Source organism: Triticum urartu, chromosome 7A (assembly GCF_056163025.1).
Source record: "Triticum urartu cultivar PI428250 chromosome 7A, HENAU_Tu73, whole genome shotgun sequence".
Classification (NCBI taxonomy): Eukaryota; Viridiplantae; Streptophyta; class Magnoliopsida; order Poales; family Poaceae; genus Triticum; species Triticum urartu.
In genome coordinates this window covers 659,238,872-659,383,050 of record NC_141879.1, presented here as the reverse complement: position 1 = coordinate 659,383,050, position 144,179 = coordinate 659,238,872, and the positions used below count along the sequence as shown (strand labels likewise).

The window sequence follows — 144,179 nt, the reverse complement described above, 5'->3', positions numbered from 1 at the left end:
TGCAGTGGTCATATTTATGGTAAGACGTGTGGAGTAAAAATTAAAAGTTGATCCCATTTTTGGTCTGCTCAAATTTTATCCGTCTAGAGAAACTTGGTATCATATACTAAGATGAGAAATTGTATTCTTCAACTCTTGACATTTAACAGTGAACTGAGATGTTCTAGCATGGACTACAAACTAATATCAGCTATGTTTGGATGTTTTGAAAGGAAATCTACTTCTTGCAGTTGCAGGACCATGAGATGTCGGCGTTGCACCGTGGACACACCAAGGTCCCAGCCAAGTCAGTGATGCTGCCCCGACTACCGATTTCTTCATCTTGAGGAAGCTGCGGCAGTCTGACTCATTTCTGCATATTGCCGGCCTATTCGACTTGCTTCTGTGCAACTACCACTACTCCCGTTGGATAGGTGAACCATGCAACTCTATCCTTCATGTTCTTCCCTTGTTATCCAATTGCTCTTGATAATTTAATGATTAAATCAAATTTCATTGCAAAGCATACTGGATAGGGCTTTTCTTCTTTCCAATGCAGTGTTGGTTTGCGTTAAGATGGAAATCCAAATCCATACATTTCTAATTGTTGTTGTTATAATTACACAAGTATTTTCTCATTATTGTTCATTAACTAATGTTCATACAGAACACCATCTCAGGAACTAGACCTGATATAATAGTTACTTTTGACATTAGATGCAACAACATTGATATTGCTAAATTGATCATGTTTTTAGTAGGATAATAAACTTGTCTACCATTTCATTATGAATTACAGGCTCTCAAAATAGATCTATCTGCTCCCTGAATTATTCTTGGTGTAGTTTCTAAATCATACATCCTGACATGCATTTTGCATTGGCAATCATTATTCAGCGGAATGCCTTTTTATTGAATATAGACAACTGAATGGATTAATGTTATGCTTAGTATCTTTTGGCATATCTCTCACACTCAATTTCAGATGCTATCTTGGGTGCGACTGAGTAGTCTCGACTATACTTCAACCCGACATCAACGAAGCAAATAACTTGATCATAAGGTAAATTCATGATTACCAATGCCTAGCTATTTTTTGATCTTGACTAACACAAAGGCCAAAGGATGCAATGTGTAGGTTCAGAGAGCTCTCGCACTTTCTCCAACCAAATAAGTCTTTTATGCTAGATTTTCTTTCAATATAACAATAAAGTCTGGGAGCATCCCTGTCCATGCATGGAACAATACTGGAGAGATAGAGTGCTACTGTCTTGCATTTCTCAATATCCCTAACTTTATTGCCAATATTATGATCATCATTATATTTTGTTTGTACACCAATATATTTTGTTTGTTTTATTGATCTATTTTCTTCCTAGGATGAATGCGGGTTGTTTTCACATGATGATACGAGCGTTGCACGTGCACGCTTACTAGTGAATAATCGTGTGTCTTTTCCCCTGCCGTCTAGCTGGTACCTCGGACTTTGCAACATTGTCACGACAATCATGGTTGCATCACTTTAGATTTGTACAAAATCATCATTCTTAAATTAAAATTTACTAAAGTGACTCAAAAAATAAACGGAATGATTTATGTTTACCAAATTATTTCTCAAAAAGGATAGTACTTGTAAGATCGCCAAACCAATATAAAAAGATTAAAATTTTCCAACAGCTGGACCAATCGAGGGAGAACCAACACTAACCACACAGGAGAAGATTGCAACACTGGCAGAAAGGGAGTTGCCGAACCCTTCCTATAGGCCGATGGGAACGGTGAAAGCGGTGAAGGTTACCGAATACGACGGCGACATGGTCCCTCGAACCTCACCAGCTTCTTCGCGTCCCGCAAGTTCGCTTTGTACCAATACGCTCATGGACACAGTGATATATGGCTTAGATCATCAAGCAGTGATGCCAAATGACGCACTTTGTGCTTCTTTTAGGTGTATCATGCATCAGTTAAGCCCAATAGAAGCGACAACTGAGCAATGATCTACAACTGACATCCGATGCGTATGATTTCCACCAACAAAGAAGATTCCACACCGTTCAAACTAAGGGCGCATATACATAATTACATATACATCTCATTTGTTATTGGGATCTTGTGAGGTTGTACTTATCAAACATGTCCACTTTGGAAACCTGTGTTATGGAAGTGAAGTAGAACAAATGAGATAGAAGTTGTCGTGTCGTGGTCCAATTTCTGTTAGAACTGTCTCCAAACCAAATTGAGGAGAGAAAATAAGAGCAATCACAGGAAGCAGAGGCACATGTTTATTGGACAATATTACCCTCTTCAAAGATTTTATGGGAGGCTGTGCCCATTTTTTGTCCTTTCTATGTTTTCTGATCATATAAGACCGCTGAGGACATGCCTTCGCATATTGGAAGCCTATTTTTTTTTCTATTTCTATGTCCGTTAAATCATGTGAATCAATGAGAACCAATGATCATACCAATGCAAACAACCACAATTGACGAGGCTATGCGCAACATTTTTATTACACACCAAAAGAGGACAAATACATTATGCATATGCCATTCAGCTGACATCGTTCTTTGCTTTATTCAATTATTCCCATTATGAGTGTTCTTACACTGAAGGCCTAGGTGCTTGCCGGGGGGTGGAGGTCGTACCTTCATGACCGGAACAAGGTAACCTGCAAAATTTGCATTCTTCGCATCATGATGATGAACATAAGCAATTATAATAAAGTGTGCACATATATCAACACATGCGGAAAAAAAGATGTGTGTGTGTGTGTGTGTGTGTGTGTGTGTGTGTGTGTACAAATATAACAATATACCAACCTGCACAATGAGTGTGTGGGTGCAACCCTTTGCCACATATATATGCCATACATGCGAACTTGGGTAGACTGATCCTAGTCAGATCGTGAGCGGTGAACCGATCACAGATGCAGTGGATGTCCGTCACACCTCTTATTGTACCACAACATAGGGTCCACGGTTGCGGAACCTGGTTACCAAGATTCTTTTCGATGATACCCGTGCAGTATTCTATCACGTTATTTTTATCGATGGTGCAGTGATCTACTCCATGGATTGGTTGTGCATTGCGCGGACAAGAATAGATAGCCAAAAAGACTAGGAGGCATAACACTCTAGCTACTTTACGGTTGGTCATGTTCTATGTTGTGTAGTACTGTCGGTATGTTTTAATGCATGACTTCTGCACCACTCAGCCTCTTATATAGCGGTTTTAGTGCAAGTTTTAGAATTGGACTATTTTTAATTAGTTGAGAGATATATGACTTGGATATGTTCTAACTTAATGTAGGCACATCTAAATCTTGTATCAAATGGTTGGCAATGGATACGTGGATGCAACCTAATAATTGTTGGCGATGGAGTAGTTGATTTCAAACTCTTAATAGATATGTGTACCCAACTTGGGTGTGTGGATATTTAATGTGGGCACATGTGTGGTTTTTGTAGTATCAAATTGGTAAAGGATACTTCTAATTAAATGTAGTTAGGTGCATCCAGTTCTTGTATCAAATTGATGATAAAGGATACGCGGATAAGCCTATCTCTATCTATCTGTATATATTTTGGTATCTATACGAAAATGCGCTTTGGTGGCCGAGCACCGTGCAGGCCGGTATCACACCCATCTGTGCTCGTCGTGATCAGTGCCCAGCTGGTAGGTAGCTACTGTATTTGTACTAGAGTCGATTAAAAGCGCTCGTATTTGCTAGAAATTGAACAGTGGCAGCCCATGTATAATAGCAGGCACACCAGTGCGTGCACGGACGCCTGCGCGCACCCCGCCAGAGACTGATGTGAATGACATGGGCTTTGACTTCGCAAACATGTGCCATGGCAGAGAGACGTTTTGAGTTGATAGTTGGGTATCTAGCCAGTGCCGTCGTCTCACCAGGAGAGTCATTGGAGTCGATATATAGTTGGTCACCCAGCCGTTGCCGTCGTCTCACTGGCTATTTACAGGAGAGCTCGTTTTCCATCCCAGCCACACCCAACTCAAACAGACTCACCATGGCTTCTTCTTTTTCCTCAGTTCGATCCAGGGCCAGGGGACAACACCTGCCGCTCATCATGTGCTCATCTCCATAGCACGAGCCTGGTCTGAAAAACCAACAATTTTTTGGTCAATGCACTTCATGTAATAAAACAACCATGAAAAGGATGCAATAAAAGGTATTCACAAGTAGATGTCAGCGGTCCCTTTTACCTTTAAGGATTGTCTGCGGCTGAGGAGCTCCTATCATCTGGAAAAACTCGGTAAATATCCACTTGAAAGTGTCAATTTTCGCATCGCTCATCAGCAACCCCCCAAAAATAATGCTTTGGAAGTGATTGTTGACGCCAACAAAAAGGCCAAACGGCATATCATACAAATTAGTTTTGTACATGGTATTAAATGTGACAGCATCACCGAAGCACATAAACTGCTCAATGCTTCACCCTGTTGTCCACATCAGAGTTTTTACTCGGCCATCGTCATCAACCTATACACTACATTTGAACTCAGGATCTTCAGCCCGCGTTGCGTTGAATACCTCTATGGTTTTTGTGGCATCATTTTCTGACTGTTCTCTATTAAGTTTTTCACAAAGATTTTTCAAAGATCTTTTCGTGAATGGTACCTCCTTCACAGATCCAAAAAAATTTCCAACAGCACTGTAAACCTTGCTTAGGCTTATGTTGTTTTCTCTTAGCTGCTTCACCAAGACCCTCGTGTATCTATCGATGTGCCGGTGCGACTTCCAATGCAAAATTTCCATACAATTAACTGAAAGCTCATGGTTGTGCTTTGATTTGTGTTCGCATATGTACCATCCTTTGTCATCAGACCTAAAAATCCGCATCAATGTAGTGCAGCCACACCTCGTTGAATGACCGTTGGATTTCAGTGGATTCCCCTGTAAAATTTTCACCGAAAGAAAGCATGAAATAATAATCTGGCATATTTGTCACAAATTAACTGGAAAGAAACAATGCTAGATTATCGGATCATACTCACTGCACAAGCACACACAAATTCCTGCACACACTTTATCGGTGGACGTTGAGGCGGCTTTTGGCATACCTGATGCCAAAGCCATTAATTCTCCCACGAGTGTAGATTGCAAAACTCGTATGCTTTTTCGACTGAATCAAAACTGGCCCCGATTGCTGGATTAACAACAATACCAGCCTTCTTGCCTGCATAAGCCGGCATCGAAGCCTCAAGCGCATGCATTCTGCATGGGTCGGCATCCCTCCCCTCTGATGATTTGCCAACCCTAATACTGCAGTGTGAAAAAACAACAGATCACTGCACAGCCCCCTATACGGCACAGATTAAACATTAGCTTAACAATCCCAAAAATATAATGCGATCTTCAAGGCTAGTGCACCAAGACAGAAAACTATAGAATCAGTCGTATTGGGAAAAAACTCATCTGGCACAGTGCCACTGTCAAATACTGCAATTTAACATTAACTTAACAATCCCAAAAATATAATGCAATCTTCAAGGCTAGTGCAGCAAGACTGAAAACTATAGAATCAGTGGTATTGGAAAAAACTCATCTGGCACACTGCCGACATCAAATACTGCAACTTTTTTCCAAAAAATGTGCAAGATGTATTGTATACTGGTGCAGACATATACGGACAGATCAAACTCTTAAAACTCACCTGAATCATTCTCAGTACTAAAAGTGCAACCTAGCAGGGGGCATCCACTAACTGAACATTGGTCTCAGTACTAAAAGTGCGACCTAGCAGGGGCATCCACTAGCTGAACATTATAGACTAATAGAATCAATGGCAAGACGAGAATAATAATTTTTGTGCATGATTGTTTGATTGTTACTGCCGAATCCAGCAGGAGCCCTTGGAGTTGTTGACGACGACACCCTCCGCATCTCCATCCTCTTTCATCGTTGCATTGGTCATATTCTCAGGAGCCATGTCGTTTGAGTCGCCGACGACCCGCTAGTACCATTGTACGAATCGACATTCTTGTCCTCCTCTCGGTCCTGCAGTTCGCCGCCACTGCCGGCTATGGGATCTGCTGAGCGCGCACGAGCTTCATGGATGGAAGCAACAACGGACTCGACAATATAGCTGCTTCGCCGCCCAAAATATCCCGTACATCCACCCTAGGGACCCAATCTGCAAGTCAACAACGGCAACTATCGGATCCACCAAGAAACGGATTCCAGCAAAATCCCAGGCCATGCAAAGTTCTGGATGCAAAAAAGCAAGAGCAAGAGAAACAAATTGGCACAATCGCTAGTTTTATACCCTGATTCGGCTTCCTCGAAGAAGAACCAGAACTCGAGCCCATCCATGGCGATTCGCTGCTCGCCCAACCACCACGAGAAGGGGATGAATGGCTCTATGTGACAGAGAAAACTGACCACCGCTACCGGCAGCGCAAATGGGCCCATCGATCCAGATAATTAATGTCGCACCAACCAACCCAACCCAACCCGCCGAAGGGCGATTTTTTCAAACCTGCCCAGAGAGGCCCCAGCCCACGTACAACGGTAGCACCCCAGCCCATCTCGCCATCGTATTTATTATTAAGAGCTGGCGTATATACGCGATAAAAGAGGTAAGCACACATCGCGGCGCTATGTTCTACGTCTCCAGATGCCGGCCTGCAGGGTGCTCGGCCACCAAAACGCCTCTCTCGGTATCTATATCTATATCTATATCTATATCTATATCTATCTATATTTATACTAATACAAACTTTCTAGATATTTTCATATTAATCGATGAAAACAGGAAAAATAGAAACCGTTGATTTTGTGGGCCAGAATTATTAAGGTTCAGATATATTAGTAAATCCCTTGGACGTTTCAATTGAAAAGAAAACTGGGATATAAATCCCAAAAAAGGAATAGATCTGATCCAATCTAACCAACCGTTCAGATTCGACAAGATAGATGAGAAGTCATCCAATACTCAAAATCAGGACCGTGTTTCTCTGTTACTAACCTAGCCACCAGGGCCGGCCCTGGGCCAGGGCAGCAGGGGCGACGGCCTGGGCCCAGCCAAACTAGGGGCCCCGACCTAGCACATATGTAGTACGGCAGATCCTATTTGACGCCCGCAGGCGTCAAAAGGATGTGGCTTCGCTGAAGCCTGGACACCCGACACCCCACTTGGGCCGGCCCACTGTCACGATGCTTTTTCTTCTTTTTCATGTTTCTTTCATTTTTTTCTGTTTCTATTTGTTTTCTTTTCTGTCTTTTTTTTCTTACTGTTTTTTCGTGTATTATACACAGTTCATTGCATGTTTATATGCACAAATGTTCATCGTATATTTAAGAAAATGTTCATTGTGTATTTTAAAATTGTTCAACATATATTCACAAAAATGTACAATGTGTATTTAAATATTGTTCAACGTATACCACAGAAACATTCAATGTGTATTTAAATATTTATTCAGTGTATATCAAAAATTTTTAGTGTGTATTTAAAAACTGTTCAGCGTATATCACAAAATGTGCAATGTATATTTAAAAATTGTTTATCATTTGAAATGTCAAATATTTTGTTCATGTTTTCAATAAATGTTGACGCTTTTAAAAGTTTGATCATATTTCTAAAAAAATCATGATTTGCAAACGTTGTTAAGAAAATAAGGAAAAACGTTCATTTTTTCCCAAGAAATGTTGAAAACTTTTGAAAAAAGAAACGATCTGCCGTTGTGCATATTAGTTTTACTGATCAGGCGATGCAAATTGTTCTTAAAGACAGGCGACGCTAATCTAACACTAGAGTACGTCAGTTCTATTTGTTTTGAAGAGCTATCCACTAGCAGGAGATCGCGAGTTCGAGCTCTTATTGCGCAACATTTTTTTGGCGAGTTTTTCATGCGCCTGGATTTTGCTAGCTCTAACTAGGCCGGCCCGTTTGCGGTTCTCTTCAGCGAAAGCTCAACGGCTTGACGCTCGCGGGCGTCATACAGGGGTCCCGTGTAGTACAGCCAGCCATAAACTACTGCAAGCCCAATATTGATAAGAATAAAAACGACCACAGAGGCCCATATAAGAGGCACGCGTGGCTGCATTTGCTGCGGATTTCCGTCACTGATTGTACATGCACGTCAGCATGTATTTGCGCGGCGTCGTGAAGGTTTTTTGATCGCCTCTTCAATTTCTTCGATCCAATCTAGCAACTCATACACACACGCATGATCAAGGCCCCAGCTTGATTCATTTGACTTCGTTTTTGCCGTAGGACGCAGCAGATCAGTGCGGAGTGAATCTGCCATATCGCCGTAGTGGTTGCCCTCAATCTCAATGTTTTAACCTCAGTCTCAACCTGGTGAATTGCAATTAATTTTTATTATTGTAAAAACAACACTTACAGTCTTGCAGGAGATCTTGCAGTCTGGATTTGGATATATAGCTGGAGATTGTTGCTACTATAATTTACTCCAATCATGGTCGCTCTTTTTTTTGTGTGTGCAAACATGTTGCCTCAAAAACACTTGTCTAGTTCTGAAAAAGAGAGTAAACGAGCAGATCAATTAACTGTCATTAATCTTGACACTACAGTATTATTGATGATTTTTGCATCAAAAAATGCACATAATCGTTGCTCATAATTACTGAAGGCATATCTCTTTTGTTGTGCTCTGTAACTTCTGTGATATATTTGATCTAAAACATAGAGGATAACATTTTTGTCCAATATTATTTACTTTATTAGGGGATCAAAGTTACTAGGAAATTTTATTGTTGTTTATGATGGCTTTACAATCAAAGAGAAAAAGACTAGCACCATTGGGCTCATTAATGGAGTTCGCCCTAGAGCCTCCGAAACTTCAGGGCCGGCCCTGCTAGCCACGACCTGTTTTGTATATCGAAATTGCTAAGGGTATGTACAATGGTGCTATCTTAGAAGTGCCACATAGAATAAATGATGAGGTGGAGGAGAGAGAACTCATAAGAAAAGGCTTATCTTCTCTTATTTAAGATAAGACAAGAGATGATCTCTTAGCACAATTTGTCTCACCATGTTTTAAGGAATTACTAGTTATTGAAGATAAGGCTAAGATATAACTTATTCTAGACATACCATTTTGTCATCTCTAAATTACATGCAAAACTTAAGATAAAATTGTCTTATCAACCATTGTACATACCCTAAGTAACATCTAGATGTTTTTACCCGTAAAAAAAACATCTAAATGTTTTTAAGCATGTCAAATCTACTCTCTCCATCCTATAATATAAAAACATTTTTGACATTAGTATAGTGTCAACAACGCTCTTATATTATGCGACAGAGGGATTATTCCACTTCAAATCTCGTGCAGATTTAGATTCGCACCGCGTGTGTCCCTTGTCGCTAGTCGCGCACGTCGCTGTCGCATCGCCCACTCATGCGTTGCTTTTTTTCTTTTTCTTTTTCTTTTGAGGGGTGTTTTTTTACTTTTGTTGGTCCAGCCTCTTGTGCATGGGCCGGCTGTTTTTTCTTGTCTTTTCTAGGCAATGTTGTAAGAATTCGAAGAGGATATCCTTTTTTAGGCCCATATTACTAATCGGTTCTGTTCATGTTTTTTTTGTCCGGCAACTCGACTTGCAACTCAGGCCATATACTTTTTTTTTACTTGTCCCCCACTAGGAAAACCCTAGCAGTAGCGTGGATTTTTGGTCTAGCAGTAGCGCGGGTAGGCGCGCTACTAGTACTGCGCTACAGCTAAACTTTAGCAATAGCGTGGTTCCTGCACGTGCTACTGCTAACTCAAATAGCCACTAGTAGGGAAAAGCCTAGCAGTAACGCTGGTTTTTGGGCTAGCAGTAGCGCGGGAGACCACACTACTGCTACGGCGCTACAGCTAAACGGCATCAATAGCGTTGGTTTTCCCGCGCTACTGCTAGGTATAGCAGTAGCGATGTTTGAAAAACGCGCTACTGGTAGTTACTAGCAGTGCCGTTCTACCCGCACTACTACTATTATTAAGTATTTTAATTTTTTATTTTATGTTGTAATAATACATCAATATACAAGTTTTCATACTGTAGCAATTTAGAGATTGTTATTACATCATAATGAGTTATTATATCATTGGGTGAAAGAACGGCGGATTAGATTCAAGCGGATGGAATCCAAACCAATGATATAATAACTCATCATCATCATCATCATCATCATTATCATAATAACATTAACAACTTATCATCGTAATACATCATTGTCATATAACTCCTCCTCCTCATTATTTTCGTCCATGAGACATTATATAACAACTTGGTCACTAGTCATAATAACAACTCCTCCTCCTCACCATCATAGTACTCATAATTACAACTCCTCCTCCTCATCACCATGATCAACTCTAACACATTGTAGCACATAATAACAACTTCTCATCATCATCATCATAGTCATAATCAACACTAACTAATTGTTCTTAATACCTAGGACCTACTCCTCTCTCCTAGGTAAAATATCATAAAACAGATAAACCGGTCCATCTCCATAATGGAGAATGGAGATAAACCTATCTCCAACCTGTGGTTTGCGCACATTCATGTTGTCTCCAATTATTTGCATGTGCGCATTCATCACTTTGCTTCATTCTTTGATTTTGAGCCTTCCATCATTTAAAGAAATCGAGTATGAAGTGTGGTAAGCCTTCGAAGGAGTTGGTCGTAAGCTAACCATATGCATATCACCTTTGGTAAACAGCATGTCAGGCACAACCTCCTTTGGGAGCCTATGTTGAAAAACGTAATAGTAACATATATAGTTAGCAATGTAGTTTACTTAAGAAGAATGTATGCAATAAAGTTACCATCATTACAAAATCTTATCAAGTTTTTGGCAATGAAGTTACCATCAAGCAATTTATGGCCTAGTGGCGCGTATCCAGTAAAATTTGGGAGGATAGAGTTATTGGTTTATTGGGAAACGTTGCATGAAAAACAAAAAAAATTCTACACATACGCAATGATCTATCCATGGAGATGCATAACAAAGAGAGGGGGAGAGTGTGTCTACGTACCCTCGTACACCGTAAGCGGAAGTGTTAAACAACACAGTTGATGTAGTCGAACTTCTTCGCGCTCCAACCCATCAGGTACCGAACACACGACATCTCCGCGTTCTGCACATGTTCAACTCGGTGACGTCATCTGTCTTCTTGATCCAACAAGATGGCGAGGTAGTAGATGAGTTCTGACAACACGACGGTGTGGTAACGGTGATGGTGAAGTGATCTTCGCAGAGCTTCACCTAAGCACTACGAAAATATGACTGAGGGAGTAAATGGTGGACGGGGGCGCCGCACACGGCTAAGACAATGTTGTATCTTGTGTGGCGCCCCTTCCCCACATATATATAGGTGGGAGAGAGGGAGGAGCAGCCATAGGAGGCGCCCAAGTAGGAGGAATTCTACTTGGGGTCCCTCCCAAGCCACCCCCTTTCCTTATTTTGGAGTGCGGGGAAAGGCAAGGGAGGGTGCATGCCCCCCTTTCCTTTCTCTCATGAGAGGGAAAGGCAGGAGGGGCTAGCCCTCCCCCTTTTCCTTCCCTAGAGCTGGCCAAACAAGGGAGGGGGCGCACCAGCCCCCCGTGGGTTCGTCTGTCCCCTCTTTTGGCACATAATGCCCATATCTTGCCCGGGGGGGGGGGGGGGGTGGGTGCCCGGAACCCCTTCCGGTGACCCGATTCCTTCGCGGTACGTCCCGAAGCACTTCTGGAATCCAAATACCATCGTCCTATATATCAATCTTTACCTCTTGACCATTTCGGGACTCCTCGTCATGTCCGTGATCTCATCCGAGACTCCGAACAACATTCGATCACCAAATCATATAACTCATACAACACTATATCGTCAACGAACGTTAAGCGTGCGGACCCTATGGGTTCGAGAACTATTTAGACATGACCGAGACACCTCTCCGCCAATAACCAATAGCGGAACCTGGATGCCCATATTGGCTCCTACATATTCTACGAAGATCTTTATCGGTCAAACCTTAGACAACATACGTAATTCCCTTTGTCCATCGTATGTTACTTTCTCGAGATTCGATTGTCGGTATCTTCATACCTAGTTCAATCTCGTTACCGGCAAGTCTCTTTACTCGTTCCGTAATACATCATCCTGCAACTAACTCATTAGTCACTTTGCTTGCAAGGCTTCTTATGATGTGTATGAAGGAAATATGCCCTAGAGGCAATAATAAAGTTGTTATTTTACATTTCCTTATATCATGATAAATGTTTATTATTCATACTAGAATTGTATTAACCAGAAACTTGATACATGTGTGGATACATAGATAAAACACCGTGTCCCTAGTAAGCCTCTACTAGACTAGCTCGTTAACCAAAGATGGTTAAGTTTCCTGACCATAGACATGTGTTGTCATTTAATGAACGGGATCACATCATTAGGAGAATGATGTGATTGACAAGACCCATCCGTTAGCTTAGCATATTGGTCGTTCAGTTTTATTGCTATTGCTTTCTTCATGTCATATACATATTCCTTTGACTATGAGATTATGCAACTCCAGGATACCGGAGGAATACCTTGTGTGCTATCAAACGTCACAACGTAATTGGGTGATTATAAAGATGCTCTACAGGTATCTCCAAAGCTGTTTGTTGGGTTGGCATAGATCGAGATTAGGATTTGTCACTCTGAGTATCGGAGAGGTATCTCTGGGCCCTCTCGGTAATACACATCATAAGAAGCCTTGCAAGCAATGTGACTAATGAGTTAGTTGAGGGATGATGTATTATGGAACGAGTAAAGAGACTTGCTGGTAACGAGATTAAACTAGGTATGAAGATACCGACGATCGAATCTCGGGCAAGTAACATACCGATGACAAAGGGAATAACATATGTTGTCATTACGGTACGACCGATAAAGATCTTCATAGAATATGTGGGAACCAATATGAGCATCCAGGTTCCACTGTTGGTTATTGACCGAAGAGGTGTCTCGGTCATGTATATATTGTTGGGGAACATAGTAATTTCAAAAAATTTCCTACGCACACGCAAGATCATGGTGATGCATAGCAACGAGAGGGGAGAGTGTTGTCTACGTACCCTCGTAGACCGATAGCGGAAGCGTTATGATAACGCGGTTGATGTAGTCGTACGTCTTCACGGCCCGATCGATCAAGCACCGAAACTACGGCACCTCCGAGTTCTAGCACACGTTCAACTCGATGACGATCCACGGACTCCGATCTAGCAAAGTATCGGGGAAGAGTTCCTTCAGCATGACGGTGTGGTGACGATCTGATGTTCTACTGTCACAGGGCTTCGCCTAAGCACCGCTACAATATTATCGAGGATTATGGTGGAGGGGGGCACCGCACACGGCTAAGAGAACGATCATGAAGATCAACTTGTGTGTCTAGGGGTGCCCCTGCCCCCGTATATAAGAGCAAGGGGGGTGCGACCGGCTCTAGGAGGAGGCACGCCGGAGGAGTCCTACTCCTACCGGGAGTAGGACTCCCCCCTTTCCCTAGTTGGATTAGGACTTGGGGGGAAGGAGGAGAGGGAAGAAAGGAAAGGGGGGGGGCGCCCCCTCCTTGTCCAATTCAGACTGGGGGGGGGGGGGAGGGGCGCGCGGCAGCCCCTAGGCCTCCTCTTCCTCCACTAGGCCCATTAAGGCCCATTAGGTTACCGGGGGGTTCCGGTAACCTCCCGGTACTCCGGTAAAATGCCGATTTCACCCGGAACACTTCCGATGTCCAAACATAGGCTTCCAATATATCAATCTTTATGTCTCGAACATTTCGAGACTCCTTGTCATGTCCGTGATCACATCTGGGACTCCAAACAAACTTCGGTACATCAAAATATATAAACTCATAATGAAACTGTCATCGTAACGTTAAGCGTGCGGACCCTACAGGTTCGAGAACAATGTAGACATGACCGAGACATGTCTCCGGTCAATAACCAATAGCGGAACCTGGATGCTCACATTGGCTCCCACATATTCTACGAAGATCTTTTATCGGTTAGACCGCATAACAACATACTTTGTTCCCTTTGTCATCGGTATGTTACTTGCCCGAGATTCGATCGTCGGTATCTTAATACCTAGTTCAATCTCGTTACCGGCAAGTCTCTTTACTCGTTCCGTAATACATCATCTCGCAACTAACTCATTAGTTGCAATGCTTGCAAGGCTTAAGTGATGTGCATTACCGAGAGGGCCCAGAGATACCTCTCCGACAATCGGAGTGACAAATCCTAATCTCGAAATATGCCAACCCAACATGTACCTTTGGAGACACCTGTAGAGCTCCTTTATAATCACCCAGTTACGTTGTGACGTTTGGTAGCACACAAAGTGTTCCTCCGGCAAACGGGAGTTGCATAATCTCATAGTCATAGGAACATGTATAAGTCATGAAGAAAGCAATAGCAACATATTAAACGATCAGGTGCTAAGCTAATGGAATGGGTCATGTCAATCACATCATTCTCCTAATGATGTGATCCCGTTAATCAAATGATAACACATGTCTATGGTTAGGAAACATAACCATCTTTGATTAACGAGCTAGTAAAGTAGAGGCACACTAGTGACGTTTTAGTTTGTCTATGTATTCACACAAGTATTATGTTTCCGGATAATACAATTCTAGCATGAATAATAAACATTTATCATGATATAACGAAATAAAATAATAACTTTATTATTGCCTCTAGGGCATATTTCCTTCATATATAGTTCTCGAACCCGTAGGGTCCGCACGCTTAATGTTCGATGACGATTTTGTATTATATGAGTTATGTGATTTGGTGACCGAATGTTGTCCGGAGGTCCCAGACGAGATCACAGACATGACGAGGAGTCTCGAAATGGTTGAGAGATAAATATTGATATATATAGGACGATGGTATTTGAACACCGGAAGTCTTCCGGGGGTACCGGGTGCATATCGGGTCACTAGAAAGGGGTTCCGGGCACCCCCGGCAAAGATATGGGCCTAATGGGCCAAGAGGGGAAACGCAGAACCAGCATGGGTTGCTGCGCCCCCCATATAGGCCGAACCTGGAGGGGAAAGAAAGAGGGGAAGAGAGAAAGGAAGGGGAGGGATTCGGCGTCCCCCTTCCTTCCCTCCCCCTCCTCCTTCTCCCCTCCAGAAATTATGGTAGGGGGGGGGATAGGACTAGGGCCCCGAGTAGGATTCCTCCTACTTGGGCGCCCCCTTGGCTGCTCCCTCTCCCTCCCACCTATATATATGAGGGGGAGGCGCCTAGAACACACAACAACATTTGTTAGCCATGTGCGGCGCCTCCCTCCACAGATTACACCTCCGGTCATATCTTCATAGTGCTTAGGCGAAGCCCTGCGCGGATCACTTCACCGTGCTGACGGAACTCCCCCTCGACTCATTGCTGGATCAAGTGTTCGAGGGACGTCATCGAGCTGAACGTGTGCAGAACTCAGAGGTGCCATACGTTCGGTGCTTGATCGGTCGGAACGAGAAGAAGTTCGACTACATCAACCACGTTGTCAAACGCTTCCGTTTTCGGTCTACAAGGGTACATAGACACACTCTTCCCCTCTCGTTGCTATGCATCTCCTAGATAGATCTTGCGTGAGCGTAGGAATTTTTTTGAAATTGCATGCTACGTTTCCCAACAGTGTATTACCAAGAGGGCCCAGAGACACCTCTCCGATACTCGGAGTGACAAATCCTAATCTCGATCTATGCCAACTCAACAAACACCTTCGGGGATACCTGTAGAGCATCTTTATGGTCACCAGTTACATTGTGACGTTTGATAGCACACAAGGTATTCCTTCGGTATCCGGGAGTTGCATAATCTCATAGTCGAAGGAATATGTATTTGAAATGAAGAAAGCAATAGCAATAAACTGAACGATCAATATGCTAAGCTAACTGATGGGTCTTCTCCATCACATCATTCTCCTAATGATGTGATCCCGTTATCAAATGACAACTCATGTCTATGGTTAGGGAACCTTAACCATCTTTGATCAACGAGCTAGTTAGTAGAGGCTCACTAGGGACACGGTATTTGTTTATGTATCCACACATGTATTTAAGTTTCCGGTCAATACAATTCTAGCATGAATAATAAACCTTTATCATGATTAAGGATAATAATAACCATTTTATTATTTCCTCTAGGGCATATTTCCATCAGTCTCCCACTTGCACTAGAGTCAATAATCTAGTTCACATCGCTAGGTGATTAATACCCATAGTTCATATCGCCATGTGACCAACACCCAAAGAGTTTACTAGAGTCAATAATCTAGTTCACATCGCCATGTGATTAACACCATAAGAGTACTAAGGTGTGATCATATTTTGCTTGTGAGAGAGGTTTAGTCAATGGGTCTGTCACATTAAGATCCATATGTATTTTTGAAATTTATATGTCTAGAATGCCCTGCATGGAGCTACTCTAGCTAATTTCTCCCACTTTCAATATGTATCCAGATCGAGACTCGGAGTCATCCGGATTGGTGTTAAAGCTTGCATCGATGTAACTCTTTACGATGAACTCTTTATCACCTCCATAACCGAGAAACATTTCCTTAATCCTCTTTAGGTACCTAAGGATAATTTTGACCGCTGTCCAGTGGTCCACTCTTGGATCACTATTGTAACCCCTTTCCAAACTCATGGCAAGGTACACAACAGGTTTGGTACACAACATGACATATGATACGTCTCCAACGTATCTATAATTTATGAAGTATTCATGCTATTATATTATCTGTTTCGGATGTTTATGGGCTTTATTATACACTTTTATATTATTTTTGGGACTAACCTATTAACCGGAGGCGCAACCCAAATTGCTGTTTTCTTGCCTATTTCAGTGTTTCAAAGAAAAGGAATATCAAAGGAGTCCAAACGGAATGAAACCTTCGGGAGAGTTATTTTTGGAACGGAAGCAATCCAGGAGACTTGGAGTAGACGCCAGGGAAGCTTCGAGGAAGCCATGAGATAGGGAGGTGCGCCCTACCCCTTGGGCGCGCCCCCACCCTCGTGGGCCCCTCATGGCTCCCCTGACCGACTTCTTTCGCCTACATATATCAATATATCCTAAAAACATCAGGGAGCAGAATAGATCAGGAGTTCCGCCGCCGCAAGCCTCTGTAGCCACCATAAACCAATCAGGACCCTGTTTTTCGGTACCCTGCCGGAGGGGGAATCCCTCACCGGTGGCCATCTTCATCATCCCAGCGCTCTCCATGACGAGGAGGGAGTAGTTCTCCCTCGGGGCTGAGGGTATGTACCAGTAGCTATGTGTTTGGTCTCTCTCTCTCTCGTGTTCTTGAGTTGGAACGATCTTGATGTATCGTGAGCTTTGCTATTATAGTTGGATCTTATGATGTTTCTCCCCCTCTACTCTCTTGTGATGAATTGAGTTTTCCCTTTGAAGTTATCTTATTGGACTGAGTCTTTAAGGATTTTAGAACACTTGATGTATGTCTTGCATGTGCTTGTCTGTGGTGACAATGGGATATCACATGATCCACTTGATGTATGTTTTGGTGATCAACTTGCGAGTTCCGTGACCTCGTGAACTTATGCATAGGGATTGGCACACGTTTTCGTCTTGACTCTCCGGTAGAAACTTTGGGGCACTCTTTGAAGTTCTTTGTGTTGGTTGAATAGATGAATCTGAGATTGTGTGATGCATATCGTATAATCATACCCACGGATAATTGAGGTGACATTGGAGTATCTAAGTGACATTAGGGTTTTGGTTGATTTGTGTCTTAAGGTGTTATTCTACTATGAACTCTTGAATAGATCGATCCGAAAGAATAACTTTGAGGTGGTTTCGTACCCTACAATAATCTCTTCGTTTGTTCTCCGCTATTTGTGACTTTGGAGTGACTCTTTATTGCATGTTGAGGGATAGTTATATGATCCAATTATGTTATTATTGTTGAGAGAACTTGCACTAGTGAAAGTATGAACCCTAGGCCTTGTTTCCTAGCATTGCAATACCGTTTACGCTCACTTTTATTACTTGTTACCTTGCTGTTTTTATAATTTCAGATTACAAAAATCTATATCTACCATCCATATTGCACTTGTATCACCATCTCTTCGCCGAACTAGTGCACCTATACAATTTACCGTTGTATTGGGTGTGTTGGGGACACAAGAGACTCTTTGTTATTTGGTTGCAGGGTTGTTTGAGAGAGACCATATTCAACCTACGCCTCCCATGGATTGATAAACCTTAGGTCGTCCACTTGAGGGAAATTTGCTACTGTCCTACAAACCTTTGCACTTGGAGGCCCAACAACGTCTACAAGAAGAAGGTTGCGTAGTAGACATCAAGCTCTTTTCTGGCATCGTTGCCGGGGAGGTGAGTGCTTGAAGGTATATCTTTAGATTTTGCAATCGAATCTTTTTGTTTCTTGTTTTATCACTAGTTTATTTTATAAAAGAGAAAAAAACTGGAATTGAGTTTGCCTCATACGCTTTATCTTTTTAATATCTTTCGTGAGAATGATGGAAAGGAAAATTGTGCTCAAGTGCTAGAAGAAGAAGTCTCTAAAATGTTGGGCACTAAATCTTTGTATGATGAGCATGATTGCAATGTTGTTAGTATGAATTCCTTGGATATCTATGATGCTAATGATATGCAAAGCCACAAGCTTGGGGATGCTGTGTTTGACGAAGATGATATTTTTTGTCCCCCAAGTTTTGATGAGAAAATTTATTGCGATGATAGCATGCCTCCTATTTATGATGATTATATTGATTAAAGTGGGTTTGGAAGAGTGTCTACTTTAGGAAGTGATGGTCCCACTATTTTGGAGGATGTTGAATCTTATTGCGATTATTATAAAAGTGGATTTGGAGAGGTCATGACTTTATTTAGTAATGATTCCACTATTTCGGAAGAGGTTCCAATTGATTATGAGAACAAAGTTGCTACCTATGATGATTATTGTGATGACTTGTATGCTATTGAGAATAATGATATCCATGAAACTTGTCATCATGATTTGAACTTTCAATTGGATTATGCCTCACATGATAGTTATTTCGTTGAGTTTGCTCCCACTACTATTCATGAGAAGAAATTTTCTTATGTGAGAGTAATAAAAATTCTATGCTTGTGGATCATGGAAAGAATGCTTTATGTGATGATTATGTTGTTGAATTCATTCATGATGCTACTGAAAATTATTATGAGAGAGGAACATATGCTTTTACATATTGCAATAATATCAAGTTTCCTCTCTATGTGTTGAAAATCTTGAAGTTATCCTTGTTTTAACTTCCTATGCAAGTTGATTCTTGTTCCCACAAGTTGTTTGCTCAAAAAATCCCTATGCATAGGAAGTGGGTTAGACTTAAATGTGCTAGTCATATTCTTCATGATGCTCTCTTTATATTTTAATTCTTATCTTTTATGTGAGCATCATTGAAATCATCATGCCTAGCTAGGGGCGTTAAACGATAGCGCTTGATTGGGAGGCAACCCAATTTTATTTTTGTTCTTTGCTTTTTGCTCCTTTTTAGTAACAAATAATTCATCTAGCCTCTGTTTAGATGTGGTTTATTCTTTTAATTAGTGTTTGTGCCAAGTAGAACCTTTGGGAAGACTTGGGGAAAGTCTTTGTGATCTTGCTGTAAAAAACAGAAACTTTAGCGCTCACGAGATTTGCTTCCATTTTTTTAATGGAGAGTGATATTTAGTTAATTCTTTTTGCAGATGATTAATAGATAAATTCCTCACGTCCAGCAATTTATTTAGAATTTTTGGGGTTCCAGAAGTATTCGAAACCTACAGATTACTACAGACTGTTCTGTTTTTGACAGATTCTGTTTTTCGTGTGTTGTTTGCTTATTTTGATGAATCTATGGCTAGTAATAGAGTTTATGAACCATATAAAAGTTGAATTACAGTAGGTTTAACACCTATATAAACAAAGAATGAGTTCATTACAGTACCTTGAAGTGGTGTTTTGTTTTCTTTTACTAACGGAGCTCACGAGTTTTCTGTTAAGTTTTGTGTTGTGAAGTTTTCAAGTTTTGGGTAAAGATTCGATGGACTATGGAATAAGGAGTGGCAAGAGCCTAAGCTTGGGGATGCCCAAGGCACCCCAAGGTAATATTCAAGGACAACCAATAGTCTAAGCTCGGGGATGCCCCGGAAGGCATCCCCTCTTTCGTCTTCGTTCATCGGTAACTTTACTTGGAGCTATATTTTTATTCACCACATGATATGTGTTTTGCTTAGAGAGTCAATTTATTTTGTTAGGATTTGCTTGCTGTTATTTAGAACAATGTTTTGCATATTTTATTTCAATAAAAGTGGCATTGATGGCGTTTACTATGCCTATTTTGCAAGTCTACATGTTGCTGTTTGAAAACAGAAAGTTTACCACTGTTGCAAAAATTCCCTAGAAAAGTCAGAATGTGATAAAATGTTGAAACCTTTTGCATAATAAGATTTGATAAAATTACTACAGTAGGAATTTTCTTTCATAATTTTTGGAGCTAGGGAAGTATGGATCTTGCTGCATTCTTTACAGATTGTCCTATTTAGGCAGATTGCTGTTATGTTTGCATTGTTTGTATATGTTTGCTTATTTAATGATTCTATTTGAGGATATGACTATTAAATATGCAGAGGCATTTAGTATGCAATGTTGAATAATAATTTTAGTGATTTGCTACAGTAGAGTATGATAAGGTTTTTGCATTGGTTTATACTAACTTATCTCACGAGTCCTTGTTGAGTTTTGTGTGGATGAAGCTTTTGAGATTTAGGGAGACCATGATATGAGAGGAATTAAGGAGAAACAAAAGCTCAAGCTTGGGGATGCCCAAGGAATCCCAAGATAATATTTCAAGAAGTCTCAAGCGTCTAAGCTTGGGGATGCCCCGGTTGGCATCCCACCTTTTTTCTTCAACAACTATCAGTTAGTATCGGTTGATCCTAAGTTTTTGCTTCTTCACATGATGTTTGCTATTCTTAGTGTTGACACCAGATTTTGGCACGGCGAAGAACTTAATTAAGATGGCCTCAAATGGAGAAGTGCTCAAAGTGAGAAAGTTCCGTATCGTCAAAAGGAAAAACTTTGAAATTTGGGCCATAGTCATCCGGTCTCATCTCTAAGGCCGAAGTTGTGTTTGAAGTACTCAGATTTTGTATTCAGAACACTATTCGGATGATTACACCCCCAAGACTGCCCCATATTGAAAAATGATCTACATGAATTGTCTTCGTCTCGTCGAAACGATCGATTTTTATATAAAGATCGTCTCAATCCGAGGTCATATGCAAAAGTTAGAGCCCACACAGCGCGACCCTCCAGTGAGCAAAAATATGACGCCCGGAACCAGACACATATGTGGGTATGTCTGATGTGCTGCGTGAATAATTAGCTGTCTTGCACTAGCGATTTGACCCTCGAGATGACCTCTGATGAAAAAACGTTCAACATGAAAGTTGTTCGTCTCGTCGAAACGGTCAAGATTGCTTTTGGGCTCGTTTCCATCTGAGGTCGTTGGTCACCACAAAAAGGACCCTCAAAGTACAGCCAGTTTAAACCGAACAGTTTTGGAAAGTTCAGATAAAACCAGCCTGAATTTGACTAGGGTTTTGGACGTGAATTGATGTAATTTTCTTGTAAGGAAAGCCTAGATAAATCCTTTGCTTGTACGGGAAGTCCAGCCGCCTCTTATATATGTTGGGGGTGACGGCCGATTGAAACAACACACAATCGCAAAACACATCTACTTTTTACCCTAGTTTTACATCCCTCCCTTGTTCTTTCTCTCTCGTTCTTCGTGTTGAAGGGCAGGGATCCTCGAGGCTCTAGGGGCGCGCGAACCGACCTAGGGCAGCCCATAGCTGCTGCACGTTCAGACGGGGTCCCTCCCGGACGCGTGGGGTTTCTGGTCCTGAAAAGCACCCGCCAGATTGCTTGCATACCGCGCTTCCGGACGGGTCTCCTTCGACGTGAGCTGCGGTGCATCACCCTCGGCGTCGGAGGTACACGGTGACGTGTTCGTGTGCGAACACACTTTTTGGCGACTCCGCTGGGGACGAAGCGTTGAACGGTCTCCGGCCCGTTCTTGCTACGAAGAGATCGTCATCTAGGGTTTGACATCTACAAAGGTAATATGAATACCCACTTCACTTATGTAGATGCAAATAATGCATATGTTGTTGCTAGATCGTCTAATGAGCATAATGTATCGGCTAGCCCTAGTTTTATCAATAATGTATCTAATTATGTGCAACAGCCGATTCAGAATAATCTTCATGCTTCAACTTCATATAATTTCAGCAACATGCAACATATGTATCCCAACTCCCATGCATCGGCAACCCCACAAATCTATATGCCGATGAACAACATGATGAGTTCGGTTAATCAAGTTGAGATACCCCATGTAGGAACTTCCAATAGGATGCAACAAAGTGTTTCAACTTTTTATTCATCGGCAAATAACTTGCAGTTTGTTAATCCAAACATGCCGGTGGATAGGGGAATTGGCCATGCTACTACTAGTTATTCGGCCAATTACCCTCAAACATCATATGCTACACCTCATGCTACTAATTTTCTAGCACCATACGCAACTGTTGATGTCCATAATTCGGCTCCCCACCTTCATGGTCATGGCCAAATAAGTGAAACTTCTACAGGAGCACAAATGCCTTCACCTACTACCGTGGCATATCATGTCCCCCCAACACAACTACAGAATTTCGGTGACATATCGTTACTGAAAGAGTCTAAAAGTGTCGGGGGGAAATTCTATCCAGATTGGGTCATTAAGAAAAATCTTACGTCTTTTTGGGATGAATGCAATGTTGTTCTACATGAATTAATAAAAGAGGGAAAGCCTATTAATTCTACTTCAATCCAAGCTAGATTATGCCAAAAAGAGAAAGAATTGGGTGTGGATAGAATTATCAAAAAAGATGGTGATTCGGATAATAAAGTTAATTCGGCTATTGAAAAGACCGAATCAAATATTACGTATGCCGAATCTATTCTAGAAAAACAGGATGACAAGGTGTTGGGGAGCTATTCGAAAGAGGAACAACCTATCGTTCAAGTAACACAACCATCATGCTCTCCCAACGTGTTTGAAAAGGTATGTCTAGCAAGTGATTTACCTATCTTCTGATTTGGTCGCAGCTTTATTGTTGATGCTTATATAAGAGAAATTCTCATAAGTAATTTTGAAAGATCAATGATGAAGGGAAATTTACTTGTTAGCAATAAAACTATTATAGAACATATCGGTCAGTCTATTGTGCCATTTATAAAGACCGATAGTGACCTATTATTGCAGCCAAAGTTTTCCCCATTGCTTTATCAAAATTTCATATCTAGTTGGGTAGCTTTGCTTGTTTCTTACTTGGCTTGCACTTGGTCTCAATTGAGACATGTGTATTCTAACTATTTTCGTTTCATAAATTTAAAGGCAAGGTCAAATTCTTTTGAAAAATCCGATGCTAATATAATATCTTATCCAAATACATCGGAGATAGGGTGTAAAACAAAATGCATAGCCGAATGGGGAGATTCTAAATCTGAACCATTCATTTTCTCAACTCCAAAGCCGTTTGCACACCAAGATCCGCTAGAAAATAAGAAGTATACCTTCAATTCAAGCATGTGTGATCAAATATTTGATTTGCTGCTGAAAAATAATTACATTAAAGTTCTTGATCACCATGTGAAGCCATCAATCCAAGGACGAATGTATTGCAAGTTGCATGATTCATCCAAGCATAATTTTGAGGATTGCAACGTGTTTCATCAAATAGTTAAATCGGCCATTGATAAAGGACGATTAAAATTTGTTGAAACACCAAGGGATGACCAGTCTATTCTGACTGGTCCTAATGGAAAAAAGGTTTTTGAATCGGCTACTTCAAGACGATTCCTTTAAAGATGAGAAGGTAAAAACTACAGGTGATGGGATCAAGCTTTCAAGTAAAAAAGTTGTTCAAGAGCACAATGAAAATATTCTTGAAGGCATGAGTTCTATCGAAGATACAATGAAGACGCCAAGGACTGGGGGGCAACAAGAAAATCCAAAGATAGATGCAAGTCAAGACAAAGGATATAAAGGCCGCAATAAGCACAAGTGCAAGAAATCCAGGTCACTTTTGCACAATTATTAGATAAATATCAAAAGAAGAGTGAAGAGAAAAGTGCTTATCAGCCAACTAATGGAAAAGCATCAAGATCACCCCCTAGGTGCAAACCCAAGGATTGGTATTGGAAAAATGAGAATTCTAATGCGGTATATTCATATCCATATTTTGTGCTGCCAATGCCAATGCCATGGATACCTTCCTATGATCATGTAAATCCATATCCATCGTGGGACAAGTATGACAGAAGGGCGCATTCTTCATCTTATTTTAGACCATCTCACAAACATTATGCAGCTCCAAAAAGATCAACACTTGAACAATCACATGTCGAAGACCGTTTCAATCATAAGGAATCGGTCCGGAGCTCAAGGAACAAGAAAGAGGTGGTCAAACAAATTTATCGTGTTAAAAAAGATGGCCGTAAGAGTGCTACTTCAGATTTGATCTCAAATGAGAAGGAGCCAATTAAAGTATTGACATTGGCTACTAATGGCGATGAGGCAAGTCAATCCAGTACCAAATTTGAAGAGAAGAAGTTGAGAGTGCACATGGTAAAACAAGAATTGCCATTGCTTCAAACAAAATCACAGCCAGGGTGCCCACTCGGCTTATCATATTGGCAAAATAAGAAATTACAAAAACTTAGTGCACAAGAACTTGAAGAAAGGAATATGGCATGGGTTCCCAAAGGAAGTATTCAAAATAAGAATTATGTGCAATCTTCCTTTACAAGGAGTGCGACAAATGTGAAGAAGGAAAAGAGTGAAAACTATGAAGGACCAAGCCGAAGGTTTCAACATCTTCGGTCCACACATTATCCATTTTCTTCAACAATGTCGTTGATGCCTATACCATGGAATTTCTCATCAGGTATGATTGGTTACCCTCAATGGGCTTATTTTAAACCATGGATGCAATATAATTTCTTACATCATGAAAGGGTATTACCAAATCATCATATGTTTGATTAGCTTTACTTTTGTTGCTAATCCAAATGGCCGATATATACTTATCGTCCTAAGCACATAAAATGGCCGATGGGGTGTTGACATCGTCCTTAGGAAAAGCATCGTGCAAGTTATTTTTCGGCACACAAGTTTGCCGAAAAACAGGGGGGCATGTGTTGATACCAGATTTTGGCACGACGAAGAACTTAATTAAGATGGCCTCAAATGGAGAAGTGCTCAAAGTGAGAAAGTTCTGTATCGTCAAAAGGCAAAAAATTGATATTTGGGCCATAGTTATCCGGTCTCATCTCTAAGGCCGAATTTGTGTTCGAAGTACTCAGATTTTGTATTCAGAACACTATTCGGCTGATTACGCCCCCAAGACTGCCCCATATTGAAAACTGATATACATGAATTGTCTTCGTCTCGTCGAAACGATCGATTTTGATATAAAGATCGTCTCAATCTGAGGTCATATGCAAAAGTTAGAGCGCACACAGCGCAACCCTCCAGTGAGCAAACATATGACGCCCGGAACCAGACACATATGTGGGTATGTCTGATGTGCTGCGTGAATAATTAGCTGTCTTGCACGAGCGATTTGACCCTCGAGATGACCTCTGATGAAAAAAACGTTCAACATGAAAGTTGTTCGTCTCGTCGAAACGGTCAAGATTGCTTTTGGGCTCGTTTCCATCTGAGGTCATTGGTCACCACAAAAAGGATCCTCAAAGCACAACCAGTTTAAATCGAACAGTTTTGGAAAGTTCGGATAAAACCAGTCTGAATTTGACTAGGGTTTTGGATGTGAATTGATGTAATTTTCTTTTAAGGAAAGCCTAGATAAATCCTTTGCTTGTACGGGAAGTCCAGCCGCCTCTTATATATGTGGGGGTGATGGCCGATTGAAATAACATGCAATCGCAAAACACATATACTTTTTACCCTAGTTTTACGTCCCTCCCTTGTTCTTTCTCTCTCGTTCTTCGTGTTGAAGGACAGCGATCCTCGAGGCTCTAGGGGCGGGCGAACTGACCTAGGGCAGCCCATAGCCGCCGCACGTCCAGACGGGGTCCCTCCCGGGCGCGTGGGGTTTCCGGTCCTGAAAAGCACCCGTCGGATTGCTTGTGTACCGCGCTTCCGGACGGGTCTCCTTCGACGTGAGCTGCGGTGCATCACCCTCGGCGTTGGAGGTACACGGTGACGTGTTCGTGTGCGAACACTTAGATGCCATTTTATTTGTTTTGCTTGCTGTTTGAATAAAATATCAAGATCTGAAATTATTAAATGGGAGAGTCTTCACATAGCTAAATAATTATTTAACTACTCATTGATCTTCACTTATATCTTTCGGAGTAGTTTGTTATTCATTCACGTGCTTCACATATATCCTATGGGTAAATGGTTGAATGAATTGAATATAATAAATCTGAAATTATATATGTTTCATATGCTTATCCCATGGGGAGTAATGACTTAACATATAAGAAGTAGAGGTGGTAAATTTATTGAAGGTTAGCAAACATTGTATTGGTCACTTGAACAATTCATGAAAAAATATTGAGGGAAGAGAGATTTCACATATAAATATACTATCTTGGTCATCTTTTATGATTGTGAGCACTCATTAAAATATGACATGCTAAAAGGTTGATGTTGGACAAGGAAGACAATGTAATGGGTTATGTTTTCTTATATCCAAAATAAAGTATATTGTCATGGATCATTCAACATGCTGAGCTTGCCTTTCCCCCTCATGCTAGCCAAATTCTTTGCACCAAGTAGAGATACTACTTGTGCTTCCAAACATCCCTTAAACCAGTATTGCCATGAGAGTCCACCATACCTACCTATGGATTGAGTAAGATCCTTCAAGTAAGTTGTCATCGGTGCATGCAATAAAAATTGCTCTCTAAATATGTATGATCTATTAGTGTGGAGAAAATAAGCTTTATATGATCTTGTGATGTGGAAGCAATAAAAGCGATGGACTGCATAATAAAGGTCCCTATCACAAGTGGCAATATAAAGTGACATTCTTTCGCATTAAGATTTTGTGCATCCAACTATAAAAGCGCATGACAACCTCTGGTTCCCTCTGCGAAGGGCCCATCTTTTATTATTGTCTTATACCTTATGCAAGAGTCATGGTGATCTTCACCTTTCCTTTTTACATTTTATCCTTTGGCAAGCACATTGTGTTGGAAAGATCCTGATATATATATATATATATCCAATTGGATGTAAGGCATCATGAACTATTATTGTTGACATTACCCTTGAGGTAAAAGGTTGGGAGGCGAATCTATAAGCCCCTATCTTTCTCTGTGTCTGATTAAAACTTTGAACCCATAACTATCACGTGAGTGTGAGCAATTGTGAAAGACTAAATGATAGCTGAGTATGTGAAGTTTGCTGAATCAAAGCTCTGATATAGACCCTTCCTGAAAATAAGATGAATTGTAATTGTTTGATGACTAATAACACGGTTTATTAGTCTTCAAGAAAGTTTATGATCTATACTTTAACATGTGAATAGTTTGTTACTTGATCATGAAAAGTCTTATGAGTTGAGCTACTGTTATGATATATAATGATGCTAGAAAAGGTGATTGAAATTATCATTGATCAAACTTGTGCACCTGCTAGCATTCACACTTCATAAATTATTTCTTTTATCATTTACCTACTCGAGGACGAGCAGGAATTAAGCTTGGGGATGCTGATACGTCTCCAACGTATCTATAATTTATGAAGTATTCATGCTATTATATTATCTGTTTTGGATGTTTATGGGCTTTATTATACACTTTTATATTATTTTTGGGACTAACCTATTAACCGGAGGCCCAGCCCAAATTGCTGTTTTCTTGCCTATTTCAGTGTTTCGAAAAAAAGGAATATCAAACGGAGTCCAAACGGAATGAATCCTTCAGGAGAGTTACTTTTGGAATGGAAGCAATCCAGGAGACTTGGAGTAGACGTCAGGGAAGCTTCAAGGAAGCCACAAGGCTGGGAGGCGCGCCCTACCCCCTGGGCGCTCCCCCACCCTCGTGGCTCCCCTGACCGACTTCTTTCACCTGTATATATCAATATACCCTAAAAACATCAGGGAGCAGAATAGATCGGGACTTCCGCCGCCGCAGGCCTCTATAGCCACCAAAAACCAATCGGGACCCTGTTTCGGCACCCTACCGAAGGGGGAATCCCTCACCGGTGGCCATCTTCATCATCCCGACGCTCTCCATGACGAGGAGGGAGTAGTTCTCCCTCGGGGCTGAGGGTATGTACCAATAGCTATGTGTTTGATCTCTCTCTCTCTCTCTCTCTCTTTCTCTCTATCTATCTCTCTCGTGTTCTTGAGTTGGCACGATCTTGATGTATCGCGAGCTTTGCTATTATAGTTGGATCTTATGATGTTTCTCCCTGCTACCTCTTGAGCACTGTGTTGGATTTCCCTGAAGAGGAGAGGATGATGCAGCAAAGTAGCGTAAGTATTTCCCTCAGTTTTTGAGAACCAAGGTATCAATCCAGTAGGAGGCTACGCGCGAGTCCCTCGTACCTACACAAAACAATAGCTCAACGCAACCAACACGCTTAGGGGTTGTCAATCCCTTCACGGTCACTTACGAAAGTGAGATCTGATAGAGATGATAAATAATATTTTTGGTATTTTTGGTATATATATGCAAAGTAAAAAGTAAAAGGCAAAGTAAAAAGCAAAGCAATAATAAAGTGATGGAGATTAATATGATGAGAAAGTGACCCGGGGGCCATAGGTTTCACTAGTGGCTTCTCTCAAGAGCATAAGTATTCTACGGTGGGTGAACAAATTACTGTTGAGCAATTGACAGAATTGAGCATAGTTATGAGAATATCTAGGTATTATCATGTATATAGGCATCACGTCCGAGACAAGTAGACCGACTCCTGCCTGCATCTACTACTATTACTCCACTCATCGACCGCTATCCAGCATGCATCTAGAGTATTAAGTTAAAAACAGAGTAACGCCTTAAGCAAGATGACATGCTGTAGAGGGATAGTTTCATGCAATATGATAAAAACCCCATCTTGTTATCGTCGATGGAAACAATACAATACGTGCCTTGCTGCCCCTTCTGTCATTGGGAAAGGACACCGCAAGATCGAACCCAAAGCTAAGCACTTCTCCCATGGCAAGAACAACCAATCTAGTAGGCCAAACCAAACTGATAATTCGAAGAGACTTGCAAAGATAACCAATCATACATAAAAGAATTCAGAGAAGATTCAAATATTATTCATAGATAGACTTGATCATAAACCCACAATTCATCGGTCTCAACAAACACACCGCAAAAAGAAGATTACATCGAATAGATCTCCACGAGAGAGGGGGAGAACATTGTATTGAGATCCAAAAAGAGAGAAGAAGCCATCTAGCTACTAACTATGGACCCGTAGGTCTGAAGTAAACTACTCACAGTTCATCGGAGGGGCTTGGATGATGATGTAGAAGCCCTCCATGATCGATGCCCCCTCTGGCGGAGCTCCGGAACAGGCCCCAAGATGGGATCTCGTGGATACAGAAAGTTGCAGCGGTGGAATTAGGTTTTTGGCTCCGTATCTGATCGTTTGGGGGTACGTGGGTATATATAGGAGGAAGAAGTACGTCGGTGGAGCAACAGGGGGCCCACGAGGGTGGAGGGCGCGCCTGGGGTGGGGGGGAGGCGCGCCCCTACCTCGTGGCCTCCTATTAATTGGCTTGACGTAGGGTCCAAGTCTCCTGAGTTGTATTCGGTGAGAAAATCACGTTCCCGAAGGTTTCATTCCGTTTGGACTCCGTTTGATATTCCTTTTCTTCGAAACCCTAAAACATGCAAAAAACAACAATTCTGGGCTGGGCCTCCGGTTAATAGGTTAGTCCCAAAAATAATATAAAAGTGGATAATAAAGCCCAATAATGTCCAAAACAGTAGATAATATAACATGGAGCAATAAATTATAGATACGTTGGAGACGTATCAAGCATCCCCAAGCTTAATTCCTGCTCGTCCTCGAGTAGGTAAATGAGAAAAATAGAATTTTTGATGCGGAGTGCTACTTGGCATAATTTCAAAGTAATTCTTCTTAATTGTGGTATGAATATTCAGATTCAAAAGATTCAAGACAAAAGTTCATGTTGACATAAAAATAATAATACTTCAAGCATACTAACAAAGAAATTATGTCTTCTCAAAATAACATGGCCAAAGAAAGCTATCCCTTCAAAATCATATAGTCTGGCTATGCTCTATCTTCACCACACAAGGTATTTAAATCATGCACAACCCCGATGAAAATCCAAGCAATTGTTTCATACTGTTGACATTTTCAAAACTTTTTCGATCTTCACGCAATACATGAGCGTGAGCCATGGATATAGCACTATATGTGGAATAGAATGGTGGTTGTGGAGAAGACAAAAAGAGGGGAAGATAGTCTCACATCAACTAGGTGTATCAACGAGCTATGGAGATGCCCATCAATAGATATCAATGTGACTGAGTAGGGATTGCCATGCAACTGATGCACTAGAGCTATAAGTATATGAAAGCTCAACAAAAGAAACTAAGTGGGTGTGCATCCAACTCACTTGCTCACGAAGACCTAGGGAATTTTGAGGAAGCCCATCATTGGAATAGACAAGCCAAGTTCTATAATGAAAAATTCCCACTAGTATATGAAAGTGACAGAATGAGATACTCTCTACAATGAAGATCATGGTGCTACTTTGAAGCACAAGTGTGGTAAAAGGATAGTAACATTGTCCCTTCTCTCTTTTTCTCTCATTTTTTTGGGCCTTCTCTTTTTTATGGCCTCTTTTTCCTTTTTTTTAATTTTTCGTCCGGAGTCTCATCCCGACTTGTGGGGGAATCATAGTCTCCATCATCCTTTCCTCACTTGGGACAATGCTCTAAAAATGATGATCATCACACTTTTTATTTTTCTTACAACTCAACAATTACAACTCAATACTTAGAACAAAATATGACTCTATATGAATGCCTCCGGCGGTGTACCGGGATATGCAATGAATCAAGAGTGACATGTACGAAAGAATTATGAACGGTGGCTTTGCCACAAATACGATGTCAACTACATGATCATGCTAGCAATATGACAATGATGGAGCGTGTCATAATGAACGGAACGGTGGAAAGTTGCATGGCAATATATCTCGGAATGGATATGGAAATGCCATGATAGGTAGGTATGGTGGCTGTTTTGAGGAAGGTATTTGGTGGGTGTATGATACCGGCGAAAAGTGCGCGGTATTAGAGAGGCTAGAAATGGTGGAATGAAGGAAAGTGCATATAATCCATGGACTCAACATTAGTCATAAAGAACTCATATACTTATTGCAAAAATCTAGAAGTTATCAAAGCAAAGTATTACGCGCATGCTCCTAGGGGGATAGATTGGTAGGAAAAGACCATCGCTTGTCCCCGACCGCCACTCATAAGGAAGATAATCAATAAATAAATCATCCTCCGACTTCATCACATAACGGTTCACCATACGTGCATGCTACGGGAATCACAAACTTTAACACAAGCATTTCTAAAATTCACAACTACTCAACTAGCATGACTCTAATATCACCATCCTCATATCTCAAAACAATTATCAAGCATCATTTTTTTTCTTAGTATTCAACGCACTCAAAAGAGAGTTTTACAAATCTTGAATACCAAGCATATTATTATTAAGCAAATTTCCATGCTATTAATACTCTCAAAATAATCTAAGTGAAGCATGAGAGATCAATAGTTTCTATAAAAACAAATCCACCACCGTGCTCTAAAAGATATAAGTGAAGCACTAGAGCAAACTTATATAACTCAAAAGATTTAAGCGAAGCACATAGAGTATTCTATCAAATTCCAAATTATGTATGGCTCTCTCAAAAGGTGTGTACAGAAAGGATGATTGTGGTAGACTAACAAGCAAAGACTCAAATCATAAAAGACGCTCCAAGCAAAACACATATTATGTGGTGAATAAAAATATAGCTCCAAGTAAAGTTACCGATAGAAGTAGACGAAAGAGGGGATGCCTTCGGGGGCATCCCCAAGCTTTGGCTTTTAGGTGTCGTTAGATTATCTTGGGGGTTCCATGGGAATCCCCAAGCTTAGTCTCTTGCCACTCCTTGTTCCATAATCCATCAAATCTTTACCCAAAACTTGAAAACTTCACAACACAAAACTTAAAGTAGAAAATCTCGTGAGCTCCGTTAGCGAAAGAAAACAAAAGACCACTTCAAGGTACTGTAATGAACTCATTATTTATTTATATGGGTGTTATACCTACTGTATTCCAACTTCTCTATGGTTCATAAACTATTTTACTAGCCATAGATTCATCAAAATAAGCAAACAACACACAAAAAACAGAATCTGTCAAAAACACAACAGTCTGTAGTAATCTGTAGCTAGCGCAAGATCTGGAACCCCAAAAATTCTAAAATAAATTGACGGACGTGTGGAATTTATCTATTAATCATCTCCAAAAATAGTTAACTAAATATCACTCTCCAAATAAAAATGACAGCGGTTCTCGTGAGCGCTAAAGTTTCTGTTTTTACAGCAAGTTCAACAAGACTTTCCCCAAGTCTTCCCAACGGTTCTACTTGGCACAAACACTAATTAAACAAAAAAACACAACCAAAGCAGAGGATAAATAATTTATTTATTACTAAACAGGAGCAAAAAGCAAGTAATAAAAATAAAATTGGGTTGCCTCCCAACAAGCGCTATCGTTTAATGCCCCTAGCTAGGCATAACAAGCAAGAATAGATCTAGGTATTGCCATCTTTGGTAGGCAATCCATAAGTGGCTCTCATGATAGATTCATATGGTAATTTTATTTTCTTTCTAGGGAAGTGTTCCATGCGCGTTTTTAATGGAAATTGGAATCTAATATTCCCATCCTTCATATCAATAATTTCACCAACCATTCTAAGGAAAGGTCTATCGAGAATAATAGGGCAAGAAGGATTACAATCTATATCAAGAACGATAAAATCTACGGGCACATAATTCCTATTTGCAACAATAAGAACATCATTAATTCTTCCCATAGGTTTCTTAATAGTGGAATCCGCAAGATGCAAGTTTATAGAGCAATCATCAAAATTACGGAAATCTAGCAAATCACACAAAGTTTTGGGAATAGTAGAGACACTAGCACCCAAATCACACAAAGCATAAAACTCATAATCTTTAATTTTAATTTTAGTAGTAGGTTCCCACTCATCATAAAGTTCTCTAGGGATAGAAACTTCCAATTCAAGTTTTTCTTCATAAGATTGCATCAAGGCATCAACGATATGTTTAGTAAACGCTTTATTTTGACTATAAGCGTGAGGAGAATTTAGCACGGATTGCAACAAGGAAATACAATCAATCAAAGATCAATTTTCATAGTTAAATTCCTTGAAATCCATAATAGTGGGTTTAGCAACATCTAGGGTTTTAATTTCTTCAATCCCTCTTTTATCAAATTTAGCATCAAGATCAAAAGATTCAGAATTATTGGAACGCCTTCCAGGTAGAGGTGGATCATATTCAGTCCCATCATTATCAAGATTCATATTGCAAAACAAAGATTTAATAGGGGACACATCAATAACTTTTAGATCTTCATCATTATTTTCATAGGAATCCAGTTTAGCGGCCATCTTATTGACTAAGGTAGCTTGCATATCCGGAATTCCAGCAGTTAATTTTTAAAGGCGAACAATGTGGGATCTTATACCATCAAATTCTTTAGACATATCATCGAGCTCTTTATTCATATAACTCATAAAACCTTTTTGTTCCTTAATTTCATTTCTAAAGAAATTATTATGCTCAAATTGCAAAACCATAAACTTCCTGACGTTGTTTTCGATCCCTCTAACCTTTTAAGGTGAAGATCACTGAATCTAGGAAGAGCCATTTGGACAAACAAGCAAACTAACACACAAGCAAACAAAAAGCAAACGGGTAAAAAGATGCAAATAGAGAGGGAGAGGGAGGATAGAGAGAGAGAGGGCGAATAAAACGACAAGGGTGAAGTGGGGGAGAGGAAAACGAGAGGCAAATGGCAAATAATGTAATGCGGGAGATAGGGATTGTGATGGGTACTTGGTATGTTGACTTTTGCGCAGACTCCATGGAAACAGTGCCATAAATTCTTCTTGCTACCTCTTGAGCACTGCGTTGGATTTCCCCGAAGAGGAGAGGATGATGCAGCAAAGAAGCATAAGTATTTCCCTCAGTTTTTGAGAACCAAGGTATCAATCCAGTAGGAGGCTACGCGCGAGTCCCTCGTACCTACACAAAACAATAGCTCAACGCAACCAACGCGCTTAGGGGTTGTCAATCCCTTCACGGTCACTTACGAAAGTGAGATCTGATACAAATGATACATAATATTTTTGGTATTTTTGGTATAGAGATGCAAAGTAAAAAGTAAAAGGCAGAGTAAAAAAGCAAAGCAATAATAAAGTGATGGAGATTAATATGATGAGAAAGAGACCCCGGGGCCATAGGTTTCACTAGTGGCTTCTCTCAAGAGCATAAGTATTCTACGGTGGGTGAACAAATTACTGTTGAGCAATTGACAGAATTGAGCATAGTTATGAGAATATCTAGGTATCATCATGTATATAGGCATCACATCCGAGACAAGTAGACCGACTCCTGCCTGCATCTACTACTATTACTCCACTCATCGACCGCTATCCAGCATGCATCTAGAGTATTAAGTTAAAAATAGAGTAACGCCTTAAGCAAGATGATATGATGTAGAGGGATAGTTTCATGCAATATGATAAAAACCCCATCTTGTTATCGTCGATGGAAACAATACAATACGTGCCTTGCTGCCCCTTTTGTCATTGGGAAAGGACACCGCAAGATCGAACCCAAAGCTAAGCACTTTTCCCATGGCAAGAACAACCAATCTAGTAGGCCAAACCAAACTGATAATTCGAAGAGACTTGCAAAGATAACCAATCATACATAAAAGAATTCAGAGAAGATTCAAATATTATTCATAGATAGACTTGATCACAAACCCACAATTCATCGGTCTCAACAAACACACTGCAAAAACAAGATTACATCGAATAGATCTCCACGAGAGAGGGGGAGAACATTGTATTGAGATCCAAAAAGAGAGAAGAAGCCATCTAGCTACTAACTATGGACCCGTAGGTCTGAAGTAAACTACTCACACTTCATCGGAGGGGCTTGGATGATGATGTAGAAGCCCTCCGTGATCGATGCCCCCTCCGGCGGAGCTCCGGAACAGGCCCCAAGATGGGATCTCGTGGACACAGAAAGTTGCGGTGGTGGAATTAGGTTTTTGGCTCCGTATCTGATTGTTTGGGGGTACGTGGGTATATATAGGAGGAAGAAGTACGTCGGTGGAGCAACAGGGGGCCCACGAGGGTGGAGGGCGCGCCTAGGGGGGGGGGGCAGGCGCGCCCCCTACCTCGTGGCCTCCTGTTAATTGGCCTGATGTAGGGTCCAAGTCTCCTGAGTTGTATTCGGTGAGAAAATCACGTTCCCGAAGGTTTCATTCCATTTGGACACCGTTTGATATTCCTTTTCTTCGAAACCCTAAAACAGGCAAAAAACAGCAATTCTGGGCCAGGCCTCCGGTTAATAGGTTAGTCGCAAACATAATATAAAAGTGGATAATAAAGCCCAATAATGTCCAAAACAGTAGATAATATAGCATGGAGCAATCAAAAATTATAGATACGTTGGAGACGTATCACTCCCCCTCTACTCTCTTGTGATGAATTCAGTTTTCCCTTTGAAGTTATTTTATCGGATTGAGTCTTTAAGGATTTGAGAACACTTGATGTATGTCTTGCATGTGCTTATCTATGGTGACAATGGGATATCATGTGATCCACTCGATGTACATTTTGGTGATCAACTTGCGAGTTCCGTGACCTCGTGAACTTATGCATAGGGGTTGGCACACGTTTTCGTCTTGACTCTCCGGTCGAAACTTTGGGGCACTCTTTGAAGTTCTTTGTGTTGGTTGAATAGATGAATCTGAGATTGTGTGATGCATATTGCATAATCATACCCACGGATACTTGAGGTGACATTGGAGTATCTAGGTGACATTAGGGTTTTGGTTGATTTGTGTCTTAAGGTGTTATTCTACTACGAACTCTTGAATAGATCGATTCGAAAGAATAACTTTGAGGTGGTTTCGTACCCTACAATAATCTCTTCGTTTGTTCCCCGCTATTAGTGACTTTGGAGTGACTCTTTGTTGCATGTTTAGGGATAGTTATATGATCCAATTATGTTATTATTGTTGAGAGAAGTTGCACTAGTGAAAGTATGAACCCTAGGCCTTGTTTCCTAGCATTGCAATACCGTTTACACTCACTTTTATTACTTGTTACCTTGCTGTTTTTGTAATTTCAGATTACAAAAACCTATATCTTAGTGCACCTATACAATTTACCATTGTATTGGGTGTGTTGGGGACACAAGAGACTCTTTGTTATTTGGTTGCAGGGCTGTTTGAGAGAGACCATCTTCAACCTACGCCTCCCACAGATTGATAAACCTTAGGTCATCCACTTGAGTGAAATTTGCTACTGTCCTACAAACCTCTGCACTTGGAGGCCCAACAACGTCTACAAGAAGAAGGTTGTGTAGTAGACGTCAACATACTTTATAGAACCTATGGTTGAGGCATAGGGAATGACTTCCATTCTCTCTTTATTTTCTGCCGTGGTCGGGCTTTGAGTCTTACTCAACTTCACACCTTGCAACACAGGCAAGAAACCTTTCTTTGACTGATCCATTTTGAACTTCTTAAAAATCTTGTCAAGGTATGTGCTTTGTGAAAGTCCTATTAAGCGTCTCAATTCATCCCTATATATCTTGATGCCCAATATATAAGTAGCTTCACCAAGGTCTTTCATTGAAAAATTCTTATTCAAGTATCCTTTTATGCTATCCAGACATTCTATATCATTTCCAATCGATAATATGTCATCCACATATAATATCAGAAATGCTACAGAGCTCCCACTCACTTTCTTGTAAATACAGGCTTCATCATAAGTCTGTATAAAAACCATATGCTTTGATCACCTCATCAAAGCGTATATTCCAACTCCGAGATGCTTGCACCAGTCCATAGATCGGCTGGAGCTTGCATATTTTGTTAGCATCTTTAGGATCGACAAAACCTTCTAGTTGCGTCATATACAACTCTTTTTTAAGAAATCCATTAAGGAATGCAGTTTTGACGTCCATTTGCTAGAGTTCATAATCATAAAATGCAACAATTGCTATCATGATTTAGACGGGCTTAAGCATAGCTACGGGTGAGAAAGTCTCATCATAGTCAACCCCTTGAACTTGTCGAAAACCTTTCGCGACAAGTCGAGCTTTGTAGATGGTGACATTACCATCAGCGTCTGTCTTCTTATTGAAGATCCATTTATTCTCAATGGCTTGCCGATCATCGGGCAAGTCCACCAAAGTCCACACTTAGTTCTCATACATGGATCCTATCTCAGATTTCATGGCCTCAAGCCATCTATTGGAATCTGGGCTCATCATAGCTTCTTCATAGTTTGTAGGTTCGCCATGGTCTAGTAACATGACTTCCAGGACAGGATTACCGTACCACTCTAGTGTGGAATGTGATATGTTCGACCTACGACGTCCAGTAGTAACTTGATCTAAAGTTTCATGATCATCATCATTAGCTTCCTCTCTAGTTGGTGTAGGCATCATGGGAATGGATTTCTCCAATGTGCTACTTTCCAATTAGAGAGAAGGTACAATTACCTTATCAAGTTCTACTTTCCTCCCACTCACCTTTTTCAAGAGAAACTTATTCTCTAGAAATGTTCCATTCTTGGCAACAAAGATCTTGCCTTCGGATCTGTGGTAGAAGGTGTACCCAATTGTTTCCTTAGGGTATCCTATGAAGACGCACTTTTCCGATTTGGGTTCGAGCTTATCAGGCTGAAGCCTTTTTACATAAGTGTCGCAACCCAAACTTTAAAAAACGACAGCTTAGGTTTCTTGCCAAACCATACTTCATATGGTGTCATCTCAACGGATTCCGATGGTGCCCTATTTAACGTGAGTGCGGTTGTCTCTAATGCATAACCCCAAAACGATAGTGGTAAATCGGTAAGAGACATCATAGAATGCACCATATCCAATAAAGTATGGTTGCAATGTTTGGATACACCATTTTGATGTGGTGTTCTAGGTGGCGTGAGTTGTGAAACAATTCCACATTGTTTAAAAACGAAGGCCAAACTCGTAACTCAAATATTCGCCTCCATGATCAGATTGTAGAAACTTTATTTTCTTGTTACGATGATTCTCCACTTCACTCTGAAATTCTTTGAACTTTTCAAATGTTTCAGAATTGTGTTTGATCAAGTAGATATACCCATATATACCCGCTCAAATCATCTGTGAAGGTCAGAAAATAAAAACACCCGCCGCGTGCTTCAACACTCATCAGGCCGCGTACATCTGTATGTATTATTTCCAATAAGCCATTAGCTCGCTCCATTGTTCCGGAGAACGGAGTTTTAGTCATCTTTCACATGAGGCATGGTCCGCAAATATCAAATGATTCGTAACCAACTGATTTCAAAAGTCCATCTGCATGGAGTTTCTTCATGCGCTTTACACCAATATGACCTAAACAGCAGTGCTACAAATATGTTGCACTATCATTATCATCTTTGCATCCTTTGGCTTAAATATTATGAATATGTGTATCACTACGATCAATATTCAATAAACCATTCACTTTGGGTGTATGACCATGGAAGGTTTTATTCATGTAAATAGAACAACAATTATTCTTTGACTTAAATGAATAACCGTATTGCAATAAACATGATCCAATCATATTCATGGTCAACGCAAACACCAAATAACATTTATTTAGGTTCAACACTAATCCCAAAGGTAGAGGGAGTGTGCGATGGTGATCGTATAAACCTTGGAATCACTTCCAATACATATCGTCACTTCGTCCTTAACTAGTCTCTGTTCATTCTGCAACTCCTGTTTCAAGTTACTAATCTTAGCAACTGAACCGGTATCAAATACCCAGGGGCTACTATGAACACTAGTAAAGTACACATCAATAACATGTATATCAAATATACCTTTGTTCACTTTGCCACCCTTCTTATCTGCCAAGTATTTGGGGCAGTTTCCGCTTCCAGTGACCATTTCCTTTGTAGTAGAAGCACTCAGTTTCAGGCTTAGGTCCAGCTTTGGATTTCTTCACAGGAGTGGCAACTTGCTTGTCATTCTTCTTGAATTTCCCTTTATTTCCCTTGCCCTTTTTCTTGAAACTAGTGGTCTTGTTAACTATCAAGACTTGATGCTCTTTCTTGATTTCTACCTTCGCCGATTTCAGCATCGCGAAGAGCTCAGGAATCGTTTTCTTCATCCCTTGCATATTATAGTTCATCGTGAAGTTCTAGTAACTTGGTGATAGTGACTAGAGAACTCTGTCAATCACTATCTTTTCTGGAAGATTAACTCCCAGTTTATTCAAGCGATTGTAGTACCTAGACATTCTGAGCACATGCTCACCGGCTGAGCTATTCTCCTCCATCTTGTAGGCAAAGTACTTGTCAGAGATCTCATACCTCTCGACACGGGCATGAGTCTGAAATACCAATTTCAGCTCTTGGAACATCTCATATGCTCGATGGCGTTCAAAATGTTTTGAAGTCCCGGTTCTAAGCCGTAAAGCATGGCAGACTAATCTATTAAGTAGTTATCATACCGAGCTTGTCAAACGTTCAAAATGTTTGCATCTGCTCCTGCAATAGGTCTATCACCTAGCGGTGCATTAAGGACATAATTCTTCCGTGCAGCAATGAGGATGATCCTCAAATCATGGACCTAGTCCGCATTATTGCTACCATCATATTTCTACTTAGTTTTCTCTAGGAGCATATAAAAAATAAGGGAGCTAAATTGCGAGCTATTGATCTATAACATAGATATGCAAATACTAGGAGGACTAAGTTCATGATAAATTAAGTTCAATTAATCAAATTACTTAAGAACTACCACTTAGATAGACATCCCTCAAGTCTTCTAAATGATATGTGATCCAAATCAACTAACCCATGTCCGATCATCACGTGAGATGGAGTAGTCATCAATGGTGAACATCTCTATGTTGATCATATCTACTATATGATTCACATTCAACGTTTTGGTCTCCAGTGTTCCGAGGCCATGTCTGTACACGCTAGGCTCGTCAAGTTTAACCCAAGTATTACACATGTGCAAAACTGTCTTGCACCCGTTGTATGTGAACATAGAGTCTATCACACCCGATCATCACGTCGTGTCTCGAAACGACGTACTGTAGCAACAGTGCATACTCAGGGAGAACACTTTTATCTTGAAATTAAGTGAAGGGATCATCTTATAATGCTACCGCCATTCTAAGAAAAATAAGATGTATAAAGGATAAACATCACATGCAATCAAAATATGTGACATGATATGGTCATCATCATCTTGTGCTTTTGATCTCCATCTCCAAAGCATTATCATGATCTCCATCGTCACCAGCTCAACACCTTGATCTCCGTCGTTGCGTGGTGGTTGTCTCGCCAACTATTGTTTCTACAACTATCGCTAATGCATTGTGATAAAGTAAAGCAATTACGTGGCCTTTGCACTTCATACAATAAAGAGACAACCATAAGGCTCTTGCCGGTTGCCAATAGCTTACAAAACATGATCATCTCATACAATAACATTTATCACATCACGTCTTGACCATATCACATCACAACATACCTACAAAAACAAGTTAGACATCCTCTACTTTGTTGTTGCAAGTTTTACGTGGCTGCTACAGACTTCTAGCAAGAACCGTTCTTACCTACGCATCAAACCACTACGGTGTTATGTCAAGTTTTCTGTTTTAACCTTCTTCATGGACCGGCCGCAGTCAAATACGATTCAACTAAAGTAGGAGAAATAGACACCCGCCAACCACCTTTATGCAAAACTAGTTGCATGTCTGTCGGTGGAACCGGTCTCACTACAAAAAAAGACACATCCGTGACATTTTGGGCCGGACGATTTTTTCTGTCATGCTTATGACACTTCTATGAAGATAATTGTGACAAAACTCGGTATCATCATAGATGTGGTGGGCTCCTACTTCTATGACAAAAAAATCATGACATAAAATGGGCTTTTCATCCTGGGAGGGCCGGAGATGCAGCTGCATGGCATTCTTTGGGCCGTCCATGACGGAAAAAACCATGGTAGAAGCGAGGGCGAGGAAAATATTGAGGAGTTCCCAGTTACGGTGGGTGGTCGGGGGCCAAGTGATGCGCGTTTCTCTTGTACACGTACGCGCGTGGGTGTGAGGCATTAGGCTCTAACTGGACCCAAGCAAGGCGTTCGCCTACTGGACCCGAGCGATTGCACTACAGGCTACGCATTACTGAACCCGAGCGATCGATTGATTGCTGTTAACTGAACCCGATCGAGCGATTCCTTTGCTACGGCTGCTAACTAAAGCCGATCGATGCTGCCTCTGGATGAACAGTGAGAGTTGTTGGAGGGGGGGGGTTGGATGAACATGACCCCATGATAGTAGAGGCCGTTGCTCCTGGATGAACAGGACCCCGACCGAGCCGGTTGGGGGTGGCTGAACAGGACCCCATGGAGGGCGGGATGAACAGGACCCTGTGGAGGGCTGGATGAACAGTAGCCGGTGGAGGGCTGGATGAATAGTAGCTCGTGGAGGGGTGGTTGAACAGGACCCTGTGGAGAGGGCTGGTTGAACAGTAGCCGGTGGAGGAGTGGTGGAGGCTGGATGAACAGGAGCCCGCGGATGAATAGTCACAGGTGGAGGCTGGAGGAGGTCCACAGTGGATGGACAGTAGCCCGTGGAGGCTGGAGGAGGTCGACGCTGGAGATGAACAGTATCCCGTGGAGTCCCGTTTTGTGGTACGCCACACCCCTCCCGATGAACAGGACCCCCGTTTCGATCGTAGCACTCCAACACATGTCCGTTTCCTCCGTTTTGCGGTATGCACACCCCTCCTGATCAATAGGACCTGTTTCGACTGTAGGAGGTCCAAGAGAAATCCGTTTCCTCCGTCTTGCGATATGCCAGACCCCTCCCGAAGAATTTCGACCGTGGCCGGTCGAACACAAGGCCGTTTCCTCCGTTCTGCGGTACGCCAGGCCTCGTTTCGATCGGCTGTCCATACATGCCAGTTGGCTCCCGATGAACACGACGTATTCCGTTGCCTCCCGATGAACATGGCGCTGTTTCTCCGTTCTGACCCAGCCGGTTCGTTGCCCGATGAACAGGACGCCTTTGCTGCCATCCGTTGCCTCTCCATGTACACAAGCCCCGGCCGTCTGTATATATATGCGCGAGTAAGCGCTCGAGACCCCGCCCGTATGTACGTACGTGGCCGTATTTTTTGCCCTGTGGCTGTACATACGTGTACATGACTTAGACGGGACTGCGTGAGCTGCTATGTCAGGTGCTCTACAACGACACGTGTCGCTACTTACTCGGCCACGGTTCATACTTGCAGAGAGACCGATCGACCAGTATGTACGTACACGTTCGCGACCAGAATGACAACGCTACAAACGCTTCAACCAGGTGGGCCCCGACTGTCAGGAACTTCCTTGCGTGCGAAGATGTAGCTGGTGGGTCCCATGAGACAGGGGGAAACATTTTTTTCATGAAATAGAAATAGTAGGTTGGAAAAAGCGGTAGGCGTAAGTGAGGTGGTTGTCCTTCGCCTAGTGCCTAGGCAGTGCTTAAATGCCCTAGGTGTAGCCTAGGCGATTATATATGTTTTACTATCAGGGTGTATATGTGGTTATTATATGTGTATTCTATTAATTTAGGGCATATAAGTACATTAACGATCAGCTACTACGATTGGAATATGGCCCTTTTGGCATATCAGTGCAATATGTCATGATTTCTTACTTGGGTAGACAATTTCTTACTTGCGCTGCCTAGACTTCTACTTATGCCCTAGGTGAGGCGTTGGGCCATTGCCTAGCACCTCCTAGGCACTGCCTTTTCCAAAATACGGTGCCCCTTCCGGTGGGTCCCTGCTGTCAGGTGGAGGAATCATTATTTTGCGTGTAATAAGGAGGCATTTCCTTGCGTGCGGCCATGGACCCAGCTGTCAGCCTCTCCACTTACAGTCCACTTCCGATGGATGTCGTTCATTGACCATGTTGACCATGCCGCGCCGAGAGCACCATGGTGGTGGACGACGGCGAGGCCTAGGAAGGGAACGACAAGGAGCCAGGGAAGACTCGGCAGTTGTTTCCCACGCGGAGGGGAGTACGAGGGTTTCCTGGTTCGTTTGCCGTCGCCGGAAGATAACATCAGGTGCTGGTGAGTAGAGGGATGGCTAGGCTAGCAATGGGAGTACGGTTGGGAGATGAGGCCTGCGCGGCAGCACAGCCAACCACGGGAGGAGGGAGCAGGCAGTCCCGCAGGCGCTTGTTTGAGCGGCTGGAGCAGGAAGAGCAGTGATTGAAGAAGCACGACGGCCGTTGGATGGATATCCAACAGTCACTGCTTGTGCATCAACCTTTTTTTAGGAAAGCCTCAAATCTGTGGAAAACAGCATACAACCCATCTGCCATTATTTCTAATAATTTACAGCCCATTTGCTAATTCTTAAGGTTTTTTGAGCCCATATTCTTTTTGTTAGCATTACAACCCATATTGTGGCCACGGTTAAAAAATTATACGAAATTTTGCATATTTTGGTGCGGTCTGAACTGTTTTTAATCCTGAAATTTTGAGTCACATTCAAACTGATTTAAAAAATAAATGTATATCAATATAAAATCCAACAAATTGTCCAAGCATAAAAACCAATGAAATTTAAAATCTCGAAATGAAAAAAAGAAATTTGAAACTAATTGCCGGTTTGATGTGTTTAAAAAATATATAGCCCATTTCTCATTACTGATAGGCCATTTTCTGGGCCAGCCGAATGAAGCTTTTCTCATCTTGAAAGATTTGCAGCAAAATAGACCTGACAAAGCAACTTACTTGACAAAGCACAAAAATACTGGGCTAGCCATTTTCAGAAAGAAAAAAACTACAGGGCTGGTCTATGGTAAACATAAAAGAAAAGGTTGTCTAGACAGGCCAGAGTGCCCCACACAGCCCAGTTGTGTAGCGACCAGACCTCAAACAGTCTGATCTTTGTGCTCCGGTGTCATCCCTGGATCAGTAATGCTGACACCACACAGTACTCGGAGGATTTATAGCAGAGTAGCAATCACACACTTATTACATCGAGTGTCTCAAAAGAGAACTTATTACAATAAATATGGCTTAAGGCCATCTAATAACTATAACAGCGGAAGACTTGGAAGATAAGTGAGTCCATCAACTCCAACGGCATCACCGAGTATAGAACCACGACCTAAAAACTCCTTAATCGTCGTCTCAAAAGTCTGCAACATTAATGTTGCAGCCCGAAAACGGGTCAGCACATGGAATATGCTGGCAAGGTAACACATAGAGAGTAATGGAATGAAACAACTATACTATATGCATATTTGGCTGGTGGAAAGCTCTATGGTTACAGTTTTTGTGTAAAGCCAATTTTTCCCTACTTCAAAGGAATAAAATTTATTTAACTATCATGGTAGTTGTTAAACATTGAGAATGGTTGACCGCATTCTCAATCCCAATTAAGCATCATCATTAAACATAACCCAACAAAATTAATTTAGAGTAACATGTTGAGATTCACATGATAATCCAAGTACTAGATACTCAAGATGTCCATAACTGGGGACACGACTAACCATGATTAGTTTGTTACACTCTGCAGAGGTTTGCACAGTTTTCCCCACAAGACTCGATCTCCTCCGTTGGATTTCTCGCACTACATGGTGTTTGAGAAACGGATGACCGAGACATAGTCTTTCAGAAGCCCTAGCACCTTACGATCGGGTAGACCGTACCTCCTACATCCCCTACATCTGCTAGTCTACCACTGTAAGAGTTCGCACAACTTAGTCAACTATGCTAGAGCCCATAATAGCTTGTGGCTGCACACGGAAGTTTCTAGTATGAATAGTCTTATGATCCCTTTGAGCCTGGGTGGCGGTCCAAAAGAAAACAGGCAAGTCCTGGAATACCCAGGTGCCTCAATCCACCCAGATGTGTGTTTAAGTTGCCACCTTAGATAAACCATTAATTATCAATCTCACATCTGTCAATGGATTTCACTCACCCAATCCACGTCTACTAGCATAGCATGGCATGATAAGCAAACGTAGAAGTAACTCCCAAAGGTTTGATAATAAACAGGTAATAGGTACTACCTCATCTACTTCCCATCCCACAATTTAATTAGATCCTAATCATGCAATGTGTGAGGATTGATCTAATGCAATAAAACTGGGTAGTAGAAAAGGTATGATCAAAGTGTTACTTGCCTTGCTGATGATCCGGGAAACCTAATGATTCGAAGTAACAGGCGGCGCACTCCGGATATTCTATCGCAAACAAACCAACGAGCATACAATAAGTACTCATCTAATGCACATGTAAAACTCAAATAAGAGATCTAACCAGAAGGTTCAACTTAAGAACTCTGGTTGGCAAAAGAATCAAATCGAACGAAGCAACGAAAGTCAAACGGCGAAAGAAAACAACTTCATTCTAGCAATCTGGACCTAGGGCAATTTTTATAGTAGCAAAATCTTGTTTAAGTTGGTTAAACGGATAGAGGGTTTCGAGACGAATCCCTAGGCGCTTGAATTGCCTGATTCCGATAAACGAGCGAAAAGTTAAACTAAAGCAAAAATCGGATCAGGAATCGCGATCAGAAAAATCGCGGATTTAATCCGAGAAAAGAAAACTGAAGAACTGATTAACGAACGAACGTTCGTTATCTGAAACTAAACGATGAACGCGTTCGTTAAAACAAACGAACAGGTGAACATTCACTAATTAAGTAAACCAGAGAAATAAACCGATCTAGGGTTTAAAAAAAACCGAGGCGGTTTCTTAAAAAAACCGAACGGCGAATGGCGGCGGCTATATCTCCGGCGAGGTACTCCGGCGGGCGGGGCGGGGCTCCGGGGCGGCGACAGCGATAGCGGCACAGCAGCGGCGGCGGCGGCGTGTGGCAGCAGCAGGCGGCGGGGGCGGCTGCGGCTGGCGGGCGGCGGGGGACTGAGATCCAGTGACTTCACTTGGTGAAGTCACGTTGCAACTTTAGGCTCTTCATCTCCATCCAAAACAGATCCAATGGTCCATATCACACAAAGGCAAAAGCCCTCAGCACTTAGAAGTTTTGGATAGTGCAGGCTGAAGAAAAGAGTTCGCGGGAATCTGCTCCGCTCTCCCGCGCCGCGCCGGCGTCTCGGACAGGGAGACGGCGCTGCTCCGCCGCATCAGAGAGGAAGGGGAATCGTACCACACCGCAACATCTGGGAGAGAGAGCAAGGGACTTGCGCCGGCCGCCGCATCGGAGAGGAGCCGCGCGGCCGCGCCGGCCGCCGCATTGAAGAGGAAAAGGAGCCGCGCGGCCGCACCGTCACTGGAGGAGAGGGAGAGGCGGGCTGCCGCCGGAGGAGTGGGAAGGCCACGCGTGCCGCCGTCGCCATCGGACCTCTGCCATCCCGCATCTAGTCGAGGTAATGTGTCCCCGATTCATACAGATACAGTAAGAGTTAGGTATGTACAGAGCAGTTCTTGTACAGCTTCAGTTTGAATTGCTTGGGTGCAGAATGGTAGTCAGTTTGGTTACTCATGATGCATGTACAATACAAATTGCTTGGAATAGTTTGCACGTACACTCTGATGAAATTTTGTCCTCTGATTTTAGACTTTCATTTGGAATTTCTGAAATTGAGTGCTCTCTCTTGTGCTATTTGACAAAATTCAGTGTTGTGCTTCACAATTGACTATTGTGAGATGGCAGAAATTGGCAAGGGAATACCTCAAGTTGGTATGAGATTCAGAAATGTGGATGAGGCTTGGGCATTTTGGGTTGCATATGGGGGTCACACAGGCTTTGATGTGAGAAGGAGATATGCAAACAAAAGAGTATAGGCCATTTGGTGTTTTTCTTGGGCTCAATCAGTTCAGAGAAACTACTATTTTCGGTGCTGCCTTGCTGTTTGATGAAACAAATGACTCATTTATATGGCTATTTGAGACTTTTCTAGCTGCACATAATGGAAGACAACCTAGAACTATTTATACGGATCAAGATGCGGCAATGGGAAAAGCTATAGAGAAAGTATTCACGGAATCATATCACGGGTTGTGCACCTTTCACATTATGATGAATGCTGTCAAACATTTATCTCCAGTCAAGGGTGAAGAGAAAGATGTAGGAGAGGTCGAAGAGGAAGATGAAGGGGAGGTGGAAGAGGAATCTCATATTCTCTCTGATTTTAGTGCTTGTATGTTTGGCTATGAGGAAAAGGCAGCATTTCAAGAAGCATTTGACAACATGCGACATAAAGTGCATAAGCAAACTTGGTTAGATAGTATCTACAAGGTGAAAGAAAAATGGGCTGAATGTTATATGAGAAATGTCTTCAGTTTGGGAGTGAGAAGTACACAACTAAGTGAGAGTTTCAACAATGCGTTGAAGAACCATTTGAAATCTGATTTCCATATTGTCCGATTCTTGATGCATTTTGAGAGAACGGTTGAAGTAAAAAGAAGAAAGGAATTGGAATCTGAATATGAGGCAAGAAAAAAGTTGCCAAGAATAAAAATGTGCACTCCGATGTTGGTGCAAGCAAGCAAAGTGTACACTCCCACTATTTTTGAAGCTTTCCAAAGTGAATATGAAAGATCCATGGCTGCTTCCACTAGAGTGTTGGATGAAAATAACAAATTCGTTGTTGCTATTGGGAGGTTGCATGGTGATTTGACTTATGAGGAGGAGGAGGAGCGCATAGTAATTGGTGATCCTTTGAACCAAACAGCTTCATGTAGTTGTCAAATGTTCAAAAGGGCGGGAATATTGTGTGGACATAGTTTGAAAGTTCTTGATTTGATGAATATAAAGACATTGCCAACACATTATGTCCTAAAGAGATGGACTAGAGAAGTACGCAATGGAAGTATACAAGATAGGCAAGGAAGGAAAGTGGTAGAAAATCCAAAATTGGAAGCTCAACTTTGGTACAAAGATACGTCTCATAAATTTCATGATATGGCATATAAAATAGCCAACTCTCCTGAATGTCGTTTGTTGCTAGAAAATGCACTTGATTCTCTTTGGCCACAACTAGAGGATAAACTCAATGCATCAGCTACTAGTGCTACGAATGGATGTTCCATTGACCAAGAAAATGTTGATCCAAATGTGCAGCAAGCCAATGACTTTCTTAGTTCTGCAAAACTAAAGAAAAAGGAGGTTTCATCTAAAAATTTAAGGAGAAAGCAAACTTGGTTTGATAAGTTACGCAAGGGGCGAAAGCAACCTAAATCAGCGGCAACAACAAAAAAAGAAGCAAAGGTCAGCTGCAGTATGTATGTACTATCTGTTCTTATTCATTCCTAAACTAACAAAATGATTTTTCATTTACATTGGCAGCAACAACAACAAAAGAAAAAAGACAGTGTGCAGCCTCAAGTGCAAGTGGAGAATGATGGCACAAACAATGGAGGGAGTCCCATGGGAGAAAGTGAGAAGCGTCAAGAATATGATGCAATCGACAGCTTTACCAAGCTTTTGACAACTTCACGAGTTGACGATGATATCTTCATGATGATTTGATCTAGTATGTTCAAAGTTGCTAGGTTGTATTTTGGACAGGGTTAACTACAGTATTTTGGGGATTAACCAGTCTTTTTTGGCCTAAGTGTACAAGTGAAATGGCCTGCTTTTGGGGATTAACCAGTCTTTTTTGGCCTAAGTGTACCAGTCTTTTTTGGCATTTCTTGCTGTAGCATTTGGATGTTCTATGATGCAGCCTTTCTATGTCAAATGCCACTCTATATCTGTTTCATGAGTATTGTCAGTCAAAAATATGTATGTGCATGTATGATCTTTTTAGTTCAGGTAAGTGGAAGGTATAGCCAAATGATAACCTTGCTTCATGTATGTTGAAACGGCTATAGACCTATAGTTTATATATTCAGAAATGAAGATTAGATAGTTGGCATGTAATCTGTTTTAACTGAATCCTACGATGAGTCTTCTGTCGCTGCTAGGCTGCAAAACTGACCAAGTGCTGAGGGCTTTTGCCTTTGTGTGATATGGACCATTGGATCTGTTTTGGATGGAGATGAAGAGCCTAAAGTTGCTACGTAACTTCACCAAGTGAAGTCACTGGATCTCAGTCCGGCAGCGGGGCGGGGTGAGGTGAGGGCGGCGGGGTGGCTTGATATTTAAGAGAAGGGGGGGTGGCTGCCTTGGGGAGGGGGTCGGGCGGCGGTGAGGCGGCTCCGGCTCAGACTCCTCCCGAGTTCGGCGGCTGCTCGAGCGGGAGGCGGCGGCGGCTCGGAAGAAAAAGAAAAAGAAATACTAAACGGACTCCAAAAATTCCGAAATAAATTTTCACGGGCTTCTAGAATCAAGCCTCACAAGGTGAACATTTATTTGGGACCTAAATGCAATTTTGAAAAACGCACTTTTTTCCTAATTCAAATAAAACATCGAAAAAACTCCGAAATAAAATCTTATTTGATTTTATTATTAAATCCTCAATATTTCTTTATTTTGGGAAAGTCATTTTATTCCCTCTCTCATATTTTTGTAATAGAAATATTTGATGATAAAATAAATAAAACCAAATGATCCTATTCTCAAAATTTGAGAGAACTCAAATATGAAAATACCGAAATCCCCAACTCTCTCCATGGGTCATTGAGTTACGTAGAATTTCTAGGATCAACCAAAATGCAAAAGAAATATGGTATGCATTGATGATCTAATGTATAACATTCCAAATTGAAAATTTGGGATGTTACAAACCTACCCCCCTTAAGATGAATCTCGCCCTCGAGATTCGGGTTGGCTAGAAAATAGGTGAGGGTGGTCTTTGAGCAAATCTTCCTCTCGCTCCCAGGTGGCTTCATCCTCTGAGTGGTGGCTCCACTAGACTTTGCAAAACTTGATAACCTTGCTGCGAGTAACTCGGTTGGCAAACTCGAGGATCTTAACAGGCTTCTCCTCGTAGGTCAAATCGTTATCCAACTGAATAGTTTCCAAAGGCACTGTATCTCTCAACGGGATGTCAGCCATCTCCGCGTGAAATTTCTTCAGCTGAGAAACGTGGAACACGTCATGTACTCCTGACAATCCTTCGGGCAATTCCAACTTGTAGGCTACTTCCCCCATACGTTCCAATACTCGATATGGTCCTACAAATCGTGGTGCTAACTTTCCTTTGACTCCAAAACGTTTTGTTCCCCGAAGTGGAGATACTCGAAGATAGGCTCTATCTCCGACTTCGTAAACTGTCTCCTTGCGTTTAGAATCCGCATAACTCTTCTGTCTGGACTGGGCTACCTTGAGCCTATCGCGAATCAACTTCACCTTCTGTTCAGACTCTTTAATCAAGTCAGGACCAAACAACTGGCGGTCTCCAACTTCGTCCCATGACAGTGGTGTCCTGCACCTCCTTCCGTACAAAGCTTCGAAAGGGGCCATCTTTAAACTGGTTTGATAACTGTTGTTGTAAGAGAACTCTGCATATGGCAAATTATCGTCCCAACTAGATCCGTAATCTAGCGCACAAGCTCTCAGCATATCCTCCAAAATCTGATTGACTCTCTCGGTCTGTCCATCTGTCTGTGGATGAAAAGCTGTACTGAATTCTAGCCTGGTTCCCAAAGTTTCGTGCAACTGCTTCTAGAACTTTGAGGTAAACTGGGTTCCTCTATCTGATACGATACTCCTCGGAACTCCATACAGACATACTATTCTGGTCATGTATATCTTTGCCAACTTAGCACTGGTGTAAGTGGTCTTTACTGGGATGAAATGAGGTACTTTCGTCAATCGATCAACTACAACCCAAATTGAGTCATAGCCTGAACGAGTCCTGGGCAAACCCGTGATAAAATCCATGCCTAGCTTATCCCACTTCCATTCGGGTATCAGCAATGGTTGTAACAATCCTGCTGGCTTCTGATGCTCTGCCTTTACTCTCTGGCATACATCACAAACTGCTACATACTCCGCTATATCCTTCTTCATTCTGGTCCACCAGAAAATATCCTTTAAATCCAAATACATCTTGGTATTTCCTGGGTGAATCGAATACGGTGAATCATGTGCCTCTTGCAAAATCAACTTCCTGATCTTCGGGTCATTGGGCACGTAAACACGGTCTTCAAACCATAGGGTGTCGTGCTCATCCTCACGAAATCCTTTAGCTTTTCCTTTGCGCAGTTTCTCTTTTATAGCGGCAATATCTTTGTCAGCTTTCTGAGCTTCTCTGATTCTATCCATCAAAGTTGACTGAATCTCCAATGCTGCTACATAGCTTCTCGGAACTATTTCCAAACATAGTTCACGAAGATTTTCTGCTAACTCCTTGGGTAGTTCTCCCGTCATTAATGTATTGACATGGCTCTTGCGGCTTAATGCGTCAGCTACTACATTAGCCTTTCCGGGATGATAATGCAATCTCATATCATAATCCTTGATAAGCTCCAACCATCTCCTTTGTCTGAGATTCAACTCCTTCTGGGTGAAAATGTACTTCAAACTCTTATGATCCGTGTACACCTCACAATGGTTTCCAATGAGGAAATGCCTCCATGTTTTCAAAGCATGCACTACGGCTGCTAACTCCAAATCATGCGTAGCATAATTCAGCTCATGAGGCTTCAGTTGTCTTGAGGCATATGAAACAACTCTCCCTTCCTGCATAAGCACTGCTCCAAGTCCTCGACGTGAAGCGTCGCAGTACACCTCATAATCTTTGGTTTGGTCTGGCAAAATCAACACTGGTGAGGTAACCAAGCGTTTCTTCTACTCCTGAAAACTAGCCTCACACTCCTCTGTCCATATGAACTTGGTATCTTTCTTTAACAACTCAGTCATAGGCTTCGCAATCTTTGAGAAATTCTCAATAAATCTCTGGTAGTATCCTGCGAGTCCAAGAAAACTCTGGATCTCTCCAACTGTTGTTGGGGCTTCCCACTTGGTCACGGTTTCAACTTTAGCGGGATCTACTGCTATACCTTCTCTAGATATAACATGTCCGAGGAATCCTACTTCCTTCAACCAAAACTCACATTTGCTGAACTTGGCATATAATTGGTGTTCTTTGAGCTTTCCAAGTACCAAACGCAAATGCTCCTTATGCTCCTCTTCATTCTTCGAATAAACCAGGATATCATCAATGAACACTACGACGAACTTATCCAAAAACTCCATAAACACTTTGTTCATCATGTTCATAAAATAGGCAGGTGCGTTAGTCAGACCAAATGACATAATGGTATACTCATACAACCCATACCTGGTGGTAAAAGCTGTCTTCGGAATATCCTGTTCTCAAATCTTCAACTGGTGGTATCCTGATCGCAGATCGATCTTGGAAAATACCTTCGCTCCTTGCAATCAATCAAACAGATTGTTGATCATTGGTAGTGGTTACTTGTTCTTGATCGTTACTTCGTTCAATCCTCGATAATCAACAACCATCCTTAACGATCCATCCTTCTTCTCCACTAGAAGTACTGGCGATCTCCAAGGTGAAGAACTTGGGCGAATATATCCCTTATCCAGTAACCCCTTAATCTGCTTCTTAATTTCCACCAAATCCTTTGCTGGCATCCTATATGGTCTCTTTGATATTGGCCCAGTGCCTGGCAATAGCTCAATCAAAAACTCAATATCTCTATCCGGGGGCATGCCTGGCAACTCTTCTGGAAATACATCAGGGAAATCCCTTACCACTGGTACTTCCTCCTGCACAACTCCTGTTAGGCAATTTACTTGAGTCCTTTTTGGCACATGCCGGGATACATACTTGATCCTTCTCCCTTCTGGTGTGGTAAGAAAAATTGACTTACTAGCACACTCAATATTCCCTTCATACTTTGATAACCAATCCATGCCTAATATCACATCCAATCCTTGAGATTCCAATACTATTAGGTCTGAGGGAAAAACATAGTTACCAATCCTTAATGGTAACCGATCACACCATAGACTAGCCACATACTCTGCTCCAGGCGAGGTTACTAACATGGGTGACCTAAGGGCTTGGGTTGGTGGGTTATACTTATCCACAAATCCCCTTGAGATGTATGAATGCAATGCTCCAGTATCAAAAAGAACGAGTAGTAAATGACTTAACCAAAAACTTACCTATTACTGCACCGGGCTGAGCTTCAACCTCCTCCACGCTAACGTGGTTCACCTGTCCCCTGTTGAAAGGGTTCGGCTTCTTCCCAGAACTTCCATTGCCATTTTGGACTTCAGGACATTCATTGGCATAATGTCCGGTCTTCGAACACTTATAGCAAGTGATTTGGCTCAAGTCCTTCTTGGCTGGGGTTGAGGGGTTGGTGCGGTTCTGGCCGTTGCTTCCTCCATTGCCATTACCATTCTTGGTGCCATTGTGATTGTGCGAGCTACCTCCTCCATGGGTATGCTGAAACTGTCCTCCTGGTCTAGGGGTAAAACGTGGCTTTTGCTGAGCTCCTGAATTGTACTTTCGTTGTCCATACTTCCTCTTGCGATTCTCAATTTGCTGCTGCTTCCCTTCAATCATAAGAGCACGATCTACCAACTCCTGGTAGTTATTGAAGGTGGCTACCATCAACTGCATGCTCAACTCATCATTCAGTCCTTCTAGAAACTTCTCCTGCTTAGCTGCATCCGTAGCGACGTCATCTGGGGCATAACATGCTAACTTACTAAATTCCTCCACATACTGGCCAACTGTCCGTCCTCCTTGGCGCAAGTTACGAAACTCACGCTTCTTCATGGTCATAGCTCCTGCTGAAACATGGGCAGTATGGAAAGCCTACTAAAACTGGTCCCATGTGACAGTGTCGACTGGGAAAGTGGCTGTGAAATTCCCCCACCATGATGCTGCGGGTCCTTCTAACTGATGTGCGGCAAACTTCACCTTCTCCGCATCTGTGCATCCTGCTGTGGTCAACTCCCTAGCTGTCTTGCGGAGCCAATCATCTGCTACTATCGGCTCGGTGCTACTGGAAAACACCAGCGGATTTAGCCTAAGAATACGGGCTAAGTGGTCAACAGGTGGTGGTGGTGGTGGGTTTTTGTTGTTGTTCCCCTGATTCTGATTCTGGACTAGCAACTGCATCAATGTGTTCTGCTGCTGGATCAACTGGGTGAGCTCCGGTGGAAAGGCAAATCCGGGGTCACGTCTCGGAGGCATCTGAGGGTTTAGAAAAGATGAGATGTAAGAATAGAGGGGGTCTAAAGAGAAAACACTACCCATATGCACATGAGGCAAACGCAAACAATTCACTTCATTCAATCAAACAAGGGCATACAATCGATCTAATTATCGCAAAAGTGCTCGGGCTACTATATTTACATGGTGGATTACTACTACTGATGAGGTGGTCTACTAGAAATATTCTTCGGTCGTTGACTCCATAATATCTGCTCCAGCTTCATCAACATAGTCATCATTGCTACTATCTGGTTCCGAGTCGGTGTCGTCGATGATGGTGTAGTCTTCCAGGCTAATCTCCTTGGGTTCTTCGTCTTCATCTACTGGTGTCGGGCCTCCCATAAATATTCCAATCTTATTGATCAGGTCGTCATTCTTCTCCACCAATACTTCAATTTCTTCTTCATAATCTTCACGTGTAGCCTTGAGTTCTTCCTCCAGTTCCTTGATTCTAGTCTTAGCCTTCTTCAGATCTATCATGTTGGCACTCATCTGGTTCTCCTGTCGTCGAATGTGCTGGTTTAATTCCTGGATAAAAGCTGCGATTGATCTATCCTTCCTGGTGCTGATCATCTCCCAGTGTTCATCTCGGCGCCCACAAATCTGGTAGATAGTATCTTTGAGATCCTTGCGGTAGACTTCTCCAATGCGTCCCATGGCTATGTGAGCTGCCATGCTCTTTCCTAGACTCCAAGTTGGTGCATCAAAAGAAAACTCTATGGGTTCAGTGACTCGCATGAATGTCCTTCCTGGAACTTGAACTTGAATCATCCAGTGCTCTTCTTCAGGTAAAGTGGCGTTGTAGGTTCCCGTGAAGCTTGGTACTCCTATATTCAGGTATCTAGTGACTTCCTTCAAGTGGCGTCCAAAGGGTGTATCTTCATCCGGTTATGTGAACTTGTTCCTTGCATCCGTCATCCTAAAGAGTAGAAAATATGAGGAGTCAGAGAAGAAGAGAGTGAGTAGTGATCTAGGTCTTTTAACTTAGTGGTCGTGTCCTACAGTCAGCGTGTGCTCTGATACCATCTCTGTAGCGACCAGACCTCAAACAATATGATCTCTGTGCTCCGGTGTCATCCCTGGATCAGTAATGCTGACACCACACAGTACTCAGAGGATTTATAGCAGAGTAGCAATCACACACTTATTACATCGAGTGTCTCAAAAGAGAACTTATTACAATAAATATGGCTTAAGGCCATCTAATAACGATAACAGCGGAAGGCTTGGAAGTTAAGTGAGTCCATCAACTCCAACGGCATCACCGAGTATAGAACCACGACCTAAAAACTCCTTAATCGTCGCCTGAAAAGTCTGCAACATTAACGTTGCAGCCCGAAAATGGGTCAGCACATGGAATATGCTGACAAGGTAACACATAGAGAGTAATGGAATGAAATAGCTATACTATATGCATATTTGGCTGGTGGAAAGCTCTGTGGTTACAGTTTTTGCGTAAAGCTAATTTTTCCCTACTTCAAAGGAATAAAATTTATTTAACTATCATGGTAGTTGTTAAACATTGAGAATGGTTGACCGCATTCTCATTCCCAATTAAGCATCATCATTAAAAATAACCCAACAAAATTAATTTAGAGTAACATGTTGAGATTCACATGATAATCCAAGTACTAGATACTCAAGATGTCCATAACCGGGGACACGGCTAACCATGATTAGTTTGTTACACTCTGCAGAGGTTTGCGCACTTTTCCCCACAAGACTAGATCTCCTCCGTTGGATTTCTCGCACTACATGGTGTTTGAGAAACGGATGACCGAGACATAGTCTTTCAGAAGCGCTAGCACCTTACGATCGGGTAGACCGTACCACCTACATCCCCTACATCTGCTAGTCTACCACTGTAAGAGTTCGCACAACTTAGTCAACTATGCTAGAGCCCATAATATCTTGTGGCTGCACACGGAAGTTTCTAGTATGAATAGTCTTATGATCCCTTTGAGCCTGGGTGGCGGTCCAAAAGAAAACAGGCAAGTCCTGGAATACCCAGGTGCCTCAATCCACCCAGATGTGTGTTTAAGTTGCCACCTTAGATAAACCATTAATTATCAATCTCACATCTGTCAATGGATTTCACTCACCCAATCCACGTCTACTAGCATAGCATGGCATGATAAGCAAACGTAGAAGTAACTCCCAAAGGTTTGATAATAAACAGGTAATAGGTACTACCTCATATACTTCCCATCCCACAATTTAATTAGATCCTAATCATGCAATGTGTGAGGATTGATCTAATGCAATAAAACTGGGTAGTAGAAAAGGTATGATCAAAGTGTTACTTGCCTTGCTGATGATCCGGGAAACCTAACGATTCGAAGTAACAGGCGGCGCAGTCTGGATATTCTATCGCAAACAAACAAACGAGCATACAATAAGTACTCATCTAATGCACAGGTAAAACTCAAATAAGAGATCTAACCAGAAGGTTCAACTTAAGAACTCCGGTTGGCAAAAGAATCAAATCGAACGAAGCAAAGAAAGTCAAACGGCGAAAGTAAACAACTTCGTTCTAGCAATCTGGACCTAGGGTAATTTTTATAGTAGCAAAATCGTGTTTAAGTTGGTTAAATGGATAGAGGGTTTCGAGACGAATCCCTAGGCGCTTGAATCGCCTGATTCCGATAAACAAGCGAAAAGTTAAACTAAAACGAACATCGGATCAGGAATCGCGATCAGAAAAATCGCGGATTTAATCCAAGAAAAGAAAAACGAAGAACAGATTAACGAACAAACGTTCGTTATCTGAAACTAAACGATGAACGCGTTCGTTAAAACGAACGAACCGGTGAACGTTCACTAATTAAGTAAACCAGTGAAATAAACCGATCTAGGGTTTCGAAAAAAAAACCGAGGTGGTTTCTTAAAAAAAGCCAAACGGCGAACGGCGGCGGCTATACCTCCGGCGAGGTACTCCGGCGGGCGGGGCGGGGCTCCGGGGTGGTGGCGGCTATGCGGGGCGGCGGCAGCGGCAGCAGCACAACAGCGGCAGTGGCGGCGGTGTGCGGCGGCAGCAGCAGGCGGCGGGGGCGGCTGCGGCTGGCGGGCGGCGGGGCGGGGTGAGGTGAGGGCGGCGGGGTGGCTTGGTATTTAAGAGAATGGGGGTGGCTGCCTTGGGGAGGGGGTCGGGCGGCGGCGAGGCGGCTCCGGCTCGGACTCCTCCCGAGTCCGGCGGCTGCTCGAGCGGGATGCGGCGGCGGCTGGGCCGGCCTGGCTTGGCTGGGCCCTTGGCCCAGTCGGGCGCGGTTTTTTTATTCCGCTCGGAAGAAAAAGAAAAAGAAATACTAAACGGACTCCAAAAATTCCGAAATAAATTTTCATGGGCTTCTAAAATCAAGCCTCACAAGGTGAACATTTATTTGGGACCTAAATGCAATTTTGAAAAACGCACTTTTTTCCTAATTCAAATAAAACACCGAAATAAAATCTTTTTTGATTTTATTATTAAATCCTCAATATTTCTTTATTTTGGGAAAGTCATTTTATTCCCTCTCTCATATTTTTGTAATAGAAATATTTGATGATAAAATAAATAAAACCAAATGATCCTATTCTCAAAATTTGAGAGAACTCAAATATGAAAATACCGAAATCCCCAACTCTCTCCATGGGTCATTGAGTTACGTAGAATTTCTAGGATCAACCAAAATGCAAAAGAAATATGGTATGCACTGATGATCTAATGTATAACATTCCAAATTGAAAATTTGGGATGTTACAAGTTGACACCTTGCTTCCGTCTCAAAAACAAATTAGATAAATGCCACTCTAATTATGGCGATTCATAAAAATGCCACTACAATTTCCAAACTTTGAAAAATGCCACTTCAATTTTTGCAAACTTTGAAAAATGCCACTGCAATTTTTGCGAACTTTGAAAAACACCACTCCATACTTTGAAAAATGCACTGGAAATGGCATGAAATGGCATTTTTCAAAGTTTGGAAATTGCAGTGGCATTTCTCGGAATCACCAGATTTGGAGTGGCATTTATCAAATTAACCCGAAAAAAAATAACTGGGCACTTCCTTGCGTGCGAATTAAGGAGGCACTTCTTTGCGTGTGAAGATATAGTTGGTGAGTCCAACCTGTCAGCGGGGGGAACATTTTTTCACGAAATACAGAGGCCCTTCCGGTGGGTCCTAGCTGTTAGGTGGAGGAACCATTATTTTACGCATAATAAGGAGGCATTTCCTTGCGTGCGACCGTGGACCCAGCTGTTAGGTGGAGGAACCATTATTTTACGCATAATAAGGAGGCATTTCCTTGCGTGCGACCGTGGACCCAGCTGTCAGCCTCTCCACGTACAGTCCACTTCCGATGGATGTCGTCCGTTGACCGCGTTGACCACACCGCGCCGAGAGCACCAGGGCGGTGGACGACGGCGAGGCCTAGGAAGGGAACGACACAGAACTAGGGAAGACTCGGCAGTTGATTCCCACGTGGATGGGAGTACAAGGGTTTACAGGTTCGTTTGCCGTCGCCGGAGAATAACAACAGGTGTGGGTGAGTAGAGGGATGGCTAGGCCAGCGATGGGACTACGGTGGGGCGGTGAGGCCTGCGCGGCAGCATATCCGGCCGTGGGAGGAGGGAGCAGGCAGTCTCGCCGGCGCTTGTTTGAGCGGCTGGAGCAGGAAGAGCAGAGATTGAAGAAGCACGACGGCCGTTGGATGGACATCCAATAGTCACTGCTCTCGTGTGTTGACTAAGTTGACATGATGTTGTGTGTGCGTCAACCTTTTTTAGGAAAGCATACGCGTCAACCTGTAGTAGGCGCACAAGTCAGCCTCAAATCTGTGGAAAAGAGCATACATCCCATCTGCCATTATTTCTAATAATTTACAACTCATTTTCTAATTCTTAAGAATTTTTTTGGAGCCCATCTTCTTTTTGTTAGCACTACACCCCATATTGTGGCCATGGTTAAAAATTATACGAAATTTTGCATATTTCGGTGCGGTCAACTGTTTTTAATCCCGAAATATCGAGTCACATTCAAACTATTTTGAAAAATAATTTATATAAATATAAAATCCAAATAATTGCCCACGCGTAAAAATCAATGGAATTTTAAAATCTTGTAATGAAAAAAAATTGAAACTAATTCCCGGTTTGATGTGTTTTAAAAATGTGCAACCCATTTCTGGGCAAACCAAATGAAACTCTCCTCGTCTTGAAAGATTTGTAGCCCAGCAGGGCTGGTAAAGCAAGTAGGCCTCGTTTGGGTATTTCTTTAAAAATATAGAACTGGGCTAGCCATTTTCAACAAGAAAAAACACAACTAGGCTCATGATGTGGTAAACATAAATAAAACCCTGGCTAGACGGGCCACAGCTCCCGCACAGCCTCGTTGTGACCCTGATCGCTAATACTAGTATAAATAACAATGGCTTGTTCCTAAAAAAGTAAATAACAACTGCACGACCTGCTGGGTCCCTGGTGTCAGCCGCTCATTGTGTAATTCTCTCCTTTATTGACTATGTTAACAATGACGTGAGCCCCAGATGTCCAACCATTAGGAGGAACCATTTTTTGGGCTTGTAATAATGAGGCACTTGCTTACGTACTGCCATGATGCTGGTGGGTCCCTACTGTCATCCTCTCCATGTACAATCATCTCCTTGTTCCTCTCGGTTGTTGACGACATTGACAACACAAGAGGGCGGCACACCACGCACGGCGAGTGAACCAAGGTGGAGGACGACGGTGAGGCCTCGGACGGAACGAACAGGAGCCGTGGAAGATGCACCGGTCCAGTCGCAGGCGGAGGGGAGTACAAGGGTTGACTGGTTCGGGTGCGGATGCGTGTTGGGGCTGACATTGTCGGAGAATAACAAGACGTGTGGGGGAAAAGAGGGAGGGACTGGCCAACATTGGAGGGTACGGTAGGGCGGCGGAGGCGCAGCCAACCATGGGAGGCAGGAGCAGGCGGAGCCGACGGGTGGTTTGGTTTGGGCGACTTGAGGAAGAAGACAAGAGATAGAAGATACACGGCAGATGTTGGATGTCAATCCAATGGCTGGTAGGCAGACTCGTTTGTTGACTAGCTAGTAAGTCGATACCACCTTTGGATAGGCTATTTCCTTGTGGGTCCCAAATGTCAAAATCCAAATCTGTCGCGGTCATGCAGCCTTTCCTATGAAAATTTAAAGCCCATTTGGTGTGATAGTTCGAAATAAGTTTGTGGGTGCTGGTGGGGGCTAATCACTTGGCTTCTGTAATGCACAGTGAGCTCAAGCAGCTGGTGGGAGTGATGTTATTTCCCTTTGTTAGGATTTTGTAACACCCACGATGCGGCTATATCTCCCACGTATCGGAGCACGACTTAGAGGCATAACCGCATAGTAGGCATGTCGCAAGAGGGGTAATCTTTACACATCCCATGTACTGAATAAGAAGGGATAAAGAGTTGGCTCACAATCGCCACTTCACACAATACATAAATATAGCATTACATCATCCAGAATACAATCAAGGTCCGACTACGGAACCGAAATAAAGAAAGACCACCCCTAATGCAATAGATCCCCGATCGCCCCGACTGGGCTCCACTACTGATTAACTGGAAAATGAAACAACGCAACGAACATGATCGTCATCGAGCTCCCACTTGAGCTCAGTTGCGTCACCTGCATGGTCATCATCAGCACCTGCAACTGGTTTTGGAAGTAATCTATGAGTCACGGGGACTCAGCAATCTCACACCCTCGCGATCAAGACTATTTAAGCTTATGGGTAGGAAAAGGTAGTGAGGTGGAGCTGCAGCAAGCACTAAGCATATATGGTGGCTAACTTACGCAAAATAGAGCGAGAAGAGAAGCAAAGCACAGTCGTGAACTAGAAGTGATCCTGAAACTACTTACGTTCAAGCATAACACAAGAACCATGTTCACTTCCCGGACTCCGCCGAGAAGAGACCATCACAGCTACACACGCGGTTGATGCATTTTCATTAAGTTAAGTGACAAGTTCTCTACAACCGGATATTAACAAATTCCCGTCTGCCCATAATCGCGGGCACGACTTTCGAAAGTTCAAAACCCTGCAGGGGTGTCCCAACTTAGCCCATCACAAGCTCTCACGGTCAACGAAGGATATTCCTTCTCCCAGGAAGACCCGATCAGACTCGGAATCCCGGTTACAAGACATTTGGACAATGGTAAAACAAGACCAGCAAAGCCGCCCGATGCGCCGACAATCCCGATAGGAGCTGCACATATATCGTTCTCAGGGCAACACCGGATAGGTCAAGCTACGAGTAAAACCAACCCTGAAGTTTCCCCGAGGTGGCCCTGCATGCTGCCCGTTTCGAACCAACACTTAGAGAAGCACTGGCCCGTGGGGGGGGGGGGTTAAAATAAAGATGACCCTTGAGTCTGCAGAACCCAAGGGAAGGTGATAGGTTGTTAGGGCAATGTAAAACCAAGGTTGGGCCTTGCTGGAGGAGTTTTATTCAAAGCGAACTGTCAAGGGGTTCCCATTATAACCCAACCGCGTAAGGAATGCAAAATCAAGGAACATAACACCGGTATGACGGAAACTAGGGCGGCAAGAGTGGAACAGAACACCAGGCATAAGGCCGAGCCTTCCACCCTTTACCAAGTATATAGATGCATTAAATAAATAAGAGAGATATTGTGATATCCCGACAATAATCATGTTCCAACATGGAACAAACTCCAATCTTCACCTGCAACTAGCAATGCTATAAGAGGGGCTGAGCAAAGCGGTAACATAGCCAAACAACGGTTTGCTACGAAAGGTGGGTTAGAGGATGAACATGGCAATATGGGAGGCATGATATAGCAGGTGGTAGGTATCAGAGCATAGCAAAAGAGCGATCAACTAGCAAGCAAATATAGAAGTGATTTTGAGGGTATGGTCATCTTGCCTGCAAAGTTCTTCGAGAAGATGAAAGCTTGATCCTCGTAAGCATACTCAACGGGTACCTCGAACACGAACTCGTCTCCCGGCTCTACCCAAGGCAAGAACACAAGCAACGGAAACAACAATCAACCTCGGTGCAATGTGCAAGCAACATGATGCAAAACATGGCATGATATGCGGGATGTGATATGCAATGCATATGCATGCTTCACAAGGGAAATATTGAACCAGGTCTCAACTTGGCAAACCAAGTGCGCCGCTGGAAAGATGAGATGATTTCGGTCGAAATCGATATAAAGATCACCGGAATCGGATGCACGGTTTGCAAATGGCAAGCAAAACAATAATGGCACAATCCTGCGATTAACAGCATGATGCCATCTAAATGCAACAAGAAACTAAGCTACTGCACTCCAACATAGAAACAAAGCACATGGCAGTGATCTAGTCAAGATGCTTGACAAAAGATGAACACTGAGCGACGGCTAAATCACACAAGAGCAGGTTCAAACAAGCATGGAAAAAGTGCAAAAGATATTAACATCACATACTTAGTGAAAATACTAACATGTCAGGAATTAACATGAGGAAGCAATGTTTAGAGCAAGATAACAACATGCTACAGGATCAGATCATAGCAATACAAGGCATGGCATGAATCTACTCAAAGCATATAACAAAAGTCCCTTACTGACCATAAGGCAAAAAGGATCAGAAGATATGATGGCACCCATGTAAACATAGCAAGTTTCGTTAACAGATTCAGACTTAGTAGAAAACTGGACATGGCAGAAACAGAATTATGAAGGCATGTTTGCGAGCTCGATTCACTCAACACAAGGCATTGCATGACAAGCTAAGCATAATACCAGCAAGAAGACATGATCAAGAAGCTAAACATGGCAATAACAATCTCATAGCATGCATGGATCAACTACAACAACCTTGGCAAAATTGATTAACACGTAAACAATCTGCCAGGAACATTTTATAGCAAAAGTAGAGCAAGATTGAGTCATGCTAGGGCACTCCATAAATGCAAACAAGGACATGGATGGATAGAGCACAACCATATGCCCAAATCATCCTTACTGAACATAATCAAAAGAGGCATGGATCACTCTGTAGCAACATGAATACATGGCATTAAAATAACAGCAGGGAAATGACTTGGTGAAATTCTAAGTCCCTGAAATCAGCAACATTACGAGAGCTACTTTGCATGCTTGTGCTAGTCACCACATTGATCACAAAAATACATGGCATACACCCCTGTAAAGATGGCATGGCATATCCGAAAACACATGTAGAGCTCATAGCCATATGCAGCACACAATAATCATGGCAAAAAATGACAAATGCTCATAAACTGATAAGAAACAGGAACTAACATTTTATAGCACTCTTGCATCAACTATTAGGGCATCAATATGGACTCAAACAGGAATGGTGCAATGGAACAAAATGAAGAGGACATCTAGATGAAATTTTTTATATCTCATGCACGCAAAATAGAGCAACGGTGATGAAGTTATGATGCAATGAACAGGGGCTCAGAATGTTAGAAAACAGGGACTTAGGATATTTCGGGGTCAACCTTCTAGATCTGGATCTTGCATGGATTTCGAGGATGGCCGGGGTAACTCACCGGGGATGAGGAGGACGACGGCCGGCGGGGCTCAGGGACGGCCGGAGATGCTCGGGGTGGCCGGATCCGGTCCGTCCCGACAGGATCTGGCCGGCGAAGACGAGGGGGCACGGTGGAGGAGGTCCCCGGCGCCGGGCGGAGGCGAGTTCTGACGCGGCGGACGCGGCGCCGCAGGAGGCGAAGCTGCGCGGCACGGCGAGCGGGGTCCGCGGGCGGTGGCGGGAGGCGACCGGTGGGAGGCAGAGCCGAAGTGGCGCCTGCGGGAGGCGCGGTGGAGCGCTCGGGCTCGCGAGGCTCGGCGGGCCGTGGCCGCGGGGAGGAGAGAGGGAGGCCGGTGGGGTGCCACGTGGCGGCGCGGGAGAGGCTGCGGGCGATGGGGATGATGACGTGGCGCGATGCGATTGGCCAGGGCGATGTGGCTGGAGGCGGTGGACGCGTCCGGCGGCGGAGTGGACATGCCCGGTGGCGCGAGGAGGAGGGAGACTAGTGTTTCATCCACGAATTTTCGGGGAGGCACACATATTTATAGGTAGAGGAAGCTAGGAGAGTCCAAATGAGGTGCGGTTTTCGGCCACACGATCATGATCGAACGGCCGAGGGGATGGAGGGGGTTTGGATGGGTTTTGGGCCACTTTGGAGGGGTGTTGGGCTGCAACACACACGAGGCCTTTACGGTTCCTCGGTTAACCATTGGAGTATCAATCGGACTCCAAATGGCACAAAACTTGACAGCCGGTCTACCGGTGGTATACCAAGGCCGCTTGGCAAATCTCGGTCCATTCCGAGAAATTTTAACACCCGCTCACGGAAAGAGGCAAAAGGGGGCGCCGGAGGACATAGGAGTGTCGGAATGCAAAACGGACAACGGGGAAAATGCTCAGATGCATGAGACGAACACGTATGCAAATGCGATGCACATGATGACATGATATGAAATGCATGAAACGCAAACAAATGACAAGACAACAACAGGGAATAACTGGAAGACACCTGGCGCAACGGTCTCGGGGCGTTACAACACTCCACCACGACGAGAGGATCTTGTCCCGAGATCTAGGATGGCACCGGAGGGAAAACGGAAGAGGAAGATAACAGGTAAAACTAAGTTGCTTCTTTGACAAAGGAGTGAAACCAAAGAACCTTAGAAGGTTGAACAAATTGAAAAAAAGAATGCAACAGAGATGAACAAAGTTGATAACTGTCCGTTAGAAAAGAGGAACAAGGGAGAACCAATTCGGGCAGCACTCCGGTTGAAAAGCGATGCAAGACTTGATAAGGTGAAAAGAACTTGAGCAGAGGACACAACACTCCGGTTAAATGTATAAGCACGAAAAAGAACACTATCCTCACAACTAGAGATGATGAGAGAAGAGAGAAACATCACAAAGCCTCTGTAAGAAGAAAGAATATAGATCATTGAAATGAAAGGATGGAGAAGAAAAAATGTCAACTTATGCCACAAATGAGCTTGAAGATCACCCTTCCAAGAAAGCTTAAATGTAGTTGTTGGAAAACCAACAACGAGAAGGATAAGCTTGATATGGACTTATAGAAGACATCTTAAAGTTATGAGGTGACAACTTGCCACTACTGGAAACAATGGATTTGAATTGATATGAACAAGGAGACGAGAAACTATTTCACCAGGAGGATAGAAGAAGAACTTGGGTCATTTATGAGCACCATAAATAGCAACAATCCTTAGGGAAGGCTTTAGGTGAAATATAACCCAAGATAACTACAATGACGAGATTGATGGATTTAAAAATATATCATACTTGACAACTTGTGAATCATGAAACACGAAGGGAAATTATCAAGAATGATATAACACCATACCAAAAGATAAGGTAGAAACAATTGCACTCCGGATTGCAAGATGAAAAAAAACTTACGCTCCTCTGAAAAGAATCTCGATGAACACTTCGACAAGAAATTAAATCCTTAAAGAACCATCATGTAGAGCCTCCACGAAGAACTCCGGTAACAAAAGGATGATCAAACGGAAGGAAAGAGAGGTTGAAAACACAAGGTGAAGCCTTGCAATGATTGGATGAAGCTTTGCGACGAGATAAAGTGGAAACTTGGAACTCTGGAAGGAAAGATAAAGCATCTCGAACTGAGAATGTGATATGATGAACCACTCCGGAAAGCAGGAAATTAGATCACTTGGATGAAACAATAATAAGAATTACATTATGCGTATCCTTCACCAATTAAATTGATGACAAACAACGGATTTGGCATACTACTTATTATCGTAGAAAGGATTAAGATAGATATAGCGCCAATTTGATAAGGTCTTCAACCATCCACTGGTAGGATTGAAAAAAACGAATGAATTGATATTATAACGAAGGAAGAGAGATCTTGAACGAACCACCGTAAGAATTGAAAATGGAAGTAGCAAAGGCACAATTCATCAGGAAGAATTGGAAAACGAATCAAGATACTTGCTAGCATTTAGATACATGAGAACAAAGAGATCCTGAACTGATTAGAGGATATTTGAACGATGCACCGGTAAGATTTGGAGAGTGAGAGCTGAAATCTGGAATGAATAATCCCGAAATGATGGCCTTCGGCGAATCAAACTGAAAAGGCTCCTGATTTGCTCTGGAAGGGTGAAAAGAATATCTCACAATCGAAAATAATTATGAGAGGATGGCATCAAGCTAGAATCACGAATCTTCAAGAGAATGGACAAGATTGAGAGAGAAAAAAAAATCTCCTTCGGTCTTCAAATCCGAGAATGACGACGAGAAACACCACCATGAATTGTTGAGATACTCCGGGATGAAAATTAGAAAGGTCGAACCAACAATGAAAAGAGTTATAAGATCTTGGAGAAACCAACTGACTGATGATAATTCATTCTTACGTCAAACTTTGAAAGATATGAGAATAACTCCGGTAAAATTAGAAGAGTCAGGTAAGATCGTAGAAAGAGACCTGTGGGTTAGGGCCCACTCAAAGAAACACCGTTGAACGATTGCTTGAAAAGAGAGCTTGCACCGGTTGAATTAAATGGCTTGAATGATATTACAACCTCGAAATAGGTTGAGCGGATCTTGAATGAAAAGACGAGCCTTCTGAGATATCTTCAGCACTCCGGAACAAATGAACAATGAGAGATGAACGATTAAAAGGTGCGCCGGTATGAGAAAACATTTAAAACGAGGAAATGATATGATCAACAAAACTTGAATTGGATCCACCAGAGAAAAAAGAACGAATAATGATGAACTTGTAGAGCATCTTCATGAGAATCACCGGATAAGAATATTGACGGAAAAGAATGGAGAGACTTCACATCAATAAGATGGATACTTGATTAAGAAATCCGAGTCCTCGAAGAAAAAGGGTGGGTGGGAGGGAAAAACAAAGGCAACTTGAGGACAGATGAAACGAACAACGTCGGGAAAACCGAGAGGTGATCTTGCGGATGTTGAAAATGATCGGATCCACTTGAAGAGAAGCACGTCGGTTGAAAAGGATTGACACGGCAACCTCGATGATCAAGAAGGATTAGTATTCACATAGAAGTATGAGAACACCGCTTAGGAAAGGTATGGATTCCACATTTGACTTCGAAGCAACTCGAATACCACAACTCAAAACAAAAACAGAGGATTGGCTTGCAGAAAAAGCCAGAACAAACATATGATAGAGATTTCGTCCGAAGTTTTCTTGGTGGGGCCCACACGGGATCGATCGTACAACACCATCATGTACAAGGCAGTGCACATGACATACGAAGTGTCCCCGAGTCACCATAGCCAAGGACTCTTTAAGACACAACAAGACCACTGTAAAACCAACCGTGGATAGGCGGAACACTAGACATCGAAGCCCAATTTCATATCATACATCTGTCGGAAAGATATCCTTGGAGCTACTTGAATTCCCACTTATAAACTCCCAAAACTTTCTGGTTATGCAATCAGGTGTTGGGGATACAGGGGAAGCATAATATCTCACCCAAACAAACAATACCTACATCCAGTTGTATCCATCCTTCAACACATAACCAAGAAACCTTCGGAAATCGTTTACCTCAACCTTCAAAAAGCATCTGTTATAAGAGTTATGGCAATACTCCCGAACTCCCACCCCAGTACTGGGTGGCGTTGAGGTTATCTCACCAACAACTGCATAAAAGAGATTTTTGATGTCTGCGAAACTCAGGTATTCCAGAACTGTAATGATAAAATTGTGACAACAACACCTCGGAGCTCAACTCCCCGGGACACTGCCACAACCCCTAAATGTCAGGAGGCACCAAGAAGAATGTTCTCGTCACAAAACCATCGGAACGATTCCAAGATACCCACGTGATCCTAATTTTTTAGTGAAATTTGAGAAGAGAAGAGTCAAAACACTACGTCAGGAGGCCTCACCAGAGCGACGAAGGGACTGAGGAGTAAAAATAATCCTACTCTCCGATATATATAATCCTATAAGACTCAAAACTTTTTTTAGACTCAATAACGCCAACGATTCAATCAAGCAGGGGGCTACTAAGTCGGGGAAGGCTCTGATACCAACTTGTAACACCCACGATGCGGCTATATCTCGCACATGCCGGAGCACGACTTAGAGGCATAACCGCATAGTAGGCATGTCGCAAGAGGGGTAATCTTTACACATCCCATGTACTGAATAAGAAGGGATAAAGAGTTGGCTTACAATCGCCACTTCACACAATACATAAATATAGCATTACATCATCCAGAATACAATCAAGGTCCGACTACGAAACCAAAATAAAGAAAGACCACCCCTAATGCAATAGATCCCCGATCGCCCCGACTGGGCTCCACTACTGATCAATTGGAAAACGAAACAACGCAACAAACACGATCTTCATCGAGCTCCCACTTGAGCTCGGTTGCGTCACATGCACGGTCATCATCGGCACCTGCAACTAGTTTTGGAAGTAATCTGTGAGTCACGGGGACTCAGCAATCTCACACCCTCGCGATCAAGACTATTTAAGCTTATGGGTAGGAAAAGGTAGTGAGGTGGAGCTGCAGCAAGCACTAAGCATATATGGTGGCTAACTTACGCAAAAGAGAGCGATAAGAGAAGGAAAGCACGGTCGTGAACTAGAAGTGATCAAGAAGTGATCCTGAAACTACTTACGTTCAAGAATAACACAAGAACGGTGTTCACTTCCCGGACTCCGCCGAGAAGAGACCATCACGGCTACACACGCGGTTGATGCATTTTAATTAAGTTAAGTGACAAGTTCTCTACAACCGGATATTAACAAATTCCCATCTGCCCATAACCGGAGGCACAGCTTTCGAAAGCTCAAAACCCTGCATGGGTGTCCCAACTTATCCCATCACAAGCTCTCACGATCAATGAAGGATATTCCTTCTACCAGGAAGACCCGATCAGACTCGGAATCCCGGTTACAAGACATTTCGACAATGGTAAAACAAGACCAGCAAAGCCGCCCGATGCGCCGACAATCCTGATAGGCGCTGCACATATCTCGTTCTCAAGGCAACACCGGACAGGTCAAGGTACGAGTAAAACCAACCCTCAAGTTTCCCTGAGGTGGCCCCGCAGGCTGCCCGTTTCGGACCAACACTTAGAGTGCACTGGCCCCGGGGGGGGGGGGGGGTAAAATAAAGATAACCCTTGAGTCTGCAGAACCCAAGGGAAGGTGATAGGTTGTTAGGGCAAATGTAAAACCAAGGTTGGGCCTTGCTGGAGGAGTTTTATTCAAAGCGAACTGTCAAGGGGTTCTCATTATAACCCAACCGCGTAAGGAACGCAAAATCAAGGAACATAACACCGGTACAACAAAAACTTGGGCGGCAAGAGTGGAACAAAACACCAGGCATAAGGCCGAGCCTTCCACCCTTTACCAAGTATATAGATGCATTAAATAAATAAGAGCGATATTGTGATATCCCGACAATAATCATGTTCCAACATGGAACAAACTCCAATCTTCACCTGCAACTAGCAACGCTATAAGAGGGGCTGAGCAAAGCGGTAACATAGCCAAACAACGGTTTGCTAGGAAAGGTGGGCTAGAGGCTGAACATGGCAATATGGGAGGCATGATATAGCAGGTGGTAGGTATCGCAGCATAGCAAAAGAGGGAGCAACTAGCAAGCAAAGATAGAAGTGATTTCGAGGGTATGGTCATCTTGCCTGCAAAGTTCTCCGAGAAGACGAAAGCTTGATCCTCGTAAGCGTACTCAATGGGTACCTCGAACACGAACTCGTCTCCCGGCTCTACCCAGGCAAGAACACAAGCAAAGTAAACAACAATCAACCACGGTGCAATGGGCAAGCAACATGATGCAAAACATGGCATGATATGCGGGATGTGATATGTAATGCATATGCATGCTTCGCAAGGGAAAGTTTCAACCAGGCCCCAGCTTGGCAAACCAAGTGCGCCGCTGGAAAGATGAGATGATTTTAGTAAAAATTTATATAAAGATCACCGGAATCAGATGCACGGTTTGCAAATTGCAAGCAAAACAATAATGGCACAATCCTGCGATTAACAACATGATGCCATCTAGAATGCAACAAGAAACTAAGCTACTGCACTCCAACATAACAACAAAGCACATGGCAGTGATCTACTCAAGATGCTTGACAAAAGATGAACACTGAACTACGGCTAAATCACACAAGAGCAGGTTCAAACAAGCATGGCAAAAGTGCAAAAGATATTAGCATCACAGACTTAGTGAAAATACTAACATGTCAGGAATTAACATCAGGAAGCAATGTTTAGAGCAAGATAACAACATGCTACAGGATCAGATCATAGCAATACAAGGCATGGCATGAATCTACTCAAAGCATATAACAAAAGTCCCTTACTGACCATAAGCCAAAAAGGATCAGAAGATATGATGGCACCCATGTAAACATAGCAAGTTTCGTTAACAGATTCAGACTTAGCAGAAAACTGGACATGGCAGAAACAGAATTATGAAGGCATGTTTGCGAGCTCGATTCACTCAACACAAGGCATTGCATGATAAGCTAACCATACTACCAGCAAGAAGACATGATCAAGAAGCTAAACATGGCAATAACAATCTCATAGCATGCATGGATCAACTACAACAACCTTGGCAAAATTGATTAACACGTAAACAATCTGCCAGGAACATTTTATAGCAAAAGTAGAGCAAGATTGAGTCATGCTAGGTGTCGGAGTAATGGGCCACGGGTAGGCCAACCAGAGCCCCACGACCTTTCAAGACATCGGGGCAGGCTGCGCCCCTCAAGACCATAGGGCGAAGAGCCGCCTCCTGGGGAGTCTACGGCAAGGCGGCCGACTGCCCGCTCACGGCCGAGTCCCGGGGACGACTTCCAGAGAAGCCGGCTTTGGGGAGTCGGCCGGCGACTCCAACAAACCGTGACCTCATCGAGGGGGATGGGGCAGGGGCGTGGCTACAATGAAGCCCACTCCCCGCCCCTTACCAAGGGCAGGCATGGCTACAGTGCGCCGTACCTGGGAAGATCTCCCCGCGGCATGGCACTGTTGCCCAGCCGGCCCTGACATCAGCACCACTGTACCTGGTCCTGCGCCCACGACGGCTTGTCTTTATGGCCTGGAGGCAGCAGGGCCCACCAGCCAGCGAGACCTCGGGAGACGGCGGGGGCACCGCTAGTCGGACCCAACGGGAGTCGGCCGAGCCCTCCCCCGGGCCCACGCGCCATTAATCAATAAGAGACGGGGAGTGGCCACAGTGATCGCCCGCCAGGCGGCGGGGCTGTTGCCACGACCCCATGACCAAGCTTGCTTCATCAGGAGCACGGCTACAGTAATCAGCAGCCGGCAAGACCCGCCCGTGGCGGACGCGGCCTCTCGGCTCTGTACCAGACCAGTCGGTGGGGCCCACCAGTCGGCGGGCCCCACCAGTCGGTGGAGAAGTCGGAGGTCGGAGACACTGACGGCTGAGCCCGCGCCCAGTCACATTACCATTGTACCCCTGGGGGGTAGGCCTATATAAAGCCCCCCAGGGCACCCACGCAAAGGGTTGGATCCCAGTAGTTTGATACCTCACCAGATAGAGGGAGAGAGCTAGCCATGCCCTCTCCTACCACCATACACAGCTCAAGGAGCAACCGTGTAAACACTTGACCATAGTGATCCTGCGGAGACTCCGTAGAGCAGCAGTAGGGGTATTATCTCCCCGAAAAGCCCCGAAGCTGGGTAAGATTCGCCGGCATGCATGTCTTCGCCTCATCCCGTTTCCAAGCACCGGCGACGTTCTACTCCTGCCCACCATGATAATCCATCCGTTGGCATATGTCGCACCAAACCCCCGACATTTGGCGCCCACCGTGGGGCATGGTGCACCGCCGTCCGGAGATCTGTTCTGGAAGGGAACCCTTTTCCTCCCTGGCGAGCGCAGCCAGCCAGGCACGCCAGACGAAGTTTGCGTCGACGCGCTGCGCGGCGTGGAGATCACCTGCGCAGCCAGCTCCTTGGCCGAACTTGTCGGCGAGGTCCACCTCTCCGATGAACCTGCGTCCGTCGCAGGCGTAGGCGGCCCCGAAAACCTCCTCGCGGGCCTCCTCGATCAACTCCACGTTTCCGGCGAGCCTGCCGTAGACATGGAGTCCGTAGGCTCCACCGACCCGATGCTGGTGGACTCCGACACCGCGTCGGTCGACGCTTTCCCCTCCAACGTGGTGGTCTACGACGAACCTCTCCCCCACGCGGAGAGCGATGGGAGCACCGTCACTGAGGTGCTGGTCATCAGTCATGACGAGTTCCCTGGTGGAAGGGCGCCCGACTCACTCGGCGCGGCGCTGCAAGACCTAGCTGCGCCCATTCCGGAAGATGCTGACGCGGAGACGTTAGAAGCGCGCCGCCTTCAGCTTGTTGAAGGCGCGAGGAAGCTAGCCAGCATGAGACGCTTGTCAGAAGCTTACCAGCGGGAGATGGATCGCGCTGTTGGCGGCTCGCCAGCTCCGGCAGGGCCCAGCCGCCTTGGCGCGTTTCAGCAGCGCGGCGTAGCCATCGCCAGCCTGTTTGGGGCTAGCCGCCCCGTGTATGCCACGCCAGCGGAGAACATCCGAGCCGCCCAGGCAGCGGCGGATGAGCTGGACAATTTCGAGGGCGAAGAGCGCCGCCTCATGATGGAGCGAGTCCAGCGGCTCCTCGACGCGGCCGCCGCGCAGAACGAGGCCGGATGCCGCACGGAGGCGCCGCAGCGGCCAAACGACCACCCGCACCGAGATCAAGGCGCGACGTCTCGGACGCCGACTGCCGGTGCCTGAGGAAGAAAGGACAAGGAGCCGGCTGTCAGCCACAGTCGGACTCGGATTACCATAGAGCGCGACCGAGACGGCCGCCCGAGAGCAGTGGAACGACGGGACGATTGTCCGCCTCCCCCTCCCCGCAAGGAGAGGCGAGTCTCCCCGCCGCCTGTTGACCATCCGACTCTCGGTGACCGCCTTGGCCACCGAGAGGGAGTTGGGGAGAATGACGCCCGCCACCGGATCGACCGACTTCATCGGTCCCTGGCGCTGGAAGAAGAAGACGAGCTGGGTCCGCCTTGTTTCGGGCCCCGCATTCAGGACGAGTCCTTTCCCAGAGGGTTCACGCTCCCAAGAGACACGCCCAAGTATACCGGCTTCGTGAAGCCAGAAGATTGGCTAGTCGACTACTCCACGGCTGTCAGCATAGCAAACGGCAACAAGCATGTCGCCGTAAAGTACGTTTCGCTCATGCTCCAGGGCACGGCCCGGACATGGCTAAACAGCCTAAAGCCCCGTAGCATCAACAGCTGGGTCGACTTCACCGAAGAATTCGTTTGCAACTTCACCAGCACGTACAAGCGTCCTCCCAAGCCTCGCCAGCTCTCCCTATGCGTGCAAGGTCCTGATGAGTCGACTCGCGACTACCTCACGCATTGGGCTGAGCTCCCGAACTCCTGCGAGGGCGTGCACGAGGTGCAGGCCATCGAGTACTTCATAGCCGGATGCCGAGAAGGCACCCTCCTCAAGCACAAGCTCCTCTGCGACGAGCCAGAAACCCTCGATGAGCTGCTGATCATAGCGGACAAGTACGCTACGGCCAACTCCTCCATGAAGACGGAAATTCAAATCAGCATGACTGGCAAGGTGGCTCCTCAGGCTCCAAGAACTTCGGCAGCAGACGCCGGCCGGCGACAATAGCAGGGCGACCACAAGCGCAAGGCCCCGCAACCGGCTTCCAACAGCCGGCAGGTCGCGACCGTCGAAGCCCAGCAGCCTCCGCCCAAGCGACAGAAAGGCGGCAAGCCGAACGGGTAGCCGACCTTCTCCTACGAGCAGACCTTGGATGGACCTTGCAAGTTCCACAGTGGCGCGAAGCCATTGAATCACACCACCCGGAAGTGCCACTGGCTCACTAGGATCGCCAAGGGAGACGGCCTCCTGCCACCCCCGCCTGCTGGGCAGCCGCCTCCGCCCCAGCAACCGGCAGTCAGGCCAGTCGGCGCAGTACAAGATGAGTACCCTGAAGAGCACGGAGCCTGCGTGGTGTTCACTAGTGTGGCTGACGATCGATGTAGCAGGCGGCTGCAGCGACAAGAGGTGAACGCGGTGGCCTCAAAGACGCCAGAGTTCATGCACTGGTCAGAAAGGCCCATCAGCTGGAGCAGGGCTGACCACCCAGAAGTGATGCCGAGTCCAGGCTCCTATGCCTTGGTCCCGGACGCCACCTTTGCCACGGACAAATGGGCCACGCGTTTTTCGCAAGTTCTGATAGATGGGGGCAGCAGCATCAACATCCTGTACAAGGACACCATGGAGAAGTTAGGAATCAAGCAGAGATAGCTTCAGAACAGCCGGACTGTGTTCCACGGCATTGTTCCTGGGCTTTCCTGTTCACCAATCGGCAAGATCCTGATTGACGTCTTCTTTGGGGACAAAGATCACTTCCGAAGAGAGTCTGTTTGGTTCGAGGTGGTGGACCTTGAGAGCCCATACCATGCGCTACTTGGCTGGCCCGCCTTGGCCAAGTTCATGGCGGTCCCCCACTACGCCTACCTCCAGATGAAGATGCCCAGTTCCAGGGGAATTCTGACTGTGGCCGGCGACTACCGGAAGTCGTCCGCTTGCGCGGCCAAAAGCAGTCGGCTGGCCGAGTCCCTGGTGATTGCAGCCGAGAAGCGACTCCTTGAGCAAGCTGTGGCAATGGCCGGCAAGCAGCCGGAGATATTGCCCGACCCAAAGGAGTCGGAAGCCGAAGGTTCGTTCAAGCCAGCCAAAGAGACAAAGAAGATACCCTTGGATCCGGAACACCCAGAGAGGTACGCCGTCATAGGTGCAAGTCTCGACAGCAAATAGGAAGGCGAGCTTGTCGATTTCCTCCGTGAGAATCGGGACATCTTCGCATGGTCTCCCAAAGACATGCCAGGTGTGCTGAAGGAATTCGTCGAGCACAAGTTACACGTCCGATCTGATGCAAAGCCGGTTAGGCAGCCCCTGTGCCGCTTATCAGAAGAGAAGAGAAGAGTTGTCGGAGAAGAGATATCCCGACTCCTAGCCGCCGGCTTCATTATGGAAGTTTTCTTCCTGGAGTGGCTGGCAAATCCGGTCCTGGTGCTAAAGAAGCACAGGCAATGGCGAATGTGTATTGACTACACGAGCCTCAACAAGGCCTGCCCCAAGGACCCGTTTGCTCTGCCAAGAATTGATCAGGTGATAGACTCCACAGCCGGATGCGAGTTGTTGAGTTTCTTGGATGCGTACTCAGAATATCACCAGATCAAGATGAACCCGGCTGACAGATTGAAGACCGCCTTCATCACGCCGTTTGGAGCATCCTGCTACCTCACCATGATGTTCGGCTTGAGGAATGCCGGCGCCACCTTTCAGCGTTGCATGCAGAAGTGCCTCCTCAAGCAGCTCGGTAGGAACGCCCACTTTTACGTGGACGACGTGGTGGTGAAGACGGAAAAGCGAGGAACATTGCTGGAAGACCTCAAGGAGACCTTTGAGAACCTGCGCCGGTTCCAGATCAAGCTCAACCCCGAGAAGTGTGTCTTCGGAGTACCAGCCGGCCAGCTGCTAGGTTTCCTGGTCTCTGAACGCGGCATAGAATGCAACCCAATAAAAATGAAGGCCATCTAGAGAATGGAGGTACCTACCCGACTGCTGGATGTGCAGAGGTTCACCGGCTGCTTGGCGTCCATCAGCCGATTCATCAGTCGGCTAGGCGAGAAAGCTCTCCCCTTATACCAACTCATGAAGAAGACCACTTTTTTCGAGTGGAACCATAAGGCGAACGAAGCTTTTCACCAGTTGAAGAAGATGCTGACTACTCCACCCGTCCCGGCGGATCCAACTCCCAAGGAACCTATGCTTCTGTACATCGCTGCCACCATCCGAGTAGTCAGCACAGTCATTGTAGTAGAGCGCAAGGAGGAAGGCAAGGCGCTACCTGTCCAGAGGCCAGTATATTACCTGAGCGAGGTACTGTCGACCTCCAAGCAGAACTACCCCCACTACCAGAAGATGTGCTATGGCGTGCACTTTGCTACCAAGAAATTGAAGCCTTACTTTCAAGAACACCCAATCACGGTGGTCTGCACGGCTCCACTTGCCGAGATCATCGGCAGTCGTGATGCCTCTGGTCGAGTGGCCAAGTGGGCCATAGAGCTGGCTCCTTACACCATCTACTACCAGCCCCGCACCGCTATCAAATCACAAGCACTGGCCGACTTCCTCGTCGACTGGGCCGAGACCCAGTACCTGCCTCCAGCACCTGACTCCACCCACTGGTGGATGCACTTTGACGGCTCCAAGATGCGCACCAGCTTGGGAGCCGGCGTCGTCCTCACCTCTCCCAAAGGCGACAAGCTCAAATATGCATTGCAAATCCATTTTGCCGCCTCCAACAGCGTGGCCGAGTACGAGGCGCCCATTCACGGGCTCTGGCTTGCCAAAGAACTTGGCATCCACCGGATCTTGTGTTATGGCGACTCGGACTTAGTGGTCCAGCAGTCGTCTGGCGACTGGGACGCAAAAGACGCAAACATGGCGAGCTACCGTTTCCTCGTGCAGCAACTCAGCGGGTATTTCGAAGGGTGCGAGTTCCTCCATGTGCCAAGAAACAACAACGACCAAGCAGACGCCTTGGCATGAATCGGCTCTACCCGCCAAGAAATACCATCTGGCGTCGCCCTTCAACGCCTCCTCAAGCCGTCTATCAAGCCTTCACCAGAATCAGACTCCATCTTTGTGCCGGCTCCTCCCGAAGACGGCGGACCCGACTCCAGAGTTCCGGCAGTCGGACCAGGGACTTTGGCAGGCGACTCCAAAGCTGCCACAGTCGAGCCCGGCCCGGGGACTGCGGTGACGGACTTGAAGATTCCAGAACTCGGCCCAAGGACCGAGCCAGTCGGCCTGGGGACTTCATCAGCCCAACAAGCGGTTGTTGACTCCAGCCCGCAGCCTCCCAGCCCAGCTGCCCTCGTCCAAGTCGCAGTTCTGATAGTCGACGAAATAGCAGCACCCTCATGGGCCCAGCCCATCCTCAAATTTCTGGTAAACAAAGAGCTAACAACTGATGAGACCTCAGCTCAGCAAGTACAACACCGGGCAGCAGCCTATACCATAATCAACAGAGAGATGGTCAGGCGCAGCATCACTGGTGTCTACCAGCGTTGCGTAGAGCCAGATCAAGGCCAGGCGATCCTCAAAGACATCCATCAAGGCGAATGTGGCCACCATGCGGCTTCAAGAGCACTCGTCACCAAAGCCTTTCGGCACGGTTTCTTTTGGCCGACTGCCTTGGAAGAGGCCAAGGAGTTGGTCCAAAAATGCAAAGGGTGCCAGAAGTTTAGCTCCAAGCCGCACCAGCCGGCTTCCGTGCTCAAGACCATCCCCATTGCTTGGCCTTTTGCTGTTTGGGGCCTAGACATGGTGGGATCATGCAAAACAGCACGAGGTGGTCTGACTCACCTAGTTGTCGTAGTGGACAAGTTCACCAAGTGGGTGGAAGTAAAGCCAATTAAGGAACTGAACGGTCGGACTGCCGTGACCTTCATCACCGATATCACAATTCAGTACGGCATACCACACAGCATCATCACCGACAACGGCACAAATTTTGCCAAAGGCGCCTTGGCCTGTTTCTACGCAACACAGGGCATCTGACTGGACCTAGCAACCGTCGCCCACCCGCAGTCAAACGGCCAAGTGGAGCGAGCAAACGGCCTCATCCTGTCCGGCATCAAGCCTCGGTTGATCGAGCCTCTGGAGCGCTCGACTGGCTGCTGGCTCGATGAGCTGCCAGCCGTCCTCTGGAGTCTGCGCACGACTCCAAACAAGTCAACCGGCTTCACGCCCTTCTTCCTCGTCTACGGTGCCGAAGCCGTCATCCCAACGGACATAGAGTTCGACTCCCCACGAGTCACCGTGTACACCGAGGAGGAAGCAGAAGAAGCACGACAAGACGACGTCGATCTGCTGGAAGAGGGCCGGCTGTTGGCACTCAGCCGGTCCAGCATCTACCAGCAGAGCCTGCGCCGATACCACAACAGGAAGGTCGGGCCAAGATCTTTCCAAGAAGGCGACCTTGTACTCCGGCTGATCCAGCGAACAGCCGGCCAGCACAAGCTGTCGCCGCCTTGGGAAGGCCCTTTCATCATCAGCAAAGTACTAGGCAACGACTCCTACTACCTGATCGACACTTAGAAGCCCCGATCATGCAAGAGGGACGACTCCGGCAAGGAGACAGAGCGGCCATGGAACGAAAATCTTCTCCGAAGATTTTACAGTTGATGCAGTATGTACCACGCTACCTTTTGTATTAAAATACCAAGACTTCGGGCCCCCCGAGATGAGCTCGGGGACTGCCCTCTTTTGTCTGTATGATAAAAATTATGCCTACAAGTATGTTACTCTTTGTCATGCCGCTTGGCACCGGGCTCGACAAGTCGGCCCGGGGACTTGCCGCCTTGCACTATGAAATGCTTCCTGCAGCCGGACAAGTAGTGTGTAACATCTAAGCCGTCTTCTGTCAGAAGCCGCAGCTCACAGAGCGACTGTATGGTGGGCAGAGGTAAGGTAGAATGGGTGATCGCACGAAAAATGGCTAGGGACTCAAAGCGTAAAACATAGCTCAAGACGGCTTCCAAGCCCTTCCCGCAAACTGACTCTCGGACAGTCGGATTGTCGTTTTCTATCCAACTTGCTCAAAAAATCTTAAAATCGGCTAATTACTTGCTTTCCCAAAGTAGCCTAGCACTTGATCCAGCAACAGTCTGCAGAGCAGCTGTCCGATTGGCAAGGCAGGCAACTAGGAGAAAGCGGCAAAGGAAAACAGCCAAAAGAACAATGAGCAAGAAAAGATAGACATATATATATAACACAGGCCCTTGGCCGAATTGTCAAGCAGAGGTTCAGAATACACCCCGCGGGTGGAATTGTGCGAATTAACAAGTTCTTCAAAAGACTACTGAAGCAGATAAAACAAAAGACATAGCGGCAGCTTAGGAGGCGGCAGACGGAGTCGGGGGGTCGGAGGAGGCGCCAGCGTCAGTTGTCGGGGCGGTCGGCCGGCTAGTCTTGGCTTGATCGCCTCCGGCAGCAGTTGGATCGGTCGTCGCGGCTCGTTGCTGGAGGCACGGTTGGGCTGAGGCTGGCCGTCTGCTCCGTCTTCTGGTGCTTCCGCCTTGCCCTCACCCTCCGCCTCGTCCTCTTCCTCGACGCTAGAGCCGATCACCTCCGCCGAGTCTTCGCCGTAGTCTGGGTTCATCCCGAACCACTCCGGCGGGACCTCCTCGCTGTCTTCAGACCGCTCGGGGACGAAGATGTTCGTGTCGGTGTACTCAGCGATCGTCGCAGCACGCTTGACGAGGGCGTCTGCCGCAGCCGCCAGCTCCGGCTGGGCCTCTAACCGAAGCGTGGCCAACCGGTCTAGATCCAGCCCCGGGTACCACGCCTTGACGAACTCCAAGGCCCGACGCGCTCCAGCCCGGGCCGAAGAGCCCTTCCAGGCCTCGAGGCGACCAGCCGCGACCTCCAACCAGTTGGCCGTCAGGCTGGGGGTGCGCAGAGCCTGCATATCCGGCCAAAGGGCGGAGATCACCTGGGCGCCGACGCGCTGAAGCCGGCGCAGCATCCGGTGAGCCGGCCGGAGGCGAGCCTCGATACTCAAGATGTGCTCATCAAGAGTTCGGGGGGCATCGGCGGCGATCTCTGCGCCCTCTGCCCTCCAACTTGCGTGATCGGCCTCGATGACTTGGATAGCGGCCTGAGACTGCCCAGGGAAGAAGTCTGCAAAAGACACGAAGAAACAAAAAAAAGGAAGCGAGTCAAAAACCAGGAGTCAGCACGACCTAGGTTGGCGGCTCAAAGAAAGAAAACAAAGAGACTCACCATCAACGATGTCTTTGATCTCGTGGAAGCCAAAGGACAGCATCGCTTCCTTGTCAGACCAGGAAGAGCGCTCGCTCGCGAACTCGGCCAGGAGGGCAGCCTCCGTCTCCTCCGCCTCCCTCTGCGACTTCGCGAGCAGCCCCTTCTGCTTTGCCAACTGAGTGGTCAGCAGATCGCGCTCCACGGCGAGCTTCCCGCACTCCTCCCCTTTGGCGAGCAGGGCGGAGTTGGCTTCGCTCAGCTGCTGTTGAAGAGAAGCGTTGGCCCCTGAAGGAAAGAAAGAAAGACATCAGTCGTCAATAAAGAAGGTCGCCGGGGAGATCCGGCCCGACTGCTCAGCAGTCGGCCTGAATCTCGGGGACTACAGCCCGCGGGTGCGCTACCGCGCCCCCGCAGAGAAGAGAAAAAGGAGAAGGACTTACTCCGGCTCTCTGCCAAGTCGGCGGTCCGCTTGCCCAACTCTTCAACATTACGGTTAAAGGTGGTGATGCGGAGGTTGTGGTAGTCCTGCAACAAGCATTTCAGACAAAGTTAGTACCCAGAAGTTCATCAAATTGGAGTTCCGGACCGCCTGCTCAGCACCCGACCCGAAACTCGGGGACTACACCCAGTGGGTGCGCTGGCGCGCCCCCACAGAGAGGAACAAGAAAAATAAAGGCCCAAAGAAAAGACATACCCGGACGGCCGCCCGCGACGCCAGGAACGCCTTGGTGCAGCTCTGGAGGGCGTTGCCCTCAGCGCGGAGCTTCGCCTGGACGTCCAGGAGCGCCCGGTTCAGCGGCCCTGTGCCGCCTCCCCGCACCCACCCAACAGGTGCGGCGCTTGTCGCCTCGGCCTCTGGAGCCGCGGAGCTGGCGGTGCCGGCCTCCAGGGGGCAGGGTGCCGAAGTCGCCTTCTCCAGACGACGGTGCGCTGGCGAGCCGACCTGGAAAAGCAGCCTCGCCATGGCCTCTTCTTCGGTCGGCGGCACCGGAGGGTCCGCTGGCTGCTCGCCTCGCACGCCTTCAGACGGCGGCGGAGGCGGCGGCGGAGCGTTCGCGCCCGGAGTTGAGGGCTCGCTGCCTTCCCTCTCCTCGACGAAGTTCTCCCTGCCGGCTCCTCCAGTCTGCCCCGTGAACTCCGGTGGCAGCGGCGCAGAGTTTAGCGGGGTAACAAGCAAGGCCGCCTGGCAGCGTGCGGCTTCCTCAGCCCGCTACTTCGCCGCGGCGGCGGCTTCGGCCTCCGCTAGTTTTTTCTTGGTGGAGGCCTCTGCCCTGTCGGCCTCCGCCTTCTCCAGGCGGAGGGCTTCTTCTTCATCGCGCTTCTCCTGCGCATTCCGCTCCGTCGCCTCCCGGAAGTCGGCAGCGGGGTCTATCCGCCGAGTGGTGGCGGGCGTCTTCGCTGACCCCATGACGGAGGCGGAGGCGACCCGCTCAAGAGAGAGGGGAGCCCTGAAGAAAGAAGGACGAGCAGAGACTCAGACAAAACACGAAGAAAGAATAAAATTTGAAGTCAGAATACTTACGCGGAGACCAACGGCGGCTTCTTCACTTCCTTACGGAAGCGGATGGCCTTCGCGGCTGCCTCGTCCCGCCGGGTCGCTGCAGCCGAGCCCTTGGGCTTCTTCGGCCGGCTGCCAAACAAAGTCGGCGCAGCCCGGCGTTTCTTCCCGCCGCCTGGAGCGCCCGACGTGGCAGAAGAGCCCGCGCCCGGCTGGCTGGCTCCTGGCCGATGGTGAGGGGCGACTCCTCCCTCGGCGTCGTCTTCAGGCCAGTTGGCAAAGGTAGCCGAGGGCCTGAAGTCGCCTGTTGTTCCTCCTCCTCCCTCGGCGTCGTCTTCCAGAGCCGCCGCCCCCAGATCAGGGTCGTCGACGTCGCTCTCCGCCCGATCAGCGGCGAACTCATGGGCCGGCCCCGAGGTGCCGGCTGGTGGGTGAAGAAGGGGATTCTAACCAAAAAGCAGACTGATTAAAACAAGACTCGGCAAGAAGAAGACAATCTAAAGAAAATAAAGGCGACTCACCACGGGCGGAGGGTTGGCGCGGGAGTATGGCTCCTTGCCGAATCGCCAGTCCTCCGGGAGCCTGCTGTCCGAGAGGTAGTTCACCATCAGGGCCACCTCTTCATGAGGCATGTCCTTGGTGCACATCCGACTCGGGTCGCGGCCCCCGCTCATCTGGCATATCAGGTGAGGGCGGCCTTGGAGTGGGAGAACTCGGCGCGAGACGAAGGCGGCCAGCAGGTCCGGGCCAGTCAGACCCTTCGACTGCGTCAGCACTCGGAGTCCGTGATGGCGCCGGCTCCCGCAGGCGTCAGCGACCTGGCCCGGTACGACCAGTTGGGCAGTCTGCCAGCCGGCGGGCCGGCTTCGAAAGCCGGCAGATTAACCCAGTCGCCCCTCGCGGTGACGTTCCTGACGTAGAAGTAGGACCGCTGCCACATCTTCACCGACTTCAGCAGCGAGATGGAGGGGAAGTGGTTGTCGGCTCCTGTCCTTCGCACGGCGATGAAGGCGCCGCACTGAGCCGGCACGCCCGCGGCCTGGGTGCCGAGCTTGGAGAAGAAGAACTCCCCCCAGAGCTCGAGGGTGGGGAGGACTCCAAGGAAGCCCTCACACAGAGCCACGAAGGCGGACGGCAGCACCACTGTGTTGGGGGTGAGGTGGTGCGGCTGGAGTCCGTAAAACTCCATGATTGACCGGAAGAAGCTGCTCGCCAGCAGCCCGCGCAGGTAGTGCGAGCGGAAGATGACCCGCTCGCCCTCCCACGGGGCGGGGGAAATCTCCCCCTCCGGCGCAAGACGCACCTGCACGCGATCCTCGCCGGGAAGCCGACGGGTCCGGTGGAGGAACTCGATATGGTATTCGTGGACCTCGGAGCCGTCCCAGGTGCCGGGGCGAACTGGGGGAGGTGCGGCAGCGGAGGAAGAGCTCATCGCGAAGCTATCGCCGCGGCGTTCGCCGGAGCTTGGGCGTGCGGCAATGCGAAGGAGAGAAGAGGAAACAGGAGAGCGAGGAGCTGCGAGGAGGAAGAAGCGAGGGGTAGTGGGAAGGAGGGGCGCGCGTCTGCCCCCTCTTCCCCCTACTTATAGCGCTATGGGCTGCGAAGCCGAGGGGGCGTACGTGGGGATTTACCGCGCCCACAGCCCCACGACCCCCACGATCCACGTAAAGTTACTGCGCGCAATAACTTCACGGGAATCCCAACCGCCCGCCAGGGCCGCAGCGGATCCGCTCGGGCGCCGAGGCGCGGTAGTGGCGGGCCCCGCCTATGGGCCTGTCCCGTCGTGTGCGTGGGATGGCAGAGCGGCCTGGCCACGTGCCCTCGTGTGACAGGCCAGGAACGGGCGGCGGCCTGGAAGCTTAGCTAGCACGCCACTTGAAATGCCGCCGCGACGTTCGAACTACTGAGCAAGTCAGAATTGAGTGAGTCCGAGTTGGGCGAGTCCGACTCCTTCTAGTCAGCCCGGCGGAAGTCAATCAAGACCATGTGTTGCGCCCGGAAAGAGAAACTGCTGAGGCTTCTCGACCGATCATCTGCGGGGACTACTGTCGGAGTAATGGGCCACGGGTAGGCCAACCCGAGCCCCACGACCTTTCAAGACATTGGGGCAGGCTGCGCCCCTCAAGACCACAGGGCGAAGAGCCGCCTCCTGGGGAGTCTATGGCAAGTTGGCCGACTGCCCGCTCACGGCCGAGTCCCGGGGATGACTTCCAGAGAAGCCGGCTTTGGGGAGTCGGCCGGCGACTCCAACAAACAGTGACCTCATCGAGGGGGACGGGGCAGGGGCGTGGCTACAATGAAGCCCACTCCCCGCCCCTTACCAAGGGCAGGCATGGCTACAGCCCGCCGTACTTGGGAAGATCTCCCCGCGGCGTGGCACTGTTGCCCAGCCGGCCCTGACATCAGCACCACTGTACCTGGTCCTACGCCCACGACGGCTTGTCTTTACGGCCTGGAGGCAGCAGGGCCCACCAGCCAGCGAGACCTCAGGAGACGGCGGGGGCACCGCCAGTCGGACCCAACGGGAGTCGGCCCGTGGGAGTCGGCCGAGCCCTCCCCCGGGCCCACGCGCCATTAATCAATAAGAGACGGGGAGTGGCCACAGTGATCGCCCGCCAGGCGGCGGGGCTGTTGCCACGACCCCATGACCAAGCTTGCTTCATCAGGAGCACGGCTACAGTAATCAGCAGCCGGCAAGACCCGCCCGCGACGGACGCGGCCTGTCGGCTCCGTACCAGACCAGTCGGTGGGGCCCACCAGTCGGCGGGCCCCAGCAGTCGGTGGAGAAGTCGGAGGTCGGAGACACTGACGGCTGGGCCCGCGCCCAGTCACATTACCATTGTACCCCTGGGGGGTAGGCCTATATAAAGCCCCCAGGGCACCCACGTAAAGGGTTGGATCCCAGTAGTTCGATACCTCACCAGATAGAGGGAGAGAGCTAGCCTTGCCCTCTCCTACCACCATACACAGCTCAAGGAGCAACCGTGTAAACACTTAACCATAGTGATCCTACGGAGACCCCGTAGAGCAGCAGTAGGGGTATTATCTCCCCGGAGAGCCCCGAAGCTGGGTAAGATTCGCCGGCGTACATGTCTTCGCCTCATCCCGTTTCGAGGCACGGGCGACGTTCTACTCGCCCCCACCATGATAAGCCATCCGTTGGCATATGTTGCACCAAACCCCCGACACTAGGGCACTCCATAAATGCAAACAGGGACATGGATGGATAGAGCACAACCATATGCCCAAATCATCCTTACTGAACATAATCAAAAGAGGCATGGATCACTCTGTAGCAACATGAATACATGGCATTAAAATAACAGTAGGGAAATGACTTAGTGAAATTCTAAGTCCCTGAAATCAACAACATTATGAGAGCTACTTTGCATGCTTGTGCTAGTCACCACATTGATCACAAAAATACATGGCATACACCCCTGTAAAGATGGCATGGCATATCCCAAAACACATGTAGAGCTCATAGCCATATGCAACACACAATAATCATGGAAAAAATGACAAATGCTCATAAACTGATAAGAAACAGGAACTAACATTTTATAGCACTCTTGCATCAACTATTAGGGCATCAAGATGGACTCAAACAAGCATGGTGCAATGGAACAAAATGAAGAGGACATCCAGATGAACATTTTTATATCTCATGCATGCAAAACGGAGCAACAGTGATGAAGTTATGATGCGATGAATAGGGGCTCAGCATGTTAGAAAACAAGGACTTAGGATATTTCGGGGTCAACCTTCTAGATCTGGATCTTGCACGGATTTCGAGGATGGCCGGGGTAACTCGCCGGAGATGAGGAGGAGGACGGCCGGCGGGGCTCAGGGACAGCCGGAGATGCTTGGGGTGGCCGGATCCGGTCCGGCTCGACCGGATCTGGCCGGCGGAGTCGAGGGGGCGCGGTGGAGGAGATCCCCGGTGCTTGGCGGAGGCGAGTTCCGGCGCGGCGGACGCGGCGCCGCAGGAGGCGAAGCCGGGCGGCGCGGCGAGCGGGGTCCGCGGGCGGTGGCTGGAGGCGACTGGTGGGAGGCGAAGCCGAAGCGGCGCTGCGGGAGGCGCGATGGAGCGCTCGGGCTTGCGGGGCTTGGTGGCGGGCGCGGGCAGGCTCGCGCGGGCCCGTGATGGGCTCGGTGGGCCACGACCGCGGGGAGGAGAGAGGGAGGCCGGCGGGGTGCCACGTGGAGGCGCGGGAGAGGCTGCGGGTGGCGGGGACGATGATGTGGCACGATGCGATTGGCCGGGGCGACGTGGCTGGAGGCGGTGGACGCATCCGGCGGCGGAGTGGACATGTCCGGTGGCGCGAGGAGGAGGGAGACTAGGGTTTCATCCGCGAATTTTCGGGGCGGCACACATATTTATAGGTAGAGGGAGCTAGGAGAGTCCAAATGAGGTGCGGTTTTCGGCCATGCGATCGTGATCGAACGACCGAGAGGATGGAGGGGGTTTGGATGGGTTTTGGGCCACTTTGGAGGGGTGTTGGGCTGCAACATACACGAGACCTTTACGGTTCCTCGTTAACTGTTGGAGTATCAAACGGACTCCAAATGGCACGAAACTTGACAGGCGGTCTACTGGTGTTATACCAAGGCCGCTTGGCAAATCTGGGTCCATTCCGAGAAAGTTTAACACCCGCTCACGGAAAGAGGCAAAAGGGGGCGCCGGAGGACATAGGAGTGTCGGAATGCAAAATGGACAACGGGGTAAATTCTCGGATGGATGAGACGAACACGTATGCAAATGCGATGCACATGATGACATGATATGAAATGCATGACACGCAAACTAATGACAGGACAACAACAACGAATAACTGGAAGACACCTGGCACAACGGTCTCGGGGCGTTACAGATTTGTTACAATATTTCACTCTAAATTAAACGAATGTCAAGCCATTTTCCCTTTTTCAAAGAAAATATGACAGTCACAGATGAGTTGAAAAGGGCAAGAACATATAACTCCGGCTTACAAACTGTACAAAAGCACGAGGGTTAATTGTTCATCAGGTTTATACAAAACCCAGGTTGAAAAGGGTAACAACATCTAACTCCAACACTGTTTTCGGCAGTCACTGTCAAATGGACCGGTCAGGTCCATAGAATGAACATCCTGGGTCATAAAATTTACTGGATTATGACCACAATATGTTGTAAATAGAAGCCTGGCATGTTCAAAAGCTCTTTTGCCCACCTGAAAGTCCTTTTTTGCTCCTTGATAAACTTAAGCCTGATGGACAATAGTAACCTCGCATTCAGCAGGAAGAATGTGACAAATCTAGTGTTTGCATGGTTGGCTACATATTGTTCTAGTGTTATTGTCTTCAATCGAATATCATGAGAAGTGAGAAAATCTCGGTGCTTACGAATCCACCGACTGGTAATAACTTTCTTACCTCGTCCTGTTGCCTAAATAGACATGAAGATTGAAAACAGTTAAGGTCTAAAAAAAGAGTGTCGAAAAAGCAACAGCTGAACAGTTAATTCTAGTACACTATATGCGTGCTACAAATGTGCGTGAAATTATCACCTTTATATACAACTTCTCCAGACATGGAAAGCATTGCAGCCAGCCAATAATCTTGTTCAGATCAAAACTATTCATATGGATATATAAGATCTTGACAAAATCCAGCACCATTGATAGGCTATCCATGGAGAAACTCTTCATTGACCATAGAACATAATATTAGTACAAAATGTGTACTCCGATATGATATATAACTTATGCACATAAATTTAAAATGTAGCTTATGGTTACAAGTGTAGATGATAATATAAAGTACCTGAAGAACTATGGAGCCAAACACCATATTGAAATGAGCACAGAGATCATGTATTACACCCAAGGTCTCTAGTTTAGGCGCAGAGAGGACGGTTATTTGCGACGGTGAATAACTAGAATCAAGGATCAACCTTTGAAGTGAAGGGGCATCTTGGATCATGAGATTCCTTCCGTCAAAAGAAATTCCAATTCTTACAGGGCTAGGTGATGACCCACAAGTATAGGGGATCTATCGTAGTCCTTTCGACAAGTAAGAGTGTCGAACCCAACGAGGAGAAGAAGGAAATGATAAGCGGTTTTCAGCAAGGTATTCGCTGCAAGTACTGAAATAAGTGGTAACAGATAATTTTGTGATGAGATAATTTGTAACGAGAAACAAATAACAAAAGTAAATAAAGTGCAGCAAGGTGGCCCAATCCTTTTTGTAGCAAAGGACAAGCCTGGACAAACTCTTATATAAGGAAAAGCGCTCCCGAGGACACAATGGGAATATCATCAAGCTAGTTTTCATCACGTTCATATGATTCGCGTTCGGTACTTTGATAATTTGACATGTGGGTGGATCGGTGCTTGGGTGCTGTTCTTACTTGAACAAGCATCCCACTTATGATTAACCTCTATTGCAAGCATCCACAACTACAACAAAAGTATTAAGGTAAACCTAACCATAGCATGAAACATATGGATCCAAATCAACCCCTTACAAAGCAATGCATAAACTAGGGTTTAAGCTTCTGTCACTCTAGCAACCCATCATCTACTTATTACTTCCCAATGCCTTCCTCTAGGCCCAAATAATGGTGAGGTGTTATGTAGTCAACGTTCACATAACACTACTAGAGGCTAGACAACATACATCTCATCAAAATATCGAACGAATACCAAATTCACATGACTACTAATAGCAAGACTTCTCCCTTGTCCTCAGGAACAAACGTAACTACTCACAAAGCATATTCATGTTCATAATCAGAGGGGTAATAATATGCATAAAGGATCTGAACATATGATCTTCCACCAATTAAACCAACTAGCATCAACTACAAGGAGTAATTAACACTACTAGCAACCTACTAGCACCAATCCCGGACTTGGAGACATGAATTGGATACAATAGATGAACTAGGGTTTTGAGATGAGATGGTGCTGATGAAGATGTTGATGGAGATTGCCCTCTCCCAATGAGAGGAGCGCTGGTGATGACGATGGCGATGATTTCCCCCTCCGGGAGAGAAGTTTCCTCGGCATAACAGCTCTGCCGGAGCTCTAGATTGGATCCGCCAAGGTTCCGCCTTGTGGCGGCGGAGTTTCGTCCCGAAAGGTTGCTTCTTATTTTTTTCTCGATGAAAGACTTCATATAGGAGAAGATGGTCATCAGAGAGCCACCAGGGGGCCCACAAGGTAGGGGGGCGCGCCCTAGGGGGGGGGGGGCGGTGCCTCCACCCTCGTGGACAGGGTGTGGGCCCCCTGGTCTTCAACTTTGGCGAGGATTTTTCATTATTTATTATAAGTTATTCCGTGGAGTTTCAGGACTTTTGGAGTTGTGCAGAATAGGTCTCTAATATTTGCTCCTTTTCCAGCCCAGAATTCCAGCTGCCGGCATTCTCCCTCCTTATGTAAACCTTGTAAAATAAGAGAGAATAGCCATAAGTATTGTGACATAATGTGAAATAACAGCCCATAATGCAATAAATATCGATATAAAAGCATGATGCAAAATGGACGTATCAACTCCCCCAAGCTTAGACATCGCTTGTCCTCAAGCGAAAGCCGATAACAATAAATATGTCCCTATGTTTAGAGGTAGAGGCGTCGATAAAAATAAAATACGGACATGAGGGCATCATGATTATTCTCATAACAGCAACATACATAGATATTGTCATATGATTACTTATGTTCAAGTGATGATCTATTCACAATGCAAAAGTATGAATCAGAAACCTTATTGAGAACCAACAAGCTATAACCTCAGTCATTGAAGCAATTGCAATTTATCATAACATCAGAAAGAGTCTATGTCAGAGCTAAAAAGAAAGTCCACATACTCAACTATCATCTAGTCCTTCATAATTGCTAACACTCGCGCAATACTTGTGGTTACGGAGTTTTAATCGGACACAGAGAAAGATAGGGGCATATAGTTTCACCGCACAACCTTTTACCTCGAGGGTAATGTCAACAATAATAACTCATGCCCCCTACATCCAATTAGATATATATATCAGGTTCTTTCCAACATGCTGGGGTTGCCAAAGGATAAAATGAAAAAGGGAGAGGTGAAGATCACCATGACACTTGCATAAGGTAGAAGATAATAATAAAAGATAGGCCCTTCACAGAGGGAAGCAGAGGTTGCCATGCGCTTTTATGGTTGGATGAACAAAATCTTAATGCGAAAGAACGCCACTTTATATTGCCCCTTGTGATATGAACCTTTATTATGCAGTCCATCGCTTTTATTACTTCCACATCACAAGATCGTATAAAGCTTATTTCTCCCACACTAATCATACATATTTAGAGCAATTTTTATTGATTTGCACCGATGACAACTTACTTGAAGGATCTTACTCAATCCATAGGTAGATATGGTGGACTCTCATGGCAAAACTGGTTTAAGGGTATTTGGTAGCACAAGTAGTATCTCTACTTGGTGCTGAGAATTTGGCTAGCATGAGGGGGAAAGGAAAGCTCAACATGTTGGATGATCCATGACAACATACTTTATCTCAGATATAAGAAAACATAACCCATTGCGTTGTCTTCCTTGTCCACATCAACTCTTTAGCATGTCATATTTTGATGAGTGCTCCCAATCATAAAAGATGTCAATAATAGTATATTTATATGTGAAACCTCTCTTTCCTTATTACTTCCTATTAATTGCAACGATGACCAAAGCTATGTCTGCCAACTCCCAACAACTTTTAATCATCACACTCTTTCTATGTGAAGTCATTACTATCAATAAGATCAGTATGAACTTTTGTTTCTTCTTATTCTTTTTCTCTTTTCTTTTATTCACCCAAGATCATAGCAAGAAAATCAAGCCCTTGACTCAACACTAATCTTTATTATATAGCTCACGGACTCGATTACATAGAGAGATCATAAGGCAAAACTCAAAACTAGATCATGCCATAAACTTTATTCTACTAGATCAAAATACTACTAATAGGATCGAACTAAGGAAAACGGTAAAGATAGGAGTTGTGATTGTGATACGATACCGGGGCACCTCCCCCTAGCTTGGCAGTTGCCAAGGGGAGTGCCCATACCCATGTGATTATATCTCCTTGGTTGGTGAAGAAGGTGGAGGTGCTGTTGATGATGCGGGCTTGTCATCCATCTTCCAAGGCATAGGTTCACCATCATAGAAGGATGCTCGATTCTCCGGAAACCTCGAATCTGCAGCCAAACTCATTCTTTTGAATCTATATTCATACTCACAGTTTTGGTTTTGCAGGTCATAGATTTGGGCTTGGAGGTGCTCGATCTTCTCATGTAGCTTGAAGATGGCCTCCTCGGTGTTCTTGGCATCCGGCTTGTAGTTGTTAGTGAACTCCGCAAGCATCGTGTGGCTAGCGTTGATTCCATGCTCCACCATCTCCTGGCATTTGAAAACTTGTTGCTCCATTGCTTCGAGCCTCGTCTCCACGCTTCCGGTTCCCTTTGGTCCCTCAGCATCATGGATGTGCAGCAACCCATCACGCATCTCAATGGTTTGAGGGTGTCGCAGCACCTCCGTGAGGTAAGGTTTGATGACCTTCTTGAAGAACTTGTTCTTGGAAGCACTTGGGGACATCATGATAATCTAGATCTGTCAGAAAAACAGCTCAAACAAGAACAGAGAATATTTACATGATACGGGAGTCAAAACCTTTGGGAGAATATATAGTGAATTTTTACCGACCAAAATACGTATCGTGCAAGAAAACGGAGTCCGGATGGCACACGAGGTGCTCACGAGGTAGGGGGCGTGCCTAGGGGGGTAGGGCGCGCCCTCCACCCTTGTGGGGCCCTCGTGTCCTTCCCGGACTGCTACTTAATTTTCTATTTTTCTAAATATTCCAAAACGGAGAAATATTGCCTTAAAAGTTGTTTTGGAGTCGGTTTACTTACCATACCACATACCTATTCCTTTTCGGAGTCTGAAACGTTCTGGAAAGTGTCCCTTATGTATTCCTCCGGGGTTACAGTTTCAATAATATTGGTTTCAATATTTATGGGATTACCTGAGATATAATGTTTAATTCTCTGACCGTTTACCACCTTCGGATTTGTGCCTTCGAAGTTGTTGATTTTTATGGCACCGGAACGATAGACCTCCTCGATAACATAGGGGCCTTCCCATTTAGAGATACGTTTTCCTACAAAAAATCTTAAATGAGAGTTGTATAGCAATACATAATCACCTACATTAAACTCACGCTTTTGTATCCTTTTGTCATACCATCTTTTAACCTTTTCTTTAAACAACTTGGCATTTTCATAAGCTTGGGTTCTCCATTCATCAAGTGAGCTAATATCGAATAACCTCTTTTCACCGGCAAGTTTGAAATCATAGTTGAACTCTTTAATAGCCCAATATACCTTATGTTCTAGTTCGAGAGGTAAGTGACATGCTTTTCCATATACCATTTTATACGGAGACATACCCATAGGATTTTTATATGCAGTTCTATAGGCCCATAATGCATCATCAAGTTTCTTGGACCAATTCTTTCTAGACCTATTGACAGTCTTTTGCAAAATTAATTTGAGTTATCTATTACTCAATTCTACTTGACCACTAGACTGTGGGTGATACGGAGATGCAATTCTATGATTGACGTCATATTTAGCAAGCATTTTATGGAAGGCACCATAAATAAAATGTGAACCACCATCAGTCATTAAATATCCAGGGACTCCAAATCTTGGGAAAATAACCTCTTTAAGCATTTTAATAGAAGTGTTATGATCAGCACTACTAGTTGGAATAGCTTCTACCCACTTAGTAACGTAATCAACAGCAACTAAAATATGTATATATCAATTAGAGGCAGGAAAAGGTCCCGTATAATCAAAGCCCCAAACATCAAATGGTTCAATAACAAGTGAATAATTCGTAGGCATTTCTTGATGTCTACTAATATTACCAATTCTTTGACATTCATCACAAGATAGGACAAACTTACGGGCATCTTTTAAGAGAGTATGCCAATAAAAACCGGATTGCAATACCTTATGTGCAGTTCTATCTCCCGCGTGGTGTCCTCCATAAGTTTCGGAGTGGCACTTGCGTATGATATGTTCCTGTTCATGCTCAGGTACACAACGTCTAATAACACCATCCACTCCTTCTTTATAAAGATGTGGGTCATCCCAAAAGTAATGTCTCAAATCATAGAATAACCTTTTCTTTTGTTGGTATGTGAAGCTAGGTGGTATGAATTTAGCAACAATGTAATTAGCATAATCAGCATACCAAGGGGTACTACGAGAAGTACTTATGACATTTAATTGTTCATCAGGAAAGCAATCATCAACAGGTAGTGGGTCATCAAGAACATTCTCTAACCTAGATAAGTTGTCTGCAACGGGGTTCTCAGCTCCTTTTCTATCAACAATATGCAAATCAAATTCTTGTAGCAAGAGAACCCATCTAATAAGTCTAGGTTTAGCATCTTTCTTCTCCATAAGATATTTAATAGCAGCATGATCAGTGTGGATAGTTACTTTAGAATCAACAATATAAGGTCTAAACTTATCACAAACAAATACAACTGCTAAAAGTTCTTTTTCAGTAGTAGCATAATTTCTTTGAGCATTGTCTAGAGTCTTACTAGCATAATGGATAACATTTAATTTCTTATCAACTCTTTGCCCTAGAACAACACCTACAACATAATCACTAGCATCACACATAATTTCAAAGGGTAAATTCCAATAAGGTGGCTGAACAATAGGTGCATAGACTAATGTTTTCTTAAGTATTTCAAATGCTTCTACACAATCATCATCAAATACAAATGGTATATCTTTTTGTAATAAGTTAGTCAGAGGCCAAGAAATTTTTGAGAATTCCTTAATGAACCTCCTATAAAATCCGGCGTGACCAAGGAAACTTCTTATACCTTTTATGTCCTTGGGACATGGCATCTTTTCAATAGCATCAACCTTGGCTTTATCAACTTCAATACCTCTTTCAGAAACTTTATGCCCCAAGACAATACCCTCATTAACCATAAAGTGGCACTTTTCCCAATTCAAGACAAGATTAGTTTCTTCACATCTCTGCAAAACTCGATCAAGATTGCTCAAGCAATCATCAAAAGAAGATCCATAGACGGAAAAGTCGTTCATGAAAACCTCAGAAATCTTTTCACAAAAGTCAGAGAATATAGCCATCATGCATCTTTGAAAGGTAGTAGGTGCATTACATAAACCAAAAGGCATACGTCTATAAGCAAAAGCACCAAAAGGGCATGTAAAAGTAGTCTTTGATTGATCTTTAGCCGACACAGGTATTTGAGAGAAACCAGAATAACCATCTAGAAAGCAGTAATGTGTATGTTTGCATAATATTTCTAGCATTTGATTGATAAAAGGTAAGGGGTAATGATCTTTCTTAGTAGCCTTATTTAATTTGCGGAAATTAATTACCATCCTATAACCTGTAATAATTCTTTATGGAATCAATTCATCTTTATCATTAGGAACAACAGTAATACCTCCCTTCTTAGGGACACAATGAACAGGACTTACCCACTGACTATCAGCAACGGGATAAATTATACATGCCTCCAGAAGCTTTAGTATTTCTTTTCTTACCACTTCTTTCATTTTAGGATTCAAACGTCGTTGAGGATCACGAACTGGTTTGGCATCTGCTTCCAAATTTATTTAATGTTGACATAGAGTGGGACTAATGCCCTTAAGATCATCAAGAGTATATCCAATAGTAGCACGGTGCTTCTTCAGAATTTTTAATAATATTTCTTCTTCATGCTCTGAAAGGTTAGCACTAATAATAAGATGATATATCTTCTTTTCATCAAGATAAGCATATTTAAGATTATCAGGCAATGGTTTAAGCTTAAACACGGGATCACCCTTAGGTGGAGGGGGATCCCCTAGGATTTCAATAGGCAAATTGTGTTTCAGAATAGGTTCCTGTTTAAAGAATACTTCATCTATTTCCCTTCTTTCATTCATAAACATATCATTCTCATGGTCTAGCAAATATTGTTCTAAAGGATCGCTAGGAGGTACGGCAATAGAAGCAAGACCAATAATTTCATCCTTACTAGGCAATTCTTCTTCACGGTGTTGTTTACTAAATTTAGAGAAATTAAACTCATGAGTCATATCATCTAAGTCGACAATAACGACATCCCTTGTGCAATCTATGGTAGCATTAACAGTATTTAAGAAGGGTCTACCAAATATAATGGGACAAAAGCTATCTTGTGGGGAACCAAGAACAAGAAAATCAGCAGGATATTTAGTTTTCCCACACAAGACTTCAACATCTCTAACAATTCCCATTGGTGAAATAGTATCTCTATTAGCAAGTTTAATAGTAACATCAATTTCTTCTAACTCAACAGGTGCAATGTCATGCATAATTTCTTTGTATAAGTCAATAGGTATTGCACTAGCACTAGCACCCATATCACATAACCCATGATTACAATGATCTCCTATTTTAATAGAAATAACAGGCATGCCTACCACAGGTCTAGGTTTATCTGTATCACGGGGTTTAGCAATTCTAGCAGTTTCATTACAGAAGTAAATAACATGCCCATCTATATTACCAGACAAGAGATCTTTAACAATAGCAATATTAGGTTCTACTTTAACTTGCTCAGTAGGTGTATATGTTTTAATATTGCTTTTACGAACCACAGTTGAAAATTTAGCATGATCCTTTATCCTAACAGGGAAAGGTGGTTTCTCAACATAATAAGTAAGAACAATAGGATCATTATAAGTGACAGTCTTTTCTTCAACTTTAATAGGTGCAGCTACTTTTACTTCTATGGGAGGATGATATTTAAACCACTTCTCCTTAGGGAGATCAACATAAGTAGCAAAAGATTCACAGAAAGAAGCTACTATCTCAGAATCAAGTCCATATTTAGTGCTAAACTTACGGAAACTATCGGTATCCATAAAAGATTTAACACAATCAAACTTAGGTGTCATACCTGACTCCTTACCTTTGTCGAGATCCCAATCTTCAGATTTGCATTTTATTCTATCCAATAAATCCCATCTAAATCCAATAGTCTTCATCATAAAAGAGCCAGCACAAGAAGTATCAAGCATGGTGCGATTATTTTCAGAAAGACGAGCATAAAAGTTTTGAAGAATTGTTTCTCTTGGGAGCTCATGATTGGGGCATGAATATAACATTGATTTAAGCCTCCCCAAGCTTGAGCTATGCTTTCTCCTTCGCGAGGACAAAAATTATATATATAATTGCGGTCACGATGAACAAGATGCATAGGGTAATACTTTTGATGAAATTCCAATTTCAGTCTTCTATACCATGTCAATGCGTCTCCCTTCAAAGATAAAGGGAAGACCTTCTTCTTAGCAACATCATCGGGTATACCTACAAGCTTAAATAATCCACAAACTTTATCCACATATATTAGGTGTTCATCAAGATGCTTTGTTCCATCTCCTGTAAAAGGATTAGCTAGCAGTTTTTCTATCATACCTGAAGGATACTCACAAGGAATTTCATTTTCAATAGGTTTAGTAGGTTGAGGAGCAACTCTTTGCTCTACTGGTCGGGGTGAAGATACCCCGAACAAGCTCCTCAGAGGATTACTTTCCATAGTAACAAGTGACAGTAAATTTCAGCACACTATATAAATTTTTTCCTTACCAAATTCCACCTACCAAAAGCGTTTCACTCCCCGGCAACGGCGCCAGAAAAGAGTCTTGATGACCCACAAGTATAGGGGATCTATCGTAGTCCTTTCGACAAGTAAGAGTGTCGAACCCAACGAGGAGAAGAAGGAAATGATAAGCGGTTTTCAGCAAGGTATTCTCTGCAAGTACTGAAATAAGTGGTAACAGATAGTTTTGTGATGAGATAATTTGTAACGAGCAACAAATAACAAAAGTAAATAAATTGCAGCAAGGTGGCCCAATACTTTTTGTAGCAAAGGACAAGCCTGGACAAACTCTTATATAAGGAAAAGCGCTCCCGAGGACACAATGGGAATATCGTCAAGCTAGTTTTCATCATGTTCATATGATTCGCATTCGGTACTTTGATAATTTGACATGTGGGTGGACCGGTGCTTGGGTGCTGTTCTTACTTGAACAAGCATCCCACTTATGATTAACCTCTATTGCAGGCATCCACAACTACAACAAAAGTATTAAGGTAAACCTAACCATAGCATGAAACATATGGATCCAAATCAACCCCTTACAAAGCAATGCATAAACTAGGGTTTAAGCTTTTGTCACTCTAGCAACCCATCATCTACTTATTACTTCCCAATGCCTTCCTCTAGGCCCAAATAATGGTGAAGTGTTATGTAGTCAACGTTCACATAACACTACTAGAGGCTAGACAACATACATCTCATCAAAATATCGAACGAATACCAAATTCACATGACTACTAATAGCAAGACTTCTTCCTTGTCCTCAGGAACAAACGTAACTACTCACAAAGCATATTCATGTTCATAATCAGAGGGGTAATAATATGCATAAAGGATCTGAACATATGATCTTCCACCAATTAAACCAACTAGCATCAACTACAAGGAGTAATTAACACTACTAGCAACCTACTAGCACCAATCCCGGACTTGGAGACAAGAATTGGATACAATAGATGAACTAGGGTTTTGAGATGAGATGGTGCTGATGAAGATGTTGATGGAGATTGCCCTCTCCCGATGAGAGGAGCGTTGGTGATGACAATGGCGATGATTTCCCCCTCCGGGAGAGAAGTTTCCCCGGCAAAACAGCTCTGCCGGAGCTCTAGATTGGACCCGCCAAGGTTCCGCCTCGTGGCGGCGGAGTTACGTCCCGAAAGGTTGCTTCTTATTTTTTTCTCGATGAAAGACTTCATATAGGAGAAGATGGTCATCAGAGAGCCGCCAGGGGGCCCACAAGGTAGGGGGGCGCGCCCTAGGGGGGGCGGCGCCCCCACCCTCGTGGACAGGGTGTGGGCCCCCTGGTCTTCAACTTTGGCGAGGATTTTTCATTATTTATTATAAGGTATTCCGTGGAGTTTCAGGACTTTTGGAGTTGTGCAGAATAGGTCTCTAATATTTGCTCCTTTTCCAGCCCATAATTCCAGCTGCCGGCATTCTCCCTCCTTATGTAAACCTTGTAAAATAAGAGAGAATAGCCATAAGTATTGTGACATAATGTGAAATAACAGCCCATAATGCAATAAATATTGATATAAAAGCATGATGCAAAATGGACGTATCATTAGGCGACTTTATTTGGAGATTACCGATTCTAACTGTGAAAACAAGCACCAAGCACTTCAGGGCAGGGCAACTGGAGTGGATGATGCTGTGTAATTAGGCCTCCGATATACGAACCTGCACAAGTGAAAGTTTCTTGAGAAATGAGAGTCGAAGGTTTAGTACCAGTTTGTCTGGTAGGTAGCATAGCGCAAAGGTGGCAGTGTGGAGAGAGGAGGAAAACCGCGAGATGGACATCGGTGCTGAGGGCACAAGTACATGGCGTTCGGTATCTGGTAGGTGATTTCCAGGGGAATAGTAGAACTGAAGCAGCTGTAGTTCTGTGAATTCAGGGGATTTCAGCCTGGTGTCCACCGTGCAGGGCATGGTATGCTTTCTTAGGTAGCATGATGGGATGCAGAGGCTTTGAACGGAGCCCTGGTGGGAGGAGATGATGGCTCTGGGGATTTCAAAATCATTGAATAGAGATAGCTAACGACAGTTGAGATTAAGGGGCACGACACGCCATAGAGGGCGCCACCGAATTGACAGGACTTGGGTGCGGTAGCAATCCTAGGTGGGGAGAAGCGAGATGATCTCCCCAAGGACGGTGTCCAGGAGATCGCTGATGCGGTCCACCCGAGATTCTACGGGTTCCTGGGATCCCATGGGGGTGGGGTCACCGCTTCTCCCTGCACTGCCGGGTGTGGGATCTACAACAGGCGTCCCCGCTGGCGGGAGCCTCATCTTCTTGACGCTGGGGTCAGCCGACTCCATTTTCCTCGAGGGCGTCGCGTCGCGCTCACGGATTTGAGCAGAGTAACGAATGACGAGCCTAGTTGTAGTGCGAGTGAAGAAGGGGAGCTAGGGTTTTTCTGTAGTGGTGAGGAAGAAGGGGAGCTGGGGTTTTCTGTAGGAGTGAGGTGAGGAATTTAGGGTTACGAGTGGAGCGAGCTGACGTGAGGTGGGTGGGAGTGAGGAGGAAGAAGAGCACCTAGGTTTTTTGGGGGGCAGTGTGCTGGGTGTGGGTAGCGCCTCTCATTAAGTAAATATATGGGCTTTTGAATTGATTTTATTATTTACTAGGGTGGATGGGCTGTTTTGTCTGGGCCCAGAGAAACAATTAATACTAGTACAGTAGAGACACTCTACAGCTACCCAAAAAAACAATTACTACTAGTACAGTGGATACACTACCGCTTCTGGCTCCTCCTAGGTCATCGAAACGTCTCCCTCTACTGAATGTTGTTTTACTTTTGTTCACTGACATGCGGGCCATGCCGCGCGCGGGCCCAAATGTAGGCGGAGAGTCACCCGGTCGTAGCGTGGCAGTAACGAGCCGTCGTATCACAAAACCCCACCTCCCCGCAGTCTAAGTTTGACGGACAAAGCAACCATCATTTCACTCTTCGCTGAATCCCCTTCTCCCTCATCGTCTTCAAGAAAGCCAACACTCACAGCTGCCACTGTTCTTCTCTCCCAACAAAGGGAAGGTAATCGGATCGGTGATGTTGGTATATTTTCGTTTAGAGAAAAAAGAACTTTTGCAAAGAAGACCAATCCTCACTCTCTTTTTTGTTCATTGTCATTGCGATTGTGTTTTCCTTTCAGTGGTCTCCTAGTATTCATTAGTTTCATGATGGACCAAGGAGAACCAGGCAAGGTGATTTTCTTCTTTGACGATCTCGATTGTGGTTTTTCATCTATGTATGCGGTGATGAATAATGCAAAATTTTATTACAGCTTCGATGCCATGCTATACATAGTGGTTTAAATAACTTGTGTTTCTTATACTGGAAAGTAATTCAGAATTTTTTCTGTTTCAATTAGAGCCCTAATGCAGACAAGGATTGTGTGGTAGTACATGTCACTCGCTATGAGGCGGATGACCTGAATATATGCACTGGAAAAATAGAGTTCTTAGGCTGTTGGATCTTGGAAGCCATCTGCGCTTATACCGATGTCTAGTTGTATTCCAGCCTCACTGTTGTCAGGCGTGTTGTCCAAGGTGTACTGAAGCACAAGAAGTTCAAAGCTACTCCTTCGTTTGTGAGGCATACTGTTCTTGTCAAGATTACATAGGAAGATGATGTGGCATTGCCTCCACAAACAATTTTATGAGTGGCAAGGCCACAAGGTTATCTTCATGAAGGTTCACAGGATTGAGCTGCTGCCGGACGTCCTCAATGATGTTCATGGCAAGGTCCTTCTTGTGTCCAGCCCAAATTAGATCGAGACATGAAATAGTTGCCCCAGCTAGTGTTTAACAGTAGTTTGGATTGTGTCTAATTATCCGAACCTTGCCTATTATCGAGCCCTTTGGGGCTAGTACTTTGTTTGAATCTGTCTGTGGGAACTGCTGCTAGTTTTGTGTGTCTGTGAATCATGTGAGAACCATCATAATTGTATTCGAAACAGATGCGTCCTCACTAGTTTTTTCATGAATATGGCATGGTAAGACATAATTTGTCACGGTTTATCATACGAGCAGTGTGTGTTTGATGAAATAGAGTACTCGTTCGAGAATTGTGTGTCGATGTATACATAAGTACTTCTAAACACTGTTGGTGCTACCCCACTTGTAAGAAGTTGTGCAAAACACGGCACATTGGCTCAACTCGCTTCAACACTAGGCTATCGACGAGCTAACAATCAATAATCTGCTGTTTGACATATAAGCAACTACGTATCTTGTTACAGTGGTTCATGCAATTAACTGAGGCCACAATGTAAATTCCAAATGTTCACACGCTAGTCCAGCGTTCATGTGGAACACTCGCATTAAACTTGGCTTCATAAAAAACTTGAAAAGGATAAGTTAAGCAATTTTATACATCTCAATGATCCATAGAACATAACAAACATATACTAGTTCACAGCAAAAGACAAAGTTGTGAGAAGGTTTACAAATCAGGAAAAAAACAAGCAAGGCTTCTCTGAGCAAAGGGCCTCCCGGCAGGCTTAAATTTCCTAGAGTTCACTCTGGTTTTTTCTTGTTGCCACCATCCAGGGTTAGGTTCTCTCATTCCAGAATAACCAATTATAATTGTGTTCTCAGCTGGAATGCTGAACTGAACCATGTAGTGTACTCACAAGGTGAAATTCTTGTGCATTCCACTAAACTTAAGCACAACTATTTGCAGAAATAAGCATACCACAATGCATCTTGTCCACACACTTGTCCCAAAAAACTCCGTGCAGCCTTGCCAGCTAGTCCTTGGTCCATGGATCAACTCATAGAAAGTGCATTCCGGACTAGAATGCAGTTGTTTTCGCTTGTTCCTGCACTGCAATCAGGAAGTAAAACGTACGAATCAACTTATTTTAGATTGCGTTGGTCATTCTACCTAGTTACTACCAATGTAGGAATACCTGGAACACTGCTGGTTAGAGGACAACAGCTAGGAATAGCCATCTCATTTTGTGTAGTTGTACTAAAACTGAGGTGTGTACTTATGATTGCGCAGATAGAAACAATATGGAGAAAGACATCCCTATTTGCTCAAATACGAAATACGGTTATTTAAATAGTGACAGATATTTACAGTGGCATATGATTAACAACATCATCTATTGTGTTATAATTGGCACTCGATTGACAGTATGAAAGTGCCCTTAAGTAAGTAGCATCACATCACATCAACACTACCACTAGATTAACATGCAGAACAATAGCATTAGTATTACTGTCATGAGAGTAGCACATGGTCAGTAAATGTGCAATTAAATTTGTGCAGTTCCACTGGGATGAAGCAATGTTAGCAGTGTGAGATTTAAGTGTAATTGCAAAAACACAATTCATGGGAAATAAAGCAAAGACGGAAGCACTTCATAAAATGGTGGTGGCATTGCTTCAATTTATCAACGTCACTAGACCATTACTTATAGTGACATTAGGTGGCATTGCTTAATGCTTCATGTGATTTTACATTAACGGTAGCGATATGGGCGTAGGGGCATAAAGTGGTGAGGCAGATGTGGTTGCCGAGAGTGGCAAACACTCAGGCAACATGTCTGCATTTGTCCCATTTTTTATCTCCTCGGCGACATTTTCCTATGTGAGCACAGGAAATCTAGACCTGCTCATTCTCATTTGCGTTGTCCCCCAACACCCCCACTTTCTTTAGTTTTTCAACCAAGAGACAGGTCCACTTCCCCCACCCTTCACCATCCACCATGCTTTCTTCACCTTTTCAACCAAGAGACCGGTTGGGTAGCCAGTATTTACTACTTTCCCCCATTTCCTCTTAGAAATAAGTCCTAGATTCATGCTACACCTTTCCCACTTTCTTCCCTATTTGAACCAACTCTTAGATTCGACTGTATGAACTAGCTTTACCTGTAATAATAGTAAAAGTCTAGGTGGCTATGGAACAACTGACGGAAGTAGAAAAAGATCCACACGCAGCCACGTGGGGAGCTGGGGCAGCAAAGCAAGGTAGGTTTCAAAGGAATATATACCTGAGGGTCATCAGCATGTGGCAAAGACGGCGTCGGGAGGCCGCATCTTGGCCACAGTACCGCAGGGAGGAAGAAGGGGTCGGAGGCCCTCCCAAGCCGGCGCTCTCTCGAAGAGAACGGCACGGCCGCCAATCGGGGCGCGTGGGCATCCGTTGGTCTCCTCCCTCGCCACCGACGACAGCGTGAACGATGCACCTACACCCCTGCCCTGGTCAAGGTGGTCCGGCTAGATTTGTGACCAGCCGTGAGCAGAGAGAGAGTGTGGCCACCTATGTCTTGCTTAGATCTGGAGAGCATGAGAGAGTGAAAGAGAGGAACCCTAGTAAAGCAAGCGCTAAGGCTCCTGCTTATATATATATATATATATATATATAGGGTGGGTCTATTCTACAACTAATTGTAGAATAATATTCTACAATAGGCAAGCCCCTATATAAGGTAGTTTTGAATCAGAGACCGACTCGACCAGACAACACCTGCCCGGATCCCGAAAACAGATCCCCCGATCCCGCCGCCACCTCCCCAACCCAATCCCGTCCTCTCCCTCCCTCGCCACGCGTACCTTTCCCTCCCCAGCGAGCCATCCCACCCCTGCCACACACCTCTCCCTCCCCGGCGGGCCATCCCACCCCCGCTGCGCACCTCTCCCTTCCCGAGCGAGCCACCCCACCCCGCCGCGTGCACCTCCCTCCCCGGTTAACCACCTTCTTCCCCTAGTGAGGCTGCCCCTGGTTCCCCTCCGGCGGCAAGGACAGAGCAGGACGCGGCGGCGGTGCTGGGCGTAGACTCGGCGTCGCTGACGGCGCTGCTGGGGGACCTGGCGTCGCCGGCCAACGAGGCGCGGTCGCGGGTGGAGCGGACGTTCCATGCCCTCCACGCGTCGCACACGTACGCCCTCGCGCTGCGCCTCGCACTGCGCCTCGCGCACCTGCTGCTCTCCACGGCGCACCCCGCAGCGCCCATGGCCGCCGTGCTCCTCCGCCGCCTCATCTTCCCGGGCTCCCAGGCCTTCGTCTACCCGACGCTTGCCCCGGCCACGTAGTCCTCGCTCCACGCGCTCCTCCTGTCCGCCGCCTCCGCGCCCAGCCTCTCCAGGTTGTATTATTCTCCTCTCGCTGGCGAGGAGATTGAATGAAATTTTGACCTACTGAGTGGAGAATTATGGGAAGTACAAGGGTAGCAGTAATGAGAAGTACATACAATATTTAGGTAGAAGTACAGAGCAGTACAACATGCGAGCGAGGAAGTACCTGCTGAGAATTATTCCTTCTAGGGAGGCAGTACCATAGTTACACTGAGAGAAGTACCGAGTAGTTTGAAGTAGCAGTACAGGGTGTCCTTTATGCTAATTTGGTACTCATCTTTTGCAGCTGCTACTTGGAGCTGTGGAATTAGCAAAGCTTAGGGAAGTGCAAAAAGGTTCTCTGTAGTGAAGAGTAGCAGTAAAGAATATCTTGAAGCAGCAGTGCAGATAAAAATGCAAAACTAGCCTTAATAAAAATTGTGTAATTGAGAAGTACAAACCCTATAAGATCAAGAAGTACGAAAACTGATATTCCCAAGAAGTACAAGATACATGTCGAAGGAAACTGACGTATGTAAAATAATTTACGAGCAACACAAATTAATCATTTTGAGTAATACAAAAAAATATTATTGCAGAGCAGTACGAAACTCGTATTCTACGGGTGCGGGGTTATTACGGGTTCCAATGTCGAGCACAAGCACGAGATCCTTCTCCAGCGAGAGGTGTGAGGGTAAAATGTACTTCTCTTCATCGTGGTATTCTGTGGCATTCTTTTTACTCCGGCGGGCGGCGAGGAGATTGAATGAAATTTTGACCTGCTGAGTGGAGAATTACGGGAAGTACAAAGGTAGCAGTAATGGGAAGTACATACAATATTTAGGTAGATGTTCAGAGCAGTACAACATGCGAGGGAGGAAGTACCTGCTGAGAATTATTCCTGCTAGGGAGGCAGTACCATAGTTACACTGAGAGAAGTACTGTAACGCCATCGATGGGGCTAAATCTCCCACGTGTCGAAGCACGACTTAGAGGCATAACCGCATTGAAAGCAATGTCGCAAGTGAGGTAATCTTCACACAACCCATGTAATACATAAGGGAAAAGATACATAGTTGGCTTACAATCACCACTTCACACAATTACATGAATAAAACATTACATCAACCAAATACAATCAAGGTCCGACTACGGAACCAAAATAAAAGAAGAACCCCAAATGCGACAAGGTCCCCGATCGACCCCAACTGTGCTCCACTACTGATCAACTAGAACGAAACAACACAAAGGACAAGATCTTCATCGAGCTCCTCCTGAGCTTGGTTGCGTCATCTGCACGGACTCATCGGCACCTTTGTCCTTTAATTATATTTTTTAAAATAGTACCCAATCGGCCTACTGTTGGCCGATTGGATCCAGTCAGCCTGCTGCTGGCCGATTGGATCCAGTCGGCCTGCTGCTGGCCGATTGGATCCAGTCGGCCTGCTGCTGGCCGATTGAACCCCAGTCGGCCCACTGTACGCTGATTGGATCCAGTCGGCCCACTGCTGGCCGATTGGCTCCCAGTCCGTTCCCTCTAGGCCGACAGGTGCATGCAGCCATTTATCTTTGAAATGAATATTTGAAAAATGTTGAAGAAGTATTTAAAAAAATGTTGATTATGCATATAAAAATGTTAATCAAGCATTTGAAAAAACAATATTGAACAAGTATTTGAAAAATGTTGAAAAAATATTTGAAACTGTTGAATAGGTATTTGAAAAATGTTGAAGAAGTATTTTCAAAAATGTTGACCATGAACAAAAAAAATATTAATCTAGCATTTGCAAAAAATATTAAACAATTATTTGAAAAAAGGCTAAACAAGTATTTGAAAAAATATTGATCATGTATATAAAAATGTTGAACAAGTATTTGTAAAAATGTTGATCAATATAAAAATATTGATCATGTATATTATACATGTTAAACATTTTCTCAAATACTTGTTCAATTTTTTAAATACTTGTTTAACATTTTATCAAATACTTGTTCAACATTTTTATATACATGATCAACATTTTTTAAAATACTTTTTTAACATTTTTATATACATGATCAACATTTTTTAAAAATACTTGTTTCATATTTTTATATACATGATCAACGGCTTTTTAAAATACTTCTTTAACATTTCTCAAATACCTATTCAACATTTCTTAAATAATTTTTCAATATTTTTAAATACTTGTTCAACATTTTTTTTCAAATGCTTGAATAACATTTTTATATGCATGATCAACATTTTTTTAAGTACTTCTTCAACATTTCTCAAATACTTATTCCAAAGATAAATGGGTGCATGCACCTGTCGACTTAGAGGAAACAGACTGGGAGCCAATCGGCCAGCAGTGGGCCGACTGGATCCAATCAGCGTACAGTGGGCCGACTGGGGTCCAATCGACCAGCAGCAGGCCGACTGGATCCAATCGGCCAACAGTAGGCCGACAGGATATTATTTTTGAAAAATATAATTACGGCGTAATGTTTCTGAAATTTAATAAAAAAGATGTATTATTTAAAAAAATTGGCCTAATTATTGTCATACAATCTGCATGTATGTATATGGTACAAAACTCTTCGCTAGAATTTACTACCTTTTGGATTACGCATGCACATGTCGTTGAATATGTTTTAATGATTCTTGCAAGTGTGGAATTTATATTCATTATGCTTACACGCATATAGTGTATGTACATCTATAGATTATTTTTTATTCAGCCTTTAGCTGCAGATTGAGTTATTTGTGCATGAATGAGAAATAATAGTTAGTACGCCTCATCTCCTATCGTATTATTATTGATATTTCAGAAGGTAATTAGAGGCAAGATTCTCTAAGTTTCTCAAAATCATATTTAAAAACTGCTATATGCTTCAGGTGAATACATATCTTCTGAGATTCTTCAGGAGAGAGATTGCTCGGTTAATTTCTTACAATGTTTAGATTCCTGTTTGACTCGACTTGATGCATGCCAGCTGCAGGTCATATACCTGGCAATAGTAATTTTTGGAACATGGGACTCGATTTCCATCTTTAACATGCCTATTCTATATGTTGCCAGGATGTTCCCCTTCTGCTTTTAATGTATAATTTGTTGTCAGTCACTACTTACCCCTGGAACTTGCAACTGCTATTCTATTTAACATTTTTGAAAAACGTATTAATTTATCATCTTGCTTTTGTTTTTTTGTATGGACAACCAAGCAAAAAATAGTATCAGTTGTTTCAATTTCAGAACATGACAGATTTTACGATCGTTTAGTTATCAGATGCTTAATAACATAGACTATTAGTACCCAAATTTTTTATTTTTTTAAGCATTGGAATTTCTTTCTGATGTGGCACATGTAATGTTTCCTTTTGCGTTTAACATCAGTTTTAATTACATTGGATGTCCACTGCAATTTCCTGCACCTAGACTCTTCTATTCCATCTAAAGAAAATACACTCCACTCTAGGTACAATCTTCTACCAAACCATCGCTCATTGTGGTGTATTCTCTCCTTAGTCGACATAACAAAAACCGAGTCACGGGCACTAGAAAGAGAAAGGTCGTCGGTGAAGAGATAAAAGATGACACTTACTCAGGACTGTGGTGGATAATGCAGAGGTTTCAAACGGTCAACCTGAGCCATGGGAGAAGGACCTGTATGGCCAATATGCATGCCCCATAAACAACACAACTTGAATCTCATCATTAGAGACAAGGCCATGGACGAGATTGATCTTTTACTAAGGTACTAACATTTTCGTTTGCTGCATACACAGAAATAAGGGTCCAATATTTTTGTAAACTAAAGAGACCACCCTACCTGTTTATTTGTAACAATAACTGATAATTACAGATGTAGCAGACATGTAAACTGCAGGTGCAGGCATGTAAACTAGAGAAAAGGAGGAATGTCCTTAAGTGTTATTAGTCATAAAATATACTTGCATGTTATTAAATTATTCTCTTACACTGGTTTGTGAGCCTATACTGACCTAGGTTGCTGCACGTACGATTAGCACTATATATTCAAGTTTTCACATGATAGCTCTTTCCTGGCTTCAAACTAATTGAAGTATTTTTCATAAAGCTCAAATAATTTGTTTAGCCTATTTCCAGCCTGTATATCTCCTCCATGCCTCAATACACATGTACCTTGCTAGCTAAGGGCAAAGAAACGTTGCCAGGCAGACCACCATCCAATTTGCTGTTCTTGATCATCATCGTTATGGGGTTTGGACGAAACCACGGAAACATGAGAAAGGCCGTACAACCATGTAATTTCTACATTTGTCATTTATTTGTCACATATTTACCATGATATGATTTGATTTGATTTCTTCTGTATGTTCATAGCCGGGTTCTTATTTTTGACAATAGCAACTACGCCCATCATGTCATGTGACAATTCAATTGCAGGGCTTCGATGAAGATATATATACCACCCGATCTATTTATTCCTCATCGCGTTGTATTCATTTATTTCTCTGTATGGACACTCATGGACTGATTGGGTTCCATTTCTTCAGTCTCATAGCCCAATTCGCTTGCTGTTGTTCAGGTCTTCATGTTCTAATCAGTGGTGGAAGGAAATTTGCACATACTTAATACAAAGGAATGAATATCACCCCAATGTTGGTTAGGGTAGCTATCTTTTTTAAATTTTATTTAATAAAGTTTAGTAATGCAGTTGGCACCAAAGAACACAAAAACGATTATAAGGTAAAATATCAATATTGGAGTGGCACCAAAGAAAATAAAAACACTACAAGTCACTTGAAAAACTTTGATGTCCGTTTGCAATGTCAACATAATTTCTGAGACATTTTATGTGTTCCTTTACCAAAGTCTACGGTAAAATAGAAATGGTAACAACCTGCTTTTGTTTTTTAGGTAAAAAATTTCATGGGAAGGACGAGTGGAAAGTTTTGGTCTGATCAAGCTTGCGTTTGGTTGACATTACTATTTAGACTCTGCTGAAATTCTAACGTACGACAGAGAGAAACAAATAGTATATCAAGACAATTGTCCAGTAAGACTGAGTTACAATGGCTTATTCAAGAAGATTATTTCTTGCAATGCGACATTATAACAACTTAGATCGATTTGCATAAAGGAAAATGTTAACACATAAAATGCTACGAGTATTAATTTCCCGCTCAAGGACAAAGACTAGCATAACATAGGATACACTTAAAAAAGTATAATAAATTCCACTATTTACTGTATGAAGAACATGTGGAAGTGTAGTATGCTTAGCCTACTTGCTCAATAGGATTGATTAGGCTCATTAGTAGTTAGTCTATTAAAGATTTCTCCTAAACCTCTCAATATATAATGTTACAGTTTATCGTTTAGAGTATAACACACAACTACAAAGCTTCCAGTGAAACATTTGTCTTGGAAGCATTGCAAAGTGCAATCTCAAGTTTCAATCTTTTGTATATGTCACAATTTTTTTTTGTCCATCTCAGGAATAAACTTCTTCAAAGTACCTACTTAGTAATTATATTATTAAAAGTGCACACAAACTAGCCCGTGCACACGCACGGGTTGACGACTAGTAGTATAAGTGTGTGACGTGTGAGCTAAAATAAAAGGTGCACGACGTCTTTTGTTTTTTAGAAGTTCTAAGGGTAGGGTGTGAAGAGCACATATGTGTGTGACATCTACCTGCAGATAGACGGTGGGTGCGAGAGGACTCGGGAGAGTCGTGACTCGTGAGGGTGGATGTGTGCATGTGCATGAGAGAGAGGGGACACGTATCAATGCAATGCATGTGTCCGTAAATCATTATCCGACAAACATTCGCCACAAGCCGTTTCCTGACGAACGCTATAAGAACCGTTAGATCGGCATCCGAGAGTTTCAGTTTTGCCATGTCATTTAAAAGAGCAGCCACTCCTCCTACACACAAATCTTCCACGTGAGTGTTAGCAACTGTCGTATGCTCCTCCCTTCGTTCCAAAATGTAGTGCATATAGCTTTATTGAAAATTCGAACCTCGCAAACTTTTATCGAGTTTTCGTGTAATGCAGATCTAGAATACCCAGTATATATCATCTCATTCATCTTCGAGAGGTAACTATAAAGATGGGGGAGGAGTCTACAAACAAAGACCGTCGTATCACCTGCAGCAATTTCAACCATCCTTTGGTGTGGAGGAATATCATAGAAACTCTATATGATATGATTTTTATAGGATTTTTTCCTTTAGAGCCAATTGGTTCATAGGAATAGATTCATATACTCCACATTTCAAAGGAAATATACATGATATCATTTTTATAGCTTTAGAGCCACTTGGTTCATATGAATGGATTCCTATACTCCTATAATTTCAAAGAAAAATAAACATTAGCGTATATTCAATAGAAAAGTTCCTATGATGTGAACCAAATGACATCTCTTTTCTAATCCATCCTCATAGGAATTGAGATACATGTCATCTCTAGATTCAATAGAAAAGTTCCTATGACGTGAACCAAATGACATCTCTTTTCCAATCCCTACTCATAGGAATTGAGATACATGCCATCTCTTTCCCTCCAATTTTCAGTTATACATCTTCTATTCCTAAATAGCTAGTACAACCCACTAGTAGCTTTTTTCCTAGACATGCAACTATGGCACAAGAACACATCATGCATGCAAGTCATAAATCACATTGTTTTTCTACTCTATATGCATGCAAGTACCACATCATCAATTCATGCATGTTACTCATAAGTTATTTCTTGCACTAAATTTTGCATTGACAATGTATGTGCTGGCCACGTGCACACATATGTAGTTCACATTCACATTTTTGTTAGAAATGTCATTCTTTTAACTGCAATTCATTTTTTTCTCTTTGTACTCCCTCTGTCTAGGTGTGTAAGTCATCTGCCGAAAACCAAATAATCCCAAAACACTTAGGCACGGCATATTAACTCCCTCCCCATTTCTTGTTTTGTGACATATCAACCAATAAGAGATGTGGGTTGTGCATGCTTTCAATGGCTTGAGACTTTCAAACATGACATGCAGTGGTTAATTCATTGCATGGCATGCTATTAACTAGCAAAAAACCTAAGATGACTTATACACCTAGACGGAGGGAGTATTATATTTTTTTCATTTTAAGCATACATTCACTTCCCATTAGTTATAGATGTTTTTGGAGGAACTTTTATGCATTATCTATACACCTATATAGTGTGCGAATAACTTTGAAAGATGGTCGTTGGATGAAGCCAATTTGACAGTGCAGAGATGGCAACCGAGCACTACTGGCCGTTGGATATCATCAACATTCCACCAGATTCTGCCACATGTACAATCTAGAAGACTCCATGTTTGAACTTAAGCATAATGCACAAACCTCTAAACACAAGCACTTGTCCTTTGTTCTAGAATCTTCCATGTCATAATTGCCCAAACTTTTTTTATAAATGAATTGCCATTATTTGTTTTTTTTACTTTATGCTTTACAATGCACAATCCCATGAATCTTAACCTTTTTATAAAACTAATTGATTTTGAATGAGATGAACTATAAGAACTAAATGAACATCTACATCATTCATATATGACTCAAAGCTTTACATGCTATAGTGTGTATTTATTCATAATTTGGTTTCCAAATCTCATGCGTTCAATGCATGTGTGTACCTTACTAGTTTTGAGTAGAGTAGCAAATTTCACGCGGCCGCGGGTATATGAAAATGCAGGGCCCATGTATCTTTGCATTTCGGTCGAATCTTGCTACCTCTTGAGCATGCGTTGGTTTTCCCTTGAAGAGGAAAGGGCGATGCAGCAAAGTATCATAAGTATTTCCCTCAGTTTTGAGAACCAAGGTATCAATCCAGTAGGAGACAACGTTCAAGTCACCTAGTACCTGCACAAACAATCAAGAACCTTGCAACCAACGCGATAAAGGGGTTGTCAATCCCTTCACGGCCACTTGCAAAAGTGAGATCTGATAAAGATAATAAGATAAATATTTTGGTATTTTTGTTGTATAGATTGGAAAGTAAAGATTGCAAAATAATAAAATGAGATGTGATGTAAATAAAAGAGATGCAATATAATAAGAAAGAGACCCGGGGGGCATAGGTTTCACTAGTGGCTTCTCTCGAGATAGCATAAATTACGGTGGGTGAACAAATTACTGCCGAGCAATTGATAGAAGAGTGCATAATTATGAGAATATCTAGGCAATGATTATGATTATATGCATCACATCCGTGTCAAGTAGATCAAAACGATTCTGCATCTACTACTATTACTCCACACATCGACCACTATCCAGCATGCATCTAGAGTATTAAGTTCATAAGAACAGAGTAACGCATTAGGCAAGATGACATGATGTAGAGGGATAAACTCAAGAAATATGATATAAACTCCATCTTTTTATCCTCGACGGCAACAATACAATACGTGCCTTGCTGCCCCTACTGTCACTGGGAAAGAACACCGCAAGATTGAACCAAAGCTAAGCACTTCTCCCATTGCAAGAAAGATCAATCTAGTAGGCCAAACTAAATCGATAATTTAAAGAGACTTTTAAAGATAACAAATCATGCATATAAGAATTGAAAGAAGAACCAAATAATATTCATAGATAATCTTGATCATAAATCCACAATTCATCGGATCTCGGCAAACACACCGCAAAAGAGTATTACATCGAATAGATCTCCAAGAACATCGAGGAGTACTTTGTATTGAGAATCAAAGAGAGAGAAGAAGCCATCTAGCTAATAACTATGGACCCGAAGGTCTGTGGTAAACTACTCACGCTTCATCGGAGAGGCTATGGTATAGATGTAGAAGCCCTCCGTGATCGATTTCCCCTCCGGCAGATCGCCGGAAAAGGCCCCAGATGGGATCTCACGAGTACAGAAGGTTGCGGCGGTGGAAAAGTGGTTTCATGGCTCTCCTGGATGTTTTTAGGGTACAAGAGTATATATAGGCGAAAGAAGTATGTCGGTGGAGCTCCGTGGGGCCCATGAGGCTGGGGGCACGCCTACCTGCCTCGTGGCCGCCTCGCGGACTTCTAGACTTCCACTCCAAGTCTCTTGGATTGCATTTTTCCAAGAAAGATCCTCGCGAAGGTTTCATTCCATTTGAATTACGTTTGATATTCCTTTTCTGTGAAACACTAAAATAGGCAAAAAAACAGAAACTGGCACTGGGCCTTCGGTTAATAGGTTAGTCCCAAAAATAATATCAAAAAGCATATTAAAGCCCATTAAACATCCAAAACAGATAATATAATAGCATGGAACAATCAGAAATTATAGATACGTTGCAAACGTATCAAACCTACGTCCACAATTTTTTGTATGTATATCTCCACTGGTCCCCGAACCCAAAATGCTGCCTCGTTCCCGTAAAACCAAGCAGCCCACACATATTAAAGCGTCGACTCGAACTCAATCCCTCTCCTGTTTAGGCTGGTCGTAATGGTGAGTATCATGTACTAGTATCATGCATATGATACTAGTGTATGATACTACATCCGTAGTGCATACTATCATATGTTAGTATTATAGATGACTTCATTTATTGACATGCATGACACATAGTAGTACAACATTTAATATGATACGGTATCATGATATGATACTCAACCCTCTCTTTCTTCATTTAATTTTATGCCACCTCATCAAATTTGCCTAGTTGGCATGCAAGATACTACTTATGATACTCTCATTACAACCAACCTTACTATGACGTGGCCTCGCACGCCGTAGTACTCCTACAAACCCTACCGCCGCACGCATCATCGATTTTCTTCAAGAGGACGAGGGAGAAGCGGATTTGTAGTGGAGGCGCTTTCAAAAAAAGGATTTGTAGTGGAGGCCCCTACCCTAGGGTGCCCTAGGTAGCTGCCGCTCGCATCATTGGTTTTCTCTTTTCTTTATGCTCTTGCACCCTAGAGTGAAATGATGGTTGCTTCGTCCGTCCAGCTTAGTGCGGGAAAGATGGGGCTTTGTGATTTAACCCCTCATCGCGCATTTACTACTACTGCGGCGCTACGCCCGGGGTGCCTCCAAGTCCAACCGCCGCTCTGGACTATAATTTGGTGCATCGCACGTGGAACAAGACGGTGGATGAGGATCCTCAAAAAAAGGAAAAAAGACGATGGATGAGCCACATGTCGGCCAAACGGGTTTTGTTAAGTGTGTCGCCATTTCATGTGCGGACCGACCCTACTTGAGTTGCTACGCCAACATGACAGGAGCAGCCTACAACTTGGTTTTGCTCCTTGGTGAATCCCGACTATATTGATCTAAGAAGATACGTACTGTACTACCCTCTCTGTCTCGATTTATAGGGCGTGCACGTAGTTCTAGGTCATCCATTGACTAACTAAATATGAGTTACTATGTCACAAAAAGTATATCATTGGATTCTTAAGCGGATGTAGATTCTAAACATATACTACCTTCGTCTCGGTGAATAAGTCATTCACGTAGTTCTAGGTCGACGATTTAACTATCTAAATATGTATTATATGTGACAAAAAAATATATTTGGAAAATACATTCGTGTAAAAATCTAGTGATATACTTTTTCTGACATATAACACATATTTAATTCCTCAAATCGATGACCTAGAACTACGCAAATGACTTATTCACCTAGACGGAGGTAGTACTGTTCATCACATATATATCCAGTTAAATTCTCAACCTAGAACGACGTGCATGCCATGTAAACTGATACGGAGAAAATAGTAAAAATGAGGTGATTTTACCGAGCGATGGGCGGGGGAGCATGGCCTGTCATGCGGTCCCATGTGTCATGATGTACCAAGGCGATGCGCGTGTCCCTCTTGAGGCAGAACAATGGCAGAAGTAATACTACGAGGTTTTCTTGAAGGAGATGATGGCGAAGCGAAGTGTGAAATAATGGTTGCTTCGTTCGTCTAGGAAGGCACTACTAGGGAAAACCTTATACACAGAATCTTACCAGCAGCGCGGTTCAAAAACAGACGCTACTGCTACAGCAGCGCGGTTCAAAAACAGACGCTACTTAGCAGTAGCGCGCTTCGAAAAGGCACGCTACTAATACTCAGGTAGCAGTAGTGCGCTAGGGGAAAAGAGCTCTACTACTACAATTGCCAGGGCGTTGCCTCCAAACTATGTATTGTAGCAGCGCTCTTCCTACAGACGCGCTACTGCTAACGTACTTAGCAGTAGCGCGTTACGCCAATACTCGCTACTGCTAAAGTCTCATTCCCTCTTGCACTTAAGTTTAGTTTCATACTGCTAAGCAAACATGGTATTTACCACCTTAAATACGTTACTTCTTAAACCATCACAAGCACTTCTTTACGTAGTATTTTTCATATCAACTCAGCCAAGGATTCATAATGTCTTTCCATTGTAAGTGAGCATGACACGTATTGGTAAACGAAAGCTCGATACTGCAGCTACGTCAAAGAAGGAAACCTTTAGTCCTGATTTCAAAAAAATAAACTTTTACCCCTTAATTCCAATCAGATCAGTATAACTGGCATCGGCTCGGCTCCAACTCTGGAAAGTATGCCCGAGATCCCATCTGGGCCAGCATCGCGGAAGCTGTCCAAGCTTCATGAGACTTGAGAAGAACCTCATGGGCATCCTAGACAAGATGCCGTTGGCTGGGCCGCTCGTTGCAACACAAGAACAACGTTGTAGGAGAAGGCCACCATCCTCACAGGAATTACAAGATCTCCGGCGAGAGGGACGGCAAGGCTGACCCCGACGCACCTCGAAACAGAGGCAGACACCGATGCCATGAGTGCTGCCTCGTCGAACAGACATCCGGCGTGCCACTGGACAGCAGACTGTGTCCCACTACTCGACATCATCGTCACCGTTGAACAACCTAGAAGTTCTTGCCGGAGCGACCCCGACTCCGTTGGAATTGTGAGTTCTACCGGCTTGGACAGCAATCACCTCCAAAATCACAACAACGGCCACTACAAGCACTGTCGGGAGTTGGGACATGAGCAGCGTGACAGCAGCATGCCAAGAGGGAGCAGAGGAAAGGAACTTGTGGGCTCGCTTAGGCTGCTGGTGCAGAGCGAGCTGCGTGTGGCGGCCGCCGGCCGCGAACCGCAGCTGATGCAGCAGTGGATGCGTATGCGTGGCGCGTGGTAACGAGCTGGAGGAAGAGCACGTACAGCTGCAGCGGCCCAATCCAAATTCGTAGGAGTGGTTCTTGCCAAGAGGACAACACGAATATGTAATGTGGAAAGCGGGCCGATATAAAAAGCTTCCGCCGCGAAAGACTCCGGCAGCGCAACCGGCTCCTATGGGACTGCGAGGGACTGTGTGGTATTACAGCACGTACGTGGTGCATTGAATGTGATTAAGTTGATTCAGAGTCTGGTCTGAAAAGAGATTAGTGGTTTGCTAAAGTCTTATTTTCTTTAACCATAGGACGCACATTGGACCAGCCTTGACGAAGTCATTGGTCTTTTCTTCTGTGTAAAAAATGTGAACAAGATGGATGAGCTCCTAGGTAAACGAAATCTACTTTCACATGTCAAAACTTTGTATTTTTTTAGTCGTACGCACATTTGTCTTTTGTATGTGCAAAATTCCACGAAAGGTGATGAGATTTGTGTGACGTTCTAAAATAAATTTTCTTGATCATGAGGTTGTTTCCTCCAGAACATTCAAATGTTTTTCTACCATAAACAAACTTTTGTATGCAAATTTACACGTACTTGAAGCATGCATGACTATGTACACGTACATGCAAACAATCCAGTTGGTACTGTCAAGTTTCTTTTTGTAATTTTTTTCGAAAGATATAGCAAATTGCTGGCTTGATTCAGATTTAGCAGAAAGCAGCGGAAGAACAACATGGTGAAGATCCGAAGATCGAAAAGAGAAAGAAAAAAAAACTGCGGCCCCAATAGCTGTAGAGAGCTACACCCACCACAAACAACATGACTACACAATCAAAGCACCTATCCTAAGCTAAGCATCTATCACAGCCGGAGCCGCATGCTCCAGCATCATAGGACCAGCACGCAGGGCCTGCGCGTGTCAAACACACCACAGATCTGGCCAGGTTCGACCAGATCCGGTCACCACACGCCGGAGGGGCGCCGCCCTGGCAGCCCACGCCAAATCGGAGGCACCTCCATGCGCCCTCGCCTGGCCGCCACCACGCTAGGCCGCGCCCACCCTGGGCCGCGCCCGCGCGCGCCCTTGCCTGGCCGCCACCGGGCCAGGCCGTGCACCACGCCCGCTCGCCCCTGGACGCGTGCCGGCGCCGGCGCCAGATCCGCTCGCCTGGCCGCCTCCGCGGCAGGCCGCGCCACGCCCTCGCCGGCGCCAGATCCGCCCGCACCTGGCCGCCCCCACGCCAGATCCACTCGCCTGCACACCGTACCTGGCCATGCGTGCCACCACGGAAGTCGGACGTCCCGCGCCGCCCGCGCCTCGTGGGGAGGGGAGGACCCCGCCGCCGTCGACACACCCACGGGCTTTGCCCGGCGCCGTCCCCTGGCGGCGGCGAGGGAAGGGGAGGCGAAGGTGTGGGAGGCGGCGGCGACAGGCTGGGGTTTCGCCCGGCCGCTCGTGGGAGCGGCGCGAGCGAAAGTTAGGACGAGTCGTCAAGGCCCTTTTTTTGTGAATTTATATTCCCTTAATTATTAGGTTTATGATAGGCTGAAAGAATTGGATGTGACGGTAGGTGAGGAATGTACAAAATAGGACTAAAATATTTGATGGTTAAGGAGGGAAGGATCTCCAATGAAAGTATGGTCTATCAGCGTAGACTAGACAAAAGCAGTTATGCGATCGTCAATACATAGTATAAAATAAATATGAGCTCGAAGGTGTCGTCCAAAACTGACAACACGAAATCATATGGCAAGACATCAGGAATGGCCGCAAATGCTCAATAGGATGGGTAAAAGTGTGGAATGGCAGCGAACCACAAGTGGTTTACACATAATGAAACAATACATTTGTGCATCAAATTATATGTTTGATAAAACTAATAATATAGTATAGGAATGCATATTATGACATCAATTAATTGCATATATTATTGATAAGGCTAGAGTACTAGCAAACTCCACTTCTCTATCAATGTACCTATCACCTAACCTATAGTCACCATACACCTACTTCAATGACGTACTAGGAGATAGGCTTGAAGAATTAAGCAAAGTATGTTTTTAAAATCGAGTTTGATGCACCGACTGAAGGCAGCAAAATGGACAAATGGAAGAATAGCAAGTAACCAGAGACTACGACTACATGTATTTTATAATGACGATGACTGACGAAACATGTCAGCCAAGGAGAATATCATAGCTTCGTGGCTGAAGAAGGTAGGAGAGGAGCGAAGATACAAAAAAATGATGTACACATATTTAAATAATAAAGCTATACCAAGGTAGCCTCCAATGCATACATTGTCACAACACTTAAATGTAACATATTGTTATCTAAAATAAATAAATAGTAAATAAAAAATCTAGCCACACAAATGCGCGGGTGGACCGGCTAGTTTATATTAAACCATCTATCAATTCTCATTGCAGCTAAGTGTCAGGACCCCGATCCTAAGTCACACTGATCTAGCAATCTAGCATGTAACACATCATGTCACTTTGCGGTCTCGCGCACGGTATTCCTACGAGTGACACCTTACCTGGTCCGGGACCGTTTGCGCCTTTTGGCTCACGTATATGATAGTGTCGCTAGCATCCATATGACAGAGAACCTGGGCCGACATGACTAGTCGTGAATCCAAAGTGACACTAACTTACAGGAACAGGCATACATGACCCATCAATGAACGTGTCGGTCATCAACGTATGAACCCAAGTCATAGCAAGCCACAAGGACTTAAGGGAACAACGTGTGACATTTCCCCGAAGGGACAGACACAGGAACGAACAAGGACACAAGCCGGCCAGCCTAAGTGTTCCGGAGCAGTAGCAAGCTACCATGGCTCAGTGGAAGCACTACGAGACATTTCCCGGTAAGAGAGGCTACCAAGGATAAACAACTAGGTTGTCGGATCCTACACATACCAAGCATTTCAATAACATACACACAATATGCTTGATATGTGCAAATACAACATGGCATCACAACAAAACTCTACGACTCAAAATATTTATTCATTAGCCTCCGAGGATCCACATATTACAAACATGGGTCTGACGACCCGGCATTGAAGTCATACAATCAACAAGCACATGCGGAAGCTTAACTTGTCTGAGTACAAACAACTACAAATGAAAAAGGCTGAGAAGCCTGACTATCTAAAAGACCCTGCCGAGGTAACAAGCTAAATGTCGAAGTCCACATGGAACTACTAGTGAGACTAAAGTCTCTCTGCAAAAACATAAATTAAGCAAACGTGAGTACAAATGTATCCATCAAGACTTACATCAGAACTAGCTACATATGTATCAGTATCAACAAAGGGGGTGGTGGAGTTTAACTGCAGCAAGCCAGCTTTGACTCGGTGGCTATCCTAAACTGCGAATGCAAGTAACTCTTTTGAGGTGGCGCACACGAGTCCACATATTCACCATATCAATACACCACTATGGATCCGCTCCAGTCTCCCTACGAGAACGTCATCCATAGCACTCATGCTTATCTTGCACATTTTAGAGTATCCACTTTCACTTGTCTATGAACTGTATAGGAAACCCAGAGGTCCTTTACCGCGGACGTGACTATTCGAGTAGATCAGTTATAACCTTGCAGGGGTGTACTTCTTCACACACGCTCTCGCCACTTACCACCATGTACACGTCGTGTATCTCGACAACCTTCAAGCGGAATCCTGGCGAGGGAGTCGGCCACGACCTGACTAAACACTCAAGTCTCTAGTCTAGGTTTATCGCCTATTTGGGATCCATCCGCAAGGAGATCCGGTTGGGGTGTTGCTCACCGCCCCAAACGATGTGTGCAGGGTTCCCGAGACACCAAACGAGCGACTCGGTACACTGTGCCACGGTGTATCTACCGCATCATAGCCCACCCTAGGGTCAGCGCTACGCACGACCTCCAACACATATCCTACAAACACCAGAAACTAGTTGCAACTCCTGGACAGAGATCAAGGCGATTAATAAGTCGAGAGAGTCAATTAAGAATCCCAATGTGTGGTAGTATCTGTTCATGGATCACAAACACAGAACTCAGTTCCTGAGGACGGTTTCAATGAGACAACCCACCATGTACTCCTACATGGCCTCTCACCGCTACCTTTACCAAATCGTGTTCACACACTTAGCTCTCAACAGTAAGACATGTTCACAAAATTCAAATTCATTTCCGATGAATCAGACCTGACACAACTCTAAGCAGTAGTAGGCATGACAAACAAGCATGAATGTGTAGGCACATCAGGGCTCAAACAACTCCTACTCATACTAGTGGGTTTCATCTATTTACTGTGGCAATGACAGGTCATGCAGAGGAAAATGGGTTCAACTACCACAGCAAGTAACAAATGAATCGTTGTTGTCCTAATGCAGTAAAAGAGAGAAGGAGTGAGAGAGTGGGATTGTATCAGAATGAACAAGGGGGTTTTGCTTGCCTGGCACTTCTGAAGATAGTATAGTTCTTCATCGGTGTCATCGAACTCATCGCCGGAACAACATCTACTAAAGGGGGACAATTACCGGCAACAGAGAGGAAACACAATCAATGCAATGCAACAATATGATGCATGAATGTGACATGGCAATATGCTGTGATTTGAGCTAATGCAGCTAGCAACGATTTAAATGGAGTTGGTTTGAACACTAGATTCAAATTCGAACTCCACATGAGGCATTTCAAATACCATTAACTCAAATTGTCATATACAGTGGTTGTAAGTTGTTCAAACATGCATGAGAATGCCATAAATAGATTCTTCATATTTTTCTGATAATTTTCCATATATAAATTATTTCATTTGGAGTTATGGTTTATTTTCTATGATTTTTAGAAGTTTAAACAATTTTCTGGATTTTTGAATTCATTTATGAAATATAAAATCGCCAGAAAATGATTATGAGGTCAGCATGACGTAAGTCTGGCATCAGCAGGTCAACTGGACTGCCCTGGGTCAAACCTGACAGGTGGGACCCGTAGGTCAGTGCCACAGCGCTGGCTAGAGTCACAGACAGGTGGGCCCAGTCAGCGCTGACTAGGTCAAAGTCAAAGCCGACACGTGGGGCCACGGGGTTATCACTAATCTAAACAGAAAATTAGTCTAACCTAAACAGGCGCATGGGCCCATGTGGTAGTGGCTCAAGGAGTTGATTAGTGGGGTCATTATTAGCTAATGACATAGCCACGTCAGATACACCGACGATAAGTCGCCGGTGACCACAGAACACGGCGGCGAGCTTTGGAAATCGCCCACAGGGCACGGCTTGCGACGTGGTTGGGCTCTACGGTGAGCTGGGGCTCGTGCGCATCTAGCGGTGGTTGTGAGAGGGCGTGAGGTGGCCGGAGTTAAGCACGGCGTCGCCCTCGGCGGCGGCTAGAGCTTGGGCGTCGATGAAACCGACAATGCAACGCGCGGGAGGATCAGCAATTAGCACCTACGGGTTCTACAAGAGCTCACAAGGCCAACGGGCATATGCACGAGACCATTTGGTCACCGGTGCCTCGTCGCCGGTGAGCTCGGGCGGCGGCGTGATTCGGTCAACATGGAATCGGCGGCTACGATGCGAACTCAGGCATGGCGTTAGGGGGGAAAGGCTCGGGTGCTCACAGTGAGGTCGATGAGCAGGTCAGCTGGCTCTGGGGAGGCCAGATGGCGACATGGCTTGCCGGTGATCTCGGTGCAGAGGCGGCGGGGTCGAGCTCGATGGCGAGGCTCCACTGCTTCCGACGATGCGTGGCTCGTCGAGGACGAAGAGGAGGTCGTAGCAGAGCTCCCGGACACGGCGACAGGGCTAGGTGTGACCGGAGAGCGCGGTGGCAGTGGGCGGCGGCGACGGATGATGAAGCTATGTACCTAGGGTAGGGGCACGGACCTGTCCAAAGAGCCCTACCCAAGGACATCCCTAGAAGGAGTCACCTTTCAATCGAATTGAAGGTATCCCACTCGACGGGTTCAAGACACTCGACCAAGAAGCTATCACTCGACCATGAAGCCAACCACTCGACTGCCAGGAGACCTAAAGTCACTCCGCAGGCAAACGGTCGGCTATTAAGTAGTCTTTATGGTCATTATAGCACTTTATTAGGGGCGTTACCAGTAACGCCCAACCTTAAATGTACCTTAAACCCTGCATCACTGAGGGCAGGAGAGGGCCGGCGAACTCTATATAAGCCACCCCCTCCTTAGTATGAAGGGTTCGCATCCCTGTTATTCATACACACATAATCCAATCGACCGCCTCCGGGCACCGAGACGTAGGGTTGTTACTTCCTCCGAGAAGGGCCTGAACTCATAATTCTCGTGTGTTTACAACTTCCCAATAGCTGAGATCTAGCCTCTCCATACACACCCCCCTACATCACTGTCAGAGTTAGAACCACGACAGTTCATCCCTGTTATTCATACACACGTAATCCAATCGACCGCCTCCGGGCACCGAGACGTAGGGCTGTTACTTCCTCCAAGATGGGCCTGAACTTGTAATTCTCGTGTGTTTACAACTTCCCAATAGTTGAGATCTAGCCTCTCCATACACACCCCCTACATCACTGTCAGAGTTAGAACCACGACAGTTGGCGCCCACCTTGGGGCAGGAATCTTAGCGCCTGACTGGAGAAGTTGCGATTTTTCCGATCCCTTTGATCATGGTTTCGTGCGGAGTTTTGGTGGAGGGCCGCGAGATCCGCCTCGGCGAGCTCACGTTCATCGCCGACGACTCCGCCTGGCTTCAGGAGGCACCACTCGACATCGATGCGCTCCCCGTCCGCGGTGCGACGCATTTCCACGCATGCGTTCGTGGCGTCCTCCTGCGGCAGCCGTCGACCCAGTATCGGTCGGCCCCCGTATCGTCTCCCCGCTCTGTCTCCCACCGGCGCAAGCGCTCTGGTCGGTCGAGACTTCAGAGGTGGGTGAGGCATGCCGTGGCTCACCAGTCGGCCGCCCCACAAGTCGCGGCAATCGAGCCCGACGAATCCCTCTGCGGCCTGTTCGACTGGCTCCGCGGAGACCGCATCCGAGTGCGACAGCAGCGACCCAGCGGCTGAGGTTCTGGCGGTCGATGGAACGCACAGTCCTCCCGGTTTCCCTCGCGTTGATGGAGGCGCGGGTGGGGGCGACCCGTCGCATCCCCACGATGAGTATCTCCCCGAACCTCTCACGTCATTACAGCGAGAGGAGCTTCGCCGCCGGAATATGGACGCACTCCACACTCCTATCATCGGAGAGACCCCCGAGGCCCGGGCCTTGGAGGACGCACGCTTGGCTAACTTGGCCGAGCGCACTCGACTGGAGAACCTCCAGCAAGCACTCGACGAGCAAGCGCGTCAGCGGGCTCCCGAGTCTAGTCGACGTCAGCTCTTCTCGCCGACGCAGGTATACCGAACCCCAGTTCAGAATTTGGCCGCCGCGGCCCGTATAGCAGAATCGATTCAGCCCTCCCAGTCGGAGGCTGGCAGGGGCTTGTTATAGATCAGAGCGTTGCTCCGGGCGGTAGGAAACCAGAATTCCGTTGTTTCTCAGTCGCGGAATAGGATCCACAGTCGATCCGTTGCAACAGATACAGTCCAGTCAGCTCACAGCCCGAGATCGCCCCCGAGGCGTGAGGGACGTGGTGACCGGCATGATCAGTACAGAAGGAATGAGAAGTATGATCACCGATCCGATCGTGATGATCGACGTCGAGTGCCAACCCCTCCCCCGAGGAGTGGGTCATATGCGCCTCGACATCGAGATGACAGGCGCCCTCATAGTGTTGGGCAGAGGATTCCAGTCGACCCCAGGGACCCAGGCTTTGATGCGAGATCTATCCTCGTTCAAGGTTTGGTTGACAGGAACAGAGCTCATCGGGAAGGCCAGAACAGAGATGCGCCTGCCAGCAGCAGAGTACGTGTTTCGGGGCCAGAGTGTTTCAATCGAGCCATCAGGGCCGCAGTGATTCCTCCCAACTTTCGGTTGGTGACTGGAGTCAGCAAGTTCACCGGTGAGTCTAAGCCTGACACTTGGCTCGAAGACTACCGAGTGGCTGTCTAGATTGGTGGCGGCAATGATGAGGTGGCTATGAAGCATTTGCCTCTCCTGTTAGAGGGCTCGGCCAGAGCGTGGCTGAATCAGTTAGCACCCAGCAGCATCTACACTTGGGAGGATCTCTCTCGAGTGTTTGTCACGACCTTTGAAGGAACATGCAAGCGACCAGCAGGCCTTACAGAATTGCGGTCTTGCGTGCAGAAACCGAGTGAAACTCTGAGGGATTACATCCAGAGGTGGATCACTTTGCATCACACAGTTGAGAACGTACCGGATCACCAAGCAGTTTGTGCCTTTAAAGAAGGCGTCAAGAACAGAGAGTTGAACCTGAAGTTCGGTCGGACCGGAGAAATGTCCCTGAATCGGATGATGGAAATTGCCACCAAATACGCTAACGGAGAAGATGAAGATCGACTCCGGAGTGGCAAGAAGAAAGTAGCCACCCAGGAAACCGGAGGCAATTCCAGTCGGAAGCAGAAGCGGAAGGCCGAGCCAGCCGCCCCTGGGGAGGCCCTGGCCGTAACCCAGGGAAATTTCAAGGGAAAACCCAAAGGCCCCTGGAAGCCCAAGAAAGTCAAGGATCAAGATGGAAATGATGTTTTGGATCTTCCATGTCACATCCACACCAAGAAAGATGAAGAGGGTAATTTTATTTACCCAAAGCATACCACTCGATAGTGCCGGCTCCTGATCCAGCAGTTTCAGGGTAAACAGTCCAAAGATAAGGAAAAAGAGTTAGACAGAGTTGAGGACAAGGAAGATAGTGACGATGGATACCCCCAAATCAATTCCACCCTGATGATTTTTGCTGATGTCGAAAGCAAAAGTCGACTGAAAGTCATTAACCGTGAGGTGAATATGGTTGCTCCGGCAACACCCAGTTATCTGAAGTGGTCTCTGACTGCCATCACATTCGACCAGTCCGATCACCCTATGCACATTGCCACCCCTGGGAGGCAAGCTTTGGTGGTCGACCTAGTTGTCGAAGGCACTCGACTGACCAAAGTCCTGATGGATGGTGGCAGTGGCCTGAACATATTGTATGTTGAAACATTGAAAGGAATGGGCATTCCGATGTCCAGGCTCAGTACCAGTAAAACGAGCTTCCACGGAGTCATTCCTGGGAAGAAAGCCGAATCACTCGGCCAGATCGCTCTTGATGTGGTTTTCGGTGATTCAAAGAATTACCGCAAGGAAAAGTTGACATTCGAGGTTGTGGACTTCCAAAGTGCTTATCATGCCATTTTGGGCAGGCCAGCTTACGCACGCTTCATGGCTCGACCATGTTATGTGTACCTCAAATTGAAGATACCTGGTCCCAAAGGTGTGATCACTGTTATAGGCAATCGGAAGAAGGCAGAAGAGTGTTTTCAGAAAGGCTCAAAGATTGCTGACGCTCAGATGGCAGTTGTTGAGCTGCAAGAGTACCAGAAGACTGCTGATCCGAGTGAATTGCTACGAGCCAAGAAGCCTGCTTCAGAATCTGCTTTTCAGTCGTCCGGTGAAACAAAGCCAGCCCACATTCACCCGACCGACCCCGATGTTGCCCCGACTCACATCTCAACGACGCTCGACTCCAAATAGGAAGAAGCGCTCATTCAGTTCCTCCGTGAGAACTGGGACATCTTCGCGTGGAAGCCTTCTGACATGCCTGGAGTTCCCAGGGGGCTGGCTGAGCACCGTCTACGAGTCGACCCAAAGTTCAAGCCTGTGAAAGAACATCTTCGACGGTCCGCCGTCCAGAAGAGGAAAGCTATTGGCGAGGAGGTGGCTCGGCTCTTAGCAGCAGAGTTCATCCGAGAGATTTACCACTCCGAGTGGCTCGCCAATGTTGTCATGGTCCCCAAGAAGGACAAGTCACTTCGCATGTGCATTGACTTTAAATATATCAATCGGGCCTGCCCGAAAGATCATTTCCCCCTCCCCCGCATCGACCAGGTAGTCGACTCGACCACGGGGTGTGAGCGTTTGTATTCTCTAGATGCTTATTCAGGGTACCATCAGATCCGTCTGTATGGACCCGACAAGATCAAAACGGCTTTCATCACCCCATTCGGGTGTTTCTGTTACATCACCATGCCCTTCGGCCTCAAGAATGCTGGAGCCACGTTCATGAGGATGATTCAGAAGTGTTTGCTCACTCAGATCAGTCGGAACGTAGAAGCATACATGGATGATATTGTGGTTAAGTCACAGAAAGGTTCCGACCTACAGACTGACCTCGCCGAAACCTTTGCTAACCTCAGGAGATATGATATCAAACTCAATCCATCAAAGTGCACATTCGGAGTTCCATGTGGAAAGTTACTCGGTTTCCTCGTTTCCGAACAAGGAATCGATGCCAATCCCGAGAAAGTTGGCACCATACTCCGGATGAAGCGCCCTGTGCGTGTACACGATGTGCAGAAGCTTACAGGTTGCTTGGCCGCTCTAAGTCGATTCATTTCTCGTCTCGGTGAAAAGGCGTTGCCTCTTTATCGACTGATGAAGAAGTCTGACAATTTCGAGTGGACTCCAGAAGCTGATGCAGCGTTCGCAGAGCTCAAAGCTCTGCTCTCCACCCAGCCGGTGCTTGCTGCCCCAATCAGTAAAGAGCCTCTGCTGCTTTACATTGCGACCACGGGACAAGTTGTCAGTACAGTACTTACGGTCGAGCGGGAAGAAGAAGGAAAGGCCTTCAGAGTTCAGCGCCCAGTATATTATGTGTCTGAAGTTTTGACTCCTTCGAAGCAAATATATCCCCATTACCAGAAGCTTGTATATGGGATTTACATGACCACGAAGAAGGTTGCACACTACTTCTCTGACCATTCCATTACAGTCGGCAGGACGCTCCACTGTCAGAGATTTTGCACAACAGAGATGCAACTGGTCGAGTGGCGAAGTGGGCGATTGAACTCCTTCCCCTAGATATCAAGTTTGAAGCAAAGAAGGCTATCAAGTCCCAAGCAATTGCAGATTTCGTCGCCGAGTGGATTGAACAGCAGCTTCCGACCCAAGTTCACTCAGAGCACTGGACCATGTTCTTCGATGGATCTAAGATGCTGAATGGTTCCGGTGCTGGGGTAGTATTGGTCTCCCCCCGAGGATATAAGCTCAGATACGTTCTCCAGATTCACTTCGATTCCTCCAATAATGAAGCAAAATATGAAGCACTCTTGTATGGGTTGCGCATGGCCATTTCACTCGGCGTCCGGCGCCTCATGGTCTACGGCGACTCAGATTTTGTGGTTAATCAGGTGATGAAGGAGTGGGACGTCAGAAGCCCAGCTATGACTGGCTACTGCAACGCAGTAAGAAAGCAAGAAAAGAAATTCGAGGGGTTAGAGCTTCATCACATCCCCCGACTGAAAAATCAAGCAGCTGATGATCTGGCAAAGATAGGCTCCAAGAGAGAAGCCATTCCCAGCAATGTGTTTTTGGAGCACATCCGCTCGCCGTCAGTCCAGGAGGATCCTTTCACAGAAAAAGCCCCGCAACCGAAAAGTGCCACAGATCCGACTGAAGTCGAAATTCCTGCTGTGGTCGACCTAGTCATGGAGGTCTTGGCTGTCACTCCCGACTGGACGATACCATATATCGCGTATATCTTGAGGAAAGAACTTCCAGAGGATGAAGAAGAGGCTCGATAGATCGTCCGTCGATCTAAAGCTTTCACAGTCGTAAAAGGACAGTTGTATAGAGAAAGCGCGACTGGAATCGGTCAGAAGTGCATAACGCCAGAAGAAGGTCAGATGATCCTTGATGATATCCACTCGGGGACCTGTGGTCACCATGCGTCCTCTCAGACCATTGTGGCCAAAGCATACCGAGCGGGTTTTTTTTGGCACGGGGCAAACGAAATGGTGAAAGAGATAGTCGACAAGTGCGAAGGCTGCCAGTTCTACTCCAACATGTCGCACAAGCCGGCATCAGCTCTGAGGACCATTCCACTCGTCTGGCCCTTCGCTCTTTGGGGACTGGACATGGTTGGTCCACTGAGAATAGGCAGGAGCGGATTCACACATGTGCTTGTGGAAGTCGACAAGTTTACCAAATGGATTGAAGCCAAGCCTATCAAAAATCTTGATGCTAGCACTGCTATCAGTTTCGTCAGAGAGTTGATATTCAGATATGGGGTCCCGCATAGCATCATCACTGACAATGGGTCAAACTTCGATTCAGACAAGTTCAGAGCTTTTTGCGCCTCTCAAGGCACACGAGTCGACTACGCGTTGGTCGCGCATCCCCAGTCGAACGGACAAGCTGAAAGAGCAAATGGTCTAATTCTCAAAGGACTGAAGCCTCGACTGATGCGTGATCTCAAGCACGCAGCAGGCGCTTGGGTCGACGAGCTTCCGTCAGTTTTGTGGGGACTGAGGACCACCCCGAACCGGTCGACTGGAAGAACGCCATTCTTTCTGGTTTACGGAGCCAAGGTCGTCCTGCCGAGTGATCTACTTCACAACGCCCCCAGAGTCGAGCTTTATAACGAAGACGAAGCAGAGCAAGCCCGGCAAGACGCAGTCGACCTCCTAGAGGAGGAGAGGGAAATGGCTATGATCAGATCGACCATCTATCAGCAAGACTTGCGTCGATTCCATGCCAGAAATGTGAAGAGCCGAGCCTTCCAAGAAGGAGATTTGGTCCTCCGAGTGGATCAGCAGAAACCACACAAACTTGCTCCTACTTGGGAAGGCCCCTTCATCGTCACCAGAGTCCTCCACAATGGAGCATATCATCTCTACAACGTTGGTCACCGGATCGACGAGCCACGAGCTTGGAATGCAGAACTACTCCGCCCATTTTACACTTGAATTATCACTCGGACGAGATGTAATAAGGAAAAATTTCCTGCAGTACATTTTTATCAAAGACAAGAGTGTTCCAATAATTGCTGTCACTTTTGTTTGCATACGAAATCCCCCAGTGGGTGACTTAGCTGCGAATCCGTTTCGCCTAAGTTTGAAAAATCCAACCGAGTGGAGAGCAATCCTCCCACTCGGGGGCTTAGCTGCAGCCCAGTGCTCGCCTAAGTTTGAAAAAAATCCTACCGAGTGGAGAGCAATCCTCCCACTCGGGGGCTTAGCTGCAGTCCAGTACTCGCCTAAGTTCTCCCACTTAGAGACTTAGCTGCAGTCAGGCACTCGCCTAAGTTTGAAAAAATCCTACCGAGTGGAGATCAATCCTCCCACTCGGGGGCTTAGCTGCAGTCCAGTACTCGCCTAAGTTCTCCCACCTAGAGACTTAGCTGCAGTCAGGCACTCGCCTAAGTTTGAAAAAATCCTACCGAGTGGAGAGCAATCCTCCCACTCGGGGGCTTAGCTGCAGTCCAGTACTCGCCTAAGTTCTCCCACTTAGAGACTTAGCTGCAGTCAGGCACTCGCCTAAGTTTGAAAAAATCCTACCGAGTGGAGAGCAATCCTCCCACTCGGGGGCTTAGCTGCAGTCCAGTACTCGCCTAAGTTCTCCCACCTAGAGACTTAGCTGCAGTCAGGCACTCGCCTAAGTTTGAAAAAATCCTACCGAGTGGAGAGCAATCCTCCCACTCGGGGGCTTAGCTGCAGTCCAGTACTCGCCTAAGTTCTCCCACCTAGAGACTTAGCTGCAGTCAGGCACTCGCCTAAGTTTGAAAAAATCCTACCGAGTGGAGATCAATCCTCCCACTCGGGGGCTTAGCTGCAGCCCAGTGCTCGCCTAAGTTTGAAAAAATCCTACCGAGTGGGAGCAAACCTCCCACTCGGGGGCTTAGCTGCAGCCCAGTGCTCGCCTAAGTTTGAAAAAAAATCCTACCGAGTGAGAGCAAACCTCCCACTCGGGGGCTTAGCTGCAGCCCAGTGCTCGCCTAAGTTTGAAAAACCCTACCGAGTGGAGAGCAAACCTCCCACTCGGGGGCTTAGCTGCAGCCTAGTGCTCGCCTAAGTTCGAAAAAATCCTACCAAGTGAGAGCAAACCTCCCACTCGGGGGCTTAGCTGCAGCCCAGTGCTCGCCTAAGTTTGAAAAACCCTACCGAGTGGAGAGCAAACCTCCCACTCGGAGGCTTAGCTGCAGCCCCGCGCTCGCCTAAGTGTTTTAGAAATCCTACCGAGTGAGAGCAAACCTCCCACTCGGAGGCTTAGCTGCAGCCCAGCGCTCGCCTAAGTGTTTAAAAATCCTACCGAGTGAGAGCAAACCTCCCACTCGGGGGCTTAGCTGCAGCCCAGCGCTCGCCTAAATGTTTAAAAACCCTATCGAGTGAGAGCAAACCTCCCACTCGGGGCTTAGTTGCGGCCCAGTGCTCGCCTAAGTACAGGACACAACCCAATCCGCAAGGACGACGAGGCGCAAGTCGACTGCTACCTTCTCCTTCGGAGTTGCACCGCAAATACAAGGTTATTCCGAGTGAAGATCGAATTCCACTTGACGGATCAAACCATGAAGATATTCAAAGAGAAATCAAGTTCAGATAAAGCCTAAAAGGTCCCAGACCTCAGATCAAAGTACTCGAGCCCTCGGCTCGGCGGAGTTTAATGGTTACAAATCCACTCGGCATTCCGAGGCAAATTTAAAGTGAAGCATAAAAGTTTTTCATTCCTCAGGAGAAGGACTGGAAGGGGCGACGAACTCGTCCAAGTCGATTCCGTCTGCAATACGAGTGGCGGCAGCAATGAAAGTCTCCATGAAGTCTTGAAAGTTGTGCTTCCTGGTATTGGCAACTTGGATGGCGGCCAGCTTTTCTTCTCGCGCCTCCTTGCAATGGACGCGGACCAGAGACAGAGCGACATCAGCACCACATCGACCTGGGACTTCATTAAGTCGAGCCATCAGGGACTCGAGGTCGTTCTGAAGCATCGTCCCAGGCCAGAGTGATGTGTCGATCCGCGACATCGCAACCTTCAGTCGAGCAAGATAGTCAACCACGCTGGCAATACGAGACTCCAGACAGAGCACATTCATTGCAGCCTCGTCCTTCACAAGGGAGTTAGCAGGGTCCAAGCCTGGCTCCACTCGACTGGTCTCCTCTTCAAAGTTCTGACAGAATTCTGCAAACACGATTCAAGAATAAGACAGTGACCCTACACAGACTTGGTAACTGCAAGACAGTCGGGGCAGAGTAATTACCTTCGAGCACGACGAACAGCTTCTTGGCGAGTCCACCGAGATAAGCCTCCAGATCGTTCCTCTTCCCCGCCAACTCACCTGCCTTGTCGTGCAGAGCCACGTTGTCGTTCTTCAGTCGGCTGACCTCTTGATTGGCTACCTCGACAGCAGCTTTCAGTCTGGAGTTCTCCTGCTCAAGAGCTCCGACCGAGGCCATTTTCTCTTCAGCAAGCCTCGTTTTGTCCAAGACCTCCTTCTGTGCCTCTGCAAGATCTTGATCCTTCTTCTTCAGAGCTTCCTCCAGTTTATCTGCGGCGCGTCGAGTGAAATCAACATCAAGAATGGACAAGAAAGAAAAGCCACTCGTCAAGAATGGAGAACCTCACCAGCCATACCTTTTACTTCTTCTTGCGCCTTCTTCAAATTCTCCTGAGCAAGCTTCAAGTTAAGGTTGAGCTGGATCTGCTGATTCTCCAACTCAGCATAGCGAGCTACAAGTTCGCATGATTTCTGTAAAAAGAAAAATCAGTCGGCAGACGTCCAAAATAAGTTGCTTCCGAGTAACTAAGAGACAATGATGACGTTTCTAAGACTACAGCCGAATCAAGAACATTTGACAGTAGTCTCGGGGACTACACCCAGTGGGTGCACTCAGCGTGCCCCCACTGTAAAAAAACAAACAAAAAGTCGACTGCCCGCAGTCGACCGGATACAGTCCCATTCGACATGGCCTGACCAGATCGAGTGAAGAAATACAGCTACAGCAACACAATATAAAGACTACAGTCGACTGCCAGCAGTCCACCGTAGTCTCGGGGACTACACCCAGTGGGTGCAATTAGCGTGCCCCCACTCGTCCAAGAATTGGCAGACACACCCAGTGGGTGTACAGATACAAAGATCTTCGGAAAAGAGATTCTTCAAACAGCATATCATAACAGACCAAGTGTTGAGTCGACTGACCTAGACGTTGCTCTAAAGAGCCGAGCTCGCGTCATAAGCTGCTTGGCTGGCCTCCCGAGCCACCTTCACTTGCTCCATCATGATCCCCGCCTGGCGTATAGCCTCTTTTGCGGCAGCCGCTTGGTCCTCAGGGACAGGGTACGCGGCAAAAAGCGAAGGCGGATCCGCAGTCGACGTCGAAGGCCGCACACTTGTCAGAGGAATGGCGAAAGTCACAGAAGCCCGAGCGGTGTCACCACCATCCCGAGCTACGGCCTCAGACGCCGGAGCAGATTGGGGGGTCTTGTCAGCCGACGCCCTCTTGTTCCTCCTTACTCTCAGTGGTTCGTTGTCGTCGTCATCCGGGAGGTCGATAACATGAGGAGGGGCTACAAGGGAAACATTCAATCGACCAGAGTTGCAATAAATGTTCAGTCGACTCAAAGCGGAACGTCAGTAATCGTACCAGGGTTGGAGGTAACAGCATCCTCCATCTCTTGGTCGTCGTCCTTGGCGGAGATCTCAAAAGTAGCAGCACTGCAAGTCTCGAAAGTCAGTCAGTTGGCTCAATGAATCGACCAAGGATCTGTCCACGGTCGACAAAGGAAAACAAGTTTTATTATTACCCAGAAATGGTGGGGACGGCCATCTTCATCTTGGCCAGAGCCTTGGGCGGCTTGGACGGCGTCGCGCGTGGGTGCTTGGGAGCCTTTCCAGTCGGCGTAGGAGAAGAGGTCCGAGGGCGTTTCGACGACTGCCCAACAGGAGCAGTCGCCCTACCACGCTCCCGCGCTGGGTCGTGTGTGAGCTTGGATCGCCCCTCCGGGCGGGGGGGGGGGGGTTCAACCTCCTCCTCCTCCTCTTCGCTGGAGTCGACGTCGTCGCCTCCCTCTCCTTCACCGCCGGACTCCCACTCGCCTTGATCGTCCCCGCTCTCACCTCCGCTCGCCTCCCCTTCCTCAGTTGGCCCCTGTGCCCCGTTGGGCGTCGAGTACATCTCGGTAGTCGCCTGGAAAACAACGGACAAGACGAAAGTCAATCGACCTACTCAAAGGAGACCAATGAAGAAAACAAGATCTCAGTCAGGAGCATAAAGACATACCTGGTCCACGTCATACGAGTTGTCGAGTGGAATTACCCTCCTGGCTCCTCGGGGGTTGTCTTTTTTCCCCATGATGCTCGACAGCCACCCCTCCAGTATCTCGTCAGTAACCTCCTCCGGGTGGACCCGAGTGGTGTCGTCGAGACCCGAGTACAGCCACATCGGGTGGTCACGAGCCTGGAGCGGTTGGATGCGCCTCCGGAGGAAGACCTCCAGCAAGTCCATACCAGTCACGCCCTCACGGACAAGCTCAACCACTCGACCAGCCAGTACTTTGACTTGGGCCTTTTCCTCCGGCGTCACTTTCAGAGAAGCAGGTTTTTCAGCTCGGTCGAGAGAGAAAGGGGGATGTCCGGTCGACTGCCCTGGGGTCGCCTGGTCTTGACAGTAAAACCAGGTCACCTGCCAACCGCGGACCGACTCCGGGAAAATGATAGATGGAAAACAACTCTTTCCCCTCGTCTGGATCGCCAGGCCCCCGCGCAGCTGAATCACCTGCGTCCTTTCGTCACTCGACTTGGCCTTCTTGACCGATTGAGAACGGCAGGTAAAGATGTGCTTGAAGAGTCCCCAATGGGGGTGGCAACCCAAGAAACCCTCACACATGGAAATGAAAGCAGCAAGATATACGATGGAGTTGGGAGTGATGTGGTGGAGCTGCGCTCCGAAGAAGTTCAGAAAGCTCTGGAAAAAAGGATGGGGCGGCAGAGAAAACCCTCGGTCGATATGGGTGGCTAGGAGCACACACTCACCGTCGCGAGGCTGAGGTTCGATCTCTCTCCCCGGGAGACGCGCAGCTTCATGGGGAATGACTCCCCCCTCGACCATGTCGTCGAGGTCTTCTTGCCGGATCACCGACGGCATCCAGTCGCCCTGGATCTAGCCGCGGGGCAGAGCAGACCTTGAGGAAGATCCACCCCGAGCAGATCTCTTCTCTTTCCCCTGCGCCGCTGCCTTCTTCGCGTGCTCCAGAGCGGATGTCTTGTCCTTCGCCATCGTCGTCGGCAAATCTTGCACGGGTCTGCGGCGCTAGGGTGAGAGCGGAGGTGGCGGAGGAGCTTGCGAAAGGAGAGATGAAGAAGAGAGCACACTGTTTGGAAACCCTGAGCCGGCTACTTATAAGAGGCCGCTCCCGAGTGGCTGACTGGTAGGCCCAGGCAATCCAGTCAAATCCCGCAGCGGACGCGCGTGCAGTACGTGGTGAAAAAGGTGGCGCAGAAATCGAGGAGCTTCCGCTTTATCACTTCCGATTACTGCGGCCGCTCCCGTCCCGCGCGCTTCCCGAAATCCGAATCCCACGACATCCACGGGCTGCAAAACAACTTGTCAAAAAAGAAGACCCCGCTCGCACTCGGTATGTCACAAGTAAAGAAATTCACTCGACGAAAGGCCTGGAATGGATCAAGGCGACTGGAAGAGGTTGATGACGTCATCCGTGACGATTGACCCAAAACGAGGCACTCATGTAGCCCAAAGAATCAGTCGGAAGGATCTCCAACTCTTTCCCCACTTGAACCTCGATCCATTCGGGGGCTAATGATGAAGCTATGTACCTAGGGTAGGGGCACGGACCTGTCCAAAGAGCCCTACCCAAGGACATCCCTAGAAGGAGTCACCTTTCAATCGACTTGAAGGTATCCCACTCGACGGGTTCAAGACACTCGACCAAGAAGCTATCACTCGACCATGAAGCCAACCACTCGATTGCCAGGAGACCTAAAGTCACTCCGCAGGCAAACGTCGGCTATTAAGTAGTCTTTATGGTCATTATAGCACTTTATTAGGGGCGTTACCAGTAACACCCAACCTTAAATGTACCTTAAACCCTGCATCACTGAGGGCAGGAGAGGGCCGGCGAACTCTATATAAGCCACCCCCTCCTCAGTATGAAGGGTTCGCATCCCTGTTATTCATACACACATAATCCAATCGACCGCCTCCGAGCACCGAGACGTAGGGCTGTTACTTCCTCCGAGAAGGGCCTGAACTCGTAATTCTCGTGTGTTTACAACTTCCCAATAGCTGAGATCTAGCCTCTCCATACACACCCCCCTACATCACTGTCAGAGTTAGAACCACGACAACGGACGCGTTCTGGTCTGAGGTGCGGAGCGAGAGACAGGCGGGGAACGGGGACGAGAGTGAGAAGGTGGTGCTTGGGGATGTGCGTGGCGTCCCTAGCCAGCTCCAGGCTGTCGGTGGCAAGCAGGAGGTGGCGTGCGGTGGCCGTGCGCATGCTGGCGCACCGCGGGCACACGCCTTGTGTCTGACTGGCGCGGGGAAGAAGACCACCCTGCCCCTGGTGGGATGGACCGGCCAAGTGGCTGCCAGGTGGGCTGCACAGGAAGTAAGCCCAGGTAGGTTTCCTTTCTCTCTCTTTTATTTTTGTTTTAGTTTTTCTATTTTTCTGCAACTTTAGAGCTTTATTAAAAATAGTAAAACTAACTAAAAAATCATGAAAGTTCTCATGCCCACTGTTTGGAATATTTCCAACAGTAAACATGTTAGTTTATGATTATTTGGACATTTAAAATATTTTATAGTATTTAAATGCCCAAATGCAAATAGAGTATGATTTAATCCAGTGACCTTATGCTGTCCTAGAAAATTGTGCACCATTTTCGTCAGAGGTCCTAGACCAAGGCAAATATGAAGAACATTTTAGAAGGGCATTTCAAGTTCACTAAAAAGAATTTTAGTAAACCCTAGTTGGTTTAAGTGGTGTCGGGGGTTTCTGTCACCCCCATTTCAACTTTCTGGGAGATTTAAACATGATACAACACCAGATGCTAGCACTAGGCAGACCAGAACTAGGGATGTGACACTAAGGTACAAGTATGAGGATGCATACTTAGAGATGGCAAAGCAACATGTTCGAAGATGTTGCAAGGCACTTTTGCCAAGTATATTTTACTATCCAAGAATCCAAGCCATAATTGATCATTTTCGAAAAACTGAGAACACTAACATGAATGACAAGCTTGCTGGGCAATACTATTTGGATAGAGCTCAGTATTTGGTGCAAAGGTAAGGTTGGTTAGGAAAAGAAGCTTGGGTTGTTGTAGTTGATGAGTGGTGCAGTGAAGAGTAGATTGCAAAATCAAAGAAATATCGTGCCAACCGTTGCAACTCATAGTTCAAGCCTCACAAGGGTGGTTCCTGCTCGATGATTACTATAAGTCAAAAAATGGTTATCAACTAAACTTAGTAGTTTTATTTATTATCACTTATCATATGAAGAATTATAAATATCTTACATGCCTTGAATCTTGTGTAATGCAGTCCGAACAAACCGGTGAAGATGTTAACCAAATTTTGGCTTGGGTGCATACTGTAACACTCCGGTGTACTGATGCTACAGTAACCCTTGGGGTTAAGCTAATATTTTTTCTAAACATGTGCCTGATCATTATTGTCTCATGTTCTTTCAAATTCTTGTTTAATTCAAATTCAAATTCTGTGTGAAATTCAAAATTTCTTAAACATGAAAACAAAAATGATCATCATGTGCCAAATATTCCACAACTAATATTGGTGGTGAACCAACATTTTTGCAAAGGGTTTAAGTGGACTAAGCTAATTAAAATGGTGACCTAAGCAATAAATTAAATGCCTCATTTTTAATTTATAAAATTGGCAATATTTTTCTAAAGTCTCACAATATTTTGTGGCAGTGCAATATACTTCTTTGAGATTATTTTGGCCAATGGCATAATTTTTGCCCACTTTTTGGCTAAAAAGAAATAGAAGTGCAAAAAGGGGGGAAGGAAGAAGGAAAAGGGAACCCTCCTGCCCTGGGCCTAAGGCCACAGAGACAGGCCCAGCCGGCCAGGCCCAGCTCGCCGCCCCGGTCGTCTCCCCCACTGTTCCCCCAGTGCGCGTCGCTACATGAGGCTGGTCGCCGCTGAACCACCTCGCCGGCGATGAACCCCGCGAGAGAATAAGTCCTCCACGCCCCTGGACGCCTCGAGTCCTCCCCCTCACCTACCGCCACTCCCGCCTCTCCGTCCCCCTGCCTCTCCCTCTCCCCCAGATCACCTTCTCCCCCCCTCACCGAACGCCATCGCCACAGCGGCTCCGTCGTTTCCCCGGCTACCAGCGGCCCTGTGATTGCTGACTGCAATGGCAAGCTCCGCCAGCGTGCTCCCCTTCCCCTGTTGCGTTCGGTGGGAGTCAGGGAACCCCGTAGCTGCCGCGTCGTCATCGTCCTCTTCTCCGGCCGAGCGGAATCGCCACCGTCCTCCGTCGCCACCACGGTGACCGGCACCGCTCTGACCGCTCGCGTTGTCCAGGAGAGCCACCATCGTCCTCCCGTTCGACAGGAGCCTTCAGGTGGAGCCGGGGACCTCTATAGCTACCGAGCACCGCCGCCCCCTTCCGTCTCTGCTCCGATGCGCGCCGGTGACCTCAAGCACCTCTGCTACTCCTAAGCTATCACGGGCCTGCTTGCGTGCCGCGTGGTGAGCTCCTCCGCCTCCTACTCTTCCCTGTTAATCTCCTAGCGCGTCGTAGCTAGCTCGCCATCGTGCCCGAGCTCTGGTCGTCGCTGTGCGCCTTGCCGTCGTGGCCATGCTCGCCGGTGAGCTCGCCCGAGCTCGCAATCGTGCTCAGCACGCGCGTAGGGCTCCGTAGATCTAGCTAGCTCGCTCTGCCGTGCCGAGTATAGCCGGATCCGCTCGTGCCCGAACTCTGGCACCACCTCCGCCGCTTGCCGTCGCTGTCACCGGCCTTTTCCGGCCAGGCCACCACCGCAGTTCGACGCGCGCTGCTCCGCTCGTTCAAACGCACCCTAGCGCGCGCGAAATGGTCGCCTGTAGGCGAAATCTGACGAGGCCCGAGGCCCTCCGCCGCATTTTGGTGTCGCCGGCGTCAAGCCGCCGGCCATCGCCGATGTGGCTGGCCTGGAGCCTCCCCAGAGCCACTGCCAGTGGGCCCCGCGGGTCCCAGTTGACTGGGTTGACCCAGTCAACTGCTGACGTGGCAGCCCCATGTCTCTGACATGCGGGCCCCACTACCCAGTTAATTAACTAAAACGTTTAGTAAATGAAAACTAATTAGTTAACTAAATGAGACACTGACAAGGGGGGCCCACCCTCTAATTAACCCTTTTTTAGTCTAAATTAACACTGTTAAAGTCACAGAGGCTGACATGTGGGTCCCACATGTCAGGTTTGACCTGGTCAGCCATCTGTTGACCTGCTAATGTCACCGTGACATCATGCTGACGTCATATATCTTTTTTCTGTAAATAAAATAAATCTAGAAAATAGGAAAATCTTTAGAAATTCATAGAAATTAAACCATAACTCGGATGAAAATGTTTTCTATATGGAAGTTGCTCAGAAAAATCCAACGAATCCAAATGCGCGGTCCTTTCGCCTGTCACATGCCCCTAGCATGCTAAACATGGAACCGTCCCCTCTCTTTCATTTGTCCGGAATCCGCCTAACGCCGGGAATTCATCCCGGATGTTTATCCCCTCCGTCTGCAACGTGTAGTACTACGTTAGGGCAACCCTAGCTCTGCCTATCGTCATGTTATGCCTTGTGATGCATTGTTTGCTCTGTATTTACTGTTTCTTCCCCCTCTTCTCTCCGGTAGACCCCGAGACTGATGTTGCCCCTATGATCGACTACGTCGATGACGACCCCTCCTTGCCAGAGCAACAAGGCGAGCAAACCCCCTTGAGCATTTCGATATCGCCCATTTCTTTCTCTCTCATGATTCCATTAGAACTGCTACTGCTTTATGTATGATCCTACTCTAATCAATGTTGGGGATATCGCTTATCGGGAACTTATCGGTCGACCCATGATAAGGGTAAATCGGTCAATTTATCGGCATATCGGCAGATTTATCGTCATATCGGTTGATTTGTCGGCCAATTTATCTTATCGGTCAAACACCGGTAAGCAATAAATCGGCCGATTTATCGGAATATCGAAAGATATCTTGAATAGTGACTCTAATGCATAGCCTGTTTTTATTACCTGCTTTCATACCTTACCTGCTTATCTTAAACTGCTTGGTATAGGTTGGTTAGAGATCCATCAGTGACCCCCACCTTGTCCCAGTTGCCTCGCTCTATGTTCGATGACTCGATGAACGTGATCGACGTCCAGGCCCCGACACCGCACATCACCCCCCTAGTTGTATGACTATGCAGAGTTACCATCGAGTGCCGAGGGTGGAACCTCATACATCACTCCTGATGAGACATCTGTAGTGTAGCTAATCGGTCGTGGTCATCGAGGGCGATTTCCTCCTTAACCACTTCCGATACGGCTCTGTCGTGCAACCCCTCAAGTGGGAACCTCGAGGGTGGTTCCTCTTACGTGCACCTTGATGATTACATCGAGTGGAATTTACCGGGGGTGATTCCTCGGGTTTTCCCCTTGATGTTTGCACACACGGATATTTGGACTTTACAGTTGTTACTTGGATAGGCGGGTCGACCCTGGGGGGTACCCGCGAGTGATGTGGAGTCGGGTTGACATGGAAGGCGCCCGCGAGATACTTACGAGGCATGGCCGGGCATTCTTAGCCCTTGCCGCAAGTACTCGAGACGGGGTGATGGGGTCACATCTTTCGTGAGTCTCTGCTTGTTACCACGCGTTCCTAATCCACTACAATTTGGATATTTGATCCGAGGGGCCTCTGGCCTGATAGCACTAACCATCACATGCGTATTGTATGGGCGTTCTGCGTCGTATGCATCAGCCGAAGCTTAATAGACGTCAGCGACTGAGCGGCGCACGCCGGGTTGGACTGCGTAAGCACCTTCCTTTTTGGAAGGAGGTAGCTAGGTCTGCTCACTGGCCGCCCACGCAACGTGCAGAAGTTCCCGGGGAGGTGGCCCATGACCCCTGGGGGCATAGGTTTAGTCCGGCGTGCTAGCCTCTCTATTAAGCCTAGGTCGGGTTGCGGCGTATTGTTTGGCCGAGGCCAGACATGACCTAGGAAAGTGTGTCCGGCCGGAGTTAATCGAGCGTGGTGGGTAAGTTGGTGCGCCCCTGCAGGGAAGATAACATCTATCGATAGCCTGTCCTACAGTAACGGACACTTGGAGTTGTATCCCGATCGATACAACTAGAACTGGATACTAGTGATGAGAAATGGATGGATATGAGAAATGGATATGATGAATGGATAGTATGGCTCTGGGATTGCTTTCTCGCAGGGAGTCGAGAAAGGATCTCTGGCCGAGGTTGATAACACTACTACTTTACATTATGTTGATCTGTACTCTTCTATATGCTGCAAGATGCTTGAAGATGCTAGTCTTCGATAGGCTAGGCCTTTCCCCTTCTTTCTGGCATTCTGCAGTTTAGTCCACAGATACAGCCTATTTTCCTTTGATACAGATGCATACTTAGTTTAGATCTGATGTAAGTCTTGCGAGTACTTTGGATGAGTACTCACGGCTGCTTTGCTACCTCTTTCCCCCCATACCCAATTGTTGCGACCAGATGACGGATCCCAGGAGCTAGACGACGCCACTGATGACTACTACTACCCAGAGGATGCCTACTACTACGTGAAGACCGCAGACGACTAGGAGTAGTTAGGAGGCTCCCAGACAGGAGGCCTTGCCTTTTCGATCGTTGTTGCTTTTGTGCTAGCCTTCTTAAGGCAAACTTATGTAACTTATGTCTGTACTCAGATATTGTTGCTTCCGCTGACTCTTGTGTATTCGAGCTTATGTATTCGAGCCCTCGAGGCCCCTGGCTTGTAATATAAAGCTTGTTTTATTTTAGTTTGTGTCTACAGTTGTGTTGTGATATCTTCCCGTGAGTCCTTGATCTTAATCGTACACATTTGCGTGTATGATTAGTGTACGATTGAATCGAGGGCGTCACAAGTTGGTATCAGAGCTGACAGCCTATAGGTAGCCCCTTTCCAACTCCTTGGCCGAAGTCGAGTCTAGTCACTACAAAAACTTTTACTAACATGGTTGTGTGTCTTACGGGCCCACGTCGCCATATGGGTGGTATTAGGATCTTTTACTCCTCGATCTTTATTCTGGGACTCTGATCTCTCTTCTATTCGGGTTAAAATGGTTTTACTAACTCTAACATTAGGATCCCGTGACCACATTCACCCCAAAGCTGGATAAGCCATAGTTTTTCCTTAGAATAGTATTCTGGATAGTACACACACTGTCTTGATGACAACAAAGTGGTATCCATCATACCTATTTCATTATGCATGTTTCATCATGAATGATCCTTGTTTTTACAAATGCTCAATGATGAACTACCCCATGTTACATGTTAGCAGGATGGTTAGACCCGCTGGTCGTGGTCGTGGTGCCAACGATCCACCACTGCCCGAATTCTTTGCTGGACTGATGCAACAATTTGAGCTCAACCGCCAGTTCATGGAAGGAATGATGGCCTAGTTTCCTCGTCCGAACATGAATCAACAGCCACCCCCAGTAACTCTGCAAGACTTCATGCGTCTCAACCCAACTATTTACCGCAGCTCAACTCAACCCCTTGATGCTGATGACTGGCTCCGCGACATCACTTATGAAATGGAGTCTGCTAGTGTGGCCCCTGCTAGCTATGTCACCTTTGCATCTTTCTTTCTGAAGGGTCCCGCTGCTCAATGGTGGGACAGCCAAAGGCATACCCTGCCTGTTGGAACGGTCATCACTTGGCCGGATTTCCAAGCTGCTTTCCATGCCTGCTTCATTCCTCAAGGAATCATGGACAGGAAGAAGCGAGATTTCCGCAACCTCACCCAAGGCAACAATACCGTAGATGCTTATTAGCGGGAATTTCTGGACTTGTCTCGCTATGCTGAAGAAGACATTGCAACTGATGCTCGTAGGCAAGAAAAGTTCCGTGATGGACTTCACCCTGATATTAAGCTAGCACTGCTCACTCATGACTTTGCCGACTTCGCCACCTTGGTGAACAAGGCTATTCATGTTGAGACTGGTCTTCAGGAACACCGGGGATCCCTTAGGCGCAGCCGTGACGCTGGCTCATCTTCAGGCCCATTAGCGCAGAAGCGTCGGATATGGATTCCCCACAACATGTATCGCCCAACTGCACCTGCACCAAGACAGTCCTATGCCGCACCTCGTCTGCCTCCTCCACCGCAAAGGCAGCCCCTTCGGGCCATACCACCCCAAGCTTCTGCTCCCAATCCCAATGATGGTCTGTGCTTCAAGTGTGGCCTTCTGGGCCATCGTTTCAGGAACTGCCCTCAGAATCAGAATCAGCTGGCTCTGCCTTCTAATGCTCGAGGTATCAATCAACGCCGCAACCACAATGCCACACCATATGCTCGTGGTTAGGCTAATCATGTTGATCTGAATGAAGCTCAAGACCAGCCTGCCACTGTGATGGGTACTCTTCTCGTTAATTCAGTACCCGCATCTGTTTTATTTGATTCAGGGGCATTGCATTCATTCATATCAGAAAATTTTGCATATGCACACGACATTCGATGCGAGCCCATGAACACTCCGATAGTGGTACGCACCCCTGCGGGTCAGTGTCGAACTACCATGATTGGTCGCGACGTCCCCATTGAAATTGAAGGGTTGGAATTTCATGTTTCTCCCATTATTCTGGAGTCTTCCAATATTGACCTCATTCTGGGAATGGAATGGTTGAAAGCACATACTGCCTCTATTGTTTGTGCCACAAAAGTCGTTCATCTCCTACATCCTTCCGATGAGATAGTAAGCTACCATGCTCAGATTGTTCAAAACGTGAAGCACGACTTTATGCTTTGAATGCGTTGAACGCAACACCTCTTGAGGGAATTGAAAAGATCCCAGTTGTTCGCGACTTCCTAGACGTCTTTCCAGAAGAACTTCCAGGAATACCTGATACGTCTCCAACGTATCTATAATTTTTGATTGCTCCATGCTATATTATCTACTCTTTTGGGCAATATTGGGCTTTATTATCCACTTTTATATTACTTTCGGGACTAACCTATTAACCGGAGGCCCAGCCCAGATTTGCTGCTTTTTGCCTATTTCAGTGTTTCAGAAAAGGAATATCAGACAGAGTCGAAACAGAACGAAATCACCTAGAGAAGTTATTTTTGGAATGAAAGCCACCTGATGGACTTGGACCCCACGTCAAGGAAGGAACGAGGAAGCCACGAGGGTGGGGGGCGCGCCCACCCCCCTAGGGCGCGCCCCCCTGCCTCGTGGGGCCCTCGTGGCTCCCCTGACGTACTCCTTTCACCCATATATATCGTCGTACCCTAAAACTTCCAGAACAGAGATTGGATCGGGAGTTCCGCCGCCAGAAGCCTCCGTAGCCACCAAAAGTCAATCGGGACCCTGTTCCGGCACCCTTCCGGAGGGGGAACCCTCACCGGTGGCCATCTTCATCATCCCGACGCTCTACATGACGAGGAGGGAGTAGTTCTCCCTCGGGGCTGAGGGTATGTACCAGTAGCTATGTGTTTGATCTCTCTCTCTCTCCCTCTCTGTCTCTCTCTCTCGTGTTCTTGAGTTGGCATGATCTTGATGTATCGCGAGCTTTTCTATTATAGTTGGATCTTATGTTTCTCCTCCCCCTCTTCTCTCTTGTAATGAATTGAGTTTTCCCTTTGGAGTTATCTTATCGGATTGAGTGTTTAAAGGTTTGAGAGCACTTGATGTATGTCTTGGTGATCAACTTGCGGGTTTCGTGACATTGGGAACCTATGCATAGGGGTTGGCACACGTTCTCGTCGTGATTCTCCGGTAGAAACTTTGGGGCACTCTTTGAGGTCCTTTGTGTTGGTTGAATAGATGAATCTGAGATTGTGTGACACATATCGTATAATCATACCCACGGATACTTGAGGTGACATTGGAGTATCTTGGTGACATTAGGGTTTTGATTGATTTGTGTCTTAAGGTGTTATTATAGTACGAACTCTAGGGCTGTTTGTGACACCTATAGGAATAGCCCAACGGATTGATTGGAAAGAACAACTTTGAGGTGGTTTCGTACCCTACCATAATCTCTTCGTTCGTTCTCCGCTATTAGTGACTTTAGATTGACTCTTTGTTGCATGTTGAGGGATAGTTATGTGATCCAATTATGTTAGTATTGTTGAGGGAATTTACACTAGCGAAAGTATGAACCCTAGGCCTTATTTCCTATCATTGCACTATCGTTTACGCTCACTTTTATCACTTGTTACCTTGCTGTTTTTATAATTTCAGAATACAAATACCTTTATCTACTATCC

The 144,179-nt window shown here is 45.7% G+C and overlaps 1 protein-coding gene and 1 long non-coding RNA gene across 2 annotated transcripts; one reads left to right on the top strand and one right to left on the bottom strand.

Moving 5' to 3' along the window:
- Nucleotides 1–2,461: 2,461 nt before the first annotated feature.
- On the bottom strand, nt 2,462–3,228 carry LOC147961160 (uncharacterized). The gene is made up of 2 exons (XR_015611469.1): nt 2,799–3,228; nt 2,462–2,647 (listed from the first exon to the last, which is right to left on the bottom strand). It is a non-coding gene; the product is annotated as an uncharacterized LOC147961160 (long non-coding RNA).
- A 44,170-nt stretch (nt 3,229–47,398) lies between these two features.
- On the top strand, nt 47,399–103,696 carry LOC147961159 (protein FAR1-RELATED SEQUENCE 1-like). Its single transcript, XM_087533698.1, has 4 exons — nt 47,399–48,669; nt 48,734–48,824; nt 49,197–49,201; nt 103,372–103,696. Exons 1-4 carry the CDS (start codon nt 47,399–47,401, stop codon nt 103,694–103,696), a joined length of 1,692 nt encoding a protein of 563 aa, XP_087389824.1.
- Nucleotides 103,697–144,179: the final 40,483 nt, after the last annotated feature.

Coding starts and splice junctions, on each gene's coding strand:
- LOC147961159 (XM_087533698.1), top strand. CDS start 47,399: ATGGGAAAAGCTATAGAGAAAGTATTCACGGAATCATATCACGGGTTG. Junction 48,670..48,733: donor GCAAAGGTCAGCTGCAGTAT/GTATGTACTATC, acceptor TTACATTGGCAG/CAACAACAACAAAAGAAAAA.